At 36.6% G+C, this 144179-nt stretch overlaps 2 protein-coding genes, 1 long non-coding RNA gene and 1 other non-coding gene across 7 annotated transcripts; 3 read left to right on the forward strand and 1 right to left on the reverse strand.

The window, feature by feature from the left end:
• Nucleotides 1-33601: 33601 nt before the first annotated feature.
• On the forward strand, nucleotides 33602-35278 carry LOC116107512. Of its 4 annotated transcripts, none has more exons than XR_004124475.1 (5): nucleotides 33602-33996; nucleotides 34206-34282; nucleotides 34389-34466; nucleotides 34580-34675; nucleotides 34957-35278. It is a non-coding gene; the product is annotated as an uncharacterized LOC116107512 (long non-coding RNA). The 4 variants fall into 4 exon arrangements; XR_004124473.1 differs by having other exon boundaries at nucleotides 34596-34675; XR_004124474.1 differs by lacking the exon at nucleotides 34957-35278 and having other exon boundaries at nucleotides 34580-34757.
• Nucleotides 35279-35976: 698 nt separating this feature from the next.
• LOC116107450 (protein PRD1-like) lies at nucleotides 35977-84470 on the forward strand. Its single transcript, XM_031393722.1, is given in 10 exon segments — nucleotides 35977-36091; nucleotides 68805-68938; nucleotides 68986-69115; nucleotides 69402-69857; nucleotides 69860-69976; nucleotides 69978-70122; nucleotides 82267-82966; nucleotides 83042-83322; nucleotides 83391-84059; nucleotides 84236-84470. Coding segments are annotated over 10 exon segments (2949 nt in total). The 3' UTR covers nucleotides 84438-84470.
• On the forward strand, nucleotides 80154-80260 carry LOC116107549. The gene has a single exon (XR_004124480.1). It is a non-coding gene; the product is annotated as a small nucleolar RNA R71 (small nucleolar RNA).
• Nucleotides 84471-100914: 16444 nt separating the features above from the next.
• LOC116107525 (pentatricopeptide repeat-containing protein At4g14190, chloroplastic) lies at nucleotides 100915-103411 on the reverse strand. The gene is given in 2 exon segments (XM_031393798.1): nucleotides 100915-102985; nucleotides 103072-103411. Coding segments are annotated over 2 exon segments (1455 nt in total). The 5' UTR covers nucleotides 103375-103411; the 3' UTR covers nucleotides 100915-101833.
• Nucleotides 103412-144179: the final 40768 nt, after the last annotated feature.

The following is a 144179-nucleotide window of genomic DNA, read 5'->3' on the forward strand; positions in this document are numbered from 1 at the left end:
CAATAGTATTACTTTTAAGGTGTATAATAATCAAATTCCTAATTTAGCATTGCAAACATTCATCTTTTAACATTTTTAACATTTACTTTTGAATGCTTTTGTCGTTAAAAGCATTTTAAACAGTATCAAAGTCTTCTAAGAAATTCTTTGATTAATAATAATAATAATAATAAAAACTATATCTGATAGATTAGAAAACAATTTTTGTATCCATCGATCTAGTGAAAAACTATATAAGCTAAGGAAATAATAATAATAATAATAACAATAACTTACCATCGAGAAGTATAATAGGGTTCATATGTCTTAACCATTTTTGTACTNCAATAGTCACTAAGAACGGGTTGGTGCTGTGTGAACTCCACTCGACAGTCATGAAGAGTGAGATAGTGCTGTGTGAACGCCATCCGGCCGTACCTTCGGTAAGATGAGGCCATGGCGTCCAGTAAAAACAGTAAACAGAAGTAGTGTAAGGAAAGAATTAAGAGAATTACATACGGGGACAAACAGATAGAGGGTTTACTTACTGAGCATTATTTTGTGCTCACCCCATTATTTTCCTTTGTGGATGCAGGATCTAGGTGATGATGCAGTCGGAGGGGCGTCGGCAAGCGAGGAGCAATAGCTACACTGTTTCCCCTGTTTTTGTCTTTTAAAATGGCTTTCTGTAAATGATACTCTTTGTGTATAAAAGACTTATTACTTATAATAAAAACTAAAGTTTTGGGCCCATTTTCTATTGTTATTATGCATGCATTGTACTAGTTTACAGCAGTTGTTACAAGTACTTTGGGTGGTGGAGATTCTATACAACTAGCACATTGAATGCACTTTCAAAATAACATAATTTAGATTCAATTTCAAAATTCAAATACTTTAATCTAATAGTTTCAGAATTGTGTCAAAAGTAATGTAAAAGAAATGGGGCTTCTGAACTTGATATATATACAGTTATAGTCATAACGGTAGGACTAACTAATTTTATTACTATGAAGAGGTTATAACTTACTAGAGGTATAGTTATAAAAATTTCTTATTTTATAATTCATGTTTTTGTAGTATAGTATTCGGATTTCAATTTAGCGCTTCAATTGCCTACTTTTGAAATGGATAGAAGATAAGATAAGTGTCATTGATGGAATTGTAAATGCAATTGCTACATGGTCAAATCAATGTGAAGCCATAGACAATTGTCTATTGTTTTAAGCATTACAAAATTAGGACCCCCGATGTCGATTAATTGCAAGTTACAAATAAAGTGGATAAGGAGAATCAAAGAATCATTGTAGAATTTAGTGATCATATTCGACAACTTCACTACATTAATCGAATGGATATTAATGTCTTCCTCAATCATCTAAATGAGCAACAAGTCATGTATACTTTAACTAAAGAAGAAATCATTGTTACAATTAAACAAGAAGAGAAAGGAAATAATCATGAGGATGATAGTAGGGAAATACAAAAAGTTTCATGCTAATAAACTCTAAACACGATTGAGAAGCTAGAAATATTTTGGTTTCAACAAGAAGATGTCCATGCTAGTGGGTAATGTACCCGCAAGTTAAAAGATGTGGTAACAACTTTAAAACATAAATCATTCTTCCAAACAACTTTAGATAACTATTTTATTTCATCTTAAACTTTTAATGTAAGGTAGCATATTATTTTTTTCAATATATAGACAATTATTACTATGTGGAGACAACTTTCCTTAAGACTGGAATTAAAAAAATTATAACTTATTACAATGTGAAGTTTATTCTTATATAGAGTATCACTATATATATATATATATATATTTTCTCCAATGTGGACGTTCGAAAATTTTGTGCATGCGGACCAAGGGCGAGTACCTAGACACTTACATTATAGAGTTTGTGAAATGAGTGCCTAGGCACCTACCCATGGTTCACACGTAAAAAATTTAAGGACGTTTGCATATATATATATTCTGCAGCTACCACAGCCCCTGCTTCCTCGAGTGGACCCCAGGTTGAGGAGTGACTCAGAATGCTGCCAAGATATCAGTATTTTTGGTTATATAGTCAGGAGTATAATAAGTCAATCTATAGTCTTTAACACTGGCTTTGAATCCAACACTTGCTTTAGTCTCTGTTTGTGGTGACATAAGTCCTTCCCTACAACTCATGAATTAAGAATTCTCGCAACAACAATATCTACTCGACATAAATTAGGAGTTAATGAAACCCCTTCCCTGGAATCTTTCACAAAATTTTCAATTTCAATTAATATTATCAACTAATCCGAACGGTTCCTTTTTTTTTAGACCATGGTATTTAATGAATCAAATACATCATTATTGTTTACTCTTTCATATGTATGTCGCAAGGTATATATATTTTGAAAGTTTTAAACCCTTATCATGTTGATTAAAACTTATTGCAAAATTTGATTACTTGCTTAAGAAGTGCTTAATGAGTTGTTTAACTAATTATCAGCATGCACAAATCGTGCACCACAGAAAATAAAGAACAGAACTCATTTTTACATGGTTCGACAACTTGCCTACATCCATGGGACCAAGTCTAGAAGAAGATAATCAACTATGAAATAATTATGTGTTCAATTATAGAGACAAGAATAAGTATCAGTTGTAAAACTCCTTTTTTAGACAACACTTCAATCTTCGCTCTTTGATTGGACCTCAAACCACCACAGCTAGCTTCTCTTCCATGAGATCACCTGGTCACACTTCAGCTCCTCTCAAGTTTCAATGATGAAGGATTACTATGACAAAGGTAGCTCGAACACATCCAATCATCAACAAGGAACTGCGTTCCACAAAACAAACTCACACAAAGCAAGGAGTTAATCAAAGGTAATTTAAGCCTACTAAAGAACTAAAAACCCTCACAAAAATATTCAAAGAGAACAGAGGTATAATTCGGCTTCCCTAAAAAAGTCACAATAATAAAAGGACAACATATATACATGTGACAAGGATTAGGAAACAAGAAAAAATCCTTTTTAGATTTCCCTTCCTAGAAAAGGATTCCTGAATTCATATTCTCCTTTTAACAAAAGGGTTCTTGAACATATAATCTTCTTTTAAGAAAAGGATTCTTGAAATCATAATCTTCTTTTAAGAAAAGGATTCTTGAAATCATAATATAATAAAACTTATCCAGCTCACATAATAGATAATATCCACATAAAACTTTCTATGACCGGAAATATAATCACATTTAATTAAGGTAGGTGTGATATGTATGAATATTAAAATAAAATCTGCCACATGTGTTGTGATCACTGTGATTTTGTTGTGATCTTGTTGTGATCACCTTTAAACTGAAACTAAATATTATGCACTAATCTAAATGAATAAGTTGACAAAACAAAATACTTACAATCTCTCCTTTTGTCAAACTTATGAACAAAGCACAATCTTTACACAAACACACCTGTCTCAAACATAACCATCAGTCAACAAAAGACAAGTGAGAAACACGTCATAAACAAATCTCAAGATAAGTATAAACATTAAGACATTGAGATAAGATAGAAAATATCATCAAAGAGAACTTGAGCAAAACACAATCAATATTAGCAATAAAAAACAGTTTTGCATTAAGTAAAAAACAACTAAACTGAATAACTCCCCCTCAATTAGTATACTTCCCCTGAGTAACTTAATCAAATCACTACCAAGTGATTAATAATCAAAAGCACAAGAGGATTAGTTTAGTTCTCAATCAATCAATATAAAGTCAAATCACAAACCAATTAAGAATAAAGACAATTATTGATTGATTCACTACACATGAAAAAAACAACATCAGTAAGTTTAATAAGGATCAACAAACACAATAAATAACCTACATCAGTAAACACAAAAACAAGCTCCATCAGAAAAAAAAATCAGTTTATATAAAAAAAATCAGGTTCTTTCTAGAGCTTTTCCTTTTCTTTAGCAATACCAACCAAATCACTCCCTTTCTTTTTTTCATAACGTTTGCATCTAAGCATCCTAGCTCTTGTTTGATCTATTGGTTCAAGGGTTTGTGTTTTTCACTTAAGTTTCATGTGAGCACCTTACACTCCATGTGAATACACCAGTAGAAACAAATTCAAGGTGAAGACTGCACCCTAGGTGTGGGCATACAGCCCACATACTTGAAATAATCATAATGCTCAACAATCAAGTGAAGATACAAAAAGTCAGTGTGAGCACACAAGGAATTGTTTGAGCAAACTGAACCAATTTAGATAGTGTGGTGACCATCAACACTCATGTGAACACAATGAATCAAGGTGACAACTTCACTCTCAAGGTGGTGACATTGGCATAAAGGCAGCAAATCTTGAACACTTATTCAACTTTGAGCTAAAAAAATAAATAAATAATAAATATCATGTGATCAATCAGAATTTCATCGAATTTTAAGGAGGCAAGTGATACATATATGTACATATGACATTTTAAACAATTCTCAATCTTTAACAAATATGCATAAGGAGAGTCTCTTCTATGTAGTTCAACAATCAAAGTTTCATAACTCAATACATACATGATAGCAATCAGCAAGAAAACGTGATCATTTGTGTGTGCTGTGTCCTCAAGGGGTGAATCAAGACACATTGGTCAATTTGAAACATGTAAAGCTCCCCTTTCCCTTGTGCCTTTTTTTTTTTCTTTTTCATTTTTCATTCTTTTGAATATAATCTCAACATTTGGTTTCTTTTTCATAGCAATAGAGATTAATGGACATATCTCTCAAGAAGTAACCAAGTGTAGCTTTCACACTTACAAGGAGACAATCCTCTAAATAGTAGATTTTCCAAAGACATGAGGGTCTCTACATCATAGAAAATTACTCAAATATGACTTTCACACTACATGCAAGGTAGCTCTTTCACAAGGTGATAAGAATCAAGCAATATGCACTCAATGATGAAATAAAGTCATTATACTTCATGAGATGAAAAACACGGTAGACACCACACTAATTTCATACATTTCACAAGAGAGAAATATTTCCAATGAACTGCATAGATCAAATACACTTGCAACTCTAAAAAAAGAGAATTTTATCATGATCTAATATAAAAGAAAACATAATTCTACTCAAGTTGAATAAGTCCAATGGACTTCCTCAAGTTCACAAATGTTTGAAAATCTAAAAGCCTTTTTAAACAAGTTAGCTAGTTGAGAGTTTATTCTTACATCTGCATGAGTGATGACTTTCTCTTCAACTAAGTCTCTAATAAAATGGTGCCTAATGTCAATGTGCTTAGTCCTATAGTGTTTTATTGGATTCTTAGAAATATTGATTGCACTAGTATTGTCACATACTACAATTATACACTCTTGATCACATTCATAATCACATAACATTTGTTTAAGCCACAAAACCCGTGTACAATAACTTCCTTCAACAATGTAAACCTGTTCAAGCTTCTCATACATGTCAACAACCCAGTAGTCATCTTCAAGAGCTTTCTTAGCATTCTTTGGTTCTGCAAAAGAAACAAAATACAAGTTATTAATCTCATTCATTCTTTTGCTTCTTGTTACCATTACCTCATCAAGATTTCCAATAACATTTGAAAGTGGATGAGCTTTCTTGATCCATGAGGGTGGTTCTTTGCTTGTGGAATCTTTCATTGAGTGATCTTATCAGAAAGATCAATAATTATTTCATGCCCATCACTTAGCAAAACTGATGCTTGTCCTTGTTGAGCTCCAGTTGTGCTCACATCACATCTTGATGTCGGCACCTCAGCTTGAGTTTGAGCTCCAGAAAAATTCGATGTGGTCACATCGTCTTCATTTTTGCTCACCTCAGCAGGAGCAATTATATTATCAATTTCATCTTCCTTCATGAATCCAAGCTTCTTGTGCCACAACTCAACATTATATGTCTTTGTGCTAGAATAAGAAACTTTGTTAGACAACAAAAAGCAATTATCATTAGACCTCTTTCCTTCAAGCAAGGAAGTTCCTTCACCATTCAAGACTTGACACTCAGATTTTGAAAATTGCACAATAAAGTCTTTGTCACATATTTAGCTAATGCTAATCAAATTGGCCTTTAATCCTTTAACATAAAACACATCATTTAGCATAGGGAAGCCAAGAATATCTATTGAGCCTTTACCAAGGATTTTACCTCTTTTTCCATCACCATAGGTAACATGGTCAACTTCAAGAGGTTCAAGATTAGTTAATAATGCTTTGTTACCTATCATGTGTCTTGAACCACCACTATCAAAGTACCGTTGGTCATTTTGAAAGGCAAGCAATGATGTATGAGTAACAAGATAGTTAGCACTTAACTTAGGTCTCCACACTTTTCTGTTTTTGGAAAAAAATTATAGAACTGATTAAGATGCTTTAATGAAGGTGTCACATTAGGTTTGGAGGTGCTCGCACAAGGAGAAAATCCCAAACCTGTTTTATCATCGAAAGTCTTCCCTTGTACAAGAACTTCATCTAGCTTGTATGAACCTGCATTTAACCTCTCAACAATGGCCTTAGCCTTAGTTAATTCATTTAGACTTGATTTAACAAAAGTTCTTTGTTTGAAAAATTAGAAAATAAGGCTTTCAACTTATCTATCTTCTATTACTATGCATTTTTCAAATTCAAGAGATTTAATCTCTTGCTAGCCTTTAATCATAACTCATACATCTTGTCATTAGCCTCCCGTTGCTCTTTGTAGACATCACATGAGTCATCCGAGGTGCACTATCAATGTCCTCTTAGTTAGCCGCAAAGGCTAGATAGTTTTCATTCTAATTAGAGTTATCACCTCCACTCTCACTATCGTCACTCTCACTGAGGGTGGAAACCATGGCTTTACCCTTTTTCATAAGAGTATTTGCACACTCAGATTGGATATGACCATGCCCCTCACACTTAAAGCATTTGATGACTTTGCTATTCTTTTCATTTTCTCTCAAAAATCTTTTTGAGAAGGCACCTTGACCAAATTGGTTAGAAAACTTTTTCACAAAGGGTTGTTTCCCCTTTTTAGCTGCATTTGGCTTTCTCATATTCTTTTTCAAAAATTTTGCAGATTTTTTTTTGTGAGAATGGTACATTCATCATCATCCACATCACTTGCATCAATATCATCAAGGGGTTCATAATTTACCTCGTGTTTCAACACAAGACCTTTACCTGATTTCTTGTCCCATCTTTTTAGGTTCAACTTGAAGGTTTACAGAGAGCCAATCAATTCATCCAGTTGTATGTCATCGAGGTTATGACATTCTTCAATGGAGGTTGCCTTAGACATGAATCTTTTTGTTAAAGAGCACAACACTTTCCTGACAAGATCAGCATCAGAATATATTTTACCCAAGGTAAAACATTCATTAGTAAAATCACACAATCAACATGGAAATCAAAGATTGTTTCAACATCATGCACAACAAGATTTTCATAATTAGTTACTAATCTCCTAAGCCTATCTTTTTCACAATGTCTGTTCCTTCATTTTTAACTTGAAGCCTATCCCATGCAGGCTTTGCTGTTTCACAATTTGCAATATTTTTCATTGATTAATACTAAAAACATTAAAAATAGCATGAAGGGCTTTCGATTTAAAATTAGACTCCTCTAACTTAGCCTTAGTCTGTTGATCTATGGCTTTTCCTTTGCTTCCACTCGCTTCTTCAACTTTAGGTTCTTTCCAACCAACAGTACAAGCCATCCAAGCCCTTTCATCAATGGATTTCAAAAAGGTCTCCAAAAAGCATAATTGGTTCCCTTTAACAAGGGTGGTCTATTGGTAGACCCTCCTTCACTAAACATACTCATAGTAAAACGAACAACAAAGGACTGATGGGATCACCGCAAGCAAGCAAACAACCCAGAAGTAATCACAATCAGAAAACACAAGGCAGATGTGACGACACAAAATACAGGGTGGTCACACAAGGTCTATAGTGAGAAAACTGCAAAAAAAAAAAAAAAAAAAAAAAAAAAAAAAAAAAAAAAAAAAAAAAAAAAAAAGGCAAGGATTTATTGAAATAACTCCTAAGAACCTGCTCTAATACCAATTGAAAGTTTAAAACCCCTATCGTGTTGATTAAAACTTATTGAGAAATATGATAACTTATTTAAGAAGTGCTTAATGAGTTGTTTAACTAATTATCAACATGCGTAAATCATGCACAATAGAAGATAAAGAATACAACTCATTTTTACATGGTTCGGCAACTTGCCTACATCATGGGACCATGTCCAGGAGAAGCTAATCCACTATGAAATAATTATGCGTTCAATTACAAAGACAATAATAAATATCAGTTGTAAAACTCCCTATTTAGACAACACTTCAATCTTTGCTCTTTGGTTTAACCTCAAACCACGATAGCTAGCTTCTCTTCCACAAGACCACCTGGTCACACTTGAACTCCTCTCAAGTTTCAACAATGAAAGATTACTTTGACAAAGGCAGCTCGAACACGCCCAGTCATCAACATGGAATAGCGTTCCAAAAAAACAAACTCACGCAAAGCAAGAAGTTAATCAAAGATAATTTTTGCCTACCAAAGCATTAGGGAAACAACCATCAAAGAACTAAAAAGCCTCACAAAAATATTTAGAGAGAATAGAGGTATAATTCAGCTTCCTTAAAAAAGTTACAATAATAAAAGGACAATATATATACATGTGACAAGGGTTGGAAACAAGAAAGAATCCTTTTTAGATTTCCCTTCTTAGAAAAAGATTCTTGAATTCATAATCTCCTTTTAAGAAAAGGATTCTTGAAATCATAATCTCCTTTTAAGAAAAAGATTCTTGAAATCATAATCTCCTTTTAAGAAAAGGATTCTTGAAATCATAATGGAATAAAACTTTTCCAACTCACACAATATATAATGTCAACATAAAACTTTCCATAACCGGAAATATAATCACATTTAATTAAGGTAGGTGTGATATGTATGGATATTAAAATAAAATCTACCAGATGTGTTGTGATCATTGCGATTCTATTGTGACCACCTTTAAACTAAAACTAAATAGATTGTGCACTAATTTAAACGAATAAGTTGACAAAACAAATTACTTTATATATATATATATATATTCCTACAATTATAAGAATAAGAGAAACAATTCTAATTTAGAAGATATATCTTCATTACTTGTTTTTGATAACTGATTTGTTTCTATTAGTGAAATTCCAATAAGGGTAGATATATTTAGTTGATTGCCTTAAAAATGAATATTTTTTGGTCCGTTTGTTTTATTATTTTGGATAGGATTTTGTGAATAATATTGGGTAGTTGAATAGGAGAGTATTACGAGGTAAAATTTAAAAATTTACAAAAAAAAACCCTTAGGTTTGCTAATTTAACTAAACACCCCAATATATGAAAATTTTATAAAATGACAAAAACACCCCACCACCCACAGTGCCAGATTTCAGCCACCACCACCGGAATCTGGCCGAAAAATGTCATTACGACGCAAACTGGTCGGATCTGGCGGTTAGGGCGTCGATATGACCTTTTCCAGCCAGATCCACCACGGTTCTGGTAAAAAAATGCTAGATCTACGGCCAGATCTAGCCGTCGACGGTTGCAAAAGTCCAGATCTGGCCGTCAACGATGACTAAAGATATGGCCGCTATTGTTGGTCAACGATGACCATTTCTTTGGTCGTTGCTCACGACTAGATCCACGGAAAAGGCTAGTCGGTGAATTACCAGCCAGTTCTAGTCGTTTGTAAGCCGTTGTGATAGATTCTGGCTACCACTAACGGTGGTTGCCGAAATCTGGCAAGTATGGGTGGGTGGGGGTGTTTTTGTTAATTTTTAAACTTTTTTCTGGGGGTATTTATGAAATTAATAAACTTAAGGGGTCTAAAAGTAATTAAAAAGATATAATAATATTTCTCAAATAACAAAACAAACAAGTATTTTGGGAATAGGATTAGAAATATGGGTAGAAATAATAAGCCAAATGCACCCTTTGGTATTCTACAAATAATATAATAAATTGTTAACAATCATTCACCCCTAAGAAATACTCTCCAGTTAGAAATGTCTCACTGTTTTTCGAAAAGAAATATTGAATACCCATTAAAATTATTCGAAACCCCTTAGAAGATATTTAAAACCCCTAAGAATATCAAAGCCCCTAAGAATATCAAAACCCCCTAAGTAGGGTGGTAATGATAGTTTCTATTATTTATCGGAGTGTTCTTTACTTAAATATCTCTTTCAGGCGTATAAAATCAACTAATTAAGAGCTAATAAAGATAAATTTCTAATGTAAGAGGTTTTGTTGATATTTTTGAAGGTTTATTACGTTTCACCATTTTCTATTTTCTATTTATTTATTTATTTTGTTTATATATATCTTCACAGGTAATTTAAATGGGGAGGAGACTTTTTGGTTTAGAAAAGAAACTAGAGACTGTCATCCAACCAACAAAAGGCAATCCCCATCATGCCGGTCCCCCAAGACATCTTTAATTATGGAGATATGAAATTTGTCTTTGTTAGTTACAGATAGTTTGAGAATGACTTTGTTAAAAGTACTCAGTAAAAGTATCAACTTTAATTGTATTGTTTTAGTTACTATGATACCTAATCAATATTAAGTGAAGAAATATGTATTAAAAATCTAGTATATTTCTTTCATAAATCATTTGTTATAATGGTTATTGTTGTTCTTTTAAATTCCTTAGAAAAATCAATAACAATAAAACTAGAAAACAAGAAAGTCAAAATAGAAAACCAAATCATGATTGTTGGGTACAAATTATTAAGGCCCACAAGCCGAGTGATTGCAAATTCACTAAGCAAGGCCAATGGGTACAAATTATATTATTATGAAGTTTTTATACATTTTAATAGTTATGTGTTTAGGAATATAATATAATATTCTAGTATAAATTTATTTACAAGATCATATAGTATTTCATTGTTTAATTCAAAAGTTAAAAAAAATAAAAATTCAGGGAAACTTTTAATGATTTGGGTTTGGTTAACGCGATAAAATAATAGTTGGGTTTCGATTTTCATATTTAGACCCAATAAACTAAAAGGTCGATTTAGTTTGAAAAAAAAAAAAAAAATGACATGATATGAACCAATTAAAACCATTTTAACATGACCCATTGTCAAGTCTAGGCACAAATTGCCATAAGAGTCGACTCATCTTCATCTTTTATTTTTTTATTTTTTATTTTTAATCTTTCTAACACACAAATCTATTAAATTTATCACTTTTAAGGGGAAAAAACTGAGCGTTGGCAAATCAAAATAACTCTAAAAAATTAAAGAAACTTTAGTACTTATGAGATTTATAATTATGTAAGAATAAGGTGAAACTAAAACTCTGGAAGACTATGTGAGAAGTGAAGAGAAATGATTTGGAAGAACAAAGAACAATCGGGAATTTTCAATCTGATTTTTATTAAAGAGAGTTTTACACACTGTTTACAATTTACATATAGACAATTTTAAGAAGAACAGTAGTAAGTGGAGCAGCTGAGCTTAAGCTATTGAGGAATAGAAACGCTGTCGTTTTCAACTATTATTGTTGAATGACGTCAACGTCCCTCAAGCTAGACTGCCTTGCAGTTCAAGATTGAAACTATTTCTTCTACAACAGCAAATGTCTTCCTGAAGCGAACAAAGAGAAACAGTACTTGAAAACTTTTAATAGCTGAAGTTAATCAAGTCAGCTACTGAAGAGACTGCAACATTCCTCATAAATTGTAGCATACTCAATTACCAACTTTCACCATTATACTGCAACATTTCTCATAAACTACAACAGACTCAATTATCAACTTCCATCATCACACGACAACATATCTTAGAAACTGCAACATATCTCATAAACTACAACATACTCAATCACCAACTTTCACCATTATAATTAATCTTGCAATGAGTAATTACAACCATGTTTTAGCATACTCAATACTATATTTTCAGCAAGTAAGAGCACAGTCAATTGACAGCAAGTAAAGCTGCATTAATCAAGTAAGGAAGGGACAATAATTAACATCCTCTTTAATTCTTCAAATTGGGCAGCAGGCAAAGCCTTTGTCAGAATATCCGCAATCTGCAATTTTGAAGATAAATATTACACAACAATCTTATGGTCTAGAACTTGTTCTCTGATGTAATTAGTGTCGATTTCTATATGTTTGGTTCTAGCATAGAATACAGGACTAGAAGCTAAGCCTCTTGCACTCACATTATCACGCCATATTTCTGGGGTTTTAGTAAAAGACATTCCTAACTTAGTAAACATACTGTTTAGCCAAGCAATTTTAGTGGCTATATGTGCTAATGCCTATACTCGGCTTTAGTAGAACAGAGAGCTACAACTTTTTGTTTTCTAGTTTTGGGCCTAAGAATACACAATATCCACTAGCAGATCGTCTGTCTTCAATATTACTTCCCCAATCGGCATTAGCATAACACTCAATTTCTAAGGAAGCAGCTGGTGTGAACTTAAGTCCATGATCCTTTGTACCTTGGATGTACCTCAAGACCCTTTTACAAGCTTGCCAATGGAGGCCAGTGGGTGACTGAAGAAATTGGCTTAGTTTATTTATAGTACAGCTAAGATTGGGTCTTGTTAAGGTAAGATATTGTAGGGCCCCCATTGTACTTCTATATAGACTAGGATTGGAGAACCGTTCACAATCTCCCGAAAACAGTTTTGAGCTTGTAGTCATAGGAGTGGGACATGAGTGAGCTTCAATCATTTTGTTTTTTGCATCAAATTTGTGGCATATTTTGTTTGCCTCAGATGAATTGCAGTGGTAGTTCTTGTAACTTCAAGGACAAGAAAATATTTGAGAGAGCCAAGTGCTTCTAAAGCAAATTGATCATTAAGTTCTTGCACTAATGTATTCACATATTTCATATCAGAACTGATTAGTAAAATGTCATCAACATAAACTAACACATAAGTTACTTGTGTATCTTGATGAAGAATGAATAAATTAGAATTTGATACAGAATTTGTAAAACCCTTATCCAGTAAAGCTTGTTTACGTCTGTCAAACTAGGCTTTAGGTGCCTCTTTTAGCCCATAAAGAGCCTTGTTAAGCTTGCAGACATACTATGATTTTGTGGGATCTTCAAATCCTTGAGCTTGCACCATATACACCACCTCATTGAGGGTGCCATTAAGGAAAGCATTGTTCACATCAATTTTTTGAACATCCCAATCATAAGTGACAACCAAGGTAAGACTGATCCTGATTGTTAAAGGCCTGATTACTAGACTAAATGTATCAAAGTAATCTAGGCCAGGGGTTTGTTGAAAACCCTTGGCTACCAACCTGGCCTTCTACTTTTGTAAAGAGCCATTTGCAAGATATTTTAATCTGTAAACCCATTTGTTGCCAACAACATCTTTTCAGGTGAGAAGGGAACAAGTGTCTAGGTGTTATTTGCAATCAAAACATCATATTCATTGTGCACAACCAATTTCCACTTAGAGCTATTTAGAGCTTCTTGAACATAACTGGGTTCTGAACCCACTAAACCAGTAAGTATAAGAGCTATAGGTTGAACATCTGTAGGCTGAATGGATGATTTAAGTGGAAAAGAACTTAGTTTAGCTACCTTGGACCTTGTAATCATTGAATGGATATTACCAGGGGTATTTAAGGCACTCGGAATGACATCAAAACTTGAAGAAGTTAGATAAATACCAAGAGTACATGATGGTACAGTGGTAATTGGTTTATCGAGACAAGTTGCAGAGGTAGATGGTGGATAAGCTATTTAATCTACTATAAGGTTTCCACGTAAATGTGTTAGATATGTGGGTTGTGATAAACATGATTGTTTAGGAAGAGATGAAGAAGAGGTAGAAGCTATGCTTTGTTCAGTGTTAGGGGCTAATTTGTGATAGGCTGATGTTTGATGAGTTGTTTGATGGGCTGTTTGGTAGCCTATTAGATCTATTGTAATGGTTCCAAGTAAGTGTGTTAGCTATTTGATGGGCCGTGATTTTTGTTATTGAGGTGAAGAAGTGGTTGATTAAGCTAAAGTGATATTTGTAGGATTAGCAACTGAAGTACAGTTCAAATGTTCACCACTTGGTGAAAGAGAATCATTAACAAAACATACCATTGCAGGAGTAGCAGAACCAACAGGACCAACTGTGTGATGTGAGAATTTTGGATGACTCATTGACATAAATGGAAAGAATTGAAGTGTGGTATGAGTAGACTCACTGGAGGAAACTATGGTTGGACTAATGTTGGAAAAATCAGAAGAGAAGGGAACTCACTTTCATTGAATTTTACACTTGGGATGACCAAAATCCTACCATTAGGACTGAAGGAGAAACAATTCAAGGAAAGAAAAATCTAGAAAGGAGAAGAAGAGAAAGTTGAAAAATAACAGAATTCAGTTGAAGATTTGTGTATTTCTTTCTTACTAAAAATGCAGTAATACATAGGCAAATATATACTGCGTTTTTTTTTTGTAATACACAGCATTTTGGCAATATTATAAGTAGGTCCTATTTTACTTATATCTGGTACTCTGGTCCTTAGATCTTTTATACACAATATTCCCCCTGAAGCAAAACTATTTTCCTGATCTTATAGTCTAATTTTGGCACTGATCTTTTCATCTATATAGACAACATTCCCTTGAGGATTGTTGTTCAAGTACTTCAACAGTATCAGTCATTGAATTAAAGTTCCTTAGCAATAGTAGCGTACCAATTAAAATACCTTAGCTTAGAGGAATTAAAAAAAATACCTTAGCAGATTAAATTACCAGATTAAAAACCTTAGCAGATTAATGTGCCTTAATGTGCCAGATTAAGGTATCTCCTCAGTAGCATAATCATCTTCTTTGTTCTCAACTGGTAGAACACTTTGATCATCCTGAAGTAACTCTGAAGAGGCAACCAAGCTTGAAACATTTAGTTTGTCACACAGAAGTTGATGCCTATGACTTGGAAGAGGTTTTGTCAGAATATTAGCAATTTAATATTCATTGCTGATATTCTGATGCAACATACTGAACACAGAGCCTTTTCTCTACTGCAAGTTCTCTTACATAATGCACATCAATTTCAATGTGCTTGGTCCTTGCATGAAAGACAGGATTGGATGACAAAGCCCCAACACTCATGTTGTCACACCAAAGGACAGGTGTTGCATTAACCTGAATACCAAGCTCTTGAAATAAGTTCTAAATCTAGACCAGTTCAGTAGCTACTTGACTCAGTGCCCAATATTCTACTTCTGTGGAGGACAACGCAATAGATTTCTATTTTCTTGAACACTGTTGTACTAGGTTTCCATTAAGATAGATACAATAACCTAAAGTAGATTTTCAGTCACTAGTATCACTGGCCTAATCAACATCAGAGTATCCTTCAAGCACCAAATGCTGATGTTTCTTGAAATATAGCCCATGTTGAAGAGTGCCTCTAATATATCTTAGCATTCTTTCACAAGCGGTCTAGTGAGACACTGTTGGAAGATGTAGAAATTGGCTCAATTTATTGACAGCAAATGCTAAGTCATACCTGGCTAATGTAAGGTATTGTAAACCCCCAATGATACTCCTGCAGAGAGACAGCTAATCAAAGATTGTACTATCCTCTTTGATGAGTTTAACACTAGTTGACATGGGTGTAAGGCAAGGTTTGGAATTAGACATTCCAGCCTTGTGAAAGAGCTCTTGAGCATACTTAGACTATGTTACAACAAACATGAGTTATTCCTATGGATTTTAAAACCAAGAAAATAGTTTACATTCCCCAAGTCTTTTAAAAAAATTGTTGATTCAAATCAGTCACAACTTGAGAGATCAACTCAGGATTATTTCTAGTCACAAGAATATCGTTAATATAGACTAATAGGTATACTACTTGACTATTTTTTTTTTTTTTCTTTTGGGTAAAAGAAGAGACTGATATCTGAGGAAGAATTAGCGAATCCCAAAGTCAGCAAAGCTTTCTTTAATTTGTCAAACCACGCTCCAGGAGCCTGTTTTAGGCCATACAAGGCCTTTTTCAATTTGCAAACAAGTCTAGATTAGATTCCACTTCAAAACCTTCAGGTTGGACCATAAACACATTTTCAGTGAGATCCCCATTCAGAAAAGCATTCTTTACATCCAGCTATTAAATAGGCCAATCATGAAGAACAACTAGTGAGAGAATGATCCTGATAATGGTAGCCTTGATCATAAGGACAAAAGGTATCGAAATAATCTAATCCTGGTGTTTGTTGAAAACATTTAGCTACAAGTATAAGGAGTTAATTCCCAAGTATGATTTCGAATAAGGGCCTTATATTCTGTTTTCCATAGCTAACTTCTATTCTGAACAATGAAATGCTTTGTTACAATCTTTGGCTTAGGAAGGATTATTGCTGTAGTGAGTAGAGCACACAGTTGTACTAAGCTTTTTGACCTTGTTATCATAGGATGGACATTTGCAGTACTTTTTACAGAAGGTTGAGGCTTAGAAGAGTCAATCGGTAAGACTACTCCAAGTTGAATCTTTCTATGTGCAGATAGAGCATTGGGTAGAGTTATGACAGTTCACGGACCAGGCTGAGTTTTATTGACAAGAGATAATGACGATGCAGAGACATCTTTACTGAGATTTTAGACTCATCACATCCTATCTGAGAATAAGAAAAGGAAGGAGTTGACAACTCTGCAAGAATAGGAGAAGACTTAGGAGTTACCAAATTAGTTGATTCAGTAAGAGGAATCGCTAAGGAGTTAGAGTGCTATTGATGCTATTAGTTTGATCCACAGCTTCTTTAACTTTAGAGACTAAAGAGCATTGAAAACCAGATTTGAAGGCCATCTCGGTTTCATTGAATTTGACATGTTTAGCCACATAAACTTTTCCAAAGGAGGACAAGCATTTGTAGCCCTTATAATCTGAGCTATATCCTAGAAACACACATTTCTAAATGTGATAAGAGAACTTGTGTTGTTGGAAAGGCCTAATATTAGGGAAAATAGCTACAGCCAAACATTTTCAATTATGTATAATTAGGCTCTTTATTAAACAACTTCTAAAAATGTGATGCAAAACTTATGGTAGTAGATGGCAACCTGTTTAGTAGAAAAGTTGCTGTTGGAAAAGCTTTCCACCAGAATCATAGTGGCATTTCAGCATGAGCTAGCATAATTAAACCAAATTCAGTAATGGCCCTGTGCTTTCTCTCTACCCTTCCATTCCATTGATGGAAATAAGGACAAGGGTGCCTAAAGTTTATTCCATGTTGTTGAAGATATTTGGAGAATGATCTAAACTCACCTCCCCAATCGGTTTGCAAACACTTAACTTTAAAATCAAATTGCTTCTCAACAAGACAATGAAACTGTGTAAAAATGTCATAGGAATTAGATTTCAATTTCAAGGGATAAACCCATGTGTAGCGACTATAATCATCCACAAAGGCAATATAATACCTATACCCTTCAAAGGATACTATTGGAGCACGGCCTCATAAATTAGCATGAATCAACTTAAGTGGAGTAGTTGAAAAAGAATTGGAGCTAGGAAAGGCATATTGTTGCATTTTCCCAAACTGACATGCTTCACAAAAGTTCATATTATTGCTATGCAGTTTATTTAGTACATTGTGTAATGTTTTGACATTAGGGTGACCAAGTCTAGCATGCCACAACATAGTAGTACTAACATCAGAAGTAACAGAGACATCTTTATGACATGCTAACATTGTAGTAACTAAAGCAACATTAACTCTTTGTCCTGAATTTTCACTAATAACACTTGATACAGATATGGGAACAAAATCTGATTTATTATTGAAAGCAGAAGGCTGATATAGACTAGATGAAATCTGCAGTTGATAAAGTCCATCTCGCAAACCTCCTTGAAGTAAGACTTCCTTGGTAGTTTTATCCTTTATTAAATAGCAGTTGGAGTGAAAGTCGACAATAACATCATTGTCCTTAGTTATTTGAGAAATACTAAGTAGGTTTTTAGCAATATGAGGAACACAAAGCATATTTTTTTATTCTAGAAGTCTTTTAATGAAGTGAGATGGAACACAAGACATATCTATGTGAGTGATGGGAATAGCCTGCCCATTTCCAACCTGCACCTAAGAATCACCTTGATAATCACTTTTAACATCAAATTACTAGTGTCAGTTATCATGTGATTTGTAGCTCCAGAATCAACATACCAAGTCTAATTTGTCACTACTTGAGGAGAGGCAATATGTGGGTGTTGAGTAGACATAGGTATAGACACATTAGGTCCTTTAAAAGCAGGTTGTTATGAAGGATTCAGTTGCAAAGATGGTTGAGAATATTGAAACTATTGCGAAGATGGTTGAGAATATTGAAACTGTTGCGAAGAAGGCTGAGAATATTGAAACTGTTGTAAACCTCCAAATTGAAATGATTGAGTATATAATGGAAACTCTTGATTGAAACTAGTGTGATGATGATTAGCAGGCTGCTGCTGTGGTGCATTATTTAACATTTGCCCTTGCATCAGTTTTGTTGCCAGAAAGGCTTGAGCAGCAGGTTCAGTAGCTTGATTTTGGAACTGAGAAGTAACGATATCAAAAGAACTACTAGCAGTAAATCCCAAGTAGGCATGATTGAATCTATGGTAGCATTGCAATGCTGAATGTCTGGCTTTGCCAGATACTTTGCATTTCAATTTAGGCCTAAAAGAGCCTCTACCTCTTCCTCTAGGTCTCATATGAGGATTAAACATCATCATCCCAAGATGAAGAAACTGATTTTGCAGATCCAACTGAGGAGAATATTATGGCTGAAAGTGAGTAAATTGACTAGGAATGCTCTACTTGATGATTGGAATTGTGAAAAACCAGAAAACTGAGGTTGAACAGAACCTTGACTAAACTGAGGTTGAATAGAGTCTTGACTCGTTTGTGTGACTCGTTTGTGACAGAGTCTGTGGATGCACAGATTTCTGGAAACTTTGATTTCTAGAATTATGGTTAGAGCCATTACTAGATTTATGTTTTGCAGCTACCAAAGCAGAGGCTAGCTAATTAAGAAACATATTTAAAGCACTATTTTGTCTTTCAAGTCGCATTTCATGTTTATGCAAGAAGAATTGTGCTTCTTGCAAGGTCATGTTATTACTATTGGTAGTCAATGAAGCCACTATAGCTTCATATTCAAGGCCTAAACCATCTAGAATGTACAATAATAGCTCTTCATCACTAATTGACACTCCACTGGCAATCAATTCATCACCTAAACCTTTCATAGTCAAAACATATTCATTGATACGAAGTGCATTTTTCTTAATGGTTTGTAATAAGTTCCGCAGGTGTAATGTTCTGGCTTTGGACAATGATTGAAAATGAAGCTTTAGAGTGTTCCATATTTCATATGAATTGCCACACTTAGCTACATGACAGAACATGGACTCTTAAAGTGAAGATAAGAGCCAACTTACCAAGAATTGGTCAACTTTCTTCCAATTGTAGTACCTAGGGCTTCCTTTCTTGATTAATTTTCCAGACTCTTCGTCGGGCTCCATTATAAACATAGGAGGACATTCTTTTTCTCCAATGACGAATCCATCAAGGCCATGAGAAATTAAGGCCGGAAAAATTTGTGAATGCTAGAACAAGTAATTCTTATCAAGAAGCTTTATAAAGATTATAGGTAGAGTAGGTGGAGTTCCTGAAGCTATCGAGCTACTGGATCCAGCTTCCATGTTTACCGGTTTTAGAGATAGAGCTACAAATTCTTAAAGAAAAAAAAGGAAATTTGGGTATATCAAACCAAAGACGTTTGTCTAAGGCTCTGATACTATGAAGGAGAAACAATTCAAGGAAAGAAAAATCTAGAAAGGAAAAGAAGAGTGAGTTGAAAAATTACATAATTTAGTTGAAGATTCTTGTATTTCTTTCTTACTAAAAATGCATTAGTACAGAGGCAAATATATACTGCGTTTATAGTAATACGCAACATTTTGGAAATATTATAACCAGGTCGTATTTTACTTATATTTGGTACTCTGGTCCTTAAACCTTTTATACACAATGAGGACTAAGACATTTGTACCCTTTATGAACCAAACTATACCCTACAAAGACACATTTCATGGAATGAAAACTAAATTTGTGTTTGTTAAAGACATGCAAAAATGGAAAAAATGCCCAACCAAACACTTTCAAGGTCTCATAGGAAGGTGAAAACTTAAACAACACTTGATAAGGTGATGCATTTTGTAAAACTTCTGCAGGCATCCTATTAATCAAATAAACTGCAATGTCAAAGGCAAGCCACCAAAAATGCAATGGCATGAATGCATGAGCTAACAAAGTTAAACCGGTCTCCACTATATGCCTATGTTTTCTCTTACTCCTTCCATTATGTTGGTGAACATAGGCACAAGAATGCCTAAATTGAATTCCTTAACTAGTTAAAGAAGGAATTAAGCTCTTATACTCACCTCCTTGAATGGACTGGATGCATTTTAGTTTGTAACCAAATTGTCTTTCGGCCAAGTGGTGAGATTTTATGAAAATAGATCTAACTTTAGCTTTGGTCCTAAGAGGGAAGAGCCAAGTTAATCAATTAAAATCATCCAGAAATTAGACATAATATCTGAATCCTTCAGTAGAAGGAATTGGTGCAGGGCCCCATAAGTCACTATGAATGAGTTCAAGAGGCAAAGTTGCTCTAGAAGATGATCTTGGAAAATTAGTTTGGTGCACTTTTCCTAGTTGGCATGCATCATAGAATTCAACAGGTTTTAAATGAGATTTACTTGGTAAAGCACTCATTATATGTCGATATGCTCTAATATGAGGGTATCCTAATCTTTGATGCCACATTAAAGAACTAGAGTGATTGTTTACCGTCAAAGCACAAGCAGATAATGATTAAGTCATATGCACATAATGAGGCCATGAATTGTTATTATGCTATTTAGTTTGATGTGAATTAGGATTGAGATTAGGTTGAATTGCAGCAGAAATAGAATTAGAATATGCAGAGTTATAAACTGTGCATGTTGATCAGGTTTACAGTCTGAAGTTATTCTATTATGAGTGCAATTGAACGCATTTTGAACACAATCAACCTCACAGTCAATATCACTTGTATTTTGAACAGTTTTAGCGTTTTGAACACAATCAACATCATAGTCAATATCACTTGTATTCTAAATAGTTTTAGTAAAAAGAACACTTGAATGATCAACATTAGTTTCAGTAGTCACAACTTAAGTGATCAGCATTAGTTACACAACTTGCATTTTTATGAGTGCAATTGGATATGTTTAAAACACAATCAATATCACTTGAACTTCAAACACTTTTAGTATAAGAAACCCTCAAAATGTCTTTATTTTGATTACTAAAAGGTGATATACAATCAGTTGGAAAGTGATCATCTTGATCACTTGAAACATGAGCAGTATTTGAAACATGAACATTATCATAACAAGTAGTTGTATCTTGATCATGGTGATCACCTAAAACATGACAGCTAGGAGAACCATTATCAATACTAAGACTGTTGGAATTATTTCTAAGACTTAACTCTAATGATGACCTAAAGACATTATTCAGTGGACTTTGAGAGACATTATTCACTGAATTTTGAGAGACAGAAGTATGAGACAGTACAACATTTCTAGAATGTGTATTTGATAGGTGGTTTGCTAAGGAATTGGGGGTTGGAATTGACATATTTGGAGGTATCACTGGCTAGTAAAGCTTGACTTTAAGGTCTCCTTGCAATAGAACTGTCCTTGTAATTTTGTCCTTCACAACAGAACAGCTAGAATTAAACTCAACAACTACATTGTTATCCTTTGTAAATTTTGAAATGCTTAGTAAATTTTATGTAATTTTTGGAACACATAAGATATTTTTAAGATATAGGCATTTAGATTGTAAAGGGCTAGGTAAAAAGGATTTACCAATGTGAGAGATGTGCAACAACCCACCATTTCCTACTTGTAATTAATCAAACCCTTCATAAGTTTTGCTGACATTTAGTTGTGTAGGATCAGATGTGATGTAATCCTTGCTCCTGAATCCATGTACCAAATTAGGTCAACAGGAGTAGTTGGATTTATAAAGGATAAAGGAGCAAACTGTTGTGGATGCAGAGCAATATTTGCTTGAGGACTAGCACCAACAGACAGTTGTTGGCTCAACAGACTAGTGGCAGTTGATGTGATGGAAGATGGCATGGCTGAAGATAAATTTATTCAGTGAGAGGCTTGACTAGCACTTGAAGGTACTGCTCCAGGAACGGTTGAAGACTTGGTAAACTATTGATTTGGCTGAAAAATCATATTAGACATGAATGGCTGAGGACCACAATTAGTGAATAGTGGTGAGGATTGAAAACCTCCAGGTTGAAATCCACCAGTATAAGGTTGTGGTGAGGACTGAAAGTTTCCATATTGAAAAATTCCAAGTTGAAAGCCATTTCTAGGTTGAAATCCACTAGTATAAGAAGAGTCATACTAGTGATAGCACTGGACAGCCATGTGTTCGAGATTGCCACGCACTTGGCAGATTGGTCTCCTTCGACTATTGAATTTGCCTCGGCCTCTTCCAAAATTATTAACCATTAGAGGCCTATAGTTGTTCCAAGGTGCTTCATACTATGAAGTAGGCAGCTAAAATTGATTGGATAAATTCACAGGCACTGGATATGGAGAGTGAGGAGTCTGTGTGTGCAATGTACTCAAAGAAGGGCCATTAGCATTCTCATGTTTTCTAGAGGACACTTGTTGTTGGTCATGGCTATATTAGTTGAACAATTTGAGAACTCTAGTGAGTTAAACTTCTCAAGTCGAACCTCATATTTTTGCAATAAGAATTTTGTAAAGTGGCAAAGTCAAGTTTTGACTCAATTCTTGAAGTAAGGTTTACGACTGCCACATCATACTCTGGACCAAGTCCATCAATTACATATTGGAGTAAATCCTCATCAGAGATTGAATGTCCACTTGCATATAGGTTTGATGCTATTTCCTTCATTTTCTTAATATAACTATCTATACTTAAATATTTCTTCTGCGTAGTTTGTAACAAATTCTTTAAATGTAAAGCACAAGCTTTAGAATCAATCACAAACTCATGTTCAAGAGCAGACTAGATTTCATGTGAATGATGACATTTAGAGACATGCTCAAACATATTCTCTGAAATTGATGCTAATAGCTAGCTGACCAAGAATTTGTTTGTACGCTTTTAGTTGACATAGGCAGGATTAATTTCCTCTTTAATTTCACCCTCTTTCTCTTTAGGATCATCAATTTGTGCAAAAATGTATTGCTCGGTAAAAATTATAGGAGGAGGGCAAGAGATATTACTAATTAAGTAATCCTCCAGCTCATGAGCTCCAACCGCGAAGAGGATTTGCAATCTCTAGAACCGATAGTTATCTCATGTGAGTTTAGGGTTAACAACCTGTAATCTAGATGAAAACACAGGAGGAGCAAAATTGTTGGAACTACTTAAGCTATTCAACATTTTCTTAGTGTTGAAGAGCTTAGAAGAGTTGAAAGTGTCAACCATTGACACTTGTCAAGGCTTTGATACCATGTGAGAAGTGAAGAGAAATGATTTAGAAGAATAGAGAACAATTGGGAATTTTTGATATGATTTTTATTAAAGAGAGTTTTACACACTGTTTACAATTTATATATTGACAACTTTAAGAAGAAGAATAGTAGTAAGTAAGTGGAGCAGCTGAGCTTAAGCTATTGAGGAACAGAAACGCTGTTGTTTTCAACTATTATTATTATTGTTGAATGACGTTGTTTTGTGTTTTTCTGAGAAGATAAATGACTTGGATGAACAGAGAAGAATCGGGAATTTTCAATTTGATTTTTATTAAAGAGAGTTTTACACACTATTTACAATTTATATATTGACAATTTTAAGAAGAAGAACAGTAGTAAGTAAGTTGAGCAGCTAAGCCTAAGCTATTGAGGAACAGAAACGCCACCGTTTTCAACTATTATTGTTGAATGACGTCGTTTTGAGTTTTCCGTCCAACAGACTATACTGGTACCAATGAAAAGTGAAAAAAATCATTAATACATTTATTCAAAAAATTTAAGGAGAAGAGAAACTCTTAAGAAATGCTACATTTGTATGTTTAAGCAGAGCTTTGTGTTGGAAATATTTTATATCTCTAATCATTATACACAATCAATAATAAGTGATTGATAATTATTTTAGGAGTAATAATTAATGATGCTGATTTAATGAGTAATTGAGTGCACTTCAATTTATTAGTTCATCGATGAACCATACTAGGGATGGGCGTTTCACCAGCCCCGTGGGGGACCCCATTCCTCAGTCCTGACCCGCCTTGTGCCCATCTCTAAACCATGCATATGGATATAGTCTGAAAGTTATAATTGACAAGTAGTTTATGACCATCGTTGAAACATCAAACAATTTGAAAATGATGTTTGTTTGCTTCAATTTAAACACTATCATGTTTATCGATTTCATTAAGAATAAGTAATTGAAGTACTTACTAATAAAATAGTGGCTCATCCGACCAATACTCTTTGCAAATCCATTGCAATACACTGTAGGTGGAGCGGAATACAATTCAGATAAAAAATTAGAAGATTCGAAGGAGTGAAGATGAAGAATGAAAGATTGGAATTGAAGATGAATAAATGAAATTGAAGAATAGAATTTAGGGATTTTAATTTTAGGAATTCGGATTCCAATTCAACCACAGGTTCTCTAACCCGACAATTGAACTACAATTCAATTCAACTATTCCCATATGTTCAATCACAGGTTAATTTGGTCCAATGGCGGCTAAAACAGGTTTTAGCCATTCAGTGGATCAGATTAGGGACCGGTTCCCAATCGGATCAGTTAGTTAGGTCTCGGGTTTGATCCAATGGTGTTGGGCTGGTTCATCTTGGGTTCTATATATAGTGGATGGACCCCACAACATTTGATTTTGCAAACTTTTCTTAGGCCAGTTGAAAATTGGGATACCCTAAACAATTCCAACAAAATAGCCAAGCTTATTAGTGTAGTTGTCTTTAAAACGGTATCTAAATGAGATAATAAACAAGGTAAAATCTTGGTGATGTTAAGCACAAATCTACTCTATATGAGGGAGTAGAGCTCCAAGAAGAAAGAAAAGAGTGAATAGAGTTTTTAGTCAATAAGTTCTTTGCTACTCACATTATTCGAGTTCAAAGCTAATATAGCCTGTACATAAAAACTTAATAATGTAGTTTCCTTAAAACTATTGAAATTGCCCAAAATAACAGTGACATAAACTGCTAAATAAATGCTAATTATTTGCTAAACAACATAATTTTTTGCCCAAAATGGAGACTAGTGAACCCTCTGGGATTTTCTGGTTTCCTTTGAATCCGCCTTCCTAACATTTCCCTCCTCATCTGGCACAACCTTGCCCTCAAGGTTGGAAGGAATCAGCCTGTAAATAGCTTCCATTTCTGTTGCATTTTCCTAGAATGCGTCTTGCAAAGGAAGACCTTGCCATTGAACTAATAGCTGCTCCACTCTTCCACCAGCTCGCATTATTATTCTGCGTCCCACTACTGCCAATGGTAAAACCTATGGGTGGCCCTTAAAAACTGCTGAAGGTAAAGCCAATACGTGCTCGGGAACCAATGCATGACAATGTTTTAAAAGTAAAACATGAAATACGGGGTGAATTTTTTATTCAGGTAGTAACGCCAACTTATACGCCACTTGACCCACTTTTTTAACAACCTGAAATGGACCATAATACCGTTGACCGAGTTTCGTGTATCCTCCACCACACAAGGAATTTTGGCAATATGGTTGAAGTTTTAAGTACACCATGTCACCCACTTGAAAATCCAATGCACAATGTCGACAATTAGCACTTCAAGTCATTTGCTATTGAGCACGAGTTAAATTTTCCTTCAACTCTCACAGTAGCACATCTCTATTGGCTAGTTGCCATTCCACTACTTCCAATTTTGAATTACCAGCTGTATAAGGCTAAACAGTAGGGGGATCAAGGCCATACACAAGTTTAAATGGTGTAGTGCCTACAGCAGTATGATATGAAGTGTTGAGGAAGAACTCTGGCCACGGTAAATACTCCAGCCACCTTCGTTTGACCATTCATTTGAGGATGGTATGTCATACTGTGCTTTAGAGTTGTTCCACTAAGTGCAAACAACTCTTGCCAAAAGGCACTCAAGAAAATAGGGCTACGATCACTTAGAATTGATTTTGGGAGTCCATGAAGTTTGTATACCATGCTCAAAAATAGCGTTGCCACCTCTGTAGCTGTAAATCCCTTTTTGAGCGACCCAAAATATGCATATTTGTTTAACCTATCAACCACAACCAAATGATAAGAGTAACCTACCGGCTTTGGAAACTGGAAACCCCGTCACAAAATCCATTGCTATTTCCTCCCAAATATGATTAGGTACTGGCAATGGTTGGAGCAATCTCGCTAGTGTGTGAGCTTGATACTTAGCTTGTTGACAGACATGACACTTTTGCACAAATTCTCCAACCTCCCAAGCCAATCCCTGTCAATAAAAATTTACTGATAATCTACTCACTGTCTTACGAAGACCATCGTGCTTGCCTAAAGGAGAGGAATGTAATTCAGTCAAAAGCTGCTGCCTCAATTCTTTGTCCGTAAGAACCACAAGTCTCTCATGATAAAATAATAGTTATCTCGCAATACAAAGCCTGGATGAGTGTGTATCTCTTGTTGAAGATCTGTCATTATTTTCTGACAAAATTTATCCCACTATAATGCATCTCGCAGTTGCTCCAGGATAGAAAAAATTGGAACTGAAAGCGAAAATGGCTCAGCTTATACCTCTCGTTGTTCACCCTCGAACTGTCATGATAATGCATCTGCCGCCAGATTAGATTTTCCTGACTTATAAGTCACTATAAAATCAAATCCTAAGAGTTTAACGAGATAGGCATGTTGCTTCGGAGTTTGGATCACTTGTGACAATAAATTCCGCACACTTTGATGGTTTGTGCGAATGGCAAACTTTTGTCCCAATAAATACTGCCACCAACGAATGATTGCTTCTGTAATGGCATACAACTCACGAACATATACCAAAGCTTTCTATAATCGAGGAGTCAATTTCTTGCTAAAAAATGCAATTGGGTGACTGTCTTGCATAAATACAGTGCCAATCCTAGTACCTCAAGCATCCGTTTCCAATTCGAATGGCTTATTAAAATTCGATAGAGCCAAGATCGGAGCTTAAGTCATTGCTTGTTTCAAGTTTTTAAAGGCTGCCAAGGCTTCAGTGGACCACTCAAACTTGCCCTTCTGTAAGAGTTTTGTTAATGAGGCGGCAATGGAAGCATATTGTCTCACAAATTTTTTGCAATATCCTGTTAACCCCAAGAATCCATGCAATTGTCATATTGTCATTGGATGAGGCCAGTCAATCATAGCTTTGATCTTAAAAGGATCATGAGCCACTCCTTTACCCGAAACAATGTGTCTCAAATACTCCAGACGACAAACACCGAATACGCATTTCTTCATCTAGCAAAAAAATAAAAAAATAAAAAAATATTATCCATAAGCAAGAAAGAACAGTTGAGAGGTGTTGCATGAGTGTCCAAATCACCAATGTATACCAAGATGTCATCAAAAAAAAGATTACAAACTTATGAAGGAACTGTCTGAATACTTCATTCACATACTCTGGAATGTCACCGTAGTGTTTGTTAAGTCAAACAGCATGACCACAAATTCATAGTGGCCTTCATGAGTTCTAAAAGCAGTCTTTACTATGTCTTCCTCTGCCATGCGAATATGACAGTATCTGAACCTCAAGTCAATTTTGGAGAAAATTGAGGCACCATATAACTTATCTAACAACTCATCGACTATTGGAATGGGAAACTTGTAAGGTACTATAATCTTGTTCAAGGCTTGATAATCTACACAGAATCGCCACAAACCATCACATTTCTTTACCAATAGAACCGGTGATGAAAAAGGACTTCGATTGGGTCTAATTATTCCACTCTCCAACATCTCTAAGACCATTCTTGCCAACTCCCCATTTTGAAACTGAGGGTATCGATAAGTGCATACTTGTACTGGCATGGAATTTGGTTGCAAGCAAATTCGGTGATCATTAGCTCTTGGTGGCAGTAAGGCCATAGTGTAGTAGCCTTGAAGACATCTTGAAATTGATCCAGAACAGCATCAATAGGTTCGGCTTGGTTACTTAATGACCACATCGACGATGTTGTGAAGTTCATATATGAGTGGGATGCTAACACACTGAAAAGAAACATCAATATAATTCACTTCCATTAATTGTTCCAATTGGTGAAGATGAATTGGTTCTACACTTTGTGGTTGTTGGCCATGCAAGGTCAAGTGTTCTCTTCCCCTCGTAAATGAGAGCATCAACTTTGTATAATCCATCAGAACTGGTCCGGTGAAAGCAACTGAGCACCCAACACAATGTCCACCCCTTGAAGCGAAAGAACAAATAAAGCCACCCCAAATTAATGCCCTTCCAAATAGAGTGTTACATCTTGACATAATCTTGAACATCCCAAGGTCTCACCATTCCCAATCTTCACTGGAATTGGGCCTGTTCGAGTAGTAGTCTGATTTTCCATTTGGCTCGTCAATGGTGGTGTAAGCAACAAAGGTGGCAATCCGATTGCAGGTGTGGTGCTTGGTTTGGGTGGCTCCCATTGTTGGTTTCCTGTTGAACGAAAAGGTACTCAAAACTCACTCATTTAATCCTCCTGAAGTCTCACTAATCCCATAGCCTCTGTTAGATTTGTCGGGTGAAAGGAACAGACCTCCCTTTGAATCTCCGCTCACAAACCTGAAACAAAACAACTAAGTAGAAATGAATCAGAAATACCTGAAACTTTATTAGCCAACTCCTCAAATTTATTTTGATGATCCGCCACCGAACCTTGTTGTGTCAACTTTGATAATTGACCCTGATAATCTATAAATTCTGAAGGTTCAAAACAGATATGTAAATCTTGAGGAAATGTCCACCAAGAGCGCATCTGCCTATTCGTGTGCATCCATCGATACCATGCTACTGCAGGGTCGTCCATGTGAAAGGAGGCGATAGTTATCCTCTATTCCTCCTGTGTCTCATGATATCCAAAGAACTGTTCTGCCTTAAATTGCCGACCTTCCAGATCAGTTCCATCAAACCTTGGTACCTCAAATCAAAAGGGTTTAAATAAAATCCCTGTGGAACTCGTTTGCATACTACTATTCCCCATGATCAGATTCCTTTCTCCCCTTGTGGTCGAACCGCTCTCTTTTGTGATGCGTGATTGTCGCTCCCGCTCTGATTGCTCCCATTTACTATCCATCATCGACACCTTCATCCCTAACTCCTTAAAAAAATGTTCCCAAGGAATGAAGTTTCTCCACAACAGCCTGCTGAGTTGCTATCATCTGTTTCATTTGGTCATCCAAAGTTTTTAATCTAGTTCCGTCGGCCATTTCATCTCTCAACGAATGTACCAATTGTTAAGCACAAATCTACTCTATATGAGGGAGAAGAGCCTCCAGGAAGAAAGAAAAGAGAGAATAGAGTGTTTAGTCAATAAGTTCTTCGCTGCTCACATTATTCGAGTTCAGAGCTAATATAGCTGATACATAAAAGCTTAATGATACAGTTTCCTTAAAACTATTGAAACAACCTAAATGGCAGCGACGTAAACTACTAAATAAATGCTAATTATTTGCTAAACAACATAATTTTTGGCCCAAAATGGAGACTGACGAACCCTCTGGGATTTTCTGATTTCCTTTGAATCCGCCTTCCGAACAGGTGATAACTCTTCAAAATGAACCTTGTATTATACCAATGATGAGGTAGCTCAATCTATCAAAGATCCGAGCTTTGATGCCTAAACCACTTTGGAATTTTGCTCCGACATAAACATAACACCACAACAAGTATTCTACCAAATATCTTAAATATGAAATTCATATATTTGATGAGAGAGATTGTGTGTTAGAGGGAGAGAAGAATAGAGAAAGAAAGAGAGTAACCTTTTTGTAAAAAAGACTTACTACTACCATTGCCATGTGTTGAATGCTTTGTTGTAAATCTCCCATAATGTTTTCTACATTCTGATTCAGCTTCAGGCAATTCACAAACTTAAGTTATATTCAGACACTATTTCTAGTTTGATTCATCCAATTCTACTATATTAGATGGGGACATTGATAATGATTAGAGTCCACAACAATTGCTTGCGTCTAAAAGCTCTAGTACGATTGGAAGCTCTCGTAGTAATTGAAGCATATTGCAATTCTCTAGGTAAAGAGTTTTCAACTAATTGGGTTGCTTCATACTTAAAGGAAAATTCTCAAAATTGTTTCCACTAAAGATCTAAACATTTCAGCGAGGTTAAATAGTAGAGATACAAGGGATAACCTATTAGACCATCTCCAACCCATTGCATCAAATTAGTGCAAGTTTTAGTGTAAAACACTATTACATCTCCAACCCACTATACCAAATGAATATTCCTTAGAATATTCTTTAGAATATTCGCTTTCTTTTTCTTTATTGTAATAATCAACAATTAATCTATTTCACTCATTATTTTTGTATATATTAATTAATTATTGGCAATGATATTTTTATTAAATAATAATTACTTTAAAAATTATACTAATTTAATAAAATTAAGCATTTATTTAATCAAATAAACATCACATTTAATATAGAAAAACATTACATCTAATATAAAATGATACCAAACAGAAAAAAAAAAAAAAAAAAACAACAACAACACAAAAGTAAAATTCCATATTGATAGTAATTTAATTTTTCGAATTAGTATGTTCTTCCTACAAATGATCAATTAATGCATTTCGAAGAGCATGGTGAGCCTCTGTATCCTTAATTTGTCTATGTCGAGCAAGAAAATTTTGAAATCGAACAATTTCATGCGAAGGATTGCTTCTTGCTCTGCATCAATTGCTTCAAGATCATTTATCAATTCCTCATCATCAATTTCATTGTTGGAAAATGATGATGAATTAGAAGATGACAAATGAGATGGACCTCCAAAATTGAAATTCATCTTTGTAGATATATTAGTTGAACGATTTGGAAGTTGATTTGGTGTAAGATTTTATAGTTGAAGAAAATACTATTCTAGATAAAAAATAATAATTCAGAAAGATGTATTGTCTATTTAAGCTTTTGAGATTTGTGGCTTATTCAAAAAGATGTATTGTCCATTTAAGCTTTTGAGATTTGTGGCTTATTCAAAAAGAAGTATTGTCCATTCAAGCTTTTGAGATTTGTGGCTTATTCAAAAAGATGTATTGTCCATTCAAGCTTTTGAGATTTGTGGCTTTTTCAAAAATATGTATTAATGTCCATTCAAGCTTTTGAGATTTGTGGCTTATTCAAAAAGATGTATTGTCCATTCAAGCTTTTAAGATTTGTGGCTAATTCAAAAAGATGTATTGTCTATTCAAGCTTTTTAGATTTATAGCTTATTTCAAAAGATGTATTATTCATTCAAGCTCAAAAAGATGTGTTATCCATTCAAGCTTTTTAGATTTAGTGTTTTTAAATTAGTGTTAATTTTTATTTTGAGTTATTGTAGTTTAATATTTGCATTGAATAAAGTTTTGTTTTTAATTNAATGGCAACTTGAAGCAGAATGTCCGGCTTTATGTGCCCTGTAACTTCCAGAATATCTGGACTCCTGGCAAATTGAGAAAGAGGAACCTGGCTGGAAATGCCAATTTCGAGCTCCGAATCGGAAGGAAAGGCATACTCTTACTTCCTCACCGACCTGCCATAAGCCCGAGACTGAGTTCCCTCAAGGTCAATCAATAACGAACGGTGGGATCCCTCCTTCACATTATGTATGGGCTACTTCTCTTCCTAGTTCCCTTAAAAGTCTATATAGTATGTGAAAACTCTGTTGCAGCCGAAGTCGGCTCGAGGTTAATCCTTAACCCGTGAAGTCAAAGAAATGCCGTTTCAGTTCAACAAAGAAATGAAAGCAATCAAGACCAGCACCGCTAACTATATTGAGTTCTAGGAGATTCATCTTATCTCGCCTCTTTTAGTTATAGGTAAAGTACGTACTATAGGCTACCCTTTTCTTTCTAATGTCCAAAGAAGCTTCCATTAAAGGAAATGCTTTTATGAATGGGATTTTTCCGACTTTCCTTTCTTAACTAACCTACACCCGGCTTGACCACGAAAGCAGCATTCCTTGCCCACCGTTCTCTTTTAGCTGAAAGTCGAGGAAGGACTGGGTCACGGGTTGTTGACGCAGATGTGGTCAGTAGGCAGAACGGCGTACTAAAATGAGTATTCCAAACCTCCCCTGTCAGCTGCTTCATTCCATATTGTTTAGGGGAAAGACCCTACATTTGGCAAGGAATCCGATCTTTCGCTTAAGTAAGAATCATATGTAAAAAGCCTATGCCTTCTGAGCGAGAGTAGGTATTGGTATAATTGGATTCGCAAGCCTAAGACCTAAATCAAGCGTGCAAATGCAAAAAGGAAGGAATTCTCTCTCCTTTCCGTAGGAGAGAGGCGGATTAGAATTCAGAGGGCGGAGAACTATATCAGGAAAGCGCGGAACAGGAGTGGGAATGAGAATGGGATATGAATGGTGAGCCGTCCGGACAGCTGACGGGCGACATCAATTGAAAATAAGGGGTACGAGCTCAAGCAGTTGACTACTTTCTTTTTTCTAAACAACAAGAGTGTATCGTTCGATAAGGGATGCCCTAAATCGGTATCACTTATTGAACGATACACTCTTTTTCTAAAGCTCAATCCCTTGCTTGTTTCTTTCCTGCCCTGCTGGGTCCCTTCATTGGTTGGCTACCTCAGTAGGTGCTTGTTTGGCATGAGCTGTAGCGTAGGCACAAGAAGTAGGAGGATCCGGAGGTGTAGGAGCAAGGTGCAGGAAAGCCAGGTGCTAGCTAGGTGTGGTCTCCTGCCTGGTCTATTGGTAGTCATCTTACAGTCTTATCTGACCCTCCACTGACTTAGTAGCGGGCCCACGGACCCTTGACTTCTTTAATAGCCGTCCGTCGGTAATTCTCTTCAGGGGTAGATTCCGGCTATCAAAAACGAACAAGAATTGTTTTAGTGTATTACCACACATACATAGAAGTAATGATACCCTTTTTATGGTGAAGAAGGCAGGAAGGTATATATTCTAACAGACAAAGAAGGAGATCTGGGCACAAATCCGTATGAAAATCGTATGACTTGAGAATTGGAATAGGAGGAATTCCTGGTTTATAGTTTACCTCTATAGTTCTACTTATAGGCGGTCAGGACGGGAACTGCAGTTATATTCTATTCTATTTTAAAATAGCTTGGCAGTTCTAGTTCAGTTCTGAATGCTCTAGTTCTGTAGTTGCGGGGGAAGGAGGCCTTCAGGCCGCTTGAAAGCGAGTAACCGGGGACTTACTGCTAATTCCTAATAAGACCGGACTAGATAACTATAACTATCCTAAGACAGAAGCGAGGCAAGACCCCTTCTCAGCGGAGCTTTTGGGGTAGAGTCGAGTGATCATAGGAAGCAGTTCTACTTATTAGCTACCGAGTTCGGGACAAAGNAAGATGATAACGCAATGATGTTGCCCACCTCTCTATCTCGGATAACCCTTGCAAGGTTCCAGAGATTGAAATTCCTATCTGTTGACGGTTTTAAAAACCTCTCAGCTCTTGAATATTTGTCTATCAGCGATTGTCCAAATCTCACATCCTTTCCAGAGGCAGGCTTACCATCGTCGCTTCTACAATTATATATCTATGGCTGTCCCCTGTTGAAAAAACGATGCAAAAGGACTGAAGGTCAAGATTGGTCCAAAATAGCCCATATTCCTCGCATTCGAATAGATGGCAGATTCATCTCTGATCCAGATCTGGAGGAGGAAGAATGAGCTCTCCTAATCTCAGAAATGAAGAAAATAGAATAACATCAGAGAATTACTTCATTCTTTCCTCACACTAATCCTGGTATGTCAGGTTCTTACATCTTGAAAATTAGTTACTGAATTGGTTGAAATGGAAGTCAATGAAGCCCCAGTTTCTAGACCTTTTTTCTTTTCCTCTGTTAAATGAATTTTTGTTTCAATTCTGTAATTTTTTTCCCCTGTTGGCTTTTGTAATCAGTGCCATGACTTGATGAGAACTGTCACTAACATTTTCTCATTTCAATTCTCCAGTAATTTGGTTTATCAATGCTTATTTACAGAATTGTCAAGAAGATGCTTAATTGGTGTAGCAGATATTTTGAAGTGAGGTAATTAGTGCTTTTGCATTTGTCTTTCTGTTTGGTTAAGTTGAATGTAATACATTATATCTGAAATTTGACTGTAATTTTTTAAATTATACTATTTTAATCTCAGACGAACAGTTCGTGGAGCCGGTTTTATGATATGTGAGGAAATGGACCTGATAGTATGCAAGTCTTATTTGGATATCAGGTAATGAAAAGTTTAATAGTTGTTTGGTATTTATATAAATTGAGGTTGATCATACCCTCTATTATGCATTTCCCTAATTTAACTCTGTAGTTCATTACTTATAATGTTTTCAGTTCAATGACAATGCAGTGTAATGACAGAGCTCTCCACAGGGACAAAACCAGGATTTTATTTTGAGGAGGGCTGAAATTCTTCTTTGGTATGGTCTGGTAAAAAGGAAGATTTTTTTCTTCAAATAAGTCTTAATGAATGTATATGAAGAAGTATATAAAATAAATTGGTTTTTTATTACTTTAGACCTGTTAAATTTGTATTAGTAAATAAAGATTATCATAATATTATGTCCAAGACCTTATTGTTAGCCTTGATAAAAATATAACTAATCTTATCAAAACAAAAATATTAAGAGGAAGGTATTAAAACTCAATTTTCTCTTGTAGAACTCATCCTACTCTAACCTTTTTTTTTTTTTTTTTTTTTTTAAATCAAGTGGATTCATCATTTATGTAAACTGGATTTCATCCGGCATGTGTTCATCTTCTGTTCGGGCAGCCGAGTACTTCAAGTTTGAATCGGCATGTCGCTTTATACAATTGATCAGAATGTTCTCTCTCAAAGCCATCTTATATTATCCTGCTGTGCTATGAACCTGTAATGACAATTTTGATACAATGATGTGAATTTGTGTATACAAAATCTGAGACATACTATCTGATGTATTTGCTTTTTTTCCCTCCTTCGGAACGTAGATTGGTACAATTAATTTCAGTCTTTGATCATTAATATATGGAAATTTCATGATTGGTTTTTAATGATTCTCTCTTTGTTTTTTTTGGTTAATATTCCGTATCTTGAATTATTTTTGATGGTTTACTCCTATAGAATATTGACATTACTTTTCGCCATTCCGTGACCATGTTAACAGATTAACTATAGGTTGATAGCAGAAACACACAATACTTGAATCAGTATGACCTAGGAACAAAATTTATTGCTTTCACTTCTTCATACTTGATCCTACGCCAATTGAACCCGCTTGTAAAGATAGGATTTCAGAAGGGAACTTAGAATCCCTTTAGCGGTTTTGGGAGCTGGGTAACACAGATTGTTAAGACAGTAGATGTGCCGATTCAAATTTATCCCAATATATTAATAACTCTCTGGTTTTAGTTGCAATTTTTTTCTAGTGGATTCATCATTTATGCGGGAGAGTCAAGGTATTGTTGTATACAGAAAGTGAAAAATGCGAGAGGGCAAGGCACATATTTTCTAGCGTATAAAGGTATCCCAAGTTGGAGGAATAACCGCTTATCTTATAGAAGAAATGCCATGTCTGATCCAAGGAAAGTAACTTCACTCCTGAGGAAGGGGATGGGACATATATAAAGAGCAGGCATCGAATGCAAGCTGTTTTCAGGCCAAATGCCACATCAGGAATAGAAGAAGCTGATACCGAGCAAGGAAACTTACCCTGCCACATTGATCATGGAAGTAGCGGATTGGATTAATAATGGCGAGGAAGAGACCAAGCAAGAGGCATTCCGTTCTATACTTGCTTGTGAATGAGAATCCTTGTTCCACATCCTTCACAGGAACAAGAGCGGATCGAGCTGACACGGAGAAGGGTTTGGCTGTTGTTATCGAAACATGAAACTTTGATCGAGATGGAGATGCTATTGTGTCAGTTAATAGTCCACATGTACCATACGAAGGAAAGTTTCCAGATTAGATTGACTGTGGGGAGGACTGCCAGGGCATATTGCAATATATTTGNCCGCTTCTCTTGAAGCTCTCTTCTTATGTATGTGATTGAAAGAGACAAAGAGAGGTAGGGATTGGATCGATGACAAAGTAGGATCCCGATTGCTCTGCATCCAACTACTTCTCCCTAGCTAGAGTGAGAAACCATACCTTGCCACATGGAACTGGGTCTTACCATACCATTCTTGTCCTGCCCTCCAGCCCTAGTGAGTGAGCAAAGCAAGCTATACCTGATACCGAGCAAGGAAACTTACCCTGCCATATTGATCATGGAAGTAGTGGATTGAAATGATAGTGGCAAGGAAGAGACCAAGCAAGAGGCATTCCGTTCTATACTTGCTTGTGAGTGAGAATCCTTGTTCCATATTCCTCTACAGGAACAAGAGCGGATCGAGCTGACAAAGAGAAGGGTTTGGCTGTTGCTATCGAGACATGAAACTTTGATCGAGATTGAGATGCTCCTGTGTCAGTTACTAGTCCACATGTACCTAACGAAGGAAAGTTTCCAGATCAGATTGACAGTGGAGAGGTAGCAGATCAAGGTTGGACGGATACGGGAATGCCAAGGAATAGATGGTTGTGAATAGTGAGATTCCCCAAGTTAAGGCTTGACTTTTTGGGCATTTTACCCTTTGTTAGGCGCTGTCTTACTAATCGTAACTTATGTTTGCACTTGTGTTGAGGGTATCGCAACACACCATCTGCATTACAACAACACGAGTAAAGCGCTATTTAATTACCCTGGGAAATAGCACTTCGGACTCAAAGGAGGCAAGCTGTTTATCTTCCATACCTTGAATAGCAGTATCAAGGGCCAGGTTAAGCTTTCATTTAAATCTATTGATGAAAGAAAGAGCCAGCAAGGGTCGGGCGTGCCGCTAAGCAGCCCTAGAGAGCGGATAGGATGGCGCTACATTGTTCTCTCCAAATGACGTAGATGACTTCCGCACGGAAGCTAGAGTAGAGCACAAAGCAGCACGCACAAAGACCCCATCATACCATGTATAGCCAGACCAAAGGAGACTTACCACGAAGCCAATCTCACTGAAATAGGTTGCACATGGTTTGTATCAACATCGGCACAAATTGAGGTCGAGCACGCATATGGATGGCTGAACATGCCATCGATATACTCGAGACAAAAACCTTTCTTATATATATTGTGCCGGCAACGAATGTACCCACTGATTCAATCCCGAACCGAGCCTTAGCCCAGTCCAAACATGAGTGAAGAGCGCCTCTCTTAGTACCAGATGCAGGTTGGTTGCAGAGATGCAGACTCGCTCGCTAGCAACCGTCGTGACGAGACAAACGGATCAATGTACCCAAAGCCGGTGATCAATTGGATTTTTATATAGGAGGAATTGTCACCTAGAAAGCGAAGGAGATCGGGGGTTTACAAACTCCACAGATAAGCGAATCGTCCCCGGCCTTAGTATCATGTCCCCGCGTCAAAAGAACTCTTCATCACTCAGATGGTGGAATTTTTGCGTGCGAGATCGAAGCTGCGTACTTCTCTCCACAAGCAACTCTGTAGTATTAGAGTATATACTAGTACCGCTGGCGAATACTACGACGTATGCCGCTCATGACATTCGGGAGGCTACTATTCTGCGCTGGTGCCCGCCCTTTTAGAGGTGCTGCGCTCAACTCTATTCCGCCTGCACAACTCCTAAGCTTGGTCGGTCTCATAGTCAACACCTTCACAGCTTGATGAATCGCCTTAAATGCCCCTCTATCGTCCTTATATAATATAGCCATTTTTGAGTTGAGCTTAGCCCCGTCCTCTAATCCTTCTTTTTGGGCCTTTGGAAGTGGAGCTCAGAAAGGAGCCCCAAACCCTGGAACGACATATTCCACCACGTCTAGGTATATATTGAATGAATCACTCGAAAGTAATTTCACCGCTCCGTGGGTAATTGAATGCTCCAAATTCTTTTAAAATGAAGTATAGCTATAACAGCACTGCATTGAACACGCTTCAACAAGACCAAAGGAAAAAACATAAGAGAACATTCCCCACTCCATAAGAAAGGAAAGCTTGAATCGTAACGGAAGGCCTAGTATTAGCGCTGCGCCCGTATGGAGAAAGAGGCCTTTTGGCAAAGCCTCGATAGTAGGACGGGCAAGAACCAGATAGAGCAATCCGCCAAAGATATGATGTATGTGAATAAATTCCTCTCCTCTCTTCTATAGTTGAACCAACAGTAACCGAAGAATCCGTGTCAACTATAGCGATAATAGAAACTTAAGTTGAAGGAACAGCAAAGTCCACTTCCGAAAAGGAAGGGGACAATAGCACCGCTCGCTTTGAACAAAATAAATCATCACAACCAACAGGACAACCATTTGTATGCAAATCCGTTCGATAGGAGGTATAAGAAGGAACCTAATCCGCTTCGCGAGGGTATCGTTCGCACGACTAAAAGAAAGCTTTAGCTAATCGACGGCATGCTAAGGAAGCTCCTTATTAGGAAAAGGCACGTACGCAGGAAATTCATCTTTGAGAAGTCACGCGATAGATTCGCAGGAATGAACGAAGAAAAGCGTTAAGACAATTCAACATCTTTTTTTTTATGAAAAAGGGTGCAGAACGTTAGAAGCAAGTAGGCCTCTAGCCACACTACCAACCCTCGCTACGGCTTTTTTTTCAGCTCTAGTTCTCACACATCCTAGCTCCAAGATCTTGCTTTCGCTTTGAGCGCGAAGCTCGAAGGGGCTTGCTGAGATCAAATGAGATATCCCAACCTTTGATTGTCAATTCTATTGTAAGAAAATTCAACATGAGGCAAACAATCTTCCCATGTTTTCAAGTTCTTTGTAATGATAGCACGTAACAAAGAAGACAAAGTTCTATTTACTACTTCAGTTTGACCATCCGTTTGTGGATGACAAGAAGTAGAAAACAACAACTTGGTTCGCAACTTTCCCCACAAAATCAGAGAAAAACAAAAGTGTGAGCAAGAGGAAAATAGAAAGAGAGCAAGTGAGGTCGAGAGGAAAAATGGAGAGAAAAGTGAGCAAAAAGGCGAGAACAGTGAGCAAGAAGGAGAGAAAATTAAAAGAATTATGCCTATGATATGTTTATCAACCTTCGTTAAATGCACATTTAAGCCAACCCCTCACCATTAAGGAAAACTCCAATGAAATTTAACCTCCCACTGGTAGAAGTGTTCCCTTCGCTTTGGCGAACAAGATTCCGACGAACAATGGTTTGATTAAACTCATGGTGATGGAAGGCTTTTATCGATTTGACTTAATATACTTTACTGAGAGTTTTTATTTTGTGTGTCTCACCAGTTTTATCTTGTTTAGCATGTTATAGTCATAACATACACCCTTAGCATGCACACTAAGCATAAAATAAATATGTTGGTGCATAGCCTTAACTATAACCGATTCCCCGAGCCTAGAGGAATTGGTAGGTCAGCCTAGGTTTAATTATAACATCAGATTCTTCATGTAATTTGCCTTCTCCTTCCTTCGCTTCTTCTTCTCAAACATTACACAGCTTTCAAATTAAATTACATTTTTATTTTTACATATTTGAAAAGAAACCTCGAGTTGCATTTGAGGGGAATGAGATGAGAGAAAGAAATACATCGGAGGTAATAAAGAAAGGTAGGGCACACATACAATATTTTAAAATTACATAATCCATAAATTAAACTAGGTCCAAAGGCTTATGCACCCTATGCGTCTTTCTGCTTGTTTTTGTTGGTAAGTGACCAGATTCACGAAGCGGAAAAATGTAATTATACAAACGAAAAACGTCACTTACACATCCCAAAATCTAGGCACAGATTGTATTGTTCACATGCATAAACTTAAAACGTAAAATAAAATTTGTGTAAAAACAAATCCATACAAGGATTTAGTTCATACCCATGTTTGGAGGCTCCTCCAAATATCTCTGATTTCGCTCACAGACACTGTCCACCAACACTGTTCACCAGCTATTGTTCATTGACATTGTTCACTGAAAACTGTTCATCGACACTGTTCACAGTATTTCTTTGCTAATTGATCCAATGTAGGATTGCACTCATGGAAATCCACATGAAGATAATCCGAGGAACCAACAATTGTTTTGCTAGAACAATTGCCGGCTTCAAGAATCAAAAGACAATCAAAGAAAAGAAAATTTTCTTTTTGCACTCAAGGAGTGAAAACGTGAGAGAGAGAGAGAGAGATAGGGTGGCTAGGGCTTTTGTTTTTATAAAAAGCTCTCAATATGTTTTAATTAAGTTGCAGTTATATAGTGCAACTAATTAAAACCCTATTCCACTAAGGAATACCCATGGGCACCAACCCAAGCTTACCCTTGCAACCAAACACCCTTTAATTGTTATTTAAATTTAAATTATTTATTATTCTAATTAAAATCAATTAATATACTTAAAAGTATATTAACATTTAATAATAATAATTCATTTAAATATATGCATACATATATTTAAATATAATCCCACTAATTTAATTTTAATATCAAATTAAATACAGGCAACAACCTCAGCAAATTTAATTGCACTGCGAGATTACCAAAATACCATTTCATCTTGAAAGATGAAAATACCCTTCTCACAAATTGATTCTTAAATTATCTTCTAAGTGTGTGAATCATAGGCTCCTCATCATATAGGTAGTGTGTAGTATTTCGATTAACACAGACCAGGATTGGCCCCTAGCAAGGTATCATGGTCACCCGATAGATTCGGATTCAGTGAAACCACAGCTTATCAGCAGTATGGTTACCGTGCAATCAAAACGTTTCATCATCTGTTATCTCATCGAGACTCAGGTATAGAAATAGTGTCAACCTCAGTAATCCTCGACATCTATGCATTCAGTTATTGGACCAATGATAGGAATATTAAATTGAATTGAGCAACAACTCAATCCCATTATGGCCACAGCTTTAGTGTCATTGCCATTCACTGAATTACGCCGTGAGATAACTTCTCCCGTACTCAAGAGTGATGAATCCTTTGTCGATCCACTATAGTCTCGATACACTTCTCAATTGTAGCTAATCACTATCGTATTGATAGCTCTGAATAGAATTACGTTGGGCTAGTGTCAAACTACACCAATTGGTGCACAAGGCGCCTTGGTGATCTCAAGTCTAAGGATCACATGCACCACCATCCGTTAGAGGATCACTAGGTTACCATCCACATGGAATCCTTTGGTAGGTCTGTCCAATGAACTTGCCTACAACCAGCACCCATGTGTTGCACCAGGTTGTCGACAAACAACCTTGACAAGTGAGATCAGTCTCTGCCTTTCAACAAGGTCTTTCAACACTATGATAGCCTTACCGTATTATTTGTGTCCTTGGTTAGAATAATACTGGGCTACAGACTTTCTAGAATGGCCACCATATGTGATCATAGGGTTCTCACTATCAAGATTTGAAACACTTGATATCCTCGTCATAGTTCTACCATCCTAATGACATATATGAATACATATAATATGATTTACGTGATATAGTGGATAATGCTTTTTATTGATTAATAAATATTATTACAAATAGTCAATTCCACAATAATTGATTGGCTCTAGGGCACCTACTCCAATAGTTATGTCATTAGGTTTTTGATGAGATCGACCCTACTTTTTGCCTAAACTAAGTATTGATTATACGAAAAAGAAAACGTTAAAAAAAAGTGCTCGATTAACCCGAAATGTCTATCCATTATCGGAGGATGAGTTCTGCTCATTTTGTCATCAAGTTCTCGACAATATCGACCTTGTTGTTTTCCTAAACTTAGTATAACTTGTACAAAGAAAAAAAACACCCAAAAACTAGTGCTTGATTCAGTCGAAATGGGGATCCATTATTGACGGTTGAAAAAATGAGTAAAACGGTGTATCAGGCCTATGCGGCTTTTTGCTCGTTTTGTCATTAGGTTTTCGATGAGATCAACCCTGCTTTTTGCCTAAACTCAGTATTGATTATATGGAAAATAAAATTTTCAAAAACAAGTGCTCGATTCACTCAAAATGGCTATCCATTATAGATTACTGAACAACTGAGTGAAATGTTGTATCAGGCCTATGTGTCTTTTTGCTCGTTTTGTCATCAGGTTCTCAATGATATCAACCCTGATATTTGCCTAAACTCAGTATTGAATGTATGGAAAAGAAAATGCTCAAAAACTATTGCTCGATTCACCCAAAATGGAGATCCATTATCAGCAACTGAAAAACTAAGTAAAACGAGGTATCAGGCCTATGCAACTTTGTGCTTGTTTTGTCATCAAGTTTTCAATGCGATCGACCCTGCTATTTGCCTAAACTCAGTATTGATTATAGAAAAAAGAAAATGCTCAAAAACTAGCACTCGCTTCACCCGAAATGGAGATCCATTATCAGTGGCTGAAAAAAATGAGCAAAACGGGGTATCGGGCCGATGCGGCTTTCTGCTCGTTTTTTCATTAGGTTTGTGATGAGATCGACCTTGCTCTTTGCCTAAACTCAGTATAGATTATACGGAAAATAAAATGCTCCAAAACAAGTGCTCGAATCACCCGAAATGGCTATCCATTATCGGCGGATGAAAAACTCAGTAAAACAAGGTATCGAGCCTATGCGGCTTGTAAAACCCCCCTCCAGTCAGGTATCCTCAGAATATCCCTCAATAAGAATCTCGAGGATATATGTTTGGAGAACAAGTTGTATTTAGAAAAATCTGTGTAAGGATAATAATAATAATATCCAAAACATGCATATCAAATGTCATACAAGATCCAAACATATAATTTCAAAACTTTAAGAATTTATCCATAAAATACACATTCGAAACATATTTATAGGGTGGACTATTCCAAAAGGTGTTTCACAAACATTTATCATTTACATTATTTATATCAAGATAAAAACATCAAGATGACAATAAATCATCTCCCCTCACGTGTAGCCCCGCTGTCTCTAGCATCCTTCGCTTCTAGTCTACCTGTAAAGCAATCAACAATGAAAGGGTGAGCGCTAATCGCTCAGTAAGGAATGATCCATTTCATTCTAAATGTGCTATTTGACCTTTATTTAAACATATTTGTTAACATATCACTTATCTTTTACATCTAGGGATACTTCCCCTTTTATTATTATTATTTTTTTCTTTCTGTTTCATATGTCTTTCATCATCTTATCCCATGGCTATATAAACATCAATGCATAAACGTACAAATAAGTATGTAAACATAGTACATGCACAATACATGTCATGATATAACATCTAAATATCATCTAACATGAGTATAAATCATCTCATAATGTAAATAACATCATAACTCATGTAATGCAACTAAATGCATATGAAACATTTAACGTGTAGCCGATCGAAATTTTCTTAGCATCTTAAGCACTTCATATCATCTAGCCTCAAATTCATCTAGAGCTCATATCATCGGGAGGCGTGCTTACGCATTATTCAGCATCTAAAGCATATTTTTATCTTTCCTCAACCGATATACGAGGATATGCTTACGTGTTTTCCATCATGTCTTTATGCATCTCTAACATCTTATGGCATGTAAATACATATTGTGGTGAGCTTAATACTTTTAATTCATCTATGGATTATCAATCCATTTACATTACCTCTTGCTCACATGAATCATCTTAAAACATGTATTACATTGCAACTTCATGCCGTGTCATAACGTTAATCATGCATTGACATCATGACCATGTATATCTTTCAAAGATCATCTAACTAATGGGTAAACATTAGTACATGGCATAATTACAATAATACATTAATAATCAATTCATAATCATAAGAATTGATCATATTAAATCTTAAACTTTAATAACTAGTTTACACTTCAGGCCGTTTTCTATCCTTTTATCAAACGAATTGGCTCTTGACATAAACATAAAAGTTATAGGTTTGTGTCTTAGCTTTCTAATGCTTCAAGAATCATCTCATTTCTATTTTTATAACTCAAGTTATGGTCGAAATACTGAAGCAGGGTTAACAAAACCCTTAAGCTCACTAAATCCGAATTTTCATATTAACTATGCCACATCAATTCCTATTGACATTAACCAATAGGTCAAATTATGGATAAAATAAACCTTCCCTTAATATAGTCTTTAACATCTTAAAGGAAGTGTAAAATCTCATGCCCATAATCATCCATTATTGCTATAACATTGTAAGCTAATGCAAACAACACATCAACACTTCTAATAGCAATCATTCAACACCATGTGGCCTCCAATACTACAATTTTTGCCACAATCAGTATCCACACTTCATTTTCTTCAATCAAACATAACAACTCATAACACATAAAGAGCAATAACTTCATGTATAATGAATTCAAGGCAATAAGTAGAATAAATGAGTTCAACTACAATTGCCATCAACTAATTCTATGCCTTAAAGCCTTAATTTAAGGTTTCTTAAAAATCTACAAACCCTAGCATAAACCCTAAAGTCATGGGAGGTTCTTCCTTACCTTTTTAAAGACTTCCTCCAACAAATCCTTTGCCTTTGACTTCTTTTACACCTTAATCCTACATATATAACATTATACCTCAACATCTACCTCAAATCTTCAAATCACATCAAAACTAAAGTTTTTAATCCTTACCTTAAACCCTTCAAATTGAAGATCCAAGGCTCCTATCTTGTTCTCCTTGAAAAATTAAGCAAAACTCCTTTAAAACTTAGAGAAAGAAAGCTTGTTTCATGGAAGATTTGAGAGAAAATGGAAGAAATGTTGAAGAAAGGCTCTCTCCTTTGGCTTGAACGAATTTCATCTCATTTATAGGAAAATATTTCATTTATTTTCCAAAATTATGCAATTGGCCCAATTATTTTAATTGTATAACTCATAAGTCCTTAATTCTTCATATAAGGGCATTTTGGTCATTTCACACTAGACATAATTATTACTTAATTAATGCCATTAAATGCAATGAAGCCTACTCATTCTTGACTTTTTCAATGCTTATCCATAGGCAAAATGACCATTTCACCCCTAATGCCTTTCTATGGATAATTGATTCATACATTCCAAATGAATCGACTATTTTGCCCTTAGTTAGATTTTATGCTTTTTAACATAAAATTAACATCTAAAGGACTATTTTGAGTTAGGAACATACCTTTGACATCTTGGGTATTACACAGCTTTCTGCTCATTTTGTCATCAGGTTCTTGATGATATCAACCTTGCCATTTATCTAAACTTAGTATTGATTGTAAGAAAAAAGAAAATTCTCAAAAACTAGTGCTCAATTCACCCAAAAATGAGATCCATTATCGGTGGCTAAAAAATTGAGTAAAACGGGGTATTGGGCCTATGCGGCTTTCTCCTCATTTTGTCATCAGCTTTTTGATGAGATCGACCCTTCTATTTGCCTAAACTCAGTATTGATTATAAGGAAAATAAAACACTAAAAAACTAGTGCTTGATTGACTCGAAATGGAGATCCATTATCGGCGATAAAAAAACTGAGTAAAATGGGGTATCGAGCCTATGTGGCTTTGTACTCGTTTTGTCATCAGGCTTTTGCTGAGATTGACCCTACTGTTTGACTAAACTTAGTATTGATTATATGAAAAATAAAATGCTAAAAAATGAGTGCTCTATTCACCCACAATCGAGATCCATTATTGGTGTCTGAAAACCTAAGTAAAACGAGGCATCAGGCCTATGCGGGTGTCTGCTCGTTTTGTCATCAGGTTTTCAATGAGATCAACCCTGTTATTTGCCTAAATTCAATATTGATTATACAAAAAAGATAATGCTAAAAAACTACTGCTCGATTCACCCGAAATGGAGATCCACTATCAGTGGCCTAAAAAACTAAATAAAACTGGGTATTAGGCCTATGCGGGTTTCTGCTCGTTTTGTCATCAGGTTTTCAACGAGATCAACCCAACTATTTGCCTAAACTCAATATTGATTATACACAAAAAAAAAAAAAAGAAAAAAAAGGGGTTCAAAAACTAGTGTTCGATTCACCCGAAATGGAGATTCAGTATTGGTGGTTGAAAAACTTAGTAAAACTAGGTATTGGGCCTATGCGGCTTTCTGCTTGTTTTGTCATCAGGTTTTCGATGAGATCAACCTTGTTGTTTGCCTCAAATTAGTATTGATTATACAAAAAATAAAATACTCAAACACTACTGCTCAATTCACGCACAATCGAGATCCACTCTCGGTGGCCGAAAAACAGAGTAAAATAGGGTATCGGGCCTATGTGGGTTTCTACTCGTTTTGTCATTAGGTTTTCGATGAGATCAACCTTTCTGTTTGTCTAAACTCAGTATTGATTATACAAAAAGGAAAATGCTCAAAACCTAGTGCTCGATTCACCCACAATCAAGAACTATTGTCAGTGGCTGAAAAACTGAGTAAAACGGGGTGTTGGGCCAATGCGACTTTCTTGCTCATTTTGTCATCAAGTTTTCAATGATATCAATCTTTCTATTTGTCTAAACTCAGTATTGATTATACGGGAAATAAAACGCTCAAAAACTAGTGCTCGATTCACCCAATATGGAGATCCATTATCGACAACTGAAAAACTAAGTAAAACGGGGTATCAGGCCTATGCGGCTATCTTCTTGTTTTGTCATCAAGTTTTTGATGAGATCAATCCTGCTATTTGCCTAAAAGAAGCATTGATTATACATAAAAGAAAATGCTCAAAAATCAGTGCTCGATTCACCCAAAATCGAGATTCATTATCGGTGGCTGAAAAACTTAGTAAAAGGGGGTATCGGGCATGTGCAGCTTTCTACTTGTTTTTTCATAAGGTTTTTGACGAGATCGACCCTGCTATTTACCTAAACTTAGTATTGATTATACAAAAAAGAGAAAGCTAAAAAACTAGTGCTTGATTCACCCATAATCGAGATCCATTATTGATGGCTGAAAAACTGAGTAAAACGGGGTATCGGGCCTATGCGGCTTTCTCCCTCTTTGTCATCATGTTTTTGACGAGATCGGTGGCTAAAAAATAGAGTGAATCGAGGTATTGAGCCTATGCAAGTTTCTACTAATTTTGTCATCAGGTTTTTTATGAGATCGACCCTGCTGTTTACCTAAACTCAGTATTGATTATACAGAAAATAAACGCTAAAAAACTAGTGCTTGATTCACCCACAATCGAGATCCATTATGGGTGGCTGAAAAACTGATTAAAACGGGATTTCAAGCTTATGCAGTTTTTTACTCGTTTTGTCAGTAGGTTTTTGACAAGATCGACCCTGCGATTTGCCAAAACTTAGTATTGATTATACAGAAAAGAAAACGCGTAAAAACTAGTTATCGATTCACCCACAATCGAGATCCATTATCGGTGGCTAAAAAACTGAGTAAAACGGGGTATCGAGGCCTATGCGGCTATCTGCTTGTTTTGTCATCAATTTTTTGACAAGATCAACCCTGTTGTTTGGCCAAACTAAGTATTGATTATGCAAAAAAGAAAACACTCAAAAACTGGTGCTCGATTCTCCCACAATCGAGATCCATTATCGGTGGCTTAAAAACTGAGTAAAATTGGGTATCGAGCCTATGATGCTTTCTACTAATTTTTTTTATCAGGTTCTTGACAAGATCGACCTTGATGTCTACGTAAACTCAATATTGATTATACAAAAATGAAAACACTTTAAAACTAGTGCTCGATTCACCCATAATCGAGATCTATTATCGGTGGCTAAAAAACTAAGTAAAACGGGGTATCGGGCCTATGCGGGTTTCTACTCGTTTTGTCATCAGGTTTTCAATGAGGTCGACCCTGCTATTTTTATAAACTTAGTATTTATTATACAAAAAGAAAATGCTCAAAAACTAGTGCTTGATTCACCAAAAATGGAGACCCACTATCGGTGGCTAAAAAACAGAGTTAAACAAGGTATTGGACCTATGCGGGTTTCTACTCGTTTTGTCATCAGGTTTTTAATGAGATCAACCTGGCAGTTTGCCTAAACTCAGTATTGATTATTCAAAAAATAAAATGCTCAAAAACTAGTGCGCGATTCGCCCACAATCGGGATCCATTATGGGTGGCTGAAAAGTTGAGTAAAACAGGGTATTGGGCCTATGCGGCTTTCTGCTCGTTTTTTTCATTAGGTTTTTTATGAGATCGACCCTGCTATTTGCCAAAACTCAGTATTGATTATACAAAAAATAAAATGCTAAAAAAATAGTTCTCGATTAACCCACAATCGAGATCGATTATGGGTGGCTGAAAAACTAAGTAAAACAGGGTATCGGGCCTATGTGAGTTTCTTCTTGTTTTGTCATCAGATTTTCAATGAAATTGACCCTGCTATTTGGCTAAACTTAGCACTGATTATATGGAAAATAAAATGCTCAAAAACTAGTGCTTGATTCACCCGAAATGGAGATCCACCATTGGTGGCTGAAAAACTAAGTAAAACTAGGTATCGGGCCTATGCGGGTTTTTGCTCGTTTTGTGATCAGGTTTTCAACAAGATAGGCCCTGCTATTTACCTAAACTATATATTGATTATACAGAAAAGAAAATGCTCAAAAACTAGTGCTCGATTAACCTGCAATCGAGATCCATTATTGGTGGTTGAAAAACTAAGTAAAATAGGGTATCGAGCCTATTTTGCTTTCTGCTCATTTTGTCATAAGGTTTTTGGCGAGATCAACCCTTCTATTTGTGTAAACTTAGTATCAATTATAGGAAAGATAAAATGCTCAAGAACTAGTTCTTGATTCACCCACAATCGAGATCCATTAGGCTGAAAAACTGAGTAAAATAAGGTATCAAGCCTATGCGGGTTTCTACTCGTTTGGTCAACAGGTTTTCAACAAGATCAACCCTATTGTTTGCCTAAACTTAGTATTGATTATAAAAGAAATAAAATGCTCAAAAACTAGTGCTTGATTCACCCAAAATGGAGATCCACTATCAGTGGTCAGAAAACAGAGTTAAATGGGGTATCGGGCCTATGTGGGTTTCTACTCATTTTGTCATTAGGTTTTTGATGAGATCGACCTAAATATTTGCCTAAACTCAGTATTGATTATTTAAAAAAGTAAATGTTCAAAAACTAGTGCTCAATTCACCCACAATCGGGATCCATTATGGGTGGCTGAAAAACTGAGTAAAACGGGGTATTGGGCTTATGCGACTTTCTACTTGTCTTTTCAAAAGGTTTTGACGAGATCAACTCTATTGTTTTCCAAAACTTAGTATTGATTATACGAAAAATAAAACACTAAAAAACTTATGCTCGATTCACCCGAAATCGAGATCCACTATGGGTGGCTGAAAAACTGAGTAAAACTGGGTATAGGGCCTGTGCGGGTTTTTACTCGTTTTGTCATCAGGTTTTTGATGAAATCAACCTTGCTATTTGCCTAAACTCAGTATTGATTATATGGAAAATAAAATGCTCAAAAAATGGTGCTCGATTCACCCGAAATGTAGATGCACTATCGGTGGTTGAAAAACTGAGTAAAACTGGGCATCGGGCCTATGTGGGTTTCCGCTCGTTTGGTCATTAGATTTTTAACGAGATCGACCCTACTGTTTGTGTAAACTCAGTATTGATTATACAAAAAAGATAACACTTAAAAACTAGAGCTTGATTCACCCAAAATGGAGATCCACTATCAGTGGCCGAAAAATAGAATTAAACGAGGTATCAGGCCTATGCGGGTTTCTATTCGTTTTATCATCAAGTTTTTGACGAGATCAACCTGAATGTTTGCATAAACTCAGAATTTATTATTTGGAAAAGAAAGCACTCAAAAACTAGTGCTCGATTCACCCACAATTGAGATCCATTATGGTGGCTGAAAAACTGTGTAAAACGGGGTATTAGGCCTATGCGGCTTTCTGCTCGTTTTGTCATCAGGTTTTCGACAAGGTTGACCATGCAGTTTGCCAAAACTTAGTATTGATTATATGGAAAAGAAAATTCTCAAAAAATTGTGCTCGATTAACCCGAAATAGAGATCCAGTATCGGTGGCTGAAAAGCTAAGTGTAATGGGGTATCAAGCCTATTTGGCTTTCTGCTCGTTTTGTCATCAGGTATCCGATAAGATCAACCTTGCTATTTGCATAAAATCAGTATTGATTATAAAAAATAGAAAATTCTCAAAAAATAGTACTCGATTTACCCACAATTGAGATCTATTATCGGTGGCTGAAAAACTGAGTAAAACAGGGTATTGGGCCAATGCGGGTTTCTGCTTGTTTTGTCATTAGGTTTTCAACAAGATCAACCTTGATATTTTCCCTAACTCTATATTGATTATACGGCAAAAAAAAATGCTCAAAAACTAGTTCCCAATTCACCCACAATCGAGATCCATTATCGGTGGTTGAAAAATTGAGTAAAATGGGGTATCGAGCCTATTTGGCTTTCTGCTCATTTTGTCATCAAGTTTTTGATGAGATCAACCCTGATATTTGCCTAAACTTAGTATTGATTATATGAAAGAGAAAACACTCAAAAACTGGTGCTCGATTCACCCATAATCGAGATCCATTATCGGTGGCTGAAAAACAGAGTAAAATGGGGTATTGGGCCTATGCAGGTTTCTACTTATTTTGTCATCAGGTTTTCGATAAGATCAACCCTGCTGTTTGCCTAAACTCAGTATTGATTATATGGAAAATAAAATGCTCAAAAACTAGTGCTTGATTCACCCAAAATGGAGATTCACTATCAGTGGCTGAAAAACAGAGTTAAACAGGGTATCGGGCCTATGCGGGTTTCTACTCGTTTTGTCATTAGGTTTTTGACGAGATCGACCCTACTATTTGCCTAAATTCAGTATTGATTATTCATAAAAGAAAAAGCTAAAAAACTAGTGCTTGATTCACCCACAATCGAGATCCATTATAGGTGGCTGAAAAACTAGGTAAAATGGGGTATTGGGCCTATGCGGCTTTTTGCTTGTTTTGTCATCAGGTTTTTGATGAGATCAACCCTACTATTTTTCAAAACTCAATATTGATTATATGGAAAAGAAAACGCTCAAAAACTTGTGCTCAATGCACCCAAAATATAGATCCATCATCGGTGGCTGAAAAACTATGTAAAACTGGGTATCGGGCCTATGCGGCTTTCTGCTCATTTTGTCATTAGGTTTTCGATGAGATCTATTCTTTTGTTTGTCTAAACTTAGTATTGTTTATACAAAAAATAAAACACTTAGAAACTAGTGCTTGATTCACCTACAATCGAGATCCATTATCGGTGGCAGAAAAACTAAGTAAAACGGGGTATTGGGCCTATGGGGGTTTCTGCTTGTTTTGTCATCAGGTTTTTAACGAGATCGACCCTGCTATTTGGAAAAACTTAGCATTGATTATACAAAAAATAAAATGCGAAAAAACTAGTGCTTGATTCACCCACAATCAATATCCGTTATCGACGGCTGAAAAATTGAGTAAAACGGGGTATCGGGCCTATTGAGCCATCTGCTCATTTTGTCATCAATTTTTTGATGAGATCAACAATGTTGTTTGCCTAAACTAAGCATTGATTGTACAGAAAAGAAAATGCTAAAAAACTGGCCCTCGATTCATCCACAATCAAGGTCCATTATCGGTGGCTGAAAAACTGAGTAAAACGAGGTATCAGACCTATGCGGCTTTCTACTCATTTTTTCATCTGGTTTTTCATGAGATCAACCCTTCTGTCTGCCTAAACTTAGTATTGATTATACAAAAATGAAAACACTTTAAAATTAGTGCTTGATTCCCCCACAATCGAGACCCATTATTAGTGGCTTAAAAACTGAGTAAAAAGGGGATTGGGCCAATGCAGGTTTTTGCTCGTTTTGTCATCAGGTTTTCAATGAGATTGACCCTGCTGTTTGCCTAAACTCTATATTGATTATACAAAAAATAAAATAAAAAACTAGTGCTCAATTCACCCACAATCGAGATCCTTTATCGGTGCTTGAGAAACTGAGTAAAACGGGGTATTGAGCCTATTTGGCTTTCTGCTCGTTTTATCATCAGGTTTCTAACAAGATCAACCCTGCTATTTTCCTAAACTTGTTATTGATTATACAAAAGAGAAAACACTCAAAAACTAGTGCTCAATTCACCAACCATTGAGATCCATTATTAGTGGCTGAAAACTGAGTAAAACGGGGTATTGGGGCTATGCAGGTTTTCTCTCATTTTGTCATCAGGTTTTTGACGAGATCGACCCTACTGTTCACCTAAACTTAGTATTGATTATACAAAAAATAAAATGCTCAAAAACTTGTGCTTGATTCACCTGAAATGGAGATCCACTATCAGTGGCTGAAAAATGGAGTTAAACGAGGTATCTGGCCTATGCAGTTTTCTACTCGTTTTGTCATCAAGTTTTTGACTAGATTGACCCAACTATTTTCCTTAACTTAGTATTGATTATTCGGGAAAGAAAAAACTCAAAAACTAGTGCTCAATTCACCCACAATCCAGATCCATTATAGGTGGCTTAAAAACTGAGTAAAACAGGGTATTGGGCCTATGCAGCTTTCTCTTAGAGTAGATGCCCTAGAGCCAATCAATTATTGTAGAATTAACTCTTTGTAATAATGTTCATTAATCAATAAAAGGCATTTTATTCTATATCGCGTAAATCATTATTATTTCAATATGTATTGATATATGTCCTTAGAATGGTAGAACCGTGATAAGGTATCAAGTGTTTCAAATCTTGATAGTGAGAACCCTATGAACACATATGGTGGCCATTCTAGAAATGTCTGTAGCCTCAATATTATTCTGAGGTAAGGGCACAGATAATACAGTAAGGCTATCATAGTGTTGAACGACCCTATCGAAAGGCAGTGATTGATCTCGCTTGTCAAGGTTGTTTGGTGACAACCTAGTGCAACACATGGGTGCTTCTTATAGGCGAATACATCGCAACAAGTTCATTGGACTGACCCACCAGAGTAAAATGGGGTATCAGGCCTATGTGAGATTCTGCTCGTTTTTTCTTCAGGTATTCAATGAAATCGACCCTGCTTTTTGGCTAAAATCTATATTGATTATACAGAAAAGAAAACATTCAAAAACTAGTGCTTGATTCACCCACACTCAAGATCCATTATCGGTGGCTGAAAAACTGAATAAAATTGGGTATTAGGCGTATGCGGGTTTCTACATGTTTTGTCATTAGGTTTTTGATGAGATCAACCCTACTGTTTGTCTAAACTTTAGATTGATTATATGGAAAAGAAAACTCTCAAAAACTAGTGCTCGATTCACCCATAATCAAGATCCATTATCAGTGGCTGAAAAACTGAGTAAAACGGGGTATCGAGCCTATTTGGCTTTCTGCTCGTTTTGTCATCAAGTTTCCAATGAGATCAACCCTGCTATTTGCCTAAACTTAGTATTGATTATACGAAAGAGAAAATGCTTAAAAACTAGTACTCGATTCACCCACAATCGAGATCCATTATCATGGCTGAAAATTGAGTAAAATAGGGTATTGGGCCTATGCAGCTTTTTGCTCGTTTGTCATCAGGTTTTTGACAGGATTGACCCGACTATTTACCTAAACTCAGTATTGATTCTTCAAAAAGGAGAATGCTAAAAAACTAGTGCTCGATTCACCCACAATCGAGATCCATTATGGGTGGTTGAAAAATTGAGTGAAATGGGGTATTGGGCCTATATGGCTTTCTGCTCATTTTGTCAACAGGTTTTGGACTAGATCGACCCTGTTGTTTGCCAAAACTTAGTATTGATTATACTTATAAGAAAATGCTCAAAAACTAGTGCTTAATTCACCCACAATTGAGATCCATTATCGATGGCTGAAAAACTGAGTAAAACGGGGGATTAGGCCTATACGGGTTTTCGCTTGTTTTTTCATCAGGTTTTCGACGAGATCGACCCTACTGTTTGCCTAATCTCAGTATTGATTTTACAAAAAATAAAATGGTCAAAAAATAGTGCTTGATTGACATGAAATGGAGATCCACTATCGGTGGCTGAAAAACAGAGTTAAATGGGGTATCGGGCCTATGCGGTTTTCTACTCATTTTGTCATCAAATTTTTGAGGAGATCAACCTAACTGTTTGCCTAAACTCAATATTGATTATTCAAAAAAGAAAGCACTCAAAAAGTGGTGCTCGATTCACCCACAATCGAGATCTATTATAGGTGGTTGAAAAACTGAGTAAAACCAGGTATCGGGCCTATGCGGGTTTTTGCTCATTTTTGTTGGAGTTGCTTCCTAGAGCCAATCAATTATTGTGGAATTGAATCTTTATAATAATGTTTATTAATTAATAAAGGGCATTATCTACTATATCATGTAAACCATAGTTGTATGTATTGATATATGTCCTTAGAATGGTAGAACCGTGACAAGGGTATCAAGTGTTTCAAATCTTGATAAAGAGAACCTTATGAGCACATATGGTGGCCATTCTAGGAACTTCCGTAGCCCTAGTATTATTCTAACCAAGGGCAAAGATAATACAGTAAGGCTATCATAGTGTTGAACGACCCTGTCGAAAGACAATGACAGATCTCAGTAGACTGACCCACTAGAGGATTCCATATTGAAGGTAACACATGGGTGACTACCTGGTGCTACACATGGGTGCTTACTGTAGGCAAGTTCACTAGATTGACCCACTAGAGGATTCCATATTGATGGTAACCCTAGTGTCTATAGAACAAATCCTCTAACAAATTGTGGTGCATGTGATCCTTAGACTTGAGATCATCAAAGTGCCTTGTGCACCGATTGGTGTAGTTTGACACTAGCCCAATGTAGTTCTATTCAGAGTTGTCAATACGGTAGTGGTTGGCTACATCGAGAAGTGTATCAAGACTATGGTGGATTGACACAGGATTCATCACTCCTAGGTACAGGAGAGGTTATCTCACGGTGCAATTCAGTTAATGACAATGACAATAAATCTATGATTATAGTGGGATTGAGTTGTTGTTCAATCCAATTCATTATTCTGGTCATTGGTCTAGTAACTGAATGCAAATATATTGAGAGTAAACTGAGGTTGACACTATCCCAACACAGTTCTAATCAATACAGAGGTTTGGTAAACAACATGCTCAAGTATCCCGAAAACTGTGTTTAAAATAAGCAAAAAAGCTACATAGTATTAGTATCTTTTTCCACTCACTTTTTTCTAGCTTGATGTATTAAAGTAGGCGCCCTAGAGCCAATCAAGTATTATAAAATTGACTATGTAATAAATGTTTATTTATCAATAAAAGGCATATTCTTCAATATTGTGTATGTAATGATATATGTCCATAGGATGGTAGAACCATGACGAGGGTACCAAGTGTTTCAAATCTTGATAGTGAGAATCCTATGGTCACATATGGTGGCCATTCTAGAAACGTCCGTAGGCCCAATATTATTCTGACCAAGGACATGGATAATACGATAAGACTATCATAGTGTTGAATGACCCTGTTGAAAGACAGTGACTAATCTCACTTGTCAAGGTTGTTTGCCAACAACCTAGTGCAACGCATGAGTGCTTGCTAGAGGTAAGTTCACTGGACAGACCCACCACAAGATTCCATATGGATGGTAAGCTTAATGTCTATGGAATAAATCCTCTAACGGATGGTGGTGCATGTGATCCTTAGACTTGAAATCACCAGAGCGCCTTGTGCACCAATTGGTGTAGTTTGACACTAGCCCAATGTAGTTCTATTCAGAGCTATCAATACAGTATAATTGACTACATTTAGAAGTGTATCGAGACTATGGTGGATCGACAAAGGATTCATCACTCCTAGGTACGGGAGAAGTTATCTGGCTGGGTAATTTAGTAAATGGCAATGACACTAAATCTGTGGCCACGGTGGGATTGAGTTGATGCTCAATCCAATTTAATATTCCTATCATTGGTCCAGTAACTGAATACAAACATGTCGAGGATATCTGAGGTTGACACTATTTCTGCACCTCAGTCTTGATGAGATAATAGTTAATGAAAGGATTTCATTGCACGATAACCATATCGTTGAGGACATGTGGCACGCAAGTTACAGCTCAGAATCACCACTTTCCTATTTTATTTTAGGACTTTATCTTATTTTTAATTAATTAGAATCAAATTAGGATTAATGTTATTTTAGGATATTAGAATATTTCTTTTAGGAGATTGAGTGGGATTCAAACACTTGAATCTGGATTTTTGCTAGGGGGATCAGATTAGGGTTTTTGGAGGGGGACCACGCCTCTCTCTTTTCTTCTCTGGAATTTTTCTTTCTCTTTGGAGTTTTGATTATGGCCATGAGTAGCTAAAACTTTTGTAACTTGGTCGTCAGAAACGGAGACCTCGGAATCAACCAACTGTGAGATCTAATCCGTTTTATTTTAGTGTTCAATTTTCGTGTTTGAGTATTGAATGTTATTCTGTGCATATCTTCATGATTGATGCATTTAATTACTAGGAGGCCTACTAGTGTATTATTTGTTGCAATCTACTGCTAAGTTTGATATCAAATCCGTAATTGTTTGATCCCTCTAACTTGTGAAGCAATTAGGGTTAATAATTTGCTGCGTCAGGAATTAGTAATCTTAAGAAGAACATTCAACTAAATTAAATACAACCGCTTGTGTTTGTGTTGTTTAGCTTCATCGATTTCTCTAATTCTTAAGGCTGCCATTAGATTAAATCTTTAGCGCTTGTCTAGGATTGTTTAATGGTAAGATTAATTAAGATCGCTTGTTTCCTAATTAATTACAATTAAGGAGAGATAGGGAAATAGTTCTAACGGTGGAATTCAGAGTAAGAATTGATTTACTTTTGCATCAATGATCAGTTGTAAGATTCCGATGGTGGATGTTGATGGAGACCAAGTTTTGTTATTTTTTATTTCGATTTGAATTGTTTTTGATTTTTGCTAAGACTGTTTTCTGTTTCACTCAAAATCCCCCAGCCTTGTTCACATCATCGAAAATTCGACTAGACACTCTTCGTGGGATCGACCCTTGCTTGCCCTATTTATAGTTTAGTAGTTAGGTTAGGAAGGTTTTCAATCTTGGTTGCCTACGACAGCACACCAGATTTTGGCGCCATTGTCGGGGAGTGATTCTAGTTGATTTTTTTTGTTTTTGTGATTTTTTTTATTGCCTTTTTGTTAATTTTTTTTTAATTTTGCAGAAAAAAAGAAACTGTGAACAGTAGTACTGTTTCGGATGAACAGTAGTACTATTCATAAGGAAAATTTTGGTTGAGTTAGGAGTACTGCGAGTACCCGTTTCGAAGAAAATGACATTCTGAGCAAAACTGGAAAAGTTTCTAGCCCCACCTTCTTGAGGCCAAATTCGAATGTTTTGATAGGGTTTTTGGCGTTTTCGTGTTTCTACCTATTTTTTTTAATTTTTTTTTTTTGTTTTCTAGTTAGTTTTCAATTTTTGTCATTCATTCTAATTCTTTTATGAGGTTTTTTGTTGTATGACCAGGTCCTCTCACCTTGGTGATTTAACATTCGATCCAGAAATTGAGAGCACTTTGCGCAGGTTAAGGAAGGAAGCAAGCTCGGAGAAATTCTGAAGAAAGCAATTTGGCTCTTGATTCTCAATTTGCTATCAACTCTGATTTAGAAGAGGAGGACGTCATGGCTGGAAATCGGACTTTGAAAGAGCTTGCTGCCCCTGATTTGAATCAAGCACCTTTATGCATAATTTTTCCTGTTTTAGATGCTGCTACTACTTTTGAATTAAAATCTGGACTAATACATCTCTTGCCCACTTTTCATGGTCTTGCAGGTGAAGATCCTCACCAGCATTTAAAGGAGCTTCATGTTGTTTGCACGAGCATGAAACCTACGGGGGTGACAGAGGAGCAAATTAAATTAAGAGCTTTTCCGTTTTCTTTGAAGGATTCGGCTAAGGATTGGCTCTATTATCTACCCTTCGGAACTATAACCACATGGAACGAGATGAAGAGATTATTTCTGGAGAAATATTTCCCAGCTTCGAGGGCATCCAACATCCAGAAAGAAATTTGTGGTGTAAGGCAGCATAACGGAGATTCCCTACATGAATACTGGGAACGCTTTAAGAAATTATGTGCAAGCTGCCCCCATCATCAGATTAGTGAGCAGTTACTGATCCAGTACTTCTATGAGGGCCTCACATACACTGATAGAAGCATGATTGATGCTACAAGTGGAGGAGCTTTGGTGGATAAGACTATTTATTAGAAGTGGGTTGATGCTTTGTGATCATCACCCGACAGTGATTAGGAACGGGTTAATGCTTTGTGATTGTCACCCGAAAGTCATGAGGAACGGGTAGGTGCTTTGTGGTCTCTACCCGATAGTTAAGAAAACCGGGTAGGTGCTTTGTGATCCTCACTCGGTAGTCACTAAGAACGGGTTGGTGCTAAGTGAACTCCACCCGACAGTCATGAAGAGTGAGATGGTGCTGTGTGAACACCATCCGGCCGTACCTCCGGTAAGATGAGGCCATGACGTTTAGTAGGAAACATCAGAAAGTGTGAGGAAAGAATTAAGAGAATTACATACGGGGATAAACAGATAGAGGGTTTTACTTACTGGGCATTATTTTGTGCTCACCCCGTTATTTTCCTTTGTAGATGCAGGATCTAGGTGATGATGCAGTCGGAAGGGCGTCGGCAAGCGAGGAGCAATAGCTACATTGTTTCCCCTGTTTTTGTCTTTTAAAATGGCTTTTTGTAAATGATGCTCTTTGTGTATAAAAGACGTATTACTTATAATAAAAAGAAAAGTTTTGGGCCCATTTTCTATTGTTATTATGCATGCATTGTACTAGTTTATAGCAGTTGTTACAAAGTATCTAAAATCCGGCCTAAAAGCCTAAATAAAATAGTATAATCCTCGGATTATCACCTACATCCTAGGAATTCGTATCTATAGAGATAGAACGAAATGATTAATAGGCTTATCCCAAAAGATGTACATAGAAAAGATGCTGAAACGGTTCGACATGCAAGACTCCAAAAGGAGAATTTCGCCTTGCAGTCACAGAATTCATCTTTCAAAAGATATGAGTCCAAAGACTAATCAGGAGCGTGAGCGGATGCTTCAACCGTAGGTAGTCTCATGTATGCTATGCTATGTACTATCCTGATATTGCATATGTTGTGAGTGTTACAAGCAGATATCAGTCCGACCCAGGGGAAAAACACTGGTCAGCTGTTAAGACAATCCTTAAGTACTTAAGAAGAACTAAGGATCTAATACTAAGTTATGGAGGTTCAGAGTTGAAAATTGAAGGATACTCTGATTCTGATTTTCAATCAAATGTGGAAGATAGAAAGTCTACATCCGGGTTCATTTTCATATGCAATGGAGGAGCAGTCAGTTGGAAGAGTTCTAAACAGTCAACTACTGTCAATTCTACTACTGAAGCTGAATACATTGTCGTTTCACAAGCAGTAAAGGAAGCTATCTAGATGCGCAAGTTCATGACTGAACTTGGTGTGGTTCCAAACATGGTTTATCCAATAACCTTGTACTATGACAATGTTGGTGCTATTGCATAGGCAAATGAGCCAAAAGCACACCAGAAGTCAAAACATATTCAGCGTAAATATCACATTTTGAGAGAATTCGTTGGAGCTAGAGAAATTTTGGTGCAGAAAACACCTTCAGCAGAGAATGTAGCTGACCCACTACTAAAGCGATGACACATAAGTAGTTGGACTATCATCTTGAGAAGATGGGTATTAGATACCACATCGATTGGCTCTAGTGCAAGTGGCAGTTTTGTTAGTGTATGCCCTAGAAACCAATTGTGTTATCGGTTTCAGGACATTATATTTTGTAAATGTATTATGAATAAAAGAAAGTGTTCTTATTTCACATGTTGATTTTCTACTTCATTTATATTATATTATATTTAATATTGCATGTGAAATGTCCAGATGACACGGATCTTCCAAAGATCAAATCATCAAAGAATTCCCTATGCAAGTAATGTTAATTGGGCAATAACATTGCATAGTAGGCATGTTGAATGTCTCCATTGAATATCATGTGATGGTATTAGTGTGGGTGATTATAAGAGGTATGTCACTAAGGCATTAGCATGGACAACGGTTAGTGAACTGTTTATCGAATACGATCGATTACGATGAATCACATGGATGTAGTCAATGATGCATCGTAGGATCGTGCTAGTGTATTACTGATCCTTAGACTTGAGACATCACGATTGGATTCAACATAGGATGCACATGTTTCATATGGTGTATAAGCACGAGACTAGTCATGTCTTGTGTAATAATCCGGTTTGGTCATATGTTATTCATGTGCGAGGACAAGTGATGGTCAAGATGGGATCCGTTAACTCAAAATAGTCTGATCTTGAGTTCCCAGACGAATGTTCATAAACATTGGAAAAGGGAAATCTCTGGCCAGAGTATAATGAATGTTAGATGAAAAATAGTTTCATGTTGATGAGTTCCATTGTATCAATTGACAATTCGATTAAAGATTAAGTTAAAGGTTTTGACATACCATGAACCATTCTTAATCGGGATTAGATAACAAAGGGATTTAACTACACGGTACGTACGATCTAAATAGGTTCATTGGAGTTTACACTTCATTGTGGTTTAAAGTTTATGTAACATTGCTATACGTCTTCCATAATCATTGTGAGTTTCTATTATAAAGAGTTATAACTAATTATATCAAAATTCGATATTGGGCCCACGGCTAGATCACAGTGAACCAAAATGGTCACACATAAAACCAAGCTCAAGGAGAGAGAGTAATACATATCATTAATCAAATTAATGATGTTCGGACGTAAACGGTTGCATATGAATTAATGTATTGGTGAGAAATGATTATCCATGAATAGCTAGCACTAACCAAGGGTAATAAGGATTTATTAAATATTATTATTGAATCGGATTCAATAATGGGGACAAAAGTGCATTGGTTTTATTCTAAAGAGATTTATTCAATAATCGGATTCAATAATGGTAATAAGGATTTATTAAATATTTTGAGGCTGATGTAGAACTTCTAGCACAGGAATTCCTAGAGATTGTTGTGCATCAAAAGCCCAAACACAAGGCCCAAAAGTCCTAAATGGGCATGTCAACTTAAATGGCAATAACTTTTGATCTATGAGGAGTTACGGAGGCCGGAAGATATCAACAAAAAGGTCATTTTGACCCAAAAACAGGCACATCTAGTACAAGAATTACTAGAGAGGGTTGCACGTCCGAACCACAAACACACGGCCTAAATTTCATAAATGGGCATGTCAACTTAAAATGGCCATAACTTTTGATCCAAGAGGAATTACAGGGCTTGTAAGATATCATCGAAAATCTAATTTTGAGCCCAACAATGTGGCACATCTAAAACAAGAATTCCTAGAGAGGGCTCATCGTCAAAATCCAAAGTGCAAGGCTCAAAATTCTTGAATGAGCATGCATACTTTAAATGGCCATAACTTTTGATCTGGTAGGTGTTACAGAGCCAGTAAGATGTCAACGGAAAGCTTGTTTTAAGCCCAACAATGTGGCATGTCTAGTACAAGACTTTTTGGAGAGAGCTACATGTCATAAGCCCAAACACAAGGCCAAACATTGCTAAATAGGCATGCCAACTTAAAATAGTCATAACTTTTTATCCGGGAGGATATATGGGGCCCGTAAGACGTCAACGGAAAACTTATTTCGAGCCCAACAATCTAACACATCTAGCACAAGAATTCCTATAGAGTCCTGTGCGTGAGAAGCCCAAATGCAAGGCCCTAAAGTGTAAAATGGGCATGTCAACATAAAACAAACATAACTTTTGATTTAGAAGGAGTTATGAGGCCCGTAAGATATCAACGAAAAGCGCATTTCAAGCTTAACAATGTGACATGGGCAATACAAGAATTCTTAGAGAGCAATGCATGTTAGAAGCCTAAACGCAAGGCCCAAACGTCCTAAATGGGCATGTAAACTTAAAACAACAATAACTTTTGATCTGAGAGGTGTTATGGGGCCTGTAAGATATCAACAGAAAGCCCGTTTCTAGCCAAGCAACGTGAATTCTGTAGCACAAGTTTTCCTGGAGACGGCTGCACTTTAGAAGACCAAACGCAAGGCCCAAAATTCTTAAATGGGCATGTCAACTTAAAACAGTCATAACTTTTTATCCAAGAGGAGTTATAAGGCTCATAACATATCAACGAAAAGCTCATTTCAAGCCCAACATGACATGTCTAGCACAAGAATTCCTGGAAAGGGAAGTCCAAACGCAAGGCCTAAAAGTCCTAAATAGGCTTGTCAACTTAAGACGACCATAACTTTTGATCCAGGAAAAGTTATGGGGCCTATAAGATATCAATGGAAAGCTAGTTTCAAGCCCAATAACATGGAACAACTAGCATAAGAATTCTTGGAAAGGGTTGCATGTCAGAAGCCCAAAATTCCTAAATGGGCTTGTCAATTTAAAACAACCATAACTTTTAATCCGGAAGGAGTTATGGGCCCTGTAAGATATCAACGAAAAGAATTTTTGAGCCCAACAACGTGGCACATCTAACAAAAGAATTTCATGAGAGGGCTACACATGAGAAGCCCAAATGCAAGGCCCAAAATTGCTAAATGGGCATGTCAACTTAAAATGACCATAACTTTTGATCCGATAAGAGTTACGAGGCACATAAGATATCAACGGAAAGCTCATTTTGAGCCCGACATAAAATTTCTATCACAAGAATTCCTAGAAAGGGTTGTGCATTAGAAGCTCAAACGCAAGGCCCAAAAGTTCTAAATGGGCATGTCAACTTAAAATGGTCATAACTTTTGATCCGGGAGGAGTTATGAGGCCCGTAAGATATCAACAGAAAGCTCATTTCAAGCCCAAAAACATGAAATGTCTATAATAAGTATCCCATGAGAAATCTATGCATTAGAAGCCCAAATGCAACGCCCAAAAGTCTTATATGGGCATGCCAACTTAAATCGAACATAACCCGAGAGGAGTTACGGGGCTTGTAAGGTATCAATGAAAAGCTCATTTTGAGCCTGACATAGAACATTGAGTACAAGAATTGTGGGAGAGGACTTCATGTGAGAAGCCCAAAAGAAAGGCCCAAAACTCCTATATGAGCATGTCAAATAAAAATGGCCATAACTTGTGATCTCAGAGGAGTTACGGGGCCCGTAAGATATCAACATAAACTTATTTTTGAGCCCAATATTGTAGCACATCTAGCACGAGAATTCCTGTTCAAAATGCATGAATCCCAACAATGGTATCAGAGCATGTTTAAATTCAAGCATGCATGTAAAATTTTTAGTGAAAAATGGCTTGGTTTGGACATGGGTGTCTCTCGGTTTTGAGTGCATGTTGAGCTTGTGTATTTGGAATACATTTGATGGTGGATATATGATATTCATGCTTACTGACATGCTTGTATGAAATTTTGATATTTTGAATACAAAATTTCTTGTTCTTAAAGTCATATGTAACATGCATGTTGTTTTTTATGCATCTTGATGCATTTTTGACTAAATATGAATATATCACATTCATATGATACATGCATGTGTAATATAAGCATATTTGATGCAAGTTTGATGACATGTTTGAGAGTGTTATATGTGATACAATGGAGTATAAATGCATTTGGCTTGAATAGTATTGTGAATACAATTTTGATGATAGAGTTATGAACATTTTGGCCATTATTTAACATGTTAAAAATCTATATTTTGAATGCAAATGTTTGCATGTTGATTAAGGTTAGTATTTAAGCTTGTTCCATGCATAAATTGTATATGTGAAGGAGGAATGTTTTAATGGTGATTAATATGTTTTCTTTATGAATTTTGCTTGAAAAATCATGTGAGAATTGATTGCATGATTGATGCAAATTGGTATCACATTCGGCCATATCATAGATTGAATGGTGCTTGAATTGTTCATGTTTTGATAATGATCAAATGGTGTATGGATGAAGGTTAAGTGAATGGCATGTTAATTTGATGAATTTGTAAATATGCGTGTATCATTAATGGATTTTATAATGCATAGTTGATGTGTTTTGTCATATGGCTCTTAATTTGATAAGACATGATGTGAGAGAATATTTATTATATGATGTATAATATAAGATGTTTTATATTCATGTGATGCATAATATAATGATATTATATTTTTAAGGGTAGTAAAATTATGCATGTACCCTTGGTTCAATGATGACACATTTTTATGTATTTATTACATGAAGTCCTTTATTTATAAATATTGCAACTTGTATAAATATTTATTTATATGCCCTTGGTTGAATTAATATTTATTAAAGTGATGGATGAATATTAATTAGGGGATGATCATGGGTGTATATTTATTTTTACCAAAAATATTTGATATTTGGGCATGTAATATTCTTTCAATGGCTTGTAATAATAATTAATTTTATTATTAGTTTGTTATCCGGGCCTGCATGTCCTAAATTGGTTTATGCAATCGTACGACCAGGCAGAGGATGTAGATCCGAACAATCACCAGATGAAGATCTGCAAGGAGCAATAGAATTAGGTGAATAGTTTACCTAGTTAGGATGTATTTTCAAAAACCCCATGATCATCCCACCATGTTTCATATTTATATGGATGCATTTGAATTGATGTATGTGATGAATGTAAAACATTTATTAATCAAACGTTAAACCTAATAATCTCCCTAACGAACAATATTAGATCCAAGCCTTCCATTATGGGCCAATTAATTCTTTGGCATAAAATTAGAGATCCCAAGATTTCTATTATGTGAGTGATGCTAATTTTATGACATGGAATTAATTGTCTTAGTTCATGGATATAAATTTTCATAATACCCTAGATTTCTATTATGTGAGTGTATAATAGGAATTCTATTTTAAGAAAGCACAATGGGTTGGATTTAACTAGTTTAGGGTACCAAGATTTCTATTATGTGAGGTATCCAAAACTAGAGGCAAGGAATGAATCATACCTTATATAGTGATATAAAAGGAAATAGTTTCCTACTTATTAAATTTAATTGACCAAGATTTCTATTATGTGAGGTTTAATTGAATTAAAATAATTTGATTCTCCACTAGAAATTTATTCCAACGAAATTTTTGAATCGTCATTTAAGGGAATATGAGATTTGAATAAAATAGTGAGAACTAATAAGATTAGCATTAAAGGGTTTAAATTTACAAGACACTAATAAAACTTATATTTTTCCTTGCAGTCTCTTTCGATATTTTGTGATATTTAGTTAATGAAAATGAGTAATAACCTGGTTTTGAGGATTCTTGATGACAAGCAGTTAATCGGACCGAATTTTAATAATTGGTTAAGGAATTTGAGAATTATTTTCAATTCCAAAAAAGGTCGGGTATGTCTTGGAAGTACTCCTTGCACTTTCTTTGCCTCCTAATGCCATACCACAAGAAAATGAAGTTTTCGATAAGTGGCGGGAGGATGACTTACGAGCTCAATCCTGCATGCTAGCATCAATGAATGTTGAGCTCTAGGTTGAGCATGAAAAGATGGAAAGTGGGAATGAGATAATGATCCATCTACAAGAGTTGTATGGTGAGAACTCAGTGGTGAAGGAATACGAATTGTGTTCGACACTATTCGCAATGGGAGCTGCCCCAGATAATCATGTCATCAAGATGATTAATATTATAGGGAAATTACGTAACTTAACATTGTGATGGCACACAATCTTGAGGAGAATTTAATTCTGCAATCCCTTCCACCAAGTTATGGTCGTTTTTAGTTGACATGCTCATTTAGGACTTTTAGGCATTTCGTTTGGGTTTTTGATGCACAGTGCTCTCCAAGAATTCTTATGCTAGACGTGCCAAATTATTTGGCTCAAAAAAATATTTCCATTGATATCTTATGGGCCCCGTAACTCTTCCCAAATCAAAGTTATGACCGTTTTAAGTTGACATGCCCATTTAGGACTTTTGGGCCTTGCTTTTGGGCTTATGATGTGCATCCCTCTCCAAGAATTCTTGTCCTAGACATACCATGTTTTTGGGCTCAAAACGAGCTTTCTTTTGATATCTTATGAGCCCCGTAATTCCTTAAGGATCAAAAGTTATGGTCATCTTAAGTTGATATACACATTTAGGACTTTTAGGCCTTGCTTTTGGGCTTCTGATGTACAGCCCTCTCATGGAATTCTTGTGCTAGACATGTCACATTTTTGGGCTTGAAACAAAATTTCCGTTGATATCTTATGAGCCCCATAACTCCTTGATCAAAAGTTATGGTCGTTTAAAGTTAACATGCCCATTTAGCACTTTTGGGTCTTGTATTTGGGCTTATGATATGCAGCCCTCTCTAGAAATTCTTGTGCTAGACATGCCATATTTTTGGGCTCGAAACGAGCTTTCTGTTGATATCTTACAGGCCCCATAACTCCTTCCAGATCAAGAGTTATGGCCGTTTTAAGTTGACATGCAAATTTTAGACTTTTGGGCCTTATGTTTCGGCTTTTGATGCACAACCCTCTCCAGGATTTCTTGTGCTATACATGTCACATTGTTGGGCTCAAAACGAGCTTTCTGTTGATAGCTTATGGGCTCCATAACTCCTCCCGAATCAAAAGTTATGGCCTTTTTAAATTGACATATCTATTTAGGACTTTTAGGCCTTGTGTTTGGGCTTCTAACATGCATCCCTCTACTGGAATTCTTGTGCTAAACATACCACATCGTTTGGCTCAAAACGAGCTCTCTGTTGACATCTTATAAGCCCTGTAAGTCCTCCCAAATCAAAGGTTATGACCCGTTTTAAGCTGACATGCCTATTTAGGACTTTTGGGCCTTGCTTTTAGGCTTCTGACCCACAGCCCTGTCTGGGAATTCTTGTGCTAGATGTGTCACATTTTTGGGCTCGAAACAAGCCTTCCGTTGATATCTTATGGGTGTAAATCATCCAGGATCAAACATTTATGATATTTTATGTTGGCATGCCCACTTAGGACTTTTTTGCCTTGTGTTTGGGCTTCTGACGCGTAGCCCTCTCTAGGATTTTTTGTGCTAGACGTTCTACATTAGACTCGAAACGAGCTTTCCGTTGGTATCTTACGGGTCCCGTAACTGCTCCCAGATCAAAAGTTATGCTCGTTTTAAGTTGACATTCCTATTTATGACTTTTAGGCCTTGTGTTTGGGCTTCTGATGCATAGCCTTTTCCAGGAGTTCTTGTGCTAGACATGTCATGTTGTTGGTCTCGAAACAAGCTATCTGTTGATATCTTATTGGCCTTATAACTCCTCCTGAATCAAAAGTTGTTGTCGTTTTAAGTTTTTTTTTTTTTTTTGGTAAGTAATTTTTATAGAAAAGTGAGAAAAGAATGTACAAGAGGCCTAAAAGCAACCATCCTACCTTAGGACAAGCCCAGAATTTGGAGCAAAAGAATGATTCTAACAACCTACCCCTAATCTTCTCTTTTTTCCATTCCTTTTAGCAAAGAATTGGAACCAAGCAGAGACTAATGAAAACAAAAAGATCAACCTACCATGGCACAAGTCCTTGGGTTAGGTTCAAAAGAACAAAAAAAAAAAAAAAACCACCAAAAGCATGAGCATTAGCAACAAAAAATAAACCAATAGCAACCAATCTTCCAAGAAGCACAAGGGGCATCACCTCCCAACAACAACCAACACCAAAGGGAACAGTCCACCCTAATCACCTTTTCAACCCCACCAAACAAACCAAAGTTGAAACAACCATCAAACAAGGGAGGAAGGGAACCTAAAGCAACAAACCTCCAAAAGCCAGCCATCAAAACAAGCAAAACCCCACTCAACTAAAAATAGATCTTGGAAGGCCCATGTCCAAAGCAAGCTTAGTATTAGAAAAGGACTTTTGCACTTTGTAGAGATCCATAGCCCTTTCCCTAACAACCCTTTTGAATTGAATTAACCAAGCAAGTGGCGTCTCGACAATTGTTCCCGCAAAACCTATTGTTCCTTTCTCTCCAGACATGATACACTGTAGCTCCCAAGCACACCTTACCAATAGCGTATTTGAGCTTCTTGGCTTTCATTTAATAGTTAGGTGGCTTATATACTCTTGCCAAGGCCGAACCACTTAACCAGGATAGCAAAAATCAAGCACACGGCTCCAAATTTTTCTTGTAAATGACAAGTGATGAAGAGATAATCCATTGTCTCCACTTGACCATTACAAAAAACACAAGTACCAGTTCTTCACACCATATCTCACTAATTTATCCTTGGTTTGCATGCAGTTTCTAATGGCCATGGGAAGATGAAGTTCCTTGTAACATCTGTAATCAGTATTTAACCTTCCAAAATTAAAAACTGCATAATTTTGTTCATGGGCAGGTGTTTTAGGATAACCACTAAATGAGCTGCACAGGAAATGTCCCCAAACAGTCATAAAATGCCTAGAACTCTCATAAACTTATGTTGAATTCAAGAGACTTCATGCTTTAGTTTTGATTCAATCCATAAGGTTGAGTAGCATTCATGGTGACATAGCATGGATATATACAGTCATCTAGATACTCATCTCCATAGTATCATCAATGTTGTCTTCTGACAATGAACACTTTTCAATTATATTTGCCCAGTACTTTTGACTATCCTGGCTCAGAAAGGATTTTTCGTAAATGCATATGCCAATGACATATGTAGCATGAGTTTGGCTGAGGAAGATAACTCCATGGAAATAACAGAAGGTGGAGAAGGTCGTCCTTCCTTGAATGTCTTATTTGCTAAGGCCATCAAAGGCCCAATGCTTTCGTCGGACAGTTAGTCCAAATCAGCACATTAGATTTGATCTTCCATTTTTTGTCCTCAAAACGTGCTCTGGGCAAACAGATCCAAGTTTTGGTGGAAGAAAACATTGCAGACTATGTTTTTGAAATACTACAATTGTCAGGTGAGTGTACTTTCATAATTGAAAATAGCAACATCTACCATAATTTGACTGTTTGGGTACTTTATCAATATGTGACTATTCGTGCTGCCTTCAAGAAGAGAAAATTATCTCTATTACAATCTAGATTTTAACAAGTTTTATAAATTCCATATTTATTTAGACAACTTACTCACGTTCGTATTTTCTGTCTCAAATTTATGTATTTCTTTACTGAATCACAAAGGTAGAGTTCTTTCACATCAAGTTGTAGTTTAGGGGCTGGTTAAGTTCTAGCATTGATGAACAGAATGCAAGGATCCAACAGCCAACTCTTGCCTTCAGGTGCTTAATCTTCTTTCGACCGCGGAGCAAGCTTTCAAACAAAGGCTAGTTGTTGGATTCACAACTCTGATTCCAGTACTGCATCATGTTGCTGAAGTTCCTTTTCACCCTTTTCAAAATCAGACACTGAAGCTCATTTGGAACTGCATTTCTGACTGCCCTGGAATATTATCAACTTCTCAGGTTGAGGAACTAATTCTTTGTTTGACAATGATGCTTAGAAGGAACACTGATGGTGAGATGAGCATGCTTACAGAGACATTCATTATGGCCTGCTCAGTCTTTGTAGCTATTTTGAAATCACCATCTTCTCATGGAATTTCAAACCCAGCAACGTCAATTCAAGAAGCTCCAAAACATGCTGTTCAAGCTTGTCTAAATATGTCTGGGAAAGATCCTAGTCAACTTTTGCATTCCTTGTACTACTAAAAGAGGTGTATGCATACAGTTATGAGGGGTTCTCAACCTCCAAATCCAACAGCATAGATCTAAGAAATTCAATAATCAATCTATGTACATCTCCATTATTACCCTGGTTTGTAAAGGCATGCTGCTTGTTACATCCCATCTGATCCTGCCGATATGTTGTTTCTGCTTGGTCAGAAGAGTGCTGACAATTTAGAATTGTCTTCTTGTCAGTCAGTAGTTTTACTTATTTTACATATCAGTTCTTTATACAATGACAGGTAATTTAGCTCCTGAGCTAATTCATTCCTATTGCTCTTTTATGGTTTAGATTTATCCTGTCATTTCTCATTTCATTGACCTCTGATGCGTTGGAATTACAACATGCAATGTGTAGCAAGTGCACTAATCGCAAAAAGTAATAAAATGATAAGTTGAGTATCGTTCCCACGAAGATTGTTTGTTAAGCACTGATTTTCCTAGTTGTTTATTAAGTTGGAGAAACCGAAAGATGTTTGGATTTGAGGGAGAAAATTAAGCTAAAGTAAAAACAAAATTTACTACATACCTTAAAAACTAATTAATGACAGCAAGGTTAATTTAAGAGAAATATCAATTAAAACAAACGGTCAGGGTTTTGACTTCACTAGGATTTTATGAATTAACTACAAGTATGCTACTTCTACACTCACATGTACGGATTATAAATCGGACTCCCTAATGTGTAAAACATACCTTCTCGGGCTATGTTTTCCTACTTTTCCCTATTAAGCTTCCGCACCCAACAAATTGAAGGTTAATAGTTCCAAGTTCGTTAAGCTAAATGGAATCCTAAATTGATTTCATTGATTCTCAAACCTATCTCTAGCATTCAATACAACAATGGCAATTACCCTAAAAAGCTAATACATGATTCACTTCTCAATCTCATCATGTTCAACAAGTAATTTCAATAAAAACAAGAGTAATCACACAATCCATGCAATAAAATGTAAAAGCAACATCAATTTATTGATTAAACATAAAAAAATCCCAATTACATCAAAACCCTAACCCAAAAGTGAGTTAGTTCATACTAAAATTAACACAAATCGAAATAAAAACAGTAAACAATGCATTCAACATGTTGGAATAAAGAAAAGAGAACAAAAATCTTCCTTATTTGATGAATCCAAAGAGTTCAATCTCCAAATTTCTCTTCCTTCTCCGAAAAATGTCGAACCCTTTCAAAAATGGCTAAGTCTCACTTATATAGTCGGTCCAAAAAAAAACCTAAAACTTTCACCTAAAAATAAAACGCACAGTTTTGAAAAACTGAAACTTGCAAACTTCGCAGCAGCAAAGAATATTCTTCGCCGTGGCAACGAGTTGGTTTAAAATTCTTAATCTGTCCCGAGAGTTTATCGCCATGGCGAAATTTTTTGAACAATTTTGAAATTACGAAACTGCCCTCTGCTTGCTTCCTCGCTTGAATCTTCAATCTTTGGTGCTCTTCAATAGGAACAAGCTTCATAGTGCTTCAAATCCGCTTCAGAACTTCCCCGAATCCTGCGATTCGCTTGCTTCTGGGTCCAGAAACTCAATTCCACTCATTATTTGCTCTAATTGCACATTTTGGCCTGAAACATAAAATATATGCAATTAAGTTGCAATTCGGGCGAAAATGAAATAAGAAGTATCCAAAATCTGGCCAAAAAGCCTAGATAAAACAGTGTAATCCTAGGATTCTCAAATACCCCAAACTTAAGACATGCTCGTCCCCGAGCATCAAGTACAATATACGACTAAAAGAAAACAGCTAACAAACAGATTAAGGCAACAAAATTGAAAATGAAATGAGATAAATTAGAATCAAAATCAAACACAAAGAACTGCCTAGAATTTATACAAGTCTCAAAAATTGTTGAAACATTATTACTGGAAAATGCTTAACACTCCAAGAAGTTGTAAGTTGATTGACTATTTTTCTCTATCAGTCTCCTGAGTAGGTAGTAATCCCCATTCAGTCCACCTTCCGACTTCCCAGATTATTTTATGCAGAAATGTAAAGTTTATCAAATGGTGGTCGACTCCATAAGCCTAAGTATCGAACTACTCTCCACTAATGAGAACTAGACATCACTAAGGATCAAAAGGTCTTTACAGGCTTGTAACGTTAGACTCGGTTAGTTGGCTCCAAAGAAAAGGATAACACAAACAAAGTAAGAGAACTCGGTTTCCTTTAAGCAAACACTAAGAACAACATCAATCTCCGCTTTCTTTCTCAACCACCGATCAGGGTGTCAACTATTTTATAAACCTCAACATGTGCAATTCTTATTTTTTATTCTGAGATGAAACTCTCAATTTCTATTTCTTTTTATCTTTATTTCGTTTTTTTTTTTTTTTTAAGGCAACATCAATTTATTGAGGTCACTTACCCCTTCTTCTTGCCTTTCTTGCGACCCCCAGACTTATTATTTTGGTTCGTCAAAATCTCACACAACTCTCCAAACTTTTTTGTGTCTGCCTTAGGTTTAGAATTCTCTTAAAGGTTGTGACACTTGTTTAGGGTGAAATGTTTGGGCAATTTTTTTTTTTGGTTGCACAAGAAAAATAGGACAGTGATGATTTCATAAGGTTCAAATGGGTGACTAGGGAAAAAATTTCATGGTTGGTTGGAAAGGCTCAAACGTTCTAAAAAACTGCCTAAATCACTTCCTCAATAATGTCTATTCCTAGAATTTCGCCTCAAGCACTTTCAACTAGGTTCTAGAGTCCACCCACATTATCAAGACTTCACCTAACCACATACAAAGTTTCTAAGCATGCTGAAAAAAATATGAAAATGGTGGTTGAACCACTCAACAAACCTCTAGAAAGGAAAAATTAATCAACCAACCTAAACTTGAAGCAATGCTTAACATTAATTTTCCATAAATAAAATCTCAACAATCCTATTCTCATCATAGACTTATGCAATTCATCATTGGCAACAATAATACAAAAAAAAAAAAAAAAAAAAAAAAAAAAAAAAAAAAAAAAAAAAAAAAAAAAAAAAAAAAAAAAAAAAAAAAAAAAAAAAAAAAACTAAACACAAAACAAAAGTTCCAATTTTCCCACCCCCAAACTAAAAATGACATTGTCCCAATGTCACATCATGCATAATTCAGGAATAGAAAAACATAATTAAAGGGTACGAGATAGTTCCCTGATTAATCCGTGAAGACTGATTTTCGTTCAACATCATGCATATACATTCCTTGGTTTCCTCATCATCATATGTAAAACAAATGCAATTCTATGGTGCCCACTGTGTTAGAAATTTCCACGGAATAATATGAAAAAAATTACAACCTAAGCTCACCCTTACAAACTAAACTAGAAAATTCAAACAACAATTAACAATCTAAAAAGAAAAGAAAATTAGTTCCAGCGTACAAAACATAAACAAGAACAATTGAAAATAGAAAATACAAAACAAGTGTTTCAGGCTTCATTCTTCGTCTTCCTCTTCTCCTTCGGCATCATCATCGTCTTCCATGGAATCATCTTCTTCCTCTTCTTGCTAATCTTGCCATTGGAAGTTTGAAACATCAACGCCCAGATTGGTGCAGTAGTTGTATTGCATCTCGTACAGCATTCGGGTCTACCCTGCCATCCAATCTTGACGTCATTCTATCCTGATCACCTTGTCCAAAATTTGCTGCAACAGCTCCCTTGTCGAGGATGTTGAACTGGATGTTATGGCAGCTGTTGTGGTTCTTTGTCTTTTCAATCCAAAACTGGGTCCTTTATTAGGAGGACGCTCGAGTAGCTTGTAATAATAGTTGGAATCGAGGGCTGGGGCAGGATGAAGAATTGGTTCATCGTCTACCTTCTTGACTCCCGCTCGAGTGCAAAGCTCAATGATGAGATGTGGGAAGGCGAAGCTCCCTCGCCCTAGTTTGGCTACATGCCATATACTCTCCATTATTATATTCCTCACATCCATTTTCTTTTCAGTGGAAATGGAATAAAGTAACACTGCTCGCTCAAAAACCACTGTACTACAATGCGTCTCCATGACCATCCGCACACAAACAAAATACTGCCACAATCTAGCCATAGGAATCAAATTTGTTCCTTTAATGCTTCTTCTCCTCTTCTTCGAAATTTCCCAAGAGGTACTCGGCTTTGCTATGACCTTAAGAATCTCCTCCTCCTTAATCTGTTTCTTCTTAAATTCCAAATACTCATCACATTCAATTGGATCAAGTTTGTAGAAATCATTGATAATCTTTGCATCGATTGGCACATTGATTCCCCTCACATAAACATGCCCAGGATCACACTCAGGGAAGTTGGCATAAAATTCTCTTACTATTGGCTCTATGGCTAAATGTTTCGGTTTACTCATGAAGATATCCCAATTTCTCCCTCGATTCCAATCTTCTCTATGGACGGTGGTCAATCCTCTCTCGGCAATAAACCCTTTGTCTTTTCTTTTAAATGCGCCTTCATAACGCTGCCTAGCCTTCTCATTTACAAACCTATTGTCGACCTGTTTTCCTTTACCCCTGGGAACCTTTTTGAGCGGCATTTTGGTTTTCAATAGTGATCACTCAAATCTACCCCCAAACTAAGTGATTCAACGCTAAAGCACACTTTCTACAAACCACAATCACTCCTAAATTCACACCAAGGTTTTGAAAATTGTACCTACACCCCCAAATCACCACTCTTCCAAACTCAATCAAACCACTTCAAAATCGAAAACCCAGCCTCCTCAACAACAAACAAATCAAACTCAACACTTCTCAAGTCAAAGTCAATCCACAAATTGCATCAAAATCCACAACTCAACAGATTCAATCAAATTCTCACACTCAAAGCATTAACTAGCACAATTGATCAAATTTAAGGCTAGAGAACTTGAAATCTTACCACTCCCACGACGAATGCACCACCAATCTCACCAATTTCTACCCAGAATGCAACATCCCCAAATTTTGAAAAACCTAGGGTTTCCAAACTTCTCTTCAATATTTTGCAAAAATCTTTGACAAAGTGAGGTGATTTAGTGTTTATGAGGGTTAAGGAGTGGAGTAGAGGGAAGAAAATTCACTGGAACTCTTTGGATTGAAGGTGGAAGTGTTTGGCTCTTTGAGGTTTTTCACGAAAATGAAAAGTCATCGCAACTTTTTATTGAAAACAGAATTCATCGTGGCAAAGTTCTTAATCCAATTACGCAACACAGTCGATGTCGCGGCAAAGAAAATTTCTCACCGCGACGAAGAAATTTCTTCACCGCAGCGAAACCTAGAATTCCCTTAATCCAATTTTCGGCAGTGTGTACAATGTCGTGGCAAAAATCTAGAGAATGCCAAATTTTTCCACTTCGTGATCATTCACCTGAAACACCAAAAACAAAAGAAATTAAACTATTTCCTATTTCATAAAACATACAAACACATTCAAAACAACAAACAAAAATTGAGAACACTTAGGTTGCCTCCCAAGAAACGCTTGTTTATAGTCGGAAGCTCGACTTTCTCAAGTCCTCATTCCGAGATGTCGAGTTTGACGGGTAGTGACTTGCAACTCATCGCCCCATCAATGTATCGCGTCAACTGCTGTCCATTGACCTTAAATGTCCCCTTTTCTTCATGTGAAATCTCCACAGCCCCGTATGGGTAGACTTCGGTAACTATGAAGGGTCCGGACCATCTAGACTTAAGTTTTCCAAGAAAAAGCCTAAGTCTAGAATTGTACAACAAAACTTTCTGACCCACTTCAAAGTTTTTCTTTGTGATATGCTTGTCATGCCACATCTTGGTCTTTTCTTTGTAAATCCGAGCATTCTCATACGCTTCATGACAAAACTCATCAAGTTCATTCAATTTCAGCATCCTTTCCTCCCCAGTAGCTTGTAAATCCATGTTTAGCTGCTTGACTGCCCAATATGCCTTGTGTTCGAGTTCCACCGGCAAGTGACATGCCTTCCCATATACCAACCTAAATGGAGACATACCAATTGGAGTCTTGAATGCAGTGCGGTATGCCCATAATGCATCATCTAACTTTCGTGACCAATCCTTCCTAGACGCGTTAACTGTCTTCTCTAAAATTCTTTTCAGCTCTCTGTTCGACAGTTCCACTTGCCCGTTGGTCTGAGGGTGGTATGGTGTGGCCACTCTATGTTTCACTCCATATTTTCCCAAAAGAGCATCAAGTTGCCTAATACAAAAATGAGATCCCCCAGCACTAATGATTGCCAGTGGTACTCCAAATCTTGAGAAAATGTTCTTCCTCACAAAGTTAACCACCACTCTGGCATCATTGGATGGTAATGCAACTGCTTCCACCCATTTCGATACATAGTCCACAACCACCAAGATGTACATATTTCCATAAGAATTTGGAAACGGACCCATGAAGTCAATTCCCCACACATCAAACAGTTCAATAACCAGAATGTTATTCAATGGCATCTCCTCTCTCCTTGAAATATTTCCACTCCGTTGACATTGATCACATCCCTGAACTACCCGGAAGGCATCCTTGAATAGGGTCGACCAATAAAATCCATATTGAAGGACCTTGGCTACTGTCCTAGTTCCTCCAAAATGACCACCCACTTCCTTCTCATGGCAATGCCTTAAAATACTCTCCATCTCCTCTTCCGGGTTTTTCTTTTTTTTTTTTTTTTTTTTTTATTTTTTTTTTATAATTTTTTTTTCCTTTAATTAAATTTTTATTTTTTTTAAAATTTTTTTTTTTTTTTGTATTTTTATTCTTTTTGGTTTTCTCTCGATGATAAATAATTTGCAATATCTGCATACCAAGGTGCTTCCTCAACTCTCATCAATTTCTCATCTGGGAAGGTCTCCTTGATTTGAGTTTCCTCTTCACTTCCCTGGTTTGGTCGTTCAATCCTTGATAGATGATCTGCCACTACATTTTCTGACCCCTTTTTGTCTCAGATCTCTAATTCAAACTCTTGCAGTAGTAGGATCATCTTATCAGCCTTGGTTTTACTTCTTGCTTTGCCAACAGATGCTTGAGTGCTTAATGATCCATGTAGACTATCACCCTAGCACCTAGCAAATAGGAACGAAATTTGTCAAATGCAAAAACAACGGCTATACAACTCTTTTTCAGTAGTGGTGTAATTCAACGGTGCATCGGTTAGTGTCTTGCTAGCGTACTGAATTACATGCAAAACTTTGTTCTTCCTTTGTCCTAAAACTACTCCTAATGCAAAATCACTAGCATCACACATCAATTCAAAAGATAATTCCCAATCGGGAACGACAATAATGGATACAGATACTAATAAATTCTTAAGAGTTTGAAAAGCATCCATGCATTCATCATCAAAATCAAAAGAGACATCCTTAATCAGTAAATTGCAAAGGGGTTTAAAGATTTTAGAGAAATCCTTGATAAACCGTCTATAGAACCCCGCATGCCCCAAAAAACTACGGACTGCCTTAACATTTGCAAGTGGTAGCAGCTTCTCAATCACTTCCGTTTTGACTCGATCCACTTTGATGTCGTCCTTTGAAATTCAGTGACTGAGTACTATTCCTTCCTGAACCATGAAGTGACATTTCTCCCAGTTAAGCACCAAATTTGTATCTTGGCATCGCTTCAAAACAAATGAGAGATTAGACAAGCAATTATCAAAAGAAGAACCGAAAACAGAGAAGTCATCCATGAAGACTTCTATGAACCACTCCACCATGTCACCAAAAATTGACATCATGCGTCGTTGGAATGTGGCCAGTGCATTGCACAACTCAAAAGGCATCCTTCTATATGCAAAGGTGCCATAAGGACAAGTGAATAACGTATTCTCTTAATCTTCAAGAGTAATAGCAATCTGATTATAACCTAAAAAACCATCCAAGAACCAATAATAAGCATGCCCTACCAATTTTTCCAACATTTGATCGATGAAAAAAAGTGGAAAATGATCATTCCTTGTCACTTCATTCAGTTTCCTATAATCAATGCACACTCTCTAACCCGTGACTGTCCTAGTTGGTATCAATTCATTGTTGTCATTCTTAATTACCGTGATACCTCATTTCTTTGGAACCACTTGCACCGAGCTCACCCATAGACTATCTGAAATAGGGTAAATTATGCCCGCATCTAAAAGTTTCACCACTTCCTTCATTGAAGGATTCAATCTCCGTTGTGGTTGCACCCTAGGCTTGACATCATCTTCCATGAGTATCTTGTGCATACAAAAAGATGGAGAGATACCCCTAATATCCGATATGGTCCATCCAATTGCTGATTTGTGCTCCCTTAACACCCGAATCAACTACTCTTCCTCTACTTTACTCAGCCTTGCATTAATGATCACTGGAAAGGTTTCTGATTCACCAAGATACATATATTTGAGTTGAGAAGGTAAAGGCTTCAGTTCAAGTTTTGGAGGTTCTTCCGTTCTTGCCTTTTCCTTCTCTTTTTCGATTTCAAACTCTTCAAATTTTGGATCTTAGCTTGCATTAATTGGCTGAAGTGCTTCCAAAAGTCTAGCACACTCATTCTTCGCTGGCTCATCTACCTCTATTATTTTTTATTGGGCAATGCAAGCTTCTAAAGGTAGTTGAGAGGTGTTCTCTTTAATAACATCTGCTACTAGTCTGTCCACCAAGTCTACACTAAAGCAAGAATCTAACTCTGATGGAAACTTCATGGCCTCAAAATCATTGAATGTCACCATTTCATCTTGGACCCTTAAAAGCAATTTTCCTTCTTGCACATCAATTAGGCCTCTTCCGGTGGCAAGAAATAGTCGCCCCAAAATGAGAGGCATTTCTTTGTCCTCTTCCATATCCAACACAACAAAGTCTGCTGGAAAGATGAATTTATCCATCTTGACCAATACATCTTCAACTATGCCCCTCGGATGCTTGATGGATCTATCTGCAAGCTGTAAAGATATGGTCGTTGGTTTCACTTCAACAATCCCTAGTCTCCTGAAAACAGAAAAAGGCATTAGATTTATGCTTGCATCTAGATCACATAAAACTCTATCAAATGTAATATCTCCTATAACACAAGGGATAGTGAAACTCCTTGGATCCTTAAGTTTCGGTGGTAGCTTCTTCTATAGAATGGCACTGCACTGCTCCGTAAGCATCACTATTTCCTCCTCTTCCAACATCCTTTTATTTGACAGAATTTCCTTGAGGAATTTTGCGTAGCTTGGCATCTATTGCAAAGCATCTGCAAAAGGAATGTTAATTTGCAGTTTTTTAAATATCTCAATGAATTTTATAAACTGCTTATCCTGATTTTTCTTTCTAAGCCTCTAAGGAAAAGGCATATGAGCGGTGTGATGTGCCAACTCTGGTGGTATCTTGGGAAATGGCAATTTTTCTTTCTTTTGCCTTTACCTCTCTTCCCTCTTTGGTTCATCTTCCCTGGGACTTGTTGGTTTCTCTTCAATAATGATCTCTTCGTCGACTTCCTCATCAGAATCTTCCTTGTCTTTTGGTGGGCTCTCTTCTTTCCCTGTTTGTTCCACCTCTTCCAAGATTATTCCACTCCGTAGAGTTATTGCATTCGCTTATTCACGTGGATTTGTCACTGTGTTGCTTGGTAGGGAACCTTGTGGTCGGTCATTCAGTTTTTCTACTAACTGCCCCACCTGTACCTCCAAGTTTCGAATGGATGCCCCTTGGTTTCTCAAATTTGCCCTCGTCTCACTCATGGAACTTGTGGTCTCTTGCATGAATTTCTCGAACATATCCTCCAATTTTGAAAATCTTTGATCCGCTGGTTGATTATTCACCCCCACTTGATTGTTTGGCACTGTTCTTTGATTCCATTGGTTATTTTTGCTGATTCTGATTGCCCTAAGACAAGTTTGGATGATTTCTCCAACCAAGATTGTACGTGTTAGAGAAAGGATTGTTATGTTGTCTTTGATTCCCTACCAAGTAGTTGACTTGTTCCGATGATGATGAAGCTGAAGCGAAGGTGTTCCGCCACTTGACATTCATTGCTCGCATGATTACCTCCACAAAAATCACATGTCAGTTGAGGTGTTTGAATAGAATTCACTTGCATACCTCCTAATTGCTTCTGAAGTGCTGTAAGTTGGGCTGAAATTGCCGTGTAAGCATCAACTTCATGAATACCCATAGACTTCTTCATCTGCATTCTCTCATTGGGTCTCTGATAGTTGTTACTTGCCAGGACTTTAAGCAACTCATAAGCTTCTTCAAGTATCTTGTTTTGCAATGCTCCTCCAGATGTTGCATCCACCATCGTTTCCATATTAACCATCAACCCATTATAGAACGTTTGGACTTGCATCCAAACTGAAAAACCATGGTGTGGACACTTTCTCAGTAGTTCCTTATATCTTTCCCAAGCTTCATAAAGTGATTCAATCTCTTCCTGTAGAAACAATGTGATATCATTTCTCATCTTTGCAGATTTCTCTAGAGGGAAGTATTTAGTAAGGAATTTCTGTGCCAATTCATTCCAGGTTATGATTGTTCCTGGTGGTAGTGCCATTAACCATCTCTTTGCTTTATCCCTTAATGAAAAAGGAAACAATATTAATCTGTTGGCGTCATCTAACACTCCGTTTGATTTGAAGGTAACGCAGATCTCCAAGAAGTTTGCAATGTGTGAATTTGGATCTTCCTTCAGATCTCCCTTAAATTGTACCGACTGTTGGATCATCTGGATAATTGCTAACTTTATTTCAAAGTTGTTGGCTTGCACTGGTGGCCTAGTTATACTTGGACCACTGCCATCAACCGTGGGTACTAAAAATTCCCTTAATTTCTGTTTTCTACCATCTCGATGACTATGGCTTCTCGTTCTCTTCTTTCTCTGCTAAGCCTTCTTGCGATTCTTTCAATCTCTAAATTGATAGGAACCACTGGATGACATCTAGCTTTTCGCATAAACTACACAGAAAGAAAGAAAGTGTGAGATCACAAGCTAACAAAAAAGAATAGCAAAATTAAACTAGAAAACAATTAAAACTAAAATCAAACTCCAATCTAGCTAACACAAGAAAAGTTCAATGTTAACACAAAATCTATCCCCGGCAACGGTGCCAAAAACTTAATGCGTTGAAGTTACAATATGCAATGTGGAGCAAGTGCACTAGTCACAAAAAGTAAAAAAGTGATAAGTAGAATATCGTTCCCACGAAGATTGTTTGTTAAGCACTGATTTGCCTAGTTTTTTATCAAGTTGGAGAAACCGAAAGATGTTTGGATTTGCGGGAGAAAATTAAGCTAAAGTAAAAACAAAATTTACTACATAACTTAAAACTAATTAATAACAGCAAGATTAATTTAAGAGAAATATCAATTAAAACAAACGGTCAGGGTTTTGACTTCACTAGGATTTTATGAATTAACTACAAGTATGCTACTTCTACACTCACATGTACGGATTATAAATCGGACTCCTTAATGTGTAAAACATACCTTCTCGGGCTATGTTTTCCTACTTTTCCCTATTAAGCTTCCGCACCCAACAAATTGAAGGTTAATAGTTCCAAGTTCGTTAAGCTAAATGGAATCCTAAATTGATTTCATTGATTCTCAAACCTATCTCTAGTTTTCAATATAACAATGTCAATTACCCTAATAAGCTAATACATGATTCACTTCTCATTCTCATCATTTTCAACAAGTAATTTCAATAATAACAAGATTAATCACACAATCCATGCAATAAAATGTAAAAGCAACATCAATTTATTGATTAAACATAAAAAAATCCCAATTACATCAAAACCCTAACCCAAAAGTGAGTTAGTTCATACTAAAATTAACACAAATTGAAATAAAAACAGTAAACAATGCATTCAACATGTTGGAATAAAGAAAAGAGAACAAAAATCTTCCCTATTTGATGAATCCAAAGAGTTCAATCTCCAAACTTCTCTTCCTTCTCCGAAAAATGTCGAACCCTTTCAAAAATGGCTAAGTCTCAATTATATAGTCGGTCCAAAAAAAACCTAAAACTTTCGCCTAAAAATAAAACGTACAGTTTTGAAAAACTGAAACTTGTAGACTTCGCCGCGGCAACAAGTTGGTTTAAAATTCTTAATCTGTCCTGAGAGTTTATCGCCGCGGCAAAATTTTCTGAACAATTTTGAAATTACGGAACTGCCCTCCGCTTGCTTCCTTGCTTGAATCTTCAATCTTTGGTGCTCTCCAATAGGAACAAGCTTCATAGTGCTTCAAATCCGCTTCAAAACTTCCCCGAATCCTGAGATTCGCTTGCTTCTGGGTCCAGAAACTCAATTCCACTCATTATTTGCTCTAATTGCACGTTTTGGCCTGAAACATAAAATATATGCAATTAAGTTGCAATTCAGGCGAAAATGAAATAAGAAGTATCCAAAATCCAGCCAAAAAGCCTAGATAAAATAGTATAATCCTAGGATTATCAACCTTCTTATTCAGACTTGCAGTTGAGACGTCAGTTTTAGCTTCTTTAGAGCAATACATTCTTGTTGATAAAAGTAACTTTCAGTGTGGAGCTGCTGATTTATCAACCATGATGTGGCTGGTGAATCTTTATGGTTTTTTCTTTAGGAATTTTGCCGGCAAAAGCTACCAGATCCCCTACAGTCTAGAAGCTGAGAGGATCCTGTTCTATTTAGTGACTGAAAATGAAAGGGATTTGCCTTCTGCAGTGAGCCACTCATCATCATTGAGGTGGTTGTTCCAACAAGAGAAAATTAGCAAGCCATTGTCATACCAAATCCTAAAGTTCTGCAGAAGCTATGGAATGGATGTTGTTGTCCATGGTAGTCAGACTATTAATGAAAAGGTGATTGTAGAGTTGGTAGCAGCAGGAGATAACCATGTAGCTGCCATTCTGGTTAGCTTATTGATAGAGCTTGTAGAGCAAGAAGGCCACAAGCATGACATAGTAGTAGTAGTAAATTTCATGGAAAAAGCTATTGACATCTTTCCAGCTACTTCAGATCAATTATGTTTGCATGGCATAGGCAATGCAATCCGTGCACTTTATTACAAATCAGACCACTATTCGCTACAGACATTTATGGCAATTTCAATTGTAACATTTAACATTTTACGCTCAGTGCACCCTAAAGTACTCTCTGACAATGAAGCCTCGGTAGCAGTAACTATAAAGGTAATTGTCTTAACTCTGTCTTATTTTAGTATGATCACAATTAAGGGAATTGACTCGACTTCTCTCACTTTGTAGTTAATTGACTGCTTGGTCTCCACAGTGGCTGTGCATGGCTGGACTCATGAAAATCTAATAGTTATAGGCATTCTTTCCTTAATTTTGCACCATTACACAAACAATGCTCTTGTAGAAGCTTCAAAAACAATTGTTCTAAATACTTCCTTGGTCAGTACTATCAATAGCACCATTGACACTGCTTTTTCAAAAGGACCAGCGTTGACTGATTATGATGAGGGAGCAAACATAGGAGAAAGTCTAATATTTGTGCTTCTACTATACTATTTCTATTTAAGAAGGTAAGCACCCTTCATCGATGCACCTGTATGATTCCAAGCGATAAAATCTAACTTCTCTGTTGCCTTAGTTTACATGCTGCTTTACCAGGCCCCGTGGAATGGCAAAATTTTGTTGGTCCATTGAACTCATAGCAATCACTCACCGCAGTCAGCATCCATTGCCATGATTTGTGCAGGCTGATGCATTTTGGGTCCCCTTCAGTCAAGCTTGTCTCTTCATATTGTCTTTTGGAATTGTTCACCAGATTATCATACCAGAAAAGTAGAGAACATAAGGAGCTTAATTGCTCCACAGGTTTCCTAATGTCCATAATGGCTGTGTTAGAAGGCCTTGTTTTTTTTAGTGACATCAGGGTGGTTATGAACTGTGGACTCTGCGTATCAATGGTGTTAGGGTGGGAAAACCTGGATTTGCAGGAGAAGAGAATGATTGCCAAGAATTATTGGTACAGGCTGATTGTAGAAGAGATGGCATTGTCTTTGGCTGCTCCATGTTTAGCATCGAAATCTTTCTTTAATCATCACAAGCCTGCAGTGCATGTAGCTGTTGCATTGCCAAAACTTGACAATATTCCTTTGTGGTTAAGAACTGTGTTTGATGATTCCTGCATATCTGGCATAATTGGAAACCTAGGGGCTAGGAAAGTCAACAGTGACATGGTGCTTTTATTTCGAGAATTACTTATTTCCGATTTCTTTAAGGCAGATCAAATTGCTAGTCTCAATCATGTGCTGCGGGTAACAGTTTTTCGTTCTTTATCATGTGCTTTTGCTCCCTTCATTTTGACAATCAAATAAAATCATTTTGCATATTTAATAACAGACAGTGGTTTCCTATTTCCTTGTTCTATGGTTTCTTTTATCAGTATATAAAAAGAAAGATTATGAGTTTCAGTTTCCATTTGATATTGCTGGCGTGCAGAAAATACATGTATAGCAACAGTACTCAAGAAGACAGCTGGGATGAACATGCAGAGAAGAAGTTCACCGCAGTGCACGATTTGAGAGAAGTACGTGTGTATCTCATTCACTTAATGTCATCTCAATTGTCTATGAAATCAGAAAATGGAGATATGAGATTGTTAGAAGAACTCGAAACCTTCTTTAGGTCATGATGATAGCTAGAAAAATGTTATTCTTTAATCAAAATTTGGTCCTCATAAATTTGAGGCTTAGTTTCCCTAAAAGGATTTGCCTTCATCTATCAAAATCCTCATCTTGAGGTATAACACAAAAGAGGAAAATATATGCATTTATTGTCGCATACAATTTTTTGTTTAGGTTATTATAACTCAAATCTTTTACACAAATGCTTAGCCCTTAATTCAAAGTAATCTATTAGTCTTGGGTTAAAAGTTAAAGTTAGTTATTTTTAATATCAATTAAGTAATGCTTTGTATGACATTCTTTTATTCTTTGCCGTTGAGGAGACCTTGTACTATTTTAAAAGCTAGACCAGACCGGCCAGTCCAATCGGTTCGATTGGGACCCGGTCGTGTGTTCGGTCCGAGTTAATATAAAACCTAATTATACTCAAAAACCCATTTCAAATCGCTATTTAATTGGATGAATAGTGAAACCCGCCCGGTCCAACCGGACCGCATGGTAAACCGGTTCAGTATTTCAAAAGTAAAAAAAGCCTTAAATCTATTCTTTTTTCAGTTTCTCTACGCAAAAGCACCTCTAAAATCTTAGCCACTCTCTGAAATCGCCACTCAATCTCAATCAACTCCACTCTCTAAAGTCTGAAATCACAACCATTGTCTCAATCTCAACTCCACTCTCTAAAATCGATGACAACGGCTCCCTCCCTCGTTGGAAATTGACAACGACGACACCTCCCTTGCTCGAAATTGACGACAGGGATGCCTCTCTCCCTCACTTGAGCTTTGTAACGGTATTTCCGTTGGAAGTTTTGTTATTTGTCTTTGTTTTGAGTCTCTTTTTCTAAATTGGAAGTTTTGTTTTGATTTGGAAGTTTGGGTTTGGTTTGGTTCTCTTTGGGGTGAGTTGGTTTATTTGAGTAGAAGCTTAAAAACAGGTTACATTTGGTTTATTTGATTCTCTTTCTCTGGATTTGAAAGTTTTGTTTTGATTATTTGATTGGAAGTTTTGTTTTGATTATAATGCTTGGTTTATTTGATTGGAAATAGATTTTTTTTCTTTTTTTGGCAAAATCCTCCATATTTGGAAGTTTTCTTTTGATTATTTGATTGGAAGTTGCAGAATTATTTTACTTGAATTTTGGAAGATAATTTGAAGGTACTCAGATTATTTGTGTTTTCTCCCTTGGGTTGAATAACCCAGATTTGCCCAAACCTGAGAATTAAGATATAATGCTTAAAAGTCAAGGTGCCTTTTGGAATAGCATTTTGTTTCCACATTTCAAGCATCTTATAATCTACAAAAGTTTTTGTCAATTATAAATTTTTGGTGGAGCTATAACATATAAGATTGTATATTGAACAAGTTTTATATATAAAGGAATCGTATCTGTCGAATTTAATTGGCATCTTTTTTCCTTTCTATTTGTAGCAAATTCTTATTGCTATGCAAATGCATAGCCTTTGTTATAATAACAAACCAATAATTTATGCCCTTTATAAGTTACATAGTAACATCCAGATCATTGTGGCTTAGTTTACCTACTTGTTATTGTTTTTGTTTTTGTTTAAGCTGAATCAAGAAGTTGTGTGTGAGTTTTGTGGTTTACCACTATTTGGTAACTCTAGATATTATAGTTACGTGCTTATTGCTTTTGTATCATCTCACAAATGATACGTTTTTCATTTTATAGGCTATTGTAAAGCCTCCTTGAATGCGTCCATAATATGTTGGCGTTTTAATATGCCAAGTATATTCTAAATTATTATTGTTATTGCTTGTGTGTTAGGTAGATAAAGATTAAAAACAGACAATGTCATCATCTCGGTAGAGGTAGGACTGATATAGCATGGGGACATGTTATTGAGGGTGTGGATCCAAGTGTGTGAAGCTCAATCAACATGGAGAGTGGTCAAAGAAAAAACACTTGCACCTAATGTTTTGTTATTAATTATTATGTGACTATCTTTTTAATATTTTGTCATTTAATTTGTAATGGATGAAAACATCATATTGGGATTGCTGTTAAATCATGTTGGGATTGTTATTGAATTTGAATCATGTTGGAGTAGTAATTAAGTTGTTATTGAAAATTTGAAACTTATTCAAAAATCTGGATTTTTTTTTTTTTTTTTTTTTTTTTGCAATGTTGATGTTAGCATGATGACATCAGTGGCCCAACCGATCAGTCCAATCGGTTGGATCGGTGGACCCGTGACTCGGGTAATAGAACAGGTTGTCCTCTGGTTGGTGGACCCGTGTAATGACTTCTTTCTAATAGTATATTTTATAACATATACTATGAAAACATACATAATTAGCATATGAAAATAGTTGGGCCCAAATTTTTCTTTACATACAAAATATAATTCTTTACATATATCAAAATAACAAGTACAAAAACTTAGCAACGGTGGACAGTATTGCCAATTCTCTCCACTTGTCGACGTCCTTCCGACTGTTGCTCACCTATTTCCTATAAAAACATGAAAAAACAACGAGGTGAGCATAAAAATGCTCAATAAGTAAATCCCTTAACTTTTCTTCTTCTTTGATTCTTTCCTTTATTAATTCTCTCCTTCTTTCTTTCTCTGTTTCTAATTCTCAATGTCCTTTTCTTTCTTTCTAATTCTCTCTGTTTCTTTCTTTCTTACTCCTTCTATTCTTTGTCTTCTTGTTACTCTTCTATTCTTTCGAACCATAATAAAATTCATGGGAATATACATAAATGAAATGCATATGCAATAATGCATAAAAAAATGCATTTTATTGCTTCTTTCTATTTCTTTTCTATTTCTTTTCTTTTCTTTTCTATTCTTTTCTTTTCTTTTCTATTCTTTTCTTGTTCTTTCTATGATTTTCTTTTCTCTTCTTGTCTTCCTTGCCCAAGCTTCTCTTTTCTTTCTTGTTTCTTTTCTTTTCTTTGCTTGTTCAAGCTTTCTCATTCTTTCTAATTCTTTCTTTTCTTATTCTTTGCCGATCGGACTCGGTTGATGTATGGATTCGGAACCTTGGTCGTGTGAGTGAGTACAGTCCTCATCTATATGCACTCTTGCGGACCGTACAAATTCTTCTTCTTCTTATGCCACTCAATTAAGGTGACGTGTATGTTGGAATTTCTTCTTAACACTCACGGTTCCCCATCACACCAACCTATTCTTTTCTCTTCTTTAACACTTTTTCTTTCTTTAATTCTTTAATGTTTATTCTTTCTTTCTCTTTATTCTTAGAATGTTTTATTCTTTCTTTCTTTATTCTTTAGTCTTTAGTCTTTATTCTTTCTTAAGTTTCTACACATACACAATTATATGCATATCGATGGCTCATGCTTAAAATTTATTACTTAAATACACTTATGAAATGTACATATGCAATGTTGCATAAAATTAAGGTTTCCACTCAACTCATACTTCTCTTAGGCATTTCATCAAACAATACTTGTGCATAAGCAAACCCTAATGTAATTATCATTCTATTTGTTTCTTAAACCATCCAAATTGAGAGAAAAACTCTCTTGTAACATCACCATACCTACACGGCAAAAACACTCCTAAAAGTTTCTCCAATTCTTTCAATTTCAACCCATCATCAAACCATCACATACACTCCTCATATTCAAGTATATCCAACAACAAGCATAACTAATCATCCATCTTATCTCAATTTCTCAATAATCATAACATATGCATATTTAAAAGAAATCTCTACTCACTTGATTTTCTTAAACTTTAACTTAAATTGGATTTTTGAGTGGAATTTACTTACCTTATGCTTGAGTAGTCTCTCCTAAGCTCTCTACTCTTGTTGGATTCAAATCTTCTCTTAACCCTAAGCATAAACTTCATAAGAACTCAACTTTTACACAAATAAAACATAGATAAAGAGCAAGAATCCTTACCTCTTGAAGCCTAAAATCAAAACCCTATGAAAAACCACTCAAAAGCCCTCAAAATCCTTGGAGGATTGAATGAAAATTTGAGAGAAAATAGGGGAGGAGTGTGGGGGTGGAATGAAAAAAATAAGGGTTTCAAACCCTTAACATTTTAGTTTATAAACACACTTTCCCATTTTGCCCTTACTCTTTCTTGAAAATTCCATCTATGTCCCTTAGTCAATTACCATAATGTCCTCATTTTTAATGCATTCTCTATGAAATTCTATTTCTTTTCACTCCCCACTTTTTCAACTAATTTTGAGTGAAAAGAACATTTTACCCTTAATGCAAGTTTAAGTCATTTTCTTCATATTCTCTTAAAATCACTTTAACAAAAATTAATTAAGGGCTATAAAACCATAAATTAAATCATGTACCTCCATGTTGGGCGTTACAACCCGTGACTCGAGTAATAGAACAGGTTGTCCTTTAGTCCAGGTCTTAAAACAGTGAGACTGTGTTGTATATTATTTTTTTAATGTTCCAAAATACGCATTCTAATATAGAATTAAAGGTGGAACAAATGGGTCGGGTTAGGCGGGTCAACCCTAACCCGGCCCTCCTAAAGGGTGGGCAACCAGACCTAAGTTTCCCCCGTCGGGCGGGCTAGGCCTTCGTAGGGCAACCCGGCGACTTGGTGGGTTGTTTTTATTTTTATTTTTTTAAATTCGTCCAACCTGCCCAGTTGAGGGTGTTGGCCGTTGGCAGCCCAATGGCCAACCTGTCAAGTTGACCCACGAGTTTGCAACCACCAAATAAAAAATAAATAAATTAAATATTTTTTTTTTTTGCAAAAACTCATTTTACTCTTCAAATATAGTCGTTTTATAGCAATTGGAGGGGCTTTTATTGTCATTTTCTTTTCCTCTTTTTTTCTATAAATAGGCCTAAACTTCTCATATTTCCTCACATCTCAAATTCTCTTATTCTCTTATTTTCTATATTGAAATCTCTCAATCTCTTTGTTGTCAATTTGCTCATTTTGCTCTCATTTTAATTTTTATTAGTTTTTGCAATTTTCAATTCATATTTCCAAATTCCAATTCTCCTTTTTTAATTCTTTTATATCTATTTTTTTTTTTTTTTAACTAGAATAGATAGATATTTCCATCCCATCAATTTGGATGATGAAGAAAGTTATCCTAGTCTCCCTGAATTTACTAACGTAACTGCAGTAGATTCAAACAGTCTTGTTTTCCCATTCTTAGAATCTGATACACCTCATAATATTCCCCCCTTTCCTCCCCATGCTGCTACAGTTCTCGATGGTTCTAGAGATTGTTCTCGTAATCATCATCCTCGTCCAACTCTATCTCAAGTAGAAGCGAGTTCATCAACTGCAGTAGGAACCAATGACAGGCACACATTAGACGTTTAGGTGCATTTCGAAAAGTTTTACGAGACAAAAAATGAAGTAAAAGTGAAGAAAGCAAGATGCAAATATTTTGGAAATATTTATAAAGCTGATAGAGGTAATGGTACCAGTACTTTAAGAAAGCATGCTAGTAAACATATAAATCATCATGGAAATAGAGAAACCAATCAAACTCAAATAACTAGTATTGGTACTACTTGGCGTTACAATTTTGATGTATATAGGGAACAATTAGCTTTATATATTGCTACAACTGATCAACCTATTAATATAGTTGAAGATAAATATTTTGAAAGATTTATTAAAAATTTATTTTTTTCAGAATTTAAAACTTATTCTAAAATTGCAACTAGAAATGATTTAATAAAATTGTTTGGAAAAATGAAATTAGAATTAAGAAATAAAATACATAGTTATCATGTTAGTATAGCTCTAACCGCCGATATTTGGAGTGGTAGAATTAAACAAGATTATATTTGTGTGACTAATCGTTATTTTGATAACGAATATAAATTAAATAAATCTTTATTGGGATTTAGATTAATGGATATGGATCATAATGGTCAACAAATTTATGATAAAAGTGTTGAAGTCTTAGAAGATTATGATATTGTTCACAAAGTGATAAGTTTAACTTTAGATAATGCAAGTGCTAACAATAGATTTTTTTTAAAATAAATTTTCCTTTTTATGATAATTTGAATATTTTTCACCAACGTTGTGCATATCACATTATTAATTTAATTGTGAAAAATGGTATAAAAAAAATTAGAAATATTATTGATAGAATTAGGGATTCTTTAGCTTGGATTACTAGTAGTAATAGAAAAAAATGCTAAATTTGAAGATGTTTGTATAAAATCAAATTTGTTTCCTAGAACTTTTGCATTAGACATGCATGTTAGATGGAATAGTACTTATTTAATTCTTGATTCATGTTTACCTTATGCAAATTTAATTAGTTATTTTGTAGCAAATAATAGGAGTCCTCATTATTTGGTAAACAATGATTAGCATAAAGCTCAAAAATTTAATTCTTTTCTTAAAATCTTTTATCAATCCACTTTAAAACTGTCTAGTGTGTATTATTCTACTAGTCCATTGCTAATACATATAATTATAAAAAAAATTAGATTTATTTAAAAAAACAGAAATAATGAAATTTTTGCAGGACCAATAGAGGCAGTGGAATTAAAATTTAAAAAATATCGGAAACTCATTCCTTCTCTTTTTTGTTTAGTTGTCATATTTGATCCTAGAAGTAAATTAGTGGGTTTAGAAAATGGTTTAGACACATTAAGTGAAAATTTACGAGACGCAGCATATGTCAATCAATAAGGAGAGAGAAGACAGTGTCTTGTAGAGGTATATTTGCAATATTAAAGCAGGTATGGAAACCAGCAAAGAGGCACAATACCCGAGGAAGTAACATCAGAAGACACAAATGAAGACTTTAACTCCTGAAGTGAATTTAATAGGCCAAAGAAGACCCAAACCTGAAGCATAACCTCCTCTTCAGAAGCATCAACAATGAATATACTGTCCTCCATGCAACTACAGAGTAATGAGCTTCACCAATATGTGGGAACCCCTGACTTACTACCAGCAAATCCACAACAAAGAGTCAACTTTGATGTCTTAGAATATTAGAAAACCAGAAAATGTATTTTTTCGGTATTATCAAGACTTGCCCTAGATGTTTTCTCTGTTCTTGTCTCAACCGTCTCATCCGAACAAACATTTAGTGCAAGTGGAAGAATTTAAAATGAAAGGAGGACTAAACTTTTACAAAAAATGATCGAAGTCCTCACATGTCTCCAGGATTGGGAATAGTCGCGCCATCAGGATCAATACGAGGATGTCGACGATACTTTAATATAATCATTTCAATTTTATAATTTAGATGATACAGATGAGGGAGGTCCTAGTCAACCCTCAAATTAGTTTTTTTTTTAAATTGTAACTTTGTAATTTGTAAATTAATTATCAATTTTTGCACTCTTTTTTCCTTACCAAGGTTTTTGTCTCAATTGGGTTTTTCTTGGTAAGGTTTTTAACGAGACAATAATTGTTGTAATTTCTTATTTTATTTTTTGATAAATGAATAAATCAATTTTTTCTTATATTACAATTTAATTGTATTAAAATTGAATTAGTATTTAAAATGTTGACAAAAAAAATTAATTTAATTGAATTAATATTTGAAAAGTTAGCTAAAATAAATTACAGAAAAGAAAAAAATAAAAAAAAATAAAAAGCCAGCCTGGCCCGCACAAAAACTCAATGGGTTAAGGTTGGCTAGGCCAACCTTTTGGCCAAAAAGGTGGGCTTGGTTGTTGGCGGGGCCCGACCCACCACTTGGCCTGACCCGCCAAGTGGGTTAATTTCCCACTTTTATATAGAATACATTTAGTTTTATCAATTTTTTTATTTTTTTATTTATTTAAAACCTATTAATGATTTTGATCTATGTTCATCTATATAGAGGTTTTTGTATTATTCTTGTACATAAACTTAATGGCAGCTAATTATAGTCATAATTAACACATTCAGAATAAGTATTTTGTACTTTACAATATAAAACCAAAAAAAATAATAAATTGTCCCATTAAATGAATATGCTCATTCTCAATGATATCAAATAACACAAATTACAATACATAATTCCGGTCTATCATAACAGCACCTGTCAAGCTTTGCTTCCAAAAAGTAACCACTTAAGGTTTGATACATCATAAATTAATGACAGTTCTAATCAAGGTAATCTTGTACAGTAGTACTAGGTTTACACCATTTTTTCATATCATCCTCTCATTTCATGACGTGACAGATGATGTGGAGTTGCCACATCATTTGCCACATCACTTCCTCCCAAATTAAAAAATAAAATTTGAAAAAACCCAAAATTTCAATTTCCCTTAATCTAATCTCTCTCCCAAAATAAAATCAAAACGTCAAACTTTCTCCTTCCCCTAAATTAGAAATTTCTCTCAAAATTGCCTAACAAATCAGCCTTCCACCACCATCATGCACAAATCCTCTTCCTAAATAAAAAAATTTCTCTCCCAAAATCCAATTGAAACCCTAGAATGGAAATAGAACTCAACACCATCATTTGCGACTCCTCTTCCACCATCGTTATTCGTGACTCCTCTTTCACCACAACAGGCTATCGTCTTCCACCACCACTCACCACCGTCATTCGTGACTGCTCTTCCGCCACCACAAGCTATCCTTTACAAACCCACACGTTTCGGGCCACCAATCTATCATCTTCCACCACTACGAACCTATCATTTTCAAAGGTGAATCTTTGAGTTCTTAAATTGGTTTTTTAAGTTGATCTGATTGCTTATTTCTAGAAGTTGTTTAGGATTTTTGGGATTTTCTAATTGTTCATTTTTATATGTTTGATTGAATAGATTGCGGTCTGAACTGATGGCCTTAATGGTAAGAACACTGATATATAATTTTCTTTTTCTTATGAACTTCTATTTTTCTGTTTGGATGAAGAGACGATTAAGAACCCAATAATGGAAAGTTACGTTTTCAATAAGAAAAATAACTTAATTAAAATTTTAAGTTGCTCACCAATTGGTGCAGATGGCGGGTGGGCAATAGGAGGGTGTGGGGCTTGTTGTTTGTGGTTTGTTGCATGGTGCATTTGGCAAAATGTTTCTAGAGGAAAGGATCTGGTTTCAGTTTTTTTTCTCTCCTAATGCGTGGGTTATTTTTTGGTTTGGGGTCCTGTGTTGTGGCTGTTGCAGACCCATCTCTTGGGGTTGTTGTGTGTGGTTTGTGTGGCTAGTGAGAGGGACTGGCGGTTGGGGGGTGTTTTTGGTGCTAGGGTGGTTGGCTTGGAGGTTGGCTTTGTGGGAAGAGGTGAGGGCTGCATTGAGGCAGTTGGCGCTGGGATCTTTGTGCATTGCTATAGACTCCTTGTCTCCCCTACTACTGTTGTTTTTTTTCTTTTAACAATAAGGGGCTATTCTTGCTGCTTTTTTGCTGTTGGCTGTCCATTCTTCTTGTTGTGTTGTTGCTTGGATGTTGCTACTGTGATGTGCAGCATGGGGTTATGGTTGATTCACTTCTCCAACTGATTTTTTTGTTGTTGTTTTCTAGGCTATTTTATGCCTGCTCCAAGTGTTTTTTGGGGTCTTGTGTTATGGCTATTGCTATTCTCTTGGCTGTGTAAAGAGTTTTTTGGTTTGCCATCCTTGGATGATTTATTTTGGCTGTTTAAGGGGTGTTGTGGGGTGTGTAAAAGGTGTAAATTCTAGTTCCCTTGCTTTCATTTGTTAGGCGGCATCCCTTGCTTGTTTAGGGTCGTGCTTTCTTTTGCAGAGTATAGGAAGATGGTTGAGAAATTGTACAAGCCTCCAAGTGCATGATTTGAAGGAGTGAATTTTGATGTTACAAAAAAACTTCCTTTTGTTTTCCTGTATTAAGGAGAGAATAAAAAATGTATCTTTTTTAAGTGTGCTTTAATTATTCTTTCTTTATTTCAGAAGTGTAGCATGTCTCTTTATAGATTAAAGGGACCTTTATCAATGAATTCATTTTTTTTATTTGAAAATAAATTTACACTCTTTATTCTTTGCCTTTTTATCTCAATTTTGTTGCTTGATTGAGTGGTTTGAACTTTGAAGCAGAGTTTCTTCCATGTTTTGAAGCATATTTAAAGACAACTTATTTTGAGCGTCATAGATAAAATTATGAAGCAACTTAAGTTTGGGAGCCACCGTTTACCCTATTTGGAGAGAGAGGAAAAGCCGGATTTTTGTTGCGGAATGCAAAGATGCACATACTCTCTACATCTCCATCAAGAATGTGGTGAGAGAGAGAGCTATGGACCTTAGCAAGATCATAAAGAATACCTACAATAGAAGACTTGCCGAGAAATGGGGTATTCCCATGTCTATTTTTAAAACATCACATGGGAGCTAATTTTATGGTTCGTTGTTGTGTGATAGGTTTTCGGTGGTGTAAGGGGATTTGGTTATATGACATCCTCACGGTTAATTATGCTAGACAAGGCTACTTTGGCAATTGGAAGACTTGGGGTATTGATCTAGTGCTTTGTCTTTGTGTCATTAACGAGGCCATACCTTGTTAATGTCCTTAGTTATGAAATTCTTCTTGTAAATGCTTATGCATATGGTTTTTGTATTTTGATACTTTTAAACCTAACCCAAGGCATGTCCTGTAGTAGATGGGATTTATTGTATTCTTTAATCTCTACTTGGGTCCATTTCTTTGACAAGAGGAATTGGAAAAAAAAAAAAATAGATTAGGGGTAGACTTAGATAGTATCATTCTTTTACTCCTAACCCAGGGCTTGTCCTGAGGTAGGTTGACCGACTTTTAGGCCATTTGTACATTTTTTCTCCCTTTCTATAAAAGATTACTTACCCAAAAAAAACAACAAAAAACAAAAAAAAAAAAAAATTCTGAAGCAACTTTAGGCCCTCTTGAATGCACAAAATAAGCTAAATCATGCAAAGAATTTTTTGAAATTGTGGTAATACTTACGATATTATGTTTTGTGGTTTGATTTGTAATAAACAAAAGCACTTAGTAACTTGTCATAAATTTATGGAGATTTTTTAACTCAAGGGGATTGTTTGGATCATATAATGTTTTATTATAGGGAAATGTTATATTAATAGAAAGATAAATCATCTTGAAGATTACTATGAATGTTTAGAAAATGTGTTTGGTTGGTTCAAATAAATTGGTGAATAATATGTTTGGTTGGGAGGATAAATGAATTGGTATATTATATAGATTGCTAAATTGCTCTCCTTTTTAAATAGTAACATAATATTATTTTTTGAATAATTTTTTTTAACCCCCTACATTTGAAATTTTGCTAGAACACCCTAGCCATATAAAACTTTTGTTTGTAACAAAATCACCCCCACCTACCCCAAGCCACTGCTGGCAGCCAACCACCACCGTCGGCCGCTGTTGATAGTTGACAGAATGACACACAATTGGTCGTATATGGCCGACAAAGCCATATCCAGCCATGGATCACAAATCCATGGCCGTTTTATGATCAGATCTATGGTCATTTCATGGCCAAAGATGTGGCCGTGAAAAAGTCAGATCTTTGGCTGTGAAATGCCATAGAAACAGCCAAATCTGGTCATTTCCAGCCAAGGAAAGGCCTTACTAACGCAGGACCGACCAGATCCCGTCGATCCTGCACCATGATGGCAACTGACATCGATGACCGACGGTGGTGAGTAACGACTAGCGGTGGTTTTGGGTGGTTGTGGGTATTTTGTTAACTTTTAAACTTTTTTATGGCTGAGGTGTTTTAGCTAATTTCTCAAATATAGGGGGGCAGGGTAATTGTTATCTGGTAGACATTTGAGGGCAATTGTATCTGAAATGGTTTTTAATTAAGGGCAAAATGAGTATAAAAATCATATTACCCCGGTAATGTTTTAATCCTAAAGGTGGAGGAGAGTCTCGGATTACCCCTCACATTACCAACAGTAAACACTATTTGACGTAAAAGATTCACATAATATTTTATTACTTACAAACCAAACACCGAAATATTACAAAATAAACAAAGATTACTTCCGCTATCTTATATGCCCCTGATCCAAACGCACCTAAGATAGTAAGTGATCATTCATAGGAAAGTTAGAGATGATTCAAAACAAGTGTTACAAACTTTAAATGATGCATTCATAATCTCTCTTTTTCTAGGAAAATTAGTTTATCTACACAAAATAGATAAATAAAAGAGACAATTGCAAAACTGAAATCTTCTTTTGTGGGAAACCATGAAAAAAGAAGCATGAAAATGAAAATATTTGGGTCTGTTTGTTTTGTTATTTTGGATAGAATTTTGGGAATAATATTGAGTAGTTGAATAAGGTGAATATTACGAGGTAAAATTTAAAAATTAACAAAAAAAAACCTCTTAGGTTTGCTAATTTAACTAAACAGCCCAATATATAAAAATTTTATAAAATGACAAAAACACCCCCACCCTCCCACAATGCCAAATTCCAACCACTACCGCCGGAAAATGATGTTACATCGCAAACCGATCAAATCTAGCGAGTAGGACATTGATATGGTCTTTTTCGGCCAGATCCACCATGAATATGGCCGAAAAATGCCAGATCTACTACTAAATCTGGCTGTTGACGGCCGCTAAAAGCCAGATTTGGCCGTCAGCAACGGCCAAAAATATGGTCGTCGTTGTCGGTCAACGATGGCCAACATTTAGTTGTTGTTGACCGTCAACAACGGTCATTTCTTTGGCAATCGTTGACGGCCAGATCCACTATGGATCTGATCAGAAAATGTCATATTGAAGAATTACTGGCCAGTTCCGATCGTTTCTACGTCGTTGTGACAGATTCGTCGGTGGTTGCCAGAATCTGGCAACTATGGGTGGGTGGGGATGTTTTTGTTAATTTTTAAACTTTTTTCTCTAGGGGTATTTAATTAAATTAATAAACTTAATGGGTCTAAAAGTAATTAAAAATAGAATAATATTTTCCAAATAATTAAACAAACAAGTATTTTAGGAATAGGATAAGGAATAGGGCATAAAATAATAAAACAAACGGACCATATACATTTTGCCACTAAATTTCTTATTTACACCTGTCAATTTCGATGTTTGCACGAGCCTCATACAACATAAAGATAGAAGCCTTATTGATATGGAAAAATACTTGGAATAGAAAGACAGCATCTCATAACATATCATGCTTTGTCAACGCACTTTGGAAACTATGATCAGGTGTTGCAGAAACAATTTAGATTTATAGCAAAAATTAAACAAAGAAAATACCAACTGCTTATTTCCACCATAATAAGACTTTAATTACCTACTGGACAATTACACATGGCTCAATTTTTTTGTCATGAAACTTAAAATGAAAAGTATATCCAAGAGAACATTGCACGAAAAATTCATTCAATAATGAAATAGAACCTCAATATTGCATTATAGAAACTTGTACACAACATACATTACAGCAGCAAGAATATAAAGTGATGAACTAGTTTTTTTTATCGGTAACAGTACTCTCTTCTGATGAACTGGTTGTTTTGATCAGAAGCAGTATCATTCCATTTTCTTGTTATCCTTTTAATTGTCAAGCAAACTAAAGCAAAAGTCCAAAACACACAATATGTCAACAGATATGATCAATAATAATGCATACGAAACAACAAACAAAGAAGCCTAAGCACAAGACTTCAACGAAGCCAGATCTTCAAAAAAACCAAATAAACAAAACAAGCAGTGCAGCAAGCAAAAACCCAACCCAACCACAAAAAACTTCAGCAGCAGGTAACGAAAAGTGAAGGGAAATAGGCCAAACCAAGCTGTTGCCAGCTACCAGCAGCCATGGGACACATCACCCACCGCAGCAGAAAAAAAAAAAAAAAAAAAAAAAAAACAAAAAAAAAAAAAAAAAAAAAAAACCCCCCAGCCAACCCAACATAAGCAACAACCACAACCAAGTAATTTCTTGGACCACCATGATAGAATTAACACTAAATTTATAAAATTCCAAACACCAAAAAGAAAAGCTAAAAACAATACAACTTAAAGTAAAAGAACAATTAAAAAAAACATTCTTAAAGTGACCACCCCCAACTACACCAACTGCATATTGCTAAACCATACTTCATATGTAAAGCAAAAGAACAGAGAGAGTGTGATAGAAGTAAAGTGAAGTACCACCAATTGTATATTGTGAGGCCATACTTCAATCAATAATTTGCATCCACAGGTGATGGCCTGTAAGCGACGGACATCCTGCAATAAGGAAGCAGTGAAATAAAGAAAGAACTAGAACAGGAAGGCACTTGATACTTGCTGTATAACTTTCACTTGAACCGGCACTAGCACTAGAAAGTGACACGATTCCCACTTTTGACATGTCAACAAGGTCTTATAGAATCCCTCTTAATGGAATAAGTATTGGGTGAAAGAACTAAACACTTATGGAATAAAGATTCTGGGAGATTCAGGGGGTTCTCGAAACTGGTTTTTGGGGAGGTCGAATAGAAAGAAAGTTCTACGATCGAAGTCGAGATAGAAAAAAGAGATAGTAAGTGTTTTGGCTACTAGAGATGGAGCCGGATAGCTCTTTCATCCATCATCCGAGAGTCCTCCAATATGTCAGCCAGCTTTCTTTGGCAAGTTCACAGTGGAAAGTGGATCAGGTGGATCAAGCTTCAAGGCTTCAAAACATAGATAACTTAGAGAAAGAGGGAGAGAGATTGAGCGAAGCCCTAAAAGGTACAGTCATCCAAGCAAGGTTATTTTCATTCCCGCAGTCGGCTAACCAGGGAATTCAAGACTTCAATAAGCCTGCTAGCCTTGCTTTCAGCAATACTCAAAAATAGTTCATGTGCTTTCTTCCGTTCCACTGCGTTCTCGATACGGGTAGACAAGCGTGAAGCAAATTAAATCATCTCATTTCTTCGCACTGTCTCGTCTACGAGCTCCTTCTTCTTTCGCTCTAGCTTCAATTCCCGACTTGCTTCCGCTAGTTGGACAATCAGCTGCGGTATCTTCTCTTTAAGATTCCCGATATAAACCGGGAGCCGATCTAGGCTCGTAGTCCCTCCACGTCCTCAGGCAATGCACCACGGCTGTTATCTCTTTCTCTGGGACCGCGCCTTTCTGTCTCGTTGAGCTTCCGGCTCTCATATGCTATTGGGTGTCCCTCCTAGACCAATACTCTTCCAATGACATAGTCTGATGCTTCAATGTGCACTTCGAAAGGTATAGTATAGTTAGGCAACCTCAATACAGGTTCCTTCATCACAGCCCTCTTCAAGTCCTCAAAGGCTCTCTGACACTTGCCCTATCCCCTTAACTTAAAGCCAATGCCAAGGCTTTCTTCAATATATCTGTGAGTGGACTTCCTAGAATATCCAGTGATGAACCGACGGTATTAGTTCAAAAGGCCAAGAACTGATCGTAGCTCGGTCACGGGGACTCCCCACTCTTCTATTGCCTTCACCTTCTGCTTGTCCATCCTAATCGGCCATCCTCTATCCCAATGCCCTAGGCCCCGGGAGTCACTTCTTTCCACTTTTTTTCCTTCGACAAAGAAGAATGTGACTTGACAATCTAAGACCATTGGATTCTTGTAATTAATTCCTTTCTTTCTGCTTTTGCTTTTTCAATTTTTTGAAAAGGATGTGTTGGCAATTGGTGCCTGGTCCAAGGAAAGGAGGAGTCGAGGTCTACCTTCGAATAAGCAATCACAAACGGTCATAGGCTCAGCCCTAGTTCTTAAGGCAAAGTCTCACATGAAAGACAAAACTCAAGCGAGAAATGAGGCAGAAAGAGAGAAACCCAAACGAAGGAGCTTCGTCAGGTGAAGACAGTGCTAGCGAAGTGAATTAAATAAAAGGCATCAGTTGACTCTGTTTCTAAGAGCAGAGCGGGGAAGAGCTTATAGGTATTTACTTTTGGTTAAACAAAAGAGAAGTAGAAAAATCCGATGCTAGTCTTTGAACCTTGGCTTCTGCCACTTGTCTTGGCATAGATGTTCTCGAATACCGATGAGTTTGTGCCTTTTTCGCTGTTAGTGAGATTGTTATTTTAAGAGGTGTAGGTGAAAAAAGAAATTAAAGAAAAAAATAGGAAGAAACCTTTAGCTTATTCAATCAAGCAATATAAATAAAATACATAAGCTTAATCCCTTGTTTTGTTATTTGTCAATAGATTTCCAATGAAAAATTCCCCAGTTGCAAGTACTGTAAATTTTTTATATTTCTAGATCCAATTACCAATTCTCAGATGTTTTTTTTTTATATGCATCTTATATCAATAAAATTGATTTTTGTACTTATACGTATAGAACATGATATTCTATAGTAGCACCATGATCGTGTGGATCCAAGCCGACTCATAAGTAAATAGAAAATAAAAAACAGTTCCAATCGTTATGGTTGTTCAACAACGAAGAAAGAGCTTCCTCATCTATTTGTGAATGATTGTTCATTCACTATTTTAGACCATACACAAGCAGCAAAAAATGGGAAAGACAGACACATTAACACCATTCAAAAATTTCCAAGTTAAAGAAAAATTTTGAAAAACCTTTAAATCACTGTTTCCGAAGAGCAAAACAAAAGGATTAACCACTTCAGCTTTAAAAAATAATAACCTATGAAAATGAATGGAATTCGGATAAGTCGAGAGATGAGTCATGGTTACACTACATTAAGAGGAAAGTTACTCTTAACGCCAGATAATAGATTACAGCTAAAATGATACAATTGGTCTTAAGAATACCTTAGGGGAGAGCAGTCGACCTTGAGTTTTGGGCAGGCTGAAAAAGTTTGAACCCTTACAGCACAGCGAAGAAAAGAAACCTTCAACTTCGGTTCTACATACCCACATATCAAAAATCAATTATTCTCACTAAAAAAACAAAAAACTTTGACCAAATTTACGCAAGTAAAAGGGAAAAACTTTAATAAAATTAAAGTCATTATCTCAAGGTATTGGAATTCCCTTTCAAATTGATAAAGCTACAAGAGCTAAATCCTATGGCTACTGAGCCAAAATTCATGTTGACACACACTCGGGCTTAAAATCATTGATTTCTTTCTTCATTGAATCCCTGCCTTCTTCATTAATGGTTAAACATTCTAATTCCCCAAAGAAGACACACACTCGAGCTTAAAATCATACAAACAACGCCTAACCTTCAACATCTTTTGCGGCGTTTTGGAACCCAGCAAGCGGGAAATAATCACGTTACAGGTGCAGCGCTCGTTGGGGATGCAATTGGAGGAAACAAAGAGAAGGAAACGGTGGTGGGCTTCGAAAAGAATCAAGTTCGCTAATCTTGAAAGGAAATTTGGGGAGAGATTTTAGTGTTTGTATTTTGGGGAAACTGAGATTCGATTTGGGGTTTGTTTTAGGTAAATTGAGAACTGAAATTTTGGGTTTTTTTTAATTTGGGGGGAGATGACATGGCATTTTGTTGATGTGGCAGACGATGTGGCAACCGCCGTGAGAAAGTGGTGTAAACCTAGTATTACTGAATCTTGTAAGCCATAGTTTCTGGGCATCATTCAAAGCCTTAGTATTGAAGCAGCTGTGCATTTTGTTTCACCAGTAAATCAATTAGACTCCGATACGTCCACTTCTTTTCTCTAGCATTAGGATTAAGCAACGCATACACCTCTTCAAAACTTTTAAGGAAGTTCCCTTTTCCGTATGCAGTAAGAACCAGAGGATCTGTGTCTATTTGAACAGATTCATCAAGGAGGCCTATCCTTCTCCACACTACTAAAATCCTAGTCTCATCAAAGCCAAACCTTCTTGCATCAAATAGTATCCCGAAGGTAACTATATCTGGTTTCACACCAAGTTTTGGTAGTTCAGAGAATAAGAGTTTCAAGTGCATGAAATCTTTCATTTTTAAATGAGAAAACAAGATAATATTTGCAATCGATACATTCCATGGAACCCTAGCATCTTCCATCTCCTGGACAACAAGCTCCATGCCTCTTCGACTCAAAAGACAAGCATGAGAAAGGATGCGCAAACACCAGACAAGGTCAGTCCTACCCGTTCTTGAAGCAAGATCATCCCCCAAATCATCTAATCTCGAAAACATATGGTTTTTAATATAAACCTCAGCTAGGTTCCTAATCAAATCCTCCTTTAGAAAAGCATTTGATTTCAGTAAACTTTTATAAACCTTCTCCATATCTTTCAAGGTCCCAAAGTTAGTATAAGCTTCAAGCACTGCAACCAAAGTAGATGAATCAAAATGCATTCTTTTTGAACGCAGACTTTTATATGCCCCTTCCATTCTTTTGAGCAGACCACCTCGCGCAAACTCCCGAATAAGCAAATTATAAGTAACCTGATCAGGTGAACACCCATCTTATTTCATCTCCTTCAAACACATATCAATCTTACTATACATTTTATATTTTCCATAAGATTGAATAAGACCATCATAGGTATTAGTTTTAGGTTTCAAACCAATTCCCTTCATCTCGTGAAGGAAAAACAAAGCATCTTCGAACTTGCTGCTTCTAGAATAACCATGAATTATTGAATTGTAAATCTTTAAAGAAGGTTTAAGACCATTATGCTTCATTTCTTCAAGAGCACATACAGCTTCTTCTGTCAAACCCTCTTCACATAACAACCCAATAATCTTTTCATAGTTTGATTCATTAATGCGTGACTTCTCCACATTCTTCCACATATCAAACACCTATCGACAAATCTTCAACTTTCAAATTTCAATTTTTTTTCTCTAAAGTTAAAGACAAGTTTTAAATTGAATTGAAGAGAAAATACCTGGGAAATTAAAGTGGACCTAGAGGAAGTTTGAAGGAAGCGGATAACAGCCCAGAAGTGAGGTTTGGTCCAATCTCCGTCATGTTGAAGGATTTTCAAGGGGCAAGAACGTTTATTATTGAGCCTCTGAATCAAGGATTTGAGTGCTTGGTGTTGATGGTAGGTCTCAACGAGAAGAGTTGTGTGTTTGGTTGAATTATGGAGAGAATAAGTTATGGGTTTTGTGGTTAGGGCTTTGGAGAAAAAGTTATATTTAAAAGGGATATTATGGTTATGGAGTTGCAGGTACATTACATTCTCCATTGTTCTTCAATTGCGTGAGCTACTGTTTGCTGTTCTGAATTTATAAGCAAGTTACCCAACATTCGCTAATTCACACGTAACTTCTAAGCCTTTTAATATTCAACATTTTTCTTAACATTTTTTTGTTTTATATATAATTATACTGAATAGTTTTAGAAATATTTGTTAGTTGTTTAATTTTTTAATTTAATGATTTCTTTTAAAAATATTTAAAGTATTTATTTTTTAAATAAATATAATTTACACATGATAAATATTTTTAAAGAAATATACAATAACAGCTGCTACTTTAAATATTCTTAATATTCCTTATTTTACTTAATTATGTTAACATTATAATTATCAATCATTAAACTCAGTGTTTTAATAACCAACCCATGGTGAAACCCAGTAAAATGGCCAAGTCCTGGGTTGACCAGTTTGATTAGCAGGTCAAATCGGTGTCCAAAAGTTTGATATATAACAAAAATACCCTTGAATTACATAGAAGTCTCTATAGGTTAAAAATTTTGCAAAAACAACATAAACACCATTGCCGACGTCAACAAACCAAGGCAAATAGGGCATGTTTCTAATAGCAAAAACACTCCCCATCGTTGCGAAACACTCCCCTCAGCCTCCTAACCAAAACCCATATCACCCCTCCCCCGATTGCCTCGCCAATCGGCTGTTGCCGCCGATTTCGTTTTACGATTTTCGGTCGATTCACTCACCAAAAATCACCTCCGTCGTCGCCATTACACCCACTGGCCCTTCCTCTTCTACAATAGTCCGACCTTCAATTGTTCACCGATCACCGTCCTAATTTCTAGGGTTTCCAATGACTAGGAAAATCAATAACCCGATCCAATGAAGGCCCTAGGTCTTGCACTCATTCATGCTCATGCAACTCTTAAATATCAAACACACATATAATTATTCTTCATTCCATTCACCTAGTGGGTCAAACTCATATTTTCTATGTTTCATATCTTTATAATTTAACCCAAGCCAGTCATCTGGATTGTGAATCTCGTTTTTGGGTTCTATTTAGGGGCTAAAATATCATAATTTAAAGTTTAGGGGTAAAGTATATCTGTCATAGTTTGAAAACTTACACTTTCACCCCATCTGTTCGACGAATTATCAGCCAGATTGTCTTCCAAATTTGAACTGAAGTAGACCCCATTCTGCCCAATTGGTCTGATCAATCAGATGTGGCTTAGCCATTCTAACGACTAGTGCCACGTTGGCGCCACCTTTAATCTAGTCGATCAAATTCAAAGCGGTCAACTGATTTTTATGGTTCTCAAACTCCTGTTTTGGACATAACGGCTATATTTTTGTACTGTCCTATATAAACTCAACGAAACTCATTTTGAAATAACTTTGCACACTTTGAAATGTCATATTTATTAAAGCAAAAGTAATTTAAACAAACCTCTTTAGCTTTCAATTGCAAATCTCTTTTTCTAACACAAACCCTTTGTAGAAATAAACTTTTCCTCTTGTATATTGGTTTGTTTTATGCAAACATTTGTATATCTACTCTTAGAGAGTCATTCTTAAAATTTCATCAATCCAACTTGAGTTGTAAAAGATTGAGGTTCACTTTTGAGTTTTGGATATTTCTAGTTAGAAAAAGTAAGTCCTAGTATTTGAGATAGAGGTTTCAATGCACCTTGTGAAACAATTGTGTGTAAAGTTTTAATATCACATATAGGAAGCTATTTGTATTGGATTTGCCTGGTTGGGTGATCAATCGAGGAAGATCATGGAAAACTCCATGGGGAATAGCTTGGAAGAATGGATGTAGGTCGGGTTGGGGCTAAACCACTATATATCGTTGTGTTTGTTTTTCTCTTCTTTTATCTCCTTACATGAGTGCAATTTANGCTGTGCCCCCGGTAAGATGGGGTCGTGACTTACTAAAGAGAGGTAATAGAAAAGAGTTCTAAGAAAGAGAAAGAGAAATAGAGAGAGAAGTACCAAAGAGAAGTTGAATGAGAAGTAGTAAGGAAAGAAATAGAGAGAGAGAGTTATGGGGATAGATGAGTGGAGAATTTACTTACAGAGCATTATTTTAGTGTTCACCCCGTTGTTTTCCTATGTTTTGGAAGATCCAGGTGAGGACGTCGACACGCGAGGGGAAGCGGTTACATTGTCCACCATGTTTTAATATCTTTTGTATACATTATAAGTTTGTGTAAAAATGTATATGTTTGTAAAGAATATATATATATATATTTAATAAAAAGAAAATTTTGGGCCCAATTTCTTTATATTATTTTATATGTATTTCATTATGAGTATGTGAGTAGAAAGTGGCTATTACACTTTTTAAGAGGAATGGCCAGTGAGTAGAATGGTGGCAACGACTTCAATTTTCGATGAGTGAATAGACCGAAGATCGCAAAACAATGTCGTTGGCGATTGGGGAGGTGAACAGGGGAGGGGATAGATGGGTTTTGGTCAGGATACTAAGGCGAGTGTTTTCGTGGTGATGGGGGAGTGTTTTCGTTGTTGAAAAATGCCCCATTTGCCGATGTCGATGATGATGTTTGGGGTGTTTTTGTAGGATTTCAAACATATAGGGACTTAAATGAAATTTTTTGGGATATTTTTGTTAGATTTCAAACCATTGAAACCGGTTTGACCTGCTCGTCAAACCGGTTAAACTGCTTGATCTGGGACCCAGTGGCTTTGTCGAGTCACCACACGAGTCAGGTTTCTAATCACTGCTTGCAATTACTGTCTTGTTTAGTAATGGTAACAAGCTTGCTTTTAACAACTAGTGTTAACTTCCTTTTCCAAGTTCTAGTTTTCTCTATCCTAATATAAAGTTTATTCATCACTTATAAACTAATGAAATCAAGGAGTTTGGTAATGGTTAAAGTTCTCATAGTATCTAGTGCAACATTCTAGGGGTAACTCAGATTGTTTGTGAAAACATATGCCTACTCTAGTGTTTAGTAGATACTTTTCATAAAGTAATTGTATGCATCCATGTTGTTGTCCTTATACGACCTATTGCGGCCTTATAATTGTACTCATTCGTGGTTCTAGCATCACCGTATAACAAGTTTCCGAATTCAAGTGCGTGGTACGTAACACAGTACCTAATATTGGCATGAGGATGTTGAATTGTGAATTCATTTATGATACATTTTCTGTATTTAACATAAATATCAGTGTCCTTGTTTCAACGAAGCAAATGCTCTAAGAACCAACGCCATGATTCCTCGTTCTCTCCTTCACATATACAAACAACCAACGTAAAGTTCATTATCAACATCAATAGAGACAGTTGATAGGGTACATTTACTATAAGAGCCTTTCAAGTGTGCCTCTTCTAGCCCAAAGAACGATCTGCAACCATTTAGAAAAACCATCTTTTTGGATTGGAAAACTGACAAACATTCTCTGGAACTTTGTACCAATAGGTTTAACCTTAATGTATTCCTTAAAGTTCCTAAGTTGCAAGACATTGGCATAACTATATAGTTTGTGATAACTGATTACTAACATCATGTATGCTCTATGCACTTAGGAATGCCAATATGCAATGTTGCACAAAGACAGTTGTTCTCCCAGGCCACACTCAAAAGACATACTTGAGTTATACACATTGGATTGCTACGATTTTTATCTCCTTTTAAATCTTACAGACAGGGCAATAACTTTTATGTTTTGGTCTAAATCCAATTCATCCGTAAGATCGCAAAAATCACTCAGAAAGTCACGGCTATGACAGGGCAGTTTGTAACATGTTTTCACTTAGGCATTTCATCACAACACTATGTGCATACAAAACTCTACTATAATTACTACTCTACTTCATTCTCTCCCATTCAAAATGGGGAAAAAACTCCCTCATAAAACCATATCCCTGTCAAGAAAAGCACTTCTAAATAGGTTTACACCCATCTCTCAAACTTCATTTTCAATTTCCATTTCTCAATACACATTAAAACACTTCTCATACATGTATCCAACAACCACAAAACCATATTCATCTCAACTCAATTTCTCAACAAGCATAATAACTTTTATACGCAACATCTCTACTCGATCTCTAATCTCTCCTCAAAAGCTTATTCAAAACACAAGTTGGTTGGATTTACTTATCTCATACTTGAATAGTCTTCACTAAACTCTCTACTCTCTTGTTGGACCTTAGCTTTCCCTTATTTCCTAAGCATAACTAGTAAGAACTTAACCCTTACATAATAAACTCATATCTAGAGTAGAGATTCTTACCTCTTCTGCTTAGTATCAATTCTTTGTCAAACCCAACTCAAAACTCTCAAAAATCCCTTAGAAGATTGAGTGAGGAATTGAGAGAAAATGGGAGATGAAGAGGCGGTGGAAATGAGTGAAATGAAGGGGTTTTGAGAACTAAACCCTTATTAGCTCTATAATATACACTCTTTCCCATTTTGTCCCTACTCTTTCTTGAAAATTCCACCTTTATCCTTTAATTCTTTACAAACTCACCCCCATTCTACACTATCTCCATGAAATTTCCTTGCATTTACTCCCAACTTTTCCTGCTAATCAGTTAGAATGGTCATTTTTCCCTTAGGAAAGAATTCTCGAGAAAATAAAACAAAACTCAGCCGGCCCTTCACCGCGGCGAAGGATTCTCTGTCGCCCCGACAAAGAATTACAGAACTACACACCATAACACAAGCCAACGTCGCCGCGCGAAGACTGCAACTCCAAAATCTCCAAGTCTTGATCAATTCCAAGGTTAACACTCAACCAAACCCAAAACATAACTCACCAAGGGCCAACCAAACAACATGAACAATATACAAACTCATTAGGGGCAATTCAGTAACCCTTTAGGCCATAACTAAATAATGCTATGTATCTCAAATGGGGCATTACAAAACTAACAAACATTCTCGTAACTTTGTACCAATGGTTAACCTTAATGTATCCTTAAAGTTCCTAAGTTCAAGACCTAGCAAATTATATAGTTTGTGATGACTGATAACTAACATCATTGTCATTCCTAGTAATGATGTTGTCTTGTTTTTAGCTCTGTATACCATATTAGTATAACAACCTCTTCCTGTTTTTTTCTTAATAGCCTATTCTAAAATGATACATCAACCTTAGATTATCGTCTGCCATTTATAAGAACTTCCTAGCTATCTAATGAGCTTGATCTGAACCGTAGACAAATCTGGACACTATGTGAGGGGTATTAAAATATAATCTGATATGTATCATCCATGACATGAAGAAGAGGCATCAATCATGATGGGGCTACACAGAAGAAGGACTTATGCCTTTCAATTGCAAAGCCTACAGTACATCCTTGAAGACATTAGTAGTTTCAAACACCTAGCCACCTCTAAAGCAATCAAACTATCCCCTAAAGGTTGTTAATACACATGACCAGCAATATATTGACCATTCTATCAAAAAATGTCTCATCATCTGAGTCCCGTTTGTGCAAATATAGTGATGAAAGTATCCATTACCATTGCCTCAGTCTCTCTAATATCTTTTACCTATTGGAACCTATAAACGACTTTTTTCCACCCAAATAATGGTTTAAGACACTTTTCCACACACACGCTTTTAAAATACCCTTTACTACCCAAATTTATTTTCATTTCCATTTCGGCATTGTTGCGACTCCACACCACCACTATTATCTTCGCCGATCATCATCACCAAACCCTTCAAACTCTACTCCCTGGACCTTACCAATCCCACAATCGAACGATTAGTTTTGAACAACCACCCCCCAAGTCAATTCTGATCAATCCCCCACCACAAAAGACTCATTGACTCCCCTCTTCAAAATCCCCAATAGCCTGGACTGAGTTTGTTCTTTGGGCCACTGGAATATAATCTGGGTAGTAAAGTGGTATCTTAAAAGTCCGTGGGTGAGAAAGTGACATCAAACTATTATTTGGGTGGGAAAAAGTCGTTAACTCGGTTCCCAATTGATTTCCATTTCTAGAAGGACTTATATAGGCAATTTGAAGCACACGATTGTGATTGTAGGACTAGCAATTGCAAGGATTATTTTGTGAAAGCATAGTATATAATTATTTTTTCTTGCAGTATAAACACACTTTTGTAAATTGGATAGGTATTGGAAAAATTACAAAATATTTGTTTTTTATCTAAACAAATTTATGTCCATGTTGTATTTATTTGGTATACATTATCAAGTACACAACAAAGAACTTTAAGATTATGTCATTTTACACTGTGCTATATTCACAATTTGAAATTTAGGTATGTTGCTTTAAGAATTTGTAAGCTTTATGCTTTGGATTCAATTTGCAAACTTTTTTGCCTAGGAGTTGTAAACTTTAAACTTGTATGCTCATTTGTCAAATATAATTTGATTGGATGGGTCACTTTGGCTATAATTGTATTATTTACTGGATTTTTATCTTATATAATTTTGAGTTTGAAGTGGTGATTACAAAATCACTTAAAGGATTTGTGATTATTCGGTGAATGGAATCAAGAGTGATTACATGTGTGTATGATATTTGGGAGTTTGGAGCATGAATGAGTGCAATGTGCAAGAAAGATGAAAATGTCACTTTGAGGGTTTTTTAGATTTAGACCAAAATGTCACTTTTCAAACCTAGGGTGTTAATTGATATTTTTTGTTTCATATCTTTGTAGTTTAACCCAGCTGATCAACTGCATTGTGCATCCCATTTCTGGGTTCTATTTAGGGGCCAAATATCATTTCTAAAGTTTACGGTAAAGTATATCTACCATAGTTTGAAAATTCACCTCATCCGTTTAACCGGATTGTCTTCCGTTTTGCACTGAAGTAGCCCTATTTTCCTAGTTGGTTTGATTTAACAGATGTGGCTTAGTCGTTCTAATGGCTAGTGCCACGTCGGCATCACCTTAAATCTGGTTGTCCGATTCAAAGCAGTCAACTAGTTTTTTGTGTTTTTCAAACTGTTATTTTAGGCATAACAACTATATTTTGCCTTGTCCCCCTTCGCTAACCATACTCCGTATTGGGTTGATTTTTCTAGCCAAATTTCAATGATTCTAGGGTCCAAAATTCAATTCGCCACCCATCCTTGAATCACCGACCTCCACTCTACAAAACCCTCTAACCCCACACTTGATAGCCTCTCATTCGCGGTGATCAGGTTAGGGTTTTGTGAAGTTTAAAATGGTAATCCGTGGATAGGGTGCCAATCACTGGTCTGATTTGGTCCAGTTTTCAAAACAGTGACTAACAATAAACCTTGGGGGTCAACGTCTTTTTAACTCAAAAATTTAAGTAATAACATATTTTGTTCTATTTGTGTCTCTGAATCTGCTTTTTTTTTAAGAATTGGGTTAGTTTTACCCTCATGAAGACATTAAAAGGGAACAACATAATCTCAAAATTAAAGCATATGTATATATTAGTAAACCAATTAGCTTGCTTGAAAAATCTGGAAAGGAGTTGGGCTTCTCTTTTCTCGAAGAAAATAGAGGAGAGGCTGATCAGATGGGGCTGCAATGTCTTGAAGGGCCAATCGTTGGTGAAAATAATGGAGTCATGGTGAGCCCATAATGATTATGGGTGGACATAGAGAGGTCGAAGTCCAATTAAATATTAACTTGCTTTATCTATTGCAAATTAAGCATATTCATTAAAATACAATTGTTGAGGCTGCAGAACATCCCTCTTACCACGCTTTCAAAACAATTTTTCCAGCCCAATTCTAGCATGTAATTCTTATTTTGAGGTGACCAAACCATCAAAACCTTATCATGCTTTCAAAACAACTTTCATTTCTAACTTGGGAGTTTTTAAAAGACATTTGAGTTAAAATTTAATTAAGGGCTATGTAGTTTGTAAATGCTACTAAATAGCCTTATTTTTTATTAAGCTTAATTAAATGATTAGGGGTTAATTAGGATTATTAATAATTGTGTATCTTTTAAAAATTATAATATGTACCCAAGAGTCAAATTCATGCAACAAACCCAAACACTTCTTCTTCTTCCTCCCGCCCCGTTAACGCATTCCTTTGCCATTACAATCTTCTCCAACACAATCCTCCTCCTCCTCCTGACATTTCATCTAGGTATGTGTATCTCCCTTTCGATTTCATATTTCGATTTACAAGATCTGGGTTTGATTTTGATTTAGCATGGATTGGGTTGAGTTATGATTTTGTTTTAGTTGTTTAGGTTGTTGGGTTGTGTTTGATGTAATGGAAGTTGAAAGGAGTGAATATGTAGAAAATTTGTTCTGGGTATGTGTTCTTGGGTATGATGGATCGATTGTAGGTGGAGATGACGGAAAATGTTTTCTGGGTATGATGGACGCTTAAGCGATCTAGTAGTTTTGGTAATGCAGTAGATAGATCCCTTAGCGATCGGTATGTGGCTAAGATTGCTTAAGCGATCTGCTAAAAGTTGGGTGTAGGAGCAGATTGCTTAAGTAATCAGTAAATGGCATAAGATCGCTTAAGCGATCATGGTTATATTATATGGATCACTTAAGCGATCAAGTGTATCGCTTAAGCGATCCAGTATAAATAATCATGATCGCTTAAGCGTACACTAGACCATATAAGCGACTGTGCAGATTCTTTTTAAAATATTTGAACCCTTAGTATAGCATTCAAGAATTTTTTTTTCTTGCATTACAGGTAGTTGGCTATTATTACCATGGGACAAGTTTTTTGGGATGTTGAATATTTTGGTGAGTGGGTGGAGGAAGAAAGTATTAGAAGTGGATTAGGAGAGCAAGAAGTTATACTAATTGCTGTGAGCATAGAGGTTAGTTTGATGAGTTATTGATGAAATAATTAGAAGAGGTGATTTGAGTTGCTCACGTAGTGAATAGTTGCGAAGTATGTTTTAAGTAGAGTTCCTGCATTATAAGGTACCTCCGCTATATTAAAGTCGGAGAAAGTGTGAAGTTTATAATGATTGATGTGGCCGATAATGGTTCAAGGCCGATTTTAAGGGTTTCTTTCGAGAAAAACTGTTGGAAGTAGGTTCAAGAAGGGATAACGAGGAAGTAGGCGAAGATTTTCCTAGTTTTATTTGAACTACGAGGCCATTGATTTGTTAGTTGAAAAATCAGTGTAGACGGTGATTGGGTGGTGAGGAGGACACTGTAGAAGAGGTTGGTGATGGAAGGCAAAATGAAATTGTTGAGGAGGAGGACCCCTAGATGTTCCCACAGATGTAGGGATTCTTTTAAATACAGATTATGCAGAAGGCATAGATTGTAGGAAGAGACACTATGGTCATTATGCAAGTTCAGAGGAGGCATTGAGTAGTAGTGAATCAGCTCATGTTTTTACGGATGGATCGGAGTTACGCATAGGGTATTTATTTGACAACAAAGAAGAAGTGGTGAACTAAAACTTGTTGCCTTGAGAGGTAATTTTGAGTGCATAACCAAAAAGTCAAATTCATTAGCTATGACGGTTGCATGTCTGACCGAAATGCAAGTGGCGGGTTTATTATAGAAAGTTGGCGGAGTCAGAAAAATTTATTCTTAGCACATATACCTGTGAGCACACATGGGTTTTGGCATATTTCAGGTGAGCATCGCAAGCGTCCGCTAGTTATTAGAGAATTTGTCAAAAGTCAGTTCGTTGAAGGGAAAGGTCCATCTCCTGAGACTTTAGAGACTTGGCACATAGTTGGATGTACTGTTAGTTACTGGAAATGCTGAAAGGGAGACAACATGCATAAGATTTTATGAGGGCATGCTGAGCATGTGTACGCATTAGTAGAAGCGTACCGTTATATGCTGAGTTGACAAACCAAGGTAGCAAACGCTTGAAGTGAGACTACCGTCTGCTATAAGGGGTTTTGTAAACATGAGGAAGGTGTTGGTTTTTGATGTTTGCTTTTTGATGGAAAGTATGGAGGTACATTGTTGGTGCCACACATAGGACAGTGAGAATCACACATATCCTGTTACATGGGTGTGTGTTGACTCTGAGAATGACGGTCATGGACTTGGTTTTTTCAGCATTACGTATGATAGTGCCTGACAGTGACGAGTTGTGCATAATATCCAATAGGCACAACTCTATAAGAAGGGATTGCCACTATTTACCGTCAGCACATCACAGATTCTGTATGAGGCACCTTGGTGAGAACATAACACAAAAGTTTAAGTGTGCTGGCCTCCTTCAACATACTACATGGTAGCAAAAGCTTATCGGTTGAGAGAGTTCGAGGAGCACTTCCAGTAAATCCGAATCAAGATAATAGAGTTACTAAGTATCTTGAGCATGATGTTGGTTTTGAGCGATGCAGTAGAGCTTACTTTCTTGGAAGAAGGTTGATGTCATGACCCACGAATAAGGCGAGTCCATAATTCAAAGTTGTTAATAGAAAAGAGTTTCCAATAGTTGCACTTTTTGATGCAATCCAAAGGACATTGTCACAGTGATTCCATGAGCGTTGTACGAAGTCAGATAATTTTACTACAACCCTTGTTCCGTCAGCTGAAAAATTATTACGAGAATGCATGGAATTGTCAAATGCACTGTTTGCCTATCCTCTTAATGCTCAAGAGTTTACTATGCGCGGCTATGATCCGGATGCCATAGTTAACCATTTTTGTAAAACTTGCAGCTGTAAAGTGCTTGACATTCAACGTTTACCTTGTCCTCATGCACTAGCACACTGAAACACCAACAGAACCGAATTTTGGTTCAAGAATTTACATGGAACTTTGCTCCCCTCTCTATATGGCAGATCAATACATGTTAGCTTATTCAAAACATATATCCAGTGCCCCAGAAAGCAGTGGGTAGTGTCGCTAGAGTGTGGCTGACATTATAATCCATCCGCCATTCAAAAAGACAGCAAAGGGAAAAAAGAGTTAAATGTATTCCATCAGCCTCTGAGCTCCCCAGAAGATGAATAAGTGCTCAATTTAAAAATCACTTGGCCACAAGAGAAGCAGTTGCCAGAAGTACACATGCAGATCCGAAATTTAGGTTCGAAAGGATGAAATTCAGGGAGTTGCCAAGGCCATTCGTTGATGAGTTATTGTTTTCAATTATTGATGTTTTAAATTGTATTGTTACCTTTATAAATCATTCTTTATATTTAGTATTCTTGTTACATGTCCTAAATATTTTTTCGTGATTTTAGTTTCGAATTAGGCTGTCAAATTGAGGAAAAAGTATGGAATTAATACGTGTTGGTAATTTTAGTTTGTCAAAATTCGGAGAAAGCTGGAAAAGTATATATTGCCCATGATCGCTTAAGCGACTAAGTAATTGCCTAAGCCACAAAGGGTTTTTCAAATCGGATCGCTTAAGCGATCGTGCACCTGGGCAGTATTATTCTGCCCATTACATGATCGCTTAATCGACCAAGTGAAAAGACAAGAATCGCTTAAGCGATATCACGGATCGCTTAAGCGATCATGCACCTGGGCAGATTTAATTCTGCCAATCACTTAATCGACCAAGTGAAAAAAATAAGAATCGCTTAAGTGATATGTACGATGCTTAAGCGACCCTGTGTAAACGAAGTTCCTTTGACTATTAACAGATTTTTTATGCAAATGGTTTTGCAAAGTTAAACTCCATACATAAATATGTTGTTGTTGGGCAATAAAGTATTCTTTATTGAATGAATCGTTAGGAGCTAATCTGTATAAACTATCTGCACAAACAATCCATTGATTAGTCTTACAACTTCGCTTACTCCTTAAATAATAACTCTTTTAAATTTAGACCAGAAGAATCTCAAAAGAGTTTAATATTTATCAATGCTCTAGACATTTCACCATCTTCTTGTTTATCCATATCACAACTGTGAAGCCATTTTATTGCTCGAACTCTTAACATATAGGTTTTACGATTCGTTTAGTGGACCATAACCGTTATTTTATTTATTTAAACATATAGTTCTTTTACGTCAGTATAAAACATAAAAGGTGTAGAATGTTTACATCTATGCTAACATATAGTTTACGATTCGTTGAGTGGAACATTAGGCGATTTTAGATCACGTAAGCAATCATGTCCTAGCCGAATCGCTTTAGCAAATATTTTGGGAATATTTTATAATATCCCAAAATATTTGTTTGTTTAATTATTTAGTAAATATTAGTTTATATTTTTTATTACTTTTAAACCCCTTAAGTTTATTAATATCAAAATTGGACAGGAAAAATTTTTAATTTAATATACACGCCCACCTACCCACGGTGCTAGATCCAGCCACCACTGCCAAATCTTACCAGGAAAGGGTGTTAAATGCACAACGGTTGGATCTGGCGGATAGGTGTCGATATGGCCTGTTTCGGCCAGATCGACACGAATGTGGCCAGAGAAGGCCTAATCATGACTAGATTTGGCCCGACGGACGAAAAGTCTACATCTGGCCATCTGTGATGGCCAAATATATGGTCGCCTTGTCGATCACAATGCCCAAGATTTGGCCGTCGTTGACCGTCAACGTCGGCCATTTCTTTGAAATTCGATGATAGCCAGATGTGACCTTTTCTGGCCAGACTGGCCAGAAAAGGTCACATCTATGAATTACCAGCCTTTTCGATCGTTTGTAGCTGTCGTGGTAGCCGAAATCTGGGAAGTTAGGTGGGTGGGTGGGGGGTGTTTTTTGTTAATTTTTTAACTTTTTCAGGCGGTATTAAGGAAATTAATTCACTTATGGATCTAAAATTAATTAAAAAAAATACTAATATTTCCTAAATATTAAACAAAGAAATATTTTGGGAAAGGATTTGTAATATTTATAAGATATCCAACCAAACGCACTCTCTATGTTCTGAGCACAGAAAAATAACATATGTTCACTAAGATTCCATGTTTACCTTATAAATATATAATGGTCATGGTCCACTGAACGAATCGTAAACCCTATATGTTAGCTAAACTAAACATCTACACCTATATGTTTAATACTGACATAAAACCTATATGTTTAATATAAATATAATAACGGTCATGGTCCACTGAACAAATCGTAAACCCATATTTTAGCATAACTTTAATCGTTTAACCGTGCTCAAATACAATAAATAATATCCGAATACATAGGATCGCTTAAGCGATCCTCTGTATCTACACAATCGCTTAAGAGATCTGTCTGTATCCTTAAGCGATTCTTTGCTTTTACTCTGTCATTTAAGTGATCCGTCTATATCGCTTAAGCGATTCTTCTTGCTTTTACTCCTGGTCACTTAGCGATCGGTAATCGCTTAAGCGATCTAGTCCACGGCAAAGCCCAGACCTATGATCACTTAAGTGATCCATTTGTATCGCTTAAGCGATTTTCGTAAAGACTCTTGGTCGCTTAAGCGTTTGAGATCGCTTAAGCGATCTTGTCCAAGGCAAAATGAATATCTGCCCAGATCTATGATCGCTTAAGCGATCTTATGTATCGCTTAATTGATTCTTCCTAAAAGAGTCTTTGTCGCTTAAGCGATTCGGATCGCTTAAGCAATATTTCTGAGGTAGAAGGAACATTTGCCTAGATGGGTAGTCGTTTAGCGATCTTATGTATCGCTTAAGCGATGCTTCATAATAGACTTTTGGTCGCTGAAGCGATTTAAGATTGCTTAAGCGATCATTTCTAAAAAGTCTTGGTCATTTAAGATATATATGTGGTCGGTCATATACGTATTGTTTGGTACCATGCCTGTCTTTAGTTAATTAATTTCGAAATGATTGTGATTAGGAAACATTTGTACATCACTCATTTCCCTCCCAAATCCGAAAAGAATTTGTATCGCAAAATTAAGTAATTTATATCAATCTAATTCATCACAAATCAAAAATAAGAGACATCAATGTAACCTTTTATCGAAACACAAAATAAAAAATAGGCATGGGATGCGGCAAAATTCGAAATATTTTGGACAAACTAACCATTAGCCCCAGCTGTGGTGAATCAAATAATCACAACCAGTACATCCTGTTGAAGTGATACACAAAATGAACAAAAACGCTAAAAACCATTATCCAACTTCAGTTGAGCAATGTATCAACACCATACACAAATTCAATCTGCTAATGATATATCTTATATGGACAAAGAAAATATCTCCCAAATGTCAGATCCAATTCTTTACATATTCTACGGCACAAGGCTTTTGGCTGCCGCAAGAAAGCCACAACACAACGATCTGGACTTGAGAATTTCCTATACACTGCCTTTAATTTACTTTTTGATGCCAAGAGTTTAATGTCACTAACACCTTTGCACATGTTCTTATTGCAGATGCCTCCTCCTACCAACCAGCCTTTGAGAGTTTTCAAATTCTATTTGCCAGTAACTTGTCTGAGATCATTGTTTGGTACCATGCCTTCCCAGCAGCCTTTATTGCAGATGCCTCCTCTTGCCAACTAGCCTTTGAGAAGTTTCCTCTCATTGTTTGCCAGGAACCTACAAAATTATCTGACACACACCTGCAACACGTCAACTTTTGTAAATTAAAAAACACGTAAAAAAGTTACAAGTGGGTAGGTAAGAAGTTCACTCAGTCCGTCTCTTTCGTAAAGCTCCATATAAGCATGACACCTGCAGCATCACACCACAACCCAAGTACCAACATCAAGATCACATAAACTACAAAATTCAAAGTCCAACTTTCATACCTTTGATTGGGTTCTGGTCACTCAAAACGATCCATCTGCCCATGGAAGCAGTGACAGCCCCAGCGCTCCCGACAGTCTCTCATTGTTTCGTATTCAAGCAGTCCATCGGGTGTTGGTCATGTCGAACTAAATAAATTTAAGGGCATATGCCCCACATTCAGCACTACAATAGGAAGAAACATTAGCATTAGAATAAACTTATAGAACAATTGTATGTAAGTTATTTTTATACAAATTTACCTTGACTCATTTATTGGACGGTAGAGCGCTTAAGTGGCCACTTTTCGATTAGTACTTGATCACCCCAAGTGCCCAAACATCTCGCTATCACGCAATAGCCGTGGAACAACCTGGACATTGGCTCCAACTGGACCTCCAACTGCTTGTCTCGACAAATAGTTGTTGCAGTCAAGGATCTTCAACAACTCCTCCTCTAGATGCATGACGACTGCTATCCAGTGCATTTGTTTGACGAGGATGATGTAGTATACTATTTTAACAATGGCCCAATCTGGCCATATTTGGGCTTTCTCCCCTGTACATGCTGCATAATCTTGTTATCAAACTTAAAATCATCAGGGATGCGGTCCAACTGTTCTGGGGCCAATCTTTTTTTCGCTTCGCTGCTCCTTTTGCTGCACCTCTAGAACAACATTTTTAATTAAAGTGCGATATGTCAAAACAAGCATTTGGCCAAACCTACATCGGTGATGGCACAGTTGGGATACAATAGATCACCATCACTAGTCTGTTGTACCTTATCAGTGCCAATCCTTATCGATGTGCTGCATCAATAAAAACAAAATAAGTATGGAACAAGGCAAAAATAAGAAAATTAAGAGAAATAACTCACCGAGTCCTCAAGCCACATGCCCATCGTCAACAACTTTTCAAACCATTCTCAGGGACAATCCTCTGTCTTACACTTTATATGGCCATTACTTCCTGGTTCATTGTAATAGGCATAGACGAGTTTTTTCTTTTCCTCTATTAGCCTATACAAATCGACATTTGAGTCCATTTTCGCTTGCCCCACTTCCTCCCCCTTCCTCCATTTTCACCCCCTCCGCTTCCTTCGCCTTCCACCTCGCCCTCCTCCATTATCACTCTGCCCTATTTCCTCCACCACCTCCTTAACCATCTCCATTTCTGGTTCTTCCTCCATTCGTTTCTTAATTTTCCTCTTCTTATACCGGTGTCACTGCCATGTAAGGCGATTTGACAAACTTGCTCTTTCGGCTCTCTTTTTTTCAGCCCAGTTTGCACTTGAACCGCCTTTAATTTTCCACCAACTTCCTCCTCAACTGTACCAATTTCTCTGCCAGCTTATCCACTTTCTCCTCCACCCTTTTCATGCGCTCTTCCATCTTGTCAAACCTGTCATAAATGCCTATTGTAAAACTCTCAAACAAGCCGTTTATGAGGTCAACCACCTCATTCTCTAGAGGCCGATGTCTCGGCAAAGCGGTACTTGTTGTACCGGTTTTGTTAAGGCATACGAACCTCTTCCTCCCCTCTTCTCCTCCTCCTCCTTCTCGGCCTCCTGCCGATTAGAGCTTCATCATCCTCAACATCAACCACGTTGTCAAGCAGTGACCCTGTAACTACTGTCGCATGCGTGACCGATCCCGCGCATCAGCGGTCTATCCGTTCATCCCTTTCATCCTCCAGTGCTTTGAAAGATATGACATAATCCTCTTCCGCTTCATCCCCAGTAGCAATGAGAAAGGAACAACTCCCTACAATAAGAAACAAAATCAATCATATTGAAACGACATTTAAAAGCAACTGCATATTCAAAGGCTTGATCCTTTAATCTTACCCTAGCCGCTTCAATCTCCATGTTTATTTGGTCGTGATCCCAATGGATACACCTTTCCACATGCCACCGCAACATCCTAGAAAATTGCTATTGCACATCCAAACTGTTGCTCCCCCCCCCCCCCCCCTTCTCACCGCCGCCGTTAGTGAAAAGGATGACCTCATACATCCAAGCCTACATTGTAAAAAAATTCATATCATAATTCAAACACATATATTCAAAAATATAACAAAAAACTATTATATTTACCTGCATTGCCCAGGGAAGCCAAACAAATTGTACGTGCTTGGTTTATCCTTCCCGACCCATTGGGACTACTTTAACCGCCATGTCTCGTTTTTTCCTGATGTTGATGGTCCACTCAAGATATCCGTGCCCACGGATAAGAATTAAAGAACTCCAAGTTGCTTGCAAACAACAACCAATCTTTCTCAATAGCTTTTGTTGAGTCACCAGCCAATAAAGATCGAATGTAAAAACAATACCAAGCACACTTTTATCTTCTCTCCCTCATTAAACCGAACTATTTGTAGCCTCTTTCTCTAAAACCCACCCGTCCTGTAATAGACTTTGCCCCCTGTAAAACCTTCTTACGAACCTTATGGCTCCCGGACTCTTCTTTATTACGTCTGCCTCTGCCTTATCTGGCACTTCCCCACATCGTAAGCCCGTCACCAATGCATATTCCATCATCCCAAAACGTAGTGGCTTTCCGTCCCCACCACGAACCACATTTTTTTTTTTATTGCATTTTACTGATTGCAGCAATATGTAATGCACTCCCTGCCCCCAAAACGCCTTTTTCCATTTGTTTCGATTCTTAAAACCGACCGAACAAGTGTCTTCGAAATCTCTTGCACCATGCTCATTCCGCTAAAATCTCCTTTATTCTGTCAAAAACATCCCAACTCCGACCTGATTGTCACCCTTGCAGGGAAGTAGGTACTTTATTGCTTACAAGCTCCTACTTGTAGTCTCTATAGTTAACGGTCTGCACAATCTGCACAATCGATATAAACAAAATGTCAGCAACCAAATACCCAAAACAACTAATAAACAAATATCAGCAACAAAAAATTACCTCTGGTTCGCTTAAGCGATTTCGGATCGCTTAAGAGATCTTGACTTTGCCTCGTGCAGATATCTTAAGCAATCTAAAATCGCTTAGGCGAACTAAAGAATCTCTTAAGCAAACAAAAGATCGCTTAAGCGATCTTATATCTAAGATGATTCTGCCTCAGACAGATCACTTAAGTGATCGAAATCGCTTAAGCTACTAAGAGGAAACTGAATCAATCGCTTAGCGATACAAAGGATCGCTTAAGCGATCTTAGATCTGGACAGATGATTCTACCCAGATCTAAGATCACTTAGCGATCCTTTGTATCACTTAAGCGACCATGAGTAAAAGAGATTAATCGCTTAAGCGATACAAATGGTCGCTTAAGCGACAATAAAGAGCAATACTGCCAAAACAAATACGTACCCTTTCTTCCGCTAGCCTCCTTATAGCTTGCATTCTCTGCTGGCCTCTTCCTCATCGCCTAATCCTTGAAGACTCCTCCTAGCCTGAATTCTCCCCGGACTCCTCCTGGCCTGATTCTCGCCGGACTCCTCTTCCTCGCCTACATTCTCGCTTGACTCGTCCTCGTCCTCGTCAAACTGTTTTGTGATTCTTTTCTCTCTTGTTATGCCGCCGTCGTCTCCTCTGCCTGTGGACCACCTTCACTGATCGGATGATCCACCGGAGCAGCCATTGAACTGCTTGTGCCACCGAATCTAGGATTCGAAGGCATTGGGTTTTTCTCCTCATTGTGAGTGTCAGCCACGTTTTTGGATTGAATTTGGTGTCAAAATTTGCATTTTCGATCGGAAATGTGGGCTGTATCACCGGAAATCTCACATATTTCGTTTATGGTTCAAGAAATCATTTTAGGGTTCAAGGAATCGATCGAAAATCACGACTTATCGATGAAATCGCGACTGTATTCCGTTTAGCATTCAAGAAATTGATTTTAGGATTAACTATGGTGTGGAAATTTGCAGGTTCGATCGGAAATCGCAGTGTCTCCCTTGGTTCAGAAATCGCTTTTTGTCCCTAATGAATTTTGATTAAGCGAGGTGAATAGGTGGGCTTGTGTTTGTAAATTTCAAATTTTAAAAAACTTCATCATTTTTAATTCGGCCCACATATGTTTTAATCTTTTCATTTTAACCCCATTTTACGTGTTTAATTAATCCTAACTTGTCCACCATCTTCTCTAAATTAAAAAAAAAAATGAAAACATTTTCAAGAACCATTTTCTTAAATCGAAACTTGGATGGCCGGGCAGCAAAAATTCTCCACTTGCTGGGTATAAATTCCCCACAATGTGATAATTCAACAAAATTCAAAGTTTACCCCTCTCTACTCTTAACGGCTACATTTCTTTCTCCTCTCCTTTCTTGTCTCCAATGCCCTCATCTCAGCAATTTGCCCAAATTAACAAACCCTACTCTCTCTCTCTCTCTCTTCTCTCTCTCCTTCTCTCCTTCTCTCTCTGTAGTTTACTGATCGGAATCAACACCACTTCATGTAACCAAGAAAAACAATTTTCAGAGAGACCCATTCAAGTGAGTCGCCATCTCCAAACCCTAATTCAAATTAAAGTCATTGCAGAAGCAAAAAGACGAACTCAATTCTCTCCGCCTTTTTCGGCATCTTCCAAGATTAAGAGTCCGCTTCCCCCATGCCTGCCCAACCCACTCAAGCGCAAGCTCGCCACCCATACACTTCTCGAGAACATAATGGTTGTGGGGTGTTCAAGTAATTGTTTCCATCTTCTTCTTTTCAGTGATGATTTGATATTATCTTTTTTGTATTTTGACAGAATTTGGGGAAAAAGTGACTCAAGCTTGAGAAAATGTAAATTTAAAGCTTCTGTTTTTTTACTGATGGAAAGCGAGAAATTGTTGAGTTTCTTTTCTTTTGTTTTGTATTAGAAGAGAAGAGAAATGTCTTTGTTCTTTCTTTAGGTTTTTGTGACTGGACATATCCCTTTTGCTCTTGTGAAATTTAATGTTGCATGTCCTAATATATTCCACTATTATTACAGATTTACAATGAACAAATCACAGATTTGTTGGATCCCAGCCAAGAAATCTTCAGGTACAAAAGCACCACATCCAGTAAAAGGCCTACATAAATTCAGTTTTCCTTGACCCTATTTTGCTTCTCCTTCCAGATAAGAGAAGTGTCAAATCTGGTGTTTATTGTTGAAAATTTGATAGAGGAGTACATATGCCCAATGAAGGTATCACACAACTACTGATAAGGTTTGCTTCGTTTTTTTCTTCTTGGAACAAATGGTGAGGATGCTTAAGTGGGTTCCTACATTTGAGACTTTCTAGAGAATGCCTATAAAAGAAATGTTGTATACGATTCCTTAGCTAGTACGAACATGTATATTTCATTTTCCTTGTCGTTATAGTGGTTCTTTGCTTGACAAATTTAATTCCATGTTACATTGACTATGACCTAATAGGTACACCAACATATAGGAATCTTTCTTGGTGCTGAATTTATTTTAAGGGTTTACTGCATGTAATGCTTGCAACTCTATATGTTTTTCTTTCTTTTCTTTTTTTCTGGCATGTGAATAGAGTACACTACAAATTTATTAAGTGTTTGAACATAAGAAGGAGGTGTTTTTGGCAAATACAGTACCATGGTTTTAGGAAATAGAAAGTTAAAGATATGGCAGTACAATATAATTTTCTTTTTGGATAACAAAGGAGGAAGTAATATAAGAATACGTATCAAATGTACACATTGGTGATTCTTATTCATAGGAAATCGTTCATGTTCTTCTAGGATTTTGAATCTCTCCTTGTATCCTAGTTCCCAAATGACTCAAAAGGACAAAGACACTGACTAGACAAAGAGTTAAGGTGAGTCGAGAATGTTTTTTTTTTTTTTTTTTCCTTTCAGTTTATATATATAGTGAAGGATTTATATGGAAGTCTAAGCTTTTTTGAATAATCAATAAATAATTGTAATAAAGATTGACAAACATTAAATGTTTTACTGAAATTGTTTTTTTTTACCAGAAGTATTCTGGTCTTACTTTTTTCGAATTTCTTGCTTCTTATTTAATGAAAAATATATGATGTTACACTAATAATTTTCATAGCTCAGGAATTTTTTACAATCTAAGTAATAAAACCTTTCTACATCAACTACAAGGTTCGTAAATGATACCATCAACTTTAACTGTTGTACCGTTCTAACATTCTCAACGTTTCCGAGTGATTACTAGTGTGAATTTTGAGTAATATCTATTAGTTGTCTAATAAGAAGTAATGTCTTACTAGGCAAGTAGTCACTGAGTATCCTATAGAGAGAATCTAGAGAATTGCTAGTTTAAAAGGGTGTTCGTCTAAATTTTTGTCCTTACCCAGTTATACATACTATTACACAGATTATCTCTCACATATAAAATCCACATTAAATTTCTTCACTGAGACAGTGTGTGCAATTTTTCGCCAGCTTGGCATCTTCCGACCATTACAATCTATACCTGCAAAAATAAGGAAAGCAATGGGGAAGCTATAAATGCTCAATAAGTAAACCAAATCTAATTATGTTTTGGCTCTTTGTTCCTATTTTCGTGGTACTATGCTTCTAAATTTTTGTTTGCTTTCTCTCTTTATTCTCACGTACTATTTAGCAGTCTTCTATTTTTCTCAAATCTTTCTAAATCCTTTTAGGGTTGTGCTATTCTTTATCATTTTATTTTCTTCTCTCTCTACTAGATTATAACTTTCTTTTTCTTTCTCTACTCAACAAATCGCTAAGTTTCCTTGCTATTTGTCATGTTTTCTAATTTCTGTTCTTTTCAAACATGTGTCTAATTTTTGTTCTTTTCTTTTATATCTCTAATTTATTTCTATTCTCGTAGTTTTCTATTTTCTTTCTCTTCTCTATTCTCATGAGTTTCTATTTTCTTTTCTTCTCTATTCTCATGGCTTTTATTTTTCCTTTTTTGGCTAATCAGACACGCATGATAAATAAAATGTTTAATCTATGCATAAATGCATAAGATGCAATGCACTGAAATGTCTGATGCATATGTAAATGATTATGTTTGTATTCTTTTTGAAAATTCTTTCTCTTCTTTCTGAAACTCTTTCTGTTTTCTATTTCTTATTCTTATTTTCCCTTTCTTTTGGAATTCTTTACGATTCTGTTTCTTATTCTATTTTTCTTTATGATTCTGTTTCTTAATTCTATTTTTCTTTCTTTCTGAAACCTTTCTGTTTTCTATTCTGGCTTGCCGATCAGACTAGGCTGAGGATGGATTTGGAACCCTAGCCGTGTGAGCGTATTCTAATTCTTTCTGGGTACAGTCCTCATCACATGCACTTCTAGCGGACTGTACAATTTTGCCCTTTGCACTTTTATACAATCAATCTTACTATATATTTTATATTTTCCTCATAATTAAATAAGACCGTCATAGGTATTAGTTTTAGTTTGAAACCAATTCCCTTCATCTCGTAAAGGAAAAACAAAGCACTTCAAACTTGCGGCTTCTGGAATAACCTGAATTATTGAATTGAAATCTTTAAAGAAGGTTTTAATACCATTATGGTTCATTTCTTCAGGAGCACATACAGCTTCCTCCGTCAAACCCTCTTCACATAACAACCCAATAATTTTTCATAGTTCGATTCATTAATGCATGACTTCTCCACATTCTTCCACATATCAACACCTATCGACAAATCTTCAACTTTCAAATGTCAATTTTTTTTTTCCCTAAAGTTAAAGACAAGTTTTATATTGAATTGAAGAGAAAGTACATGGGGAATTAAGTGGACCTAGAGGAAGTTTGAAGGAAGCGATGACAGCCCAAAAGTGAGTTTTTGTCCAATCTCCATCATGTTGAAGGATTTTCAAGGGCAAGAACGTTTATTATTGAGCCTTTGATCAAGCGCTTTGAGTGCTTGGTGTTGATGGTAGGTCTCAACGAAAGAGGAGAGTTAGTGTTTTGGTTGAATTAAGGGGAATAACTTATGGGTTTTGTGTTTAGGGCTTTGGAGAAAAATTTGTACATAAAGGGATTTACGGTTATGGAGTTGTAGGGACATTACATTCTCCATTGTTCTTCAATTGCAAGAGTTACTGATTTATAAGTTGGCCAACATTTGGTTATTCACATGTAACTTCTAAGCTTTTAAGGTGCATTTGGTTCAGGGAATGTTGGATTACTGAAAAGTTGATTACCTTGAAGATTACTAGAATCTTTAGAAAAATGTGTTTGGTTATTTAGAATATTAGTGAGTATGTTTATTAATATGTTTGGTTGGGAGGATAAATTGGTGAGTATGTTATTTAAATTACTGAATTGGTCCTCTAATTAAATATTATTATTATATTATTTTTTTTAATATTGATTATTATTTGGATTATATAACCCCCTTGCATTTAAAAACTTAGCAAAACCAACCACATAATGAAAGTTTGGAAAATCAACAATGCACCCCCACAAACCTAGCCTTGCCCCATCGGCAACCACCGTTGGTCGCCTGTAGCAGGCACCTAACGGCGCACAAAAGGCAGGAAATGTCCTTTGTGCACTGTATGGCAATGTTCGACTAGAGTCTGGCTAGAAATGTCCAGATTGTGACAGATTTTGGCCGTTGACGGTCAGATCCGTCGATCTAGCCGTTGACAGCTATAGACGTGGCCGTTAATGGTACGACGTGGCTGTTAACAACCATCATATAGGCCGTCAATGGCCAGATCTATCACGATCTGGCCATTTCCAGCTAGATCTTTGGTTGGAAATGGTCATATCAGGCACGACGACCATTTCTGGCCTTCCGTGTGCCTTTTCGGCGGCAATGGTTGCCAGCGGCAGGTGGGTGGGGGTGGTGGCTTGGGTAGGTTCAATTTGTTTTGATTTCAAGGATAATTTTGTCCAAAAAGTTAATTAATTGGGGTGAAATAGTTAAAGCAACATTCATGTAAATAAATTTAAAATAAGGGCATCATTATCCTAAAATTTTATTAATAAGGGATTGAATTGTAACAAAAAAAAGATTACCCTAGTAATCTTACAATACCTAAAAAATTAGGTAATCAGATTACCTTCAATATTATCAACAATTTTTTTTTTTTTTTTTTTGTTAAGTAAGTATAATATTACAAAAAGAGGAAGAATGTACAAAGGCCTGATAAAGGGCGACCACCTATTTTGGACATGTCCGAAAATAGGAATCAAAGGAAACAAGCCTACAAACGCCATTCACTCTTGAGGTAAATCTTAAAAACCAAAAACCACGAAGAAACAAGGAGAACAACAACAATTCCACCTACCATAGGACACCTTCCCTAGGTTAGGATCATAAAAAAAACCACGATATCAAACTCGTTAAAATGATAGAAACACAACCAAGCAAAGCCATTATGTGTAACCCTCCGTAATCCAGTCTTCAAACAGTGTCGGGAACTTGAGGGATATCTTTGAAAATAGATCTGGGGAGGCCCCAATCATTCGCCAACTTCCCATTGCTATAGGATACTTTGATATTCCTAAGTTCCATGTGCGTTTTGTCTCTCACAACACTTTTGATAACATCATTATGGTGGATCCTTATAGTCACCCCCTAAAAATTCGTGAATTTCGCTCCCTCCAAATCCAATAAACCGTAGCCCCCTACAAAGCCTACCCAAAGTAATTTTAAGCTCTTACCTTTCCATTTCCTTGCCAAATAGGGGATGTAATCATGCCAGGGTCTAGCCACATAGCCAAGGTTTCGCAAGCATAAGGATCTTACTCCAAATAGACTTAGAAAAGGGCATTGTACAACTGCTGAAAACTAGTACAATGCATGCAATTACAACAGAAAATTGGGCCCAAAGTTTTCTTTTCATTATAAGTCTATGTCTTTTTATACACAAAGAGTATTGTTTACAAAAATTCATTTTAAAAGACAAAACAGGGGAAACAGTGTAGCTATTCTCCTCGCTTGCCGCCCCTCCGACTGCATCAACACCTAGATCCTGCATCCACAAAGGAAAATAACGGGGGAGCACAAAATAATGCTCAGTAAGTAAAACCCCTATCTGTCTGTCCCCGTATGGTGTCACTCTTGATTCTTTCCTTTACTATTTCTATTTCTATTTAAACATCATGGCTCATCTTCCGGAGGTACAGCCGGATGGCGTTCACACAGCACCATCTCACTCTCCATGACTATCGGGTGGAATTCACACAGTACCAACCCGTTCTTAGTGACTACCGAGTGGGGATCCAAACAGCACCTACTTGGTTTTCCTAACTCATCGGTGGAGACCACTTAGCACCTACCCGTTTCTCATGACTTTTGGGTAACGATCACCAAGCTTAACCCCCGTCTCTCTAGTCACTGTCGGTGATGGACCACAAACATCAACCCCACCTCTAATAAATGTCGGATGTGATCACAAGCATCAACCCTTTTTCTATCTGACTACCGTGTGGGGATCACAAAGCAGCCACCCGTTTCTACTACTTTTCGGTGACGATCACAAAGCATCGACCCATCTCTAGGGCTATTCGGGTGGTGATCACAAAGCATCAACCCGATTCCCATAACTGTCGGGTGATGATCACAAAGCATCAACCCATCTATTCTACTCTTCTAATTCACTCTATTCTCATTTTCATTCTCTCTACCCTTAGAGTAGTTGCATCCCCAAGCTTCTCTCTCTTAGGGTGATTGCATACTCAAGTTTCCTACACTTTCTTAGGTCACTTTTCAATGCCACAATTAGTGCCTATGGATGGTTCCTCTCTACTAATGCCCTTATGAAATGCCACATGCAATGTTGCAAGAATTAAGGTTCACTACTTACACTCAAACCTCTATTAGGCTTTCATCAACAACTCAAGTGCACTATAAACTCTACTATAGCAATGATTCTAAAACTTTTTTCTAACCATCCAAAATGGGAGAAACCCCTTCACATAACCACAAAACCTTGACAAATAAAACACTTCCAAAAAGGGATCCACAATACCCCTTCAATTCCATCTCAAACTACATTCCACCCAACACTCATTTCTCATATTTACAAGGTATAAACAATCACAAGGCATAGAAATCTCTATTTAAGCCTCCATACATGGCTATCACATGTATATCACATACATACATCTTTCTATCAAACCCTAATCAGAAATCTCTTAAATCTCACTTGGGTTGGGATTTACTTACCTTGTTATGGGAGACTTCACCACTTTCTTTCACACGTTTTGCTTGACTTTTTCCTCTCTACTCTTAACCAAAAGAAAAAACCCTCAAACTTCAATAAACTAAAACTCAACAAATTTCACAACTAAAGTAGAAATCCTTACCTTAGGAAGCCTTAGGTTGATTTTCTACCCCCCAAATCACTTCAAAACCCCTTGGAACTCCTTGATCAAAAGGAAGAGAAGTTGAGAGGAACAGAATGGAGACTACGTTTTTTGAGAAGAAGATGAGGGGTTTGCTAACTCTTAATCCCTTTTAATGAAATTTATCCCCAGCATTCCCTTTTGCCCTTACTCTTCTTTAGGAATTCCATCTTATCCTTTGATTCATTACAACCACACCCCATGACAACATATTCTCCATGAAAAATCCTTACAATTAACTCCCCACTTTCCTGCTAATTAGGGGTAGAATGGTCAAAATACCCTTAGGGAAGAAAATATCTAAAAACTTAACAAACATTTTAATCCCTGTCGCTGCGGCGAAAGCTTCTGTCGCCGCGGCAAAACTGCCCCAGAGGTTTTTCCCTGGTTTCCACACACATCTTCGCCGCACGAAGATTCTTCTTCCGCCCCGCGAAGCTTGGCACACTGAACTTCTTCTATTTTTCAAACCAATTTCAGGCAAGCTTCAACACCACTCAGTCAAACAATATACCAAAAAAACCAATACAATAAGAGGAAAGGGAACAATAACTACGTACCCTCATGTGGGGCGTTATAGGCATGCAAAAAATGTGGTCAAGAGATTCCATAGATGAGTTACAAAGCACATGAGCGTAGAAATAGCCCCATACCTCATCAACCTTTCCTTTGTAGGTAATCTCTCCTTAATAGCCATCCATAAGATCTAGAGTATCTTGGGATAGCCTTTGAGAACCCAACAAGTCACACACACACTCAACTTTGCTCTTGTTCCTCTAATGCCTCCAAAGCCGATTTGGTAGAGAAATCCCCCCGAAGGTGAGGGTATCCAACAAATCTTGTCGTCAACATTGGAAGGTGTGAAATTCATACGAAGTCCTCATATTAATAAGAGCCCAAGAATTGGCACTTGGCCACTTCCATTGCATCCATCAATCACAGAACTCACCTTAGCAATCCTTCCGCATCATAATAATCCTTTCCCCTAGACTGAAACAAGGGGGCCGTTCGGTGCCAGTTATCAACCAAGAGGGTGTGTTACCATTGCCAATGCGACATTTGATATCTTTCTAGCCATTTCCCCTATTTTTAGGATATGTCTCCATGCCTCATGTACAATTTTGGGAATGCTTATGTCCCAATGCTTTTATTTCCTCAAAAGATGAATTCGGACCCAAGAACCCCAAAGTATGGTTTCTATGATTGCACAGGTTCCAAATATGTCTTAAAGAAGCGGCGAGTTTCCATTCCTTACATTTCATAAACCAAGCCCGCCCTCATTTTTGGGTACACATACCTCCTCCCAAGCTATTCTTAGCTTTGTGTCTGTTCATATCAACTCCGACCAAAGAAAAGCTCTCAACCTAGCATCAATTTCCTTCTGAATTTTGGAAGGAAGAATAAAGAGAGACGACCAATATCTGGATACTCCAAAGATCGACTTAATCAAAATAACCTCCCTGCATAGATAAAAACCTACTTCTCCAAGTGGTAACTCGAGCCAAGATTTTATCCAAGGAGGGATTGGCAATCCCCAAAGGTAACTTAGGTAATAAGGGGCACACCTAAGTATTTTTAGGGTAGAGTACCTCGGAAAAACTATCAACTTAAAGAGTTCCATCTTCTCATTTGATTCACACCAGAAAGGAAGATTTCCTCTTATCGGGATTAGCACTCAATCCTGACCAACTTTGAAAGGTAATTAAAGCATTCTTAAGGAGAGATAGAGAAGTACCTTCGCTTTACAAAAAAGCATGAGATCATCCGCAAACAAAGATGAGTCAGCCCCATTTTCTTGCATCTCCAATGAAAACAAAGTTCGGATAGCTGCCACTCTATTCAGAGCCTCGAGAGACCTCCAATACATAACAAACAAGTAAGGGGATAACGATCCCCTTGTCTCAGCCTCTAGAGCTCCCAAAGAAACCCCCAGCTCCCCTTGATGACCACCAAGAACCTAGGAGTAGTGCATGCATTTGGATATCCATTGACAAAACACTTGGGAATCCAGTTCTTAGGACTTGTAAGAGAAACTCCCAATTACCGAGTCTAAGCCTTCATTAAATCAACTTTCAAGCCACACACCTTTACTCCTTGGCCGAAGCTCGTGTTTTTGTGCACCAGCTCTTGGCATAACGGATATTATCTCCTATTCTCCTATCACCAACAAGGCTGCTTTGCCGGATCAATGAAGAGAGGTAGCGCTCTAATTCTATTCGCAATGATTTTGGTGATACATTTATAAATATGTTGCAGCAAGAAATGGGCCTATAGTCCTTACACAAAGAAGCATTATCACACTTGGGAATAGAGCAATTGAAGTGCAAATTTACCTCCCTAGAAGCTTGCCCTTTTGAAGAAGTCTTATAGCCATAATCCAATCTTTGCCCACCTCCCAAGCTTTCTTGAAGAATACGCACTAAAACCATCTGGTCCAAGCTTTGTTATTGCCCAAAGAAAAAGGTGTTTTGATTTCCTCATCCATCCACTTCGGTAATCATCCCATTAGCCATATCACTAGTGATGCAAGGTTCATAAGTTCCTTTAAGCCCGGTGGTCCCTCACACACCCTCGCTCCTCAATACTCTTTAAGTGGCTGACAATTTCCTCCTTAATGCTCAAAGGGTCTTAAAACCATGCCGTTATCACCTTAAGCTTGGTGATTCTATTTCTATTCTTGCGGCCATTCACACACTTTAAGAAGTAGCTTGTGCTTTGGTCACCCTCTCTAAGCCATTGCACTCTAGATTTTTTGCCTAGCTAATGACTCCTCAGCTCGACTTAAAGATTTAAAATTAAAGCTCTGGCTTTTTTTCCTCAAGAAAAGGTTCTCTTCAGAGGATTAGTGTAAAGCATTCTGGAGACCTTTATGAGGTTTTCTCTAGCTTCAATAACTCTTGCCGGATATTCCCAACTCCCTCTTTTAAACACTTTAATAATGCTGCTTTGACTCTCTTCATTTAGTGACACTTGATACTAGGGTACCCCTAACTTCTTCTTCCCAAGCCTTACTAACAATGCTAATGAAATTTTCATGGTGAGCCCAAAAGTTGAAAACCGAAAAGGGATTTTCCTTGGTGAAGACATAACCCCACACTTAACAATACATGAGAATGGTCCGCAATGCTTGGGGGGAGGAAATTGGCTATGGAATTACCAAACACACAGCCCCACTTTTCATTCACAAGCTTGATCAATCTTAGTAGTAATCTTATGCTCCCCCTCTCCCCTCTCATATTACTCCAAGTGAAAAAGCTACCCTAAACTGAAGGTCCTCAAGCCTAGTCTCATTACACATATTATTCAAGTCCTGAAACATAATTTCTCCACTATCTAGAACCTCCATTTTTTCATGCCCAAATCTCATCGCATTGAATCACACCCATAATCACCCATGGTATTTCCTCAAAATCTTGAGCTTTACCCATCAAGTCTCTCCATAAATCTTTCCTTTCTAGTGGACCATTGGAGCCATAGACAAATGGCAAACAAAGAAGTAATTAAGAGTCCAGAATAACAACCTTACCATGAATGGCTTGAGCCGTAGATTGTAAGACTTCGACCTCACCAAACTAGGTTCCAAGCAACCCAATTCTACACCATTAGGGCAGCACACATAGTTATGGATAACATCCCATTCCCCAAATGTCAAGGACTTAGTAACCTCAAAATTTGGTTCACGAACTCTAGTTTCCAAAATACCACAAATTGCAATTTTATTGGAAGAGATTAGATGTCTAACCTCTTTTTGTTTCAAAGGAGAATTAAGACCCCTTACATTCCACGAAGCAAGCTTAATCATGGGACGGCTGGGCGCTAGGAACTTCTCTCGCCTTCTTGGCTAATCTCCTCCTTTGGCTCTTAGAATGACTTCTTGTTCCCCTCCCTAAGACCTTCCTTTTCATCTACTCGAATCAAATTTCTGACTCACAATAGTCTACGAAGTAGACCCCATTTCACACCCCTCATTGTTTTCCACCAAGGCACCCCTAGGTGGGGTTACTTCTCCGACGTTGTCCCACCAGCACTCAAGCATTCAACCTTTTGCTTACTTCAAATCTCCTCTCTTCTATGTTAGGAACACTCATCCCATATTCATTCCCCTAACCACTCTATCCCAATCATCCCCCGCACCTTGATTATTACCCCTGTTAAGATCCGCCCCGCTAGGAACATTTACCCCACTCATTTCATCCTTATCTTTTCCAAACCTATCTTGACATTCTCCACTACCCTCTTCGCCATCTATTCCCATTATCCAGCCTATTGCCCCAACTGAGAACCACAAATTGATTGTGGAGGTTTTTGTTTTATTACCGTGACTCTCGACTTTTAATGGGCTGCTGTTTTTTGCGGCTAGAGCTCTCGCCCACGTTCTCTCTACTTGCACAACCACGTCTTTTTGACACATTCTCCTTCCTCTTATCACCATTCGCCATTCTTGAGTAAGAATTCAAGTTCTTGTTCTCGGTGGTTTCCTTCTCAAATCGAGGGCCAAGTGACATTCCTTCAAATTATGCCCAAAGTTCTACACAAGGGCAGGCCCTCGGTTTTCCAAGAATACTCCACCCCTATGTTTACAACAATCACCATTCGTAGGCCTAGTTCCAACTGAATTCGGAATGAGAAGCGTGTCATTTTCAACACCAACTCTTGCATACTCAATCTATGTTTTCCAATAGCGCTCGCAACATAGCTTAAAACTTTAGCAGTCCAAACTCCAATGGGACTCCACTAAATTTGACCCAATCAAACCTACTAATGCCTCACTCTGCCTTCATTTAATTCAGACGCCATTTTTTTAGGAAAAGGGGCTGCCCCCCAATATGCCAAGGACCCCCCTTCCAAGGCCTCATCCTTGAGCTCTCATTATCAATTTCAAATAAAGCCCCCCACCCTTTGAGACAACCCAACCTTTCTGAAAGCACTTCCAATTCCTATCGATAAAACCCTTCACAAGAGAGAATGGCACCTTCTACCAAGGAATGAAACCACGAGACAATTTCCCATTTGTCCCTCCCCCAAATCAGCCACCTCTTTAGGATGTATACCCCTTATCCTCCTGCCATCATCAGGATTTCCGAGCAAAATATTCGATAGGAGCACATGGATTTCGAAACAAAAAGTTTTGCTCCAGGGTGCAATACCATCAGGCTTCAATTCCCCATCTACCTTTTTCCCCCATAGTCCACCTGCACTAACGTCCGCCGCTTTCCCCTCGCCATGCATCCTAATTGGAGGCACCTTTAAATCAACCAGCGCATTCCCATCGCACATTTCCACCACCTTATCATTCTCTTTTCCACCCACAATTTGCTGCTTCTTAAACACCCCCCAGAACTCTTTGCTCACTTTATCAAAGAATTCACAAGAAAAGGACCATCGGAGGCAAAGTATGGCTTTGGGAAGCTTTAGGAAGTGGAGGGAAAAAATTTTTTTTGTGATGTGGCAAGGCTTGTGACCGTGGCAGGCTGACGTGGCATCTTGGGGGATGTGGCAGATGAGTCGCGTGAGATTGATCAGGTGGAGGGGAGAGATGGATGATTTTGTTGGTGAGTTGTCATTATTTGAAGTCAAAGATAAAAGAGATAGCATCAAAAAAAGGGAACCAGAAACAAGTGACTGGCTAAAAACTTATGGAACAAACCTATTAACCATCCAAAGACATGTGGTCAAGAAAAAAATCAAAAAAATCCAAATGAGCCAATGAGAGAGAACCATGGATAGCACTTGGATGGATTCAAACTATCTCACTCCAATATGTGAACAACAACCAAAAACTGGTAGACAACTCCAGCCCAACACAAGCTTCCGGCCAAAGAAGCACCCACCTCCGTGACACAGCAAGAATCTTGGCATCACAGGCTACCACCACCAACCCACTCACATTTTCCCTTTTCCGTCACAAAAGAACCATAACAGCCCCTTACTCCTACCTCACCTTTTCAACACCAAACAGCAACTCCAAAAAAACAGAAATAACAAAACACCTCTACAGCACCCACCACCTTCTTCCCAATCTAGCCAAGCCGGCCGACAACAGCCCACGACAAAACAAGCTCCAACCCCAACACCCCAACAAGCAACGAGAGACAGGAGAGCAAACACAAGGGTTCGATTAACCAAAACAACCCCCAACACAGCAAAGAATGACTGAAACATAGCAAACAAAAAAAGGTAACAAAAACAGAAAACAAAGTGCAGTTTGTGAAGGAAAATGTAAAAGAGAACTTAAGGAATGGTTAAGAAGGGAGTTGAATTAATGGTACAGGTGGAGGATGAGGGATGAGGGTGGGAGAGAGGTGGGGGGTGGAGAAGAAATATGAAAGAGGGCTGTTTCTAATCCTAGATAGAAGGAGAGGCATTTTCTTTCACTAACGTGAACGTTCTTCTCTCTTCCTGGGGTGACCTCCGCCTTAATCCTAATATACCAACAATAACTACTATTGGTATTAGAAGATATTGGGATCTTATATTACTTGACAACCAAACGGTAATCAGTAATATAAGATGACATAACCCAGTAATCCCACATTCCCCCCCAACCAATGCCCCTTAATATTCAACGTTTTTTCTTAATTTTTTGTTTTTATATATTTATACTTATATGTTAGACTACATTTGTTGTTTAGTTGTTTAATATTATGATTTTAAAATATATATATTTAAAGTATTATTATTTAACTAAATATAATTTACACATGATAAATATTTCTAAGAAATTTACAATAACACTACTTTTAACTTTGTTTAGATTCCTTATTTTACTTGATATTATGTTAATATTATAATTTATCAATCGTTAGACCTTCCCTATGTTAGTGATTTGGCAATAACAACACCGCCTCAACGAGAATTTACTTAATTACCGCATTTTATACCAACCATATGCCTTGTAATCATGATTAGGAACCTGGCTCGGCCCCGTCAGTTGAACCGTTCACCGTGACTGGAGCCTTTACTAGGTCAGGTTACAAATTTTCTATTCATCCAAAACCTTGGAAATTTGTACACCAATTCGTGAAAAATTGTAAGGGTGGGGGTGGGGGTTGGAATGTTATGGCTTTGTTTAACAACTAGTGTTAACTTCCTTTTCCAAGTTCTAGTTTTCTCTATCCTAATATAAAGTTTATTCATCACTTATAAACTAATGAAATTAAGGAGTTTGGTAATGGTTAAAGTTCTCATAGTATCTAGTGCAACATTCTAGGACTAACTCAGATTGTTGGTGATATGGTCACTTTTGTATTTTCAATCGAAAACATATGCCTACTCTAGTGTTTAGTAGATACTTTTCATAAAGTAATTGTATGCATCCATGTTGTTGTCCTTATTCCACCTATTGTGGCCTTATAATTGTACTCGTTCGTGGTTCTAGCATCACCGCATAACAAGTTTTTGAATTCAAGTGCGTGGTACGTAACACAGTACCTAATATTGGCTTAAGGATGTTGAATTGCTAATTCATTTATGACACAGATTCTGTATTTAACATAAATATTAGTGTCCTTGTTTCAACAAAGCAAATGCTCTAAGAACCAACACCATGATTCCTCATTCTCTCCTTCAAATATACAAACAACCAACGTAAAGTTTATTATGAGCATCAATAGAGACAGTTGATAGGGTACATTTACTATATGAGCCTTTCAAGTGTGCCTTTTTTTAGCCCAAAGAACGGTCTGCAGCCATTTAGAAAAACCATCTTTGTGGACTGGAAAACTGTAACACCTGCTCTCTACTACTATTCTGATAATACATACTATGTAAATTATAGATATACATCGCGTATAAAAGATAGTGGGCTCAAATTTTTCTTTACTCATAAAAACATAATTCTTTACAAATACAAAATACTATGTATTAAAAACTTTCTAATTAATACAAAATATCATAGCTGGTGGAAAGTGGTGCCAATACTCTCTGCTCCTTGACATCCATCTGACCGCTGCTCCTATTTCCTGCAAAACAGAGAAGAACAACGGGGTGAGCATAACAATGCTCAGTAAGTAAATCTTCTACTACCTGTCCCCGCAACTCACTCTTTGGTTCTTTCCTTACTCTACCGTTCTTATATTTCTAATTCTCATTGTTTTTCTCTTTCTTTCTAATACTTTATCCTCATTTAACTCTGTTCTACTCTTTTTATTCTTTCTTTCTCTTTGTTCTTATTCTCTTTTCTCCTTCTCTTATTCTTACTCACCATGAAGGAAATCATGGTTCTCTCTTGTTCTCGTCATACTCACCATGAAGGAAAATCATGGTTCTCTCTCTTATTCTCGTCATACTCTCACTAGCCATGGAAGAAATCATGGTGCATGCATGTATGAGATGTACATGCAACTAATGCAAACGAACTGTATGTTTCTTTCTTCTAGTCTCTATTCTTACTAGGTCAAACTCTCTCATTCTTTCTTAGACTCTCTCTCTTTCTATCTCATTCTTTCTCAGGCTTTCTCAAGCTTTCTCATTCTTTGATTCTCTCTATTATCTCATTCTCATTTCTCATAATTCATTTCTACTAACTCGCTCTTTGAATGTCATGGCCCCATCTTACCAGAGGCACGGCCGGGACTTCTCCCACTCTACGTGACTTCTACTGATTCTTTTTCTGTCTCTCTTTCTCATAACTCTTTTTTGTTAACTTTCTGTTGTAGGTTACGGCCTCATCTTACCGGAGGCACAGTTGGGTACTCATCCCACTCTTCGTAACCCTACTCATTGTCTCTCTTTATTCTTTCTCATGTTTGCTCATTCTTCCTCACTTGCATGTCACAGCCTCATCTTACCGGAGGCACGGTTGGGTGGAGATCACAAAGCACCAACCCACTCTTCGTGACTTCTACTCATTCTCTGCCGATCGGACTCGGTCATGCATGGATTCGGAACCCTTGGCCACGTGAGTGTATTCTCTCTCTCTCTGAATGTCACGGCCCCATCTTACTGGTGGCACGACTGTGTGCTCATTCTTCCTCACTTGCATGTCACAGCCTCATCTTACCGGAGGCACGGTTGGGTGGAGATCACAAAGCACCAACCCACTCTTCGTGACTTCTACTCATTCTCTACCGATCGGACTCGGTCATGCATGGATTTGGAACCCTTGGCCACGTGAGTGTATTCTCTCTCTCTTTCTCTGAATGTCATGGCCCCATCTAACCGGAGGCACGGCTGGGGATCACAAAGCACCCACTCTCGCGACTTTACTCATCACTCACGGGTTCCCCATCGCACAACCTACTCTATTCTCTTCTGTAGCACTTTTCTCTCTTTTATTCGCTAGTGCTCAATCTCTCTTTCTCTTTACTATTAGAGTGTTCTCATTCTCTTTACTCTTAGAGTTTCTATTCTCAACATTCTCTACTCTTTCTCACTCAAACTATTACTCATAGGATAGCTTATACTCAAATTTCTCTACTACTCAAAATTATCTACTCTTGCTCAAACTAATATTCATCTCTTCCTCAAGCTAGTACTCATAGTATAGCTTAAATCTTAGAGTCGTCTATTCACAAAGTTCTCTACTCTTTCTTAAGCTGCTTCTCATGCACATGGATGGCTCATGCTCAATAATGCACTTAGGAAATGCCAATATGCAATGTTGCATCAAAGACAGTTGTTCTGCCCAGGCCACACTCAAAAAGACATAACTTGAGTTATACACATTGGATTGCTACGATTTTTATCTCCTTTTAAATCTTACAGACAGGGCTATAACTTTTATGTTTTGGTCTAAATCCAATTCAATCCGTAAGATGCTCAAAAATCACTCAGAAAGTCACGGCTATGACAGGGCAGTTTGGTAACATGTTTTCACTTAGGCATTTCATCAAACAACTCATGTGCATACAAAAACTCTACTATAATTACTACTCTACTTCATTCTCTAGCCATTCAAAATGGGAGAAAACTCCCTCATATAACCATAATCCCTGTCAAGAAAAGCACTTCTAAATAGGTTTACACAACATCTCTCAAACTTCATTTTCAATTTCCATTTCTCAATACACATTAAAACACTTCTCATACATGTATCCAACAACCACAAAACCAATATTCATCTCAACTCAATTTCTCAACAAGCATAATACATATTTATACAAGCATACATCTCTACTCGATCTCTAAATCTCTACTCAAAAGCTTATTCAAAACACAAGTTGGTTGGATTTACTTATCTCATACTTGAATAGTCTTCACTAAAACTCTCTACTCTTGTTGGACCTTAGCTTTCCCTTATTTCCTAAGCATAAACTTAGTAAGAACTTAACCCTTACATAAATAAAACTCATATCTAGAGTAGAGATTCTTACCTCTTCTTGCTTAGTATCAATTCTTTGTCAAATCCCAACTCAAAACTCTCAAAAATCCCTTTGAAGATTGAGTGAGGAATTGAGAGAAAATGGGAGATGAAGAGGCGGTGGAAATGAGTGAAATGAAGGGGTTTTGAGAACTAAACCCTTATTAGCTCATATAATATACACTCTTTCCCATTTTGTCCCTACTCTTTCTTGAAAATTCCACCTTTATCCTTTAATTCTTTACAAACTCACCCCCATTCTACACTATTCTCCATGAAATTTCCTTGCATTTTACTCCCAACTTTTCCTGCTAATCAGGGGTAGAATGGTCATTTTTCCCTTAGGAAAGAATTCTCGAGAAAACTAAAACAAAACTCAGCCGGCCCTTCACCGCGGCGAAGGATTCTCTGTCGCCCCGACAAAGAATTACAGAACTGACACCACCATACACAAAGCCAACGTCGCCGCGGCGAAGACTGCAACTCCAAAATCTGCCAAGTCTTGATCAATTCCAAGGTTAACACTCAACCAAACCCAAAACATAAACTCAACCAAGGGCCAACCAAACAACATGAACAATATACAAACTCATTTAGGGGCAATTCAGTAACCCTTTAGGCCATAACATAAATAATGGCTATGTATCTCAAATGGGGCATTACAAAAACTAACAAACATTCTCTGGAACTTTGTACCAATAGGTTTAACCTTAATGTATTCCTTAAAGTTCCTAAGTTGCAAGACACTAGCATAATTATATAGTTTGTGATGACTGATAACTAACATCATGTCATGTCCTAGTAATGATGTTGTCTTGTTTTTAGCTCTGTATACCATATTAGTATAACAATCTCTTCCTGTTTTTTTTCTTAATAGCCTATTCTAAAATTGATACATCAACCTTAGGATTATCGTCTGCCATTTATAAGAACTTCCTAGCTATCTAATGAGCTTGATCTGAACCGTAGACAAATCTGGGACACATATGTGAGGGGTATTAAAAGATATAATCTGATATGTAATCATCCATGACATGAAGAAGAGGCATCAATCATGATGGGGCTACACAGAAGAAAGTGACTTTAGCCTTTCAATTGCAAAGCCATACAGTACATCCTTGAAGACATTAGTAGTTTCAAACACCTAGCCAACCTCTAAAGCAATCAAACTATCCCCTAAAGGTTGTTAATACACATGACCAGCAATATATTGACCATTCTATCAAAAAATGTCTCATCATCTGAGTCACCGTTTGTGCAAATATAGTGATGAAAGTATCCATTACCATTGCTCTAGTCTCTCTATAATCGTTTACTCATTGGGAACCTATAAACGACTTTTTTCCACCCAAATAATGGTTTAACGACACTTTTCCACACACACGCTTTTAAAATACCACTTTACTACCCAAATTTATATTTCATTTCCGATTTCGGCATTGTTGCGACTCCACACCACCACTATTATCTTCGCCGATCATCACTCACCAAAACCCTTCAAACTCTACTCCCTTGGACCTTACCAATCCTCAGCAATCGAACGATTAGGGTTTGAACAACCACCCCTCCCAAGTCAAATTCTGATCAATCCCAACCACCAAAAGACTCATTGACCTCCCCTCTTCAAAATCCCCAATAGCCTGGACTGAGTTTGTTCTTTGTGGGCCACTGGAATATAAATCTGGGTAGTAAAGTGGTATCTTAAAAGTCCGTGGGTGAGAAAGTGACATCAAACTATTATTTGATTTCCGTTTCTAGAAGGACTTATATAGGCAATTTGAAGACACACGATTGTGATTGTAGGGACTAGCAATTGCAAGGATTATTTTTGAAAGCATAGTATATAATTATTTTTTCTTGCAGTATAAACACACTTTTGTAAATTGGATAGGTATTGGAAAAAGTTACAAAATATTTGTTTTTTACTGTAACAAAATTTATGTCCATGTTGGTATTATATTTGGTATACAATATCAAGTACACAACAAAGAACTTTAAGGTTATGTCATTTTACACTGTGCTATTGTTCACAATTTGAAATTTAGGTATGTTAGCTTTAAGAATTTGTAAGCTTTATGCTTTGGATTCAAAGTTGCAAACTTTTTTGCCTAGGAGTTGTAAACTTTAAACTTTGATATGCTCATTTGTCAAATATAATTTGATTGGATGGGTCACTTTGGCTATAATTGTATTATTTTACTGGATTTTTATCTTTAATAAATTTTGAGTTTGAAGTGGTGATTACAAAATCACTTAAAGGAGTTGTGATTATACGGTGAATGGAATCAAGAGTGATTACATGTGTGTATGATATTTGGGAGTTGTGGGAGCATGAATGAGTGCAATGTGCAGGAAAGATGAAAATGTCACTTTGAGGGTTTTTTAGATTTAGACCAAAATGTCACTTTTCAAACCTAGGGTGTTAAATTGATATTTTTATGTTTCATATCTTTGTAGTTTAACCCAAGCTGATCAACTGCATTGTGCATCCCATTTCTGGGTTCTATTTAGGGGCCAAAATATCATATTCTAAAGTTTACGGGTAAAGTATATCTACCATAGTTTGAAAATTCACCTCATCCGTTTGACCGGATTGTCTTCCGATTTGCACTGAAGTAGCCCTATTTTCCTAGTTGGTTTGATTTAACAGATGTGGCTTAGTCGTTCTAATGGCTAGTGCCACGTCGGCATCACCTTAAATCTGGTTGTCCAGATTCAAAGCAGTCAACTAGTTTTTGTGTTTTTCAAACTGTTATTTTAGGCATAACAACTATATTTTGCCTTGTCCCCCGTTCGCTAACCATGACTCGCGTATTGGGTTGATTTTTCTAGCCAAATTTCAATGATTCTAGGGTCCAAAATTCAATTCGACACCATCCCTTGAATCACCGACCTCCACTCTACAAAAACCCTCTAACCCCAGCACTTGATAGCCTCTCATTCGCCGGTGATCAGGTTAGGGGTTTTGTGAATAGTTTAAAATGGTAATCCAGAGTGGATAGGGTGCCAATCACTGGTCTGATTTGGTCCAGTTTTCAAAACAGTGACTAAAACAATAAACCTTGGGGGTCAACGTCTTTTTAACTCAAAAATTTAAGTAATAACATATTTTGTTCTATTTGTGTCTCTGAATCTTGCTTTTTTTTTAAGAATTGGGTTAGTTTTACCCTCATGAAGACATTAAAAGGGAACAACATAATCTCAAAATTAAAGCATATTGTATATATTAGTAAACCAATTAGCTTGCTTGAAAAATCTGGAAAGGAGTTGGGCTTCTCTTTTCTCGAAGAAAATATAGAGGAGAGGCTGATCAGATGGGGCTGCAATGTCTTGAAGGGCCAATCGTTGGTGAAAATAGATGGAGTCATGGTGAGCCCATAATGATTATGGGTTGGACATAGAGAGGTCGAAGTCCAATTAAATAATTAAGCTTGCTTTATCTATTGCAAATTAAGCATATTCATTAAAATACAATTGTTGAGGCTGCAAGAACATCCCCTCTTACCACGCTTTCAAAACAATTTTTCCAGCCCAATTCTATGCAATGTAATTCTTATTTTGAGGTGACCAAAACCAATCAAAACCTTATCATGCTTTCAAAACAACTTTCATTTTCTAACTTGGGGGAGTTTATTAAAAAGACATTTGAGTTAAAATTTAATTAAAGGGCTATGTAGTTTGTAAATGCTAACTAAATAGCCTTATTTTTTATTAAGCTTAATTAAATATGATTAGGGGTTAATTAGGATTAATGAATAATTGTGTAATCTTTTAAAAATTATAATATGTACCCAAAGAGTCAAAATTCATGCAAACAAACCCAAACACTTTCTTCTTCTTCCTCCCGCCACGTTAACGCATTCCTTTGCCATTAACATCTTCTCCAACACAGATCCTCCTCCTCCTCCTGACATTTCATCTAGGTATGTGTATCTCCCTTTCGATTTCATATTTCGATTTACAAAGATCTGGGTTATGATTTTGATTTAGCATGGATTGGGTTTGAGTTATGATTTTGATTTAGTTGTTTAGGTTGTTGGGTTGTGTTTGATGTAATGGAAGTTGAAAGGAGTGAAATATGTAGAAAATTTGTTCTGGGTATGTGTTCTTGGGTATGATGGATCGATTGTAGGTGGAGATGACTGAAAATGTGTTCTGGGTATGATGGATCGCTTAAGCGATCTAGTAGGTTTGGTAATGCAGTAGATAGATCACTTAAGCGATCAGGTATGTGGCATAAGATTGCTTAAGCGATCTGCTAAAAGTTTGGTGTAGAGGAGCAGATTGCTTAAGTAATCAGTAAATGGCATAAGATCGCTTAAGCGATCATGGTTATTTATACTGGATCACTTAAGCGATCAAGTGTATCGCTTAAGCGATCCAGTATAAATAATCATGATCGCTTAAGCGATACACTAGACCATATAAGCGACTGTGCAGATTCTTTTTAAAATATTTGAACCCTTAGTATAGCATTCAAGAATTTTTTTTTTCTTGCATTACAGGTAGTTGGCTATTATTACACATGGGACAAGTTTTTTTGGATGTTGAATATTTTGGTGAGTGGGTGGAGGAAGAAAGTAGTTAGAAGTGGATTAGGAAGAGCAAAGAAGTTATACTAATTGCTGTGAGCATAGAGGTTAGTTTGATGAGTTGATTGATGAAAT

The sequence above is a fragment of the Pistacia vera genome, unplaced genomic scaffold (genome assembly GCF_008641045.1).
Source record: "Pistacia vera cultivar Batoury unplaced genomic scaffold, PisVer_v2 Contig539, whole genome shotgun sequence".
Classification (NCBI taxonomy): domain Eukaryota; kingdom Viridiplantae; phylum Streptophyta; class Magnoliopsida; order Sapindales; family Anacardiaceae; genus Pistacia; species Pistacia vera.